This window comes from Acipenser ruthenus, chromosome 7 (assembly GCF_902713425.1).
Source record: "Acipenser ruthenus chromosome 7, fAciRut3.2 maternal haplotype, whole genome shotgun sequence".
In the NCBI taxonomy this organism is placed as follows: Eukaryota; Metazoa; Chordata; class Actinopteri; order Acipenseriformes; family Acipenseridae; genus Acipenser; species Acipenser ruthenus.
In genome coordinates, this window is record NC_081195.1 from 31,901,384 (window position 1) to 32,045,562 (window position 144,179).

The 144,179-nt window shown below is 41.2% G+C and overlaps 1 protein-coding gene across 3 annotated transcripts; it reads right to left on the reverse strand.

Moving 5' to 3' along the window:
- Positions 1-12,103: 12,103 nt before the first annotated feature.
- LOC117415065 (pleiotrophin) lies at positions 12,104-98,440 on the reverse strand. Of its 3 annotated transcripts, none has more exons than XM_059026782.1 (6): positions 98,290-98,391; positions 47,358-47,428; positions 46,269-46,360; positions 43,179-43,352; positions 33,772-33,933; positions 12,104-12,901 (listed from the first exon to the last, which is right to left on the reverse strand). In XM_059026782.1, exons 3-6 carry the CDS (start codon positions 46,357-46,359, stop codon positions 12,846-12,848), a joined length of 483 nt encoding a protein of 160 aa, XP_058882765.1. In that variant the 5' UTR covers position 46,360; positions 47,358-47,428; positions 98,290-98,391; the 3' UTR covers positions 12,104-12,845. The 3 variants fall into 3 exon arrangements, with proteins under 3 accessions (XP_058882765.1, XP_058882766.1, XP_033880894.3); XM_059026783.1 differs by having other exon boundaries at positions 47,358-47,444; positions 98,290-98,379; XM_034025003.3 differs by lacking the exon at positions 47,358-47,428 and having other exon boundaries at positions 98,290-98,440.
- Between the last annotated feature and the right edge of the window lie 45,739 nt (positions 98,441-144,179).

The following is a 144,179-nucleotide window of genomic DNA, read 5'->3' on the forward strand; positions in this document are numbered from 1 at the left end:
ATCTCAACCTGGTGAGCACCATCATGTTTTCAACCTTTCTGACCCACTACCAGAGCTCAGTGAAGATCCCACTGAGTGGCCGGACAAAATTACTCATCATCTGCGATGCCAAGCAGTTTTGAGAGGAGGTAAGCAGCTGGAAGGGAGCCTCGAAGTGAGGTAAGATAAGCGGAGGAGCTGCGAAAGGACAGAGTGTGGCCAGGGCTCCGCTCTGACTCACATGGTGAGAACCCCCCTGAAGGTAAGGGAGGCGGACGCCTAGCCCTGAGGTCGGGGAAGTGAGACTCACTTGCCCTCCAAAGGATGGACCCCTGGCTCCTCGCGAAATCACCCACAGCATGAGACAAACAAAGACATCACATGCCAATGCATAACATAGACACAAGATCAGAAAGACAAACGAGACAAACAGAGGGATGGTTAGTGATTTAGTAGGATGTGACTGTGTATACCTGCCACTCAGTGGAGAGGAAAATAACCCTTGAGGCTGATTAGGGGAAAACCTCTGGTGGCCCCGGTGGACAGGAAGCCCCCACTCCAGGCATACTAGCAATTTTAAAATGAGCAGCAACTATATCAGTTGAATGAATGAAGAGGACCAGCTCCTCATATTCTTGATCAGGTGATTGATGTTGGCCGTCGCAGCAAAGGAGGCTGCGCCTATACAGAATGATGGAGGTGGGGTAGAGTCGAAGAGGGGGGACTGCTCTGGAGGCGAGGGTGGAGAGGTGGGTTGAGAACCAGTATCGCGTGATGATAGGAGCGAGAGGAATAAATGAACAGAGGGTCTGGGGGGGCAGGGTTTCCTGCTGGGGAGATACTTTGACGTTGAAAAGAAAGGGCAGATAGGGGACTTCATCTTGGAGGTACGGAGCCGAATGATGAAGTAAGCATCTGAAATAGAAGAAAAGGTCACAGAAACGAATACCCACCACGGGGAAACTAGAAGCAGAAGAAACCATGAATTCGAAGCTTCTGAGACCGAAGAAGGCTGAGAGGCAGATGATCAGGTAGAGGACAAGGTAGATCCTTGTAAGGGGAGTAGAAAATGAGGAAATGGAGAATATCCGTTGATATAGACAGGCGGGAGGGTGAGGCAGGGGGAAAGCTCTTAAGAATCCCATGGAGGGTCAGGTGAACTGCTGGTATGGAGAGAATGGAGGGAGATGGAGAGAATCCCTAGCATGGACGATGAAAGCCAGGATCTGGTTTTGATTGAAGGAATAGGATTAATCCAATTCTGGGCGCAGAAGGTTGAAAACACTGACCAACTCGAATACCGAAAGTAGAGGCAGAAGGAGAGCTGGAACTGAGGGCTGAGGTGGTAGCTAAAGCTGAACGAACATATGAATCGACTGCTGAGGTAGCTCAGCGCCCTTTGCACCCCATATTCTGGAAACTAGGGCAGAGAGATGAGATGCCAGCCATCCTTTGTGTTAGTTAATACAGGATCGATCAGCGGTTTGCTACTATCATAACTGTTTGGAATGGAAAAGGTGAACTTACATTCAGAGATTTGGGTTTCACAACTCCAGTCATTCTCCTAATAGTGGAGCTCCTTAACTCATAATGAAGACAGATTTCCAGTCTCGTACCACATCTCTCACCATGTATTAATGCTGTAATATTCGAGAGGATGAGCGGACATATGAATAGATTGCTGAGGAAGTCAAGCGCCCCGTATTTTGATTAGATGGGGATTAGCGTTAGCCTTGATTGCGGAATGCTGCCACGATCTGCATATTGGAGGAAAGCTGGAGCATTGGAAGCTCTGGAGAAGTGCAGTTGCAGATTTTAAACAGTAAACTAAAGCAACTTTTGCATGCTGCAGTAGTGAGCAGATCTGAAGCAGGAGCAGAGATCTGCTGTAGTGAGGAGCGATTAACAGTAGAGGGCGGGATCTGCTGAATAGTGCAGAGATCTGAGGAAGTAAATGATGGAGTGCAGTCAGTAGAGTGCAGTGGCCTGCTGCAGACAGCAGAGATCTGCTGAATGCAGTGATCTGTAATAGTGAACAGAGGACTGCCATCGGTAGAGTGCAGTGGTCTGCTGCAGAGAGCAGAGATCTGCTGAACGCAGTGATCTGTAATAGTGAACGATGGACTGCCATCGGTAGAGTGCAGTGGTCTGCTGCAGAGAGCAGAGATCTGCTGAATGCAGTGATCTGTAATAGTGAACGGTGGACTGCCATTGGTAGAGTGTGGCGTTCTGCTGCAGACAGCAGAGATCTGCTGAATGCAGTGATCTGTAATAGTGAACAGAGGACTGCCATCGGTAGAGTGCAGTGGTCTGCTGCAGAGAGCAGAGATCTGCTGAATGCAGTGATCTGTAATAGTGAACGATGGACTGCCATCAGTAGAGTGCAGTGGTCTGCTGCAGAGAGCAGAGATCTGCTGAAGCAGTGATCTGTAATAGTGAACGATGGACTGCCATCGGTAGAGTGCAGTGGTCTGCTGCAGAGAGCAGAGATCTGCTGAATGAGGTGGAGATTGGTCTTTGAGTGTTAAGGTGGTTTAGATGAAGCCAGAGATGGGGCTGCCTTTGCGCAGAAGAAGAATGCATAGATCTGAGGCCGCTGCAGAACCTGACAGGATGAAGAATGCATTGCTCTGAGGCTGCTGCAAAACCTATTGATTTGATCAAGAGCAGTCTATGAGTGTATTGTCTATTGCGGGGTAAAACACTTTAAATGAAACGTTGATAATCGTAGGACATGGTTTCCGTATCTGACTGGCAGCTCACATTGAATGAAATTATGACATTGAAAGTTGAATAAAGTGCCTTGATGAAGTTGGTCGGTTTGGAGGAGCGGAGCCAGATGAGGAAGCATGAATCCGGGAATAGGAAGATTTCGCAGGAATGGGTGCCTGATACAGGGAAGCTGGAAGTTAATGTGACGGTAGATTCTGAGCATCTCAGAAATCTGATAAGCACGTGGCTTCATGACCAGGTCCTCAAAGGGGGTGAGAGTTGAAATTGAAGAATGTCCGTTGATGTAGGTAGGCAAAAGGTTGAGGCAGGAGGGGAACTCCTGAGAATCCCTCAGAGTGACAATGAACTGCAGGAATGGATAAAAACGTTGGAGTGTGCGAGCTTCGCAGCGATAGCAAACCAGCTTAAAATATATACCAGGTAACCTGGCGTGGAGCAACCTCCACACCTCGCCCTCGCTCAACAGGAGTCCCCCAAGGGTCAGTGAAAGCGCAGCAACAGGGAGCCAGAAGATTGCAGTTCTGAGGCACAGAGCACGCAGAGCCTGATGAAGCTGCCTGGTCACCATGGCAACTTACCATTCCCCGCAGTCATTCAATGAGGGTGTTGCCGTGGTAACCATGATCTGTGAGGCACCGGTAGAAAAGTACCAGTACAGCAGTGTCGTTGGAGCCTGTTGTGACCAGTCAAAATCACGAGCTGCCACTGGTTGAAATGGAGTTTGTAATGGGCTGGATAGGTCTTTTAAAACATTGAACGTAGCTGATGGATATCCAGGGCAGGATCTGCTGATGGAACGGTAAAGAGAGATTCAGCAGAGAAAGCTTAGTGGTAGATTTAAACAGATGTAAGTCAAGGCAATCACTGACAATGGGAATGTCGATGTCTTGTCAAAGGAGCTTTGAAAGTTTAGCGGAGGGCCAGTCTTTCTGATAAAGACGCAGACAAGCTGAGTAATGAAGCTACGCTTTAGACAGCACTGTTGCTTTGCTGGAGACTGGATGGAGCAGGAAAGACCAACGTTGGAGCTCCTGCACAGAGAAGTGACCTGCAGTGAAAGAAGAGAGGCCACGAAGTTCTGATATTAGTAAAGATAGTAAGCTGAAGCACGAACTGATGGCGTCTGAGCGTTTGCTACAAAACGAAACACTAGACACTAGACAGTGAAGGTGCAAGTGATCAGGGCTTAAATAGAAAATAGGTACTAATTGACAGGAAATTAGAGGCCCCCAGCTCCACGCTCCCCAAACTGCGCAAGCTAACATTTCAGCCCGGCCGAATTCACTACTGTGAGTACACTGTCAAATTTTCTATGTAAATTTAAAAATATTTTTTTTTTCTGTAAAGTGTGTGTTCTGTTTTCTGTTAATTGTGTACTAAGTAGGTTACTGTAAAAAAGAAAATGCGCTAAAATAATTTAGTTTTAATAAAAAATAATCTTTTACTATTTTGACACTACCGTGATGTGTAAAATGCAGCATCATGATTTATTTTGTGTTACCCGTAGGCTAAAGTAAAAAGGAAGTGTGCTACAGGTATTCATTTAATTTTACTACTGTATAGGCCTACAGATTTATTACAAAATGTGTATTTTAATTTTTTTCATTTTGATGTTTTTAATGTTTTTAAGGTGGGGGAGGGGGGTCAATGGAGGTGCATTACCCGGGGTCCACAAAAACCTGGCGCCGGCCTGGTAGCTCCTATTGTAGTACTGTAGAAGGTGCGATGATTTGCTGCAGGTACATTCTGCTAAAGATGCAATACAGGCAACCTGTGTTGTGTAATAGAAATAACAGGAAAGCTGCACCCTTGTGGATCTCTTTACTCGATTATAGTTGAGTGCTTCTTAGTATTCCAAACTAAGATCACTTTAACTAATGTTCCTAATGTTCCATTCTTCAAAATGTCTTTGAATTAAGTGCATGTCATTAAAATACAATGAAATGCTTTCCACCATATCAATAATGCATAGTTCTCTCGCAATTATTTATGTCATTTGTTTTGCATAATGCCTTTGTAATTCCTGCTTAATTTGTCTAAAACAAGAGCCAAGGTAACAAAATAATAAAATAAATGTGTGTGTATGTGTGTCTTGTTTTTGTATTCAAAATGTGTGTGTTTTGTTTTTGAATTATTTTGATTGTCTCAGGATGTCTAATGAAGTCAGCACAAAAACACGAGTGTTCCCAAAGTCACTTGCAAGCCATTGTTATACTCAAAACTTTAGGACAAACCCACATTGATGTTAAACTGGAAGAGCAGAAGCGTAGGGTTACAATACATAACAACGAGCAAGTAAGAACAAATCTTGAGGTTCTTAAACGCTTGATTGATTCTGTTGTTTACCTTGGCAAGGAAGAACTAGCATTCAGAGGGCATGATGAAGGCACCAATTCCTCAAATAGAGGTAATTATGTGGAATTACTTTCTCTGATTTCTGTCTACGACAGCATGTTAAGCAATCACTTGTCAATGGCCACAGTATTCTCGGGTACTTCTAACAAGATTCCGAATGGCTTAATCTCTTCGGTGCCTCAGGTTCTGCTAGATGCAGAAGTACATGAAGGAAGCCAAACGCGTAGCTATAATGGTAGTTTAAACAACCGATGTTGGACACACAGCTCCAGCTGTCTTGTGTTTTCAGGTATCTGACTGACATTCCCAAAAGAAATGCTTTTAAAAAGAACAAATTCTCATTGGGCTTATTTTTTTTTTTTTTATTCTATTGATTTTTTAGTATTACTATGCCGGACAGCCACTATAACATCGTTACCTTTATTAATAATGTGCACTGAGTAATCTACTGATTAATCAACTAATACCCATAAACTAACCGATCAAAACTTTTAATCGATTGACAGCCTGTGATCGAGTGGTTTGCAGTGCTCAGGTGTACAGGTGATGCAGGGGCTCCAACAACGACAGACACAAAGTTACGGTTCAAACAGCACTTTAATTGTGTACTTTCCTCAGTTTCAGACTGTCAAATAATAAGGCAGGCTCTACCCAACAATGGGTATCACCAGCATATAACAAAAGGGGTTGCAGTCCCAAAATAATAAGACAAACACGCAACACAAACACAAAAACACGTCTACAGACTGTGTGTGCTCTTTGTGCAGGTGCGGTGTTCTCAGCAATGGTGGTTTGTATGTTCAGGTCCGGGCTTAGAGCTGGCTTCGTACTGCGGCTCCCAGCTTCGTATTAGCTGTCTGACAAAGACAGATACAGACAGTTCATCAATAGACATAACACTCCACTCACGTTTCCACAGTCCTTGTTTCCTCCCATTAAGCACAACAAAGGAACCGATTACGGCGTCACATCCCCCTAAAGTACCCTAAGCCCCGCCTCCTCCGATAGCTAGTTCAATCACGTCTCCTCCAATTCATGACTGACACTTCGCTCTCCGTACTAGGGTGATGACTCCTGGTACCGTGACTCTGCCCAATGGCTGGCTTTCGACTGGACCTGGAATAAACTGCCCAACTATTCAGTACGAGGTGCATAGTTCCTGTTGTACAGCGCCCTCACATGTCGAGAGGAAGATTGCTGATTCAGATTCATTCACTCTCTGTCACACAGCCCTAATATGAACATGTAGTGTGGTTGACAATATTTTGAAGGCAATATTATGAAATCATCCCTGGTCCTTTGCATGTTTTTGCTATGCGTATGCTGTGCATTTAATAGGTTTCAATAACGGTTTACCATACTTGTATGTGATTTACCGTGCTTTTTGCTTGCACTGTACTTTTTAAATTTAATTATTTTATCCCATTTTTCTCCTCAATTTAGAATGTCTAAATATGTTTCTTCATAACAGCGATCCTTACAACAGAACTGAAGGTCAGTGACCATCCTCTGACCCCACAAACAAGTCAATCGCCTTTTTACAGTGGATGTCAGTGAGCTACCAGTCCCTGGAGTACAAAGGCTAGCCCTGCAGATGTCCGGTTTTAACTCATAGGGCACATGGCCAGTAGGTTCTGCTGTAGTGTAGTAAATGAATCCCTTTCAATTGTCTGTCTAATCAGCAGTATTGCCAGAGCCAATGCCACACTCCCTGTAGAATCCCCAGCGAAGAACAGCAGTTTTGCACAGCCAGAACTCCCTGCGCATCATGCATACTTGCCTTTACAAAGTAAGCCGCTCACGGACTCGCACTGTACTTTTATGATGCTTTACAACACATGCTTTATCATTTGTGGTGTGGATAGGGTACATTTCCAAGCTTATGACATTTATGTATCAAACCAGAATATAGCAGAAAAGGCTTTTTTAAATTATTACAAGTGGGAGGATCCTTTTACTTATCTCTGGACACTGGCTGCTACACATCAGCGGAACTGTTTTTTTTCCAGGAAGATGTAATAGTATACATTCAACTTTGCCTCCAAATTGTTGTCAGCAATTTTTTTCTAACAGTAATTCAAAAACGACTTACAACTACTCACATGCCAGAGGTCTATAAGGTGGCAATTTTGCCTTCAAATGACTACCAAATAATGAAATATTTATCAGCTATAATGAAACTGCCATAGGGCAAATTGAAATAAAAGCAATGGACTTGTCTATTGCCCCATTCTTATTTTTTCCAATGTGAATCATGTAGGCTCACTTGTGCAACTTCATTTTAAGGTGTTTTTCCTACTTTGCATCCTTTTTTAATGTGAGTGCAATCTTTAAATAGCTGTAGTTTTCTGTTTGTTATTTAGCATTATGAGATGGGATAAATATTTTTTAAAAAGTGGATGCAACATGGAAAACTGACCTTACAATTAGAAATATTGCACATAAGTGGGCCTACATAGGATTCAATAGACAAGTTAATATCTGCAAATATACCCTACTGTAGTTGCACTAAGATTAAACAACTTCCATAGTAAAGATTTCATTTTTGCCTGTCACTTGTAAAAAAAAATCCCATCTTTAGACCCTTGGCCTTTAATGTCTGGGTTGTTTATTTTTGTTTTGTGATCATTTAATTAGCCAAGTCTATTGAAAAATGTGATGCTATTGACAATTTGGAGCATCCAGCCCACTCTCTCAATTTAAATAGCCAGTCCCTGGTGTGCTGCAGTTTATAACTAGTGGTTTGTATCTCTAAAGGCTGAGATTAAATTCCTGGTGGTTCAGTAGTCATTAAAATGTACAAAGTTCGAGGTTGTAACTCAGAAATAAAGCAAAACTGGTACAAATTACCATCCATAAATCAGGCAGCCAACCGGTTGCTGTTCTGCATGTATTTGTGAGTGGAGCCAATTTTCCAATATTTTATCTATGAAACACATAAGAGATGACATACAGGAAAGCATTGCCATTAAAAAAAAGGTTCCTAAAGCAAAAGGCCATTTCCAGTGTTGTCATCCTTTCATATGCATTAAATTGACACGTGGACAGAGGAACAGACTCAATATATTACCCAATATACAGTTACCACAGCTTCAGTAAGTCTAATAAACAGACATTTTTGTCCAAACAGACTCAGTGCAATGCAAAAGAAATACATAATATAGTTTAAATTAACAAAGGAAGACAGACAGACCATTATAACCCTTAAAAGTGTAGGTCTTTCCTTTAGAGAAATTGCAAAGAAAGCCAAGGTGTCAGCGAGTACAGTTTCCTACACCATCAAAAGGCACTTGGAAACGGGAGGAAACTCTGACAGGAAGAGGTCTGGCAGACCCAAAGCCACAACAGAATCAGAAGACAAGTTTCTGAGAGTCAACAGCTTGCGTGATAGGCGGCTCACAGGACAACAGCTTCAAGCACAGCTTAACACTGGTCGAAGTAAGCAAGTCTCAGTTTCAACTGTGAAGAGAAGACTTCGAGCTGCAGGTTTGACAGGTCGAGTGGCAGTAATAAAGCCATTGCTAAGATGGCAAAATAAGAAAAAGAGGCTTGCCTGGGCCATGAAGCACTGCCAGTGGACTACTGAAGACTGGAAGAAGGTCTTATGGACCAATGAATCAAAATTTGAAATCTTCGGTTCATCACGCAGGGTTTTTGTACGCCGTCGAGTAGAAAAGATGGTTCCTCGGTGTGTGACACCAACTGTCAAACATGGAGGAGGAAGCGTGATGGTCTGGGGCTCTTTTGCTGGATCCAGAGTCGGCGACTTGCACAGAGTGAGTGGCACCCTGAACCAAAACTGCTACCACAGCATTTTGCAGCGCCATGCAATACCCTCTGGTATACGCCTAGTTGGTCAGGGGTTCATCCTAAAGCAAGATAATGACCCAAAACATACCTCCAGGCTATGTCAGAACTACCTTAGAAGAAAAGAACAAGACGGTAGGCTTCAAATCATGGAATGGCCAGCACAGTCTCCAGACTTAAACCCCATCGAGTTGGTTTGGGATGAACTGGACAGAAGGGTGAAAGCAAAGCAACCTACAAGTGCAACACATTTGAAGGAACTTCTGCAACAGTGTTGGGAAGAACTTTCTGAACAATATTTGATTTCCATTGTAGAAAGAATGCCACGAGTGTGTTCGGCTGTTATATCTGCAAAAGGTGGCTACTTTGATGAGTCAAAAATTTAGATTAAATTTTGTTAAACAAAACGATTCCATGATTTCTTTTTTATCTCCAATTGTTTATTTGTTCTATGCTTTAAGTACATTGAGACATTAAACTGCGTAAATTTCAATAAAAACTGGAAAAATGGAGGTGTTCTAAAACTTTTGACCGGTAGTGTATATATTGCAGAATGCAATACATATTTAATCATACCAGGACTTAATATTTACACAAAACAGTGCGCTATATATCTTTTTTAAAATTATTTTTTATGCAACCCATGTTACTCAGAGCAACTTGCAGTCCTTTCATTTGCCATTTTAACGAAAAACTGACAAAAATTATGATGTCTAACATGAAATACTGTACTAATATGCGATATCATTTTGTATGTTTCTTTGATTAGATGATGTTAAATAAAAGATCTAAATCATGTTCCTATATATTTTATTTTTAATTATGTCTCAATCCTAAAACCCTTTGGCTAAGTCTTGTCAGCAAGTGAGATGCCAATGTACAATGTACAAGTATGGTATAAACAGAACAATATGTGAATTTCAAAGTATTGTTTTATGTGTTACATTACCATAGACACAGAGGTCAAATCACTTAGTAGCTTGTTTTACAGTATGGAGTTTAGTATTTTATTCCTAAAATCTGTGCCATCCACAGTCTATTTTTGATTGTTTACACAGACCACTTCAAAATGCATGATCACATAATGATAATTACATAATATACAAAATAAATCTGTACCCAGATTCTTGCAAAATCAATACAAATCTGATGTGGTTTAAAGATTTGGAGAAGCCAGTAGACAAAATTTCTGAACGACTTCCCCGCCTCAGTATTAATATCTTAAATATCTGGTACATTACCAGACCACTGTGAATTGTTCCTAGACTGGTCCTGGCTTTGAGTCTACTGGAAGATTTGCTAATGATACTGAACCTCCAGCATACATATATAGAAGAACCTAAACAAATGATCTTTAATGGCAATGCAGATGTGACAATATAATTGAATGGGTCTGTAGGGCAGATTCAGTGGTATGATGCATTGGTTGAATGATAGCATAGTGTGCTATTGTAAAAGAAACACTGCACTATTTATGACAGATCCATTGTGTTAATTTCACAATGGTATGTTTCAAACTGTAACGGAAGTCCCCAGCAGGAAATATATCTTCAATGTGGACAGATACATGCAGTATACACAGTATATGATGAGAAATCCTCCCAAAAGATCCATGACTTCAGGTGTATCTCACTCATTTGATCCAGGCACACAAACTACCAGTTCCACAAGCATCTACAGGGCTTCTACTCATAAACTGATCAGGTCCTGTCAGCTGGAACATTTTTACTGGACAAATTAATGACTTGGAAAATGAGTAGTGTATACACCACACTAGAAATATACATATTTTAAATTAAACTAGTGTTGCATTACATTTTCCACATACGTATCGTTGCTTCATCCTCTAGCCTGTATCACTTGTTTATGCTGATATGGCAAACACAGCATGGGTTGCTTCAATCACATACTTAGGTGCATCTGACTTTGTGTAGGTAAATGGAAATAGGTGCTGCATGTGTGTGTTTTGGTGTGTCAGTGCTTAGTACTGCTACAGAACTTCAAAATATAAAATCCATTAGGGGTGAGCCCGAGCCCTAAATCACAACACTAGTGGTTTGTGGAGCACACCACTTCAATTACCCTTATGTTCCCTTTGCTGTGTCCTGTGTTTCCATATCGGACGTTCTATTTTAAATGTAGTGCTGGCTCTTTTTCAATCACACATCGTGGGCAGCACATTTCTCAACATTTACTCAGGAGCGTCTTCTAAGGATCGCAGTGTATCCAGATGCTCCCTCTCCTGCATCACAGCTGGTTTTCTGTTCCCACGATAAGTCACTCATTTCAATGAGAGCACTGGCATTGTTGCAGGAGGGAGCATGATCTGGATATGCTGCAGAATACAAATCTCTTTTTCCTGGCGAACGCTCCCCAATAAAAGTTGAAAAAAGTAATTCCCTTGTTTACTTGCCAATGTTGTATGAATACAAGAAATAATCATGAATATGTTGAACTAAGTATTGCTGTGATATGGACAAGACAGGATACAGCAATGGTAATGTGTTTCTTGTAAACACTGCAGGGGGTTCTGTAACACTTGATCTGTGCGTAGGGATACTGTTATTGAGATGTCATCTCCAGCAGTTTGGGCAGGGGGCCACTGAATGGACCTTACACACATATTAACTTATTATAAATCATAGGCAAAGATTGTACTCAGGAATTACTATTCAATCTTACAAAATGTGTTTATTGTCTTTAGAATTTTGCCAGATGAGATTTTTGTACATAGAATAAAATGAACTGGAATTTCCTTAATCCTTAAGGATTATTGTTTGACTTTCCATACATAATTCTGTACAGAGTTGCAGGAAATCATACCCTAATTGTATACAGTATATGTTTATGGTACAAAGATGTGCCACTCACCTTAGTACATCAATTAGGACTTTAAATTAAAGTAAAAAAGCAGCAAACAAGTACTTTAATGTTTTTGATCAGCAACCCATCAAAGTGTTTTTGTAATGCCTGTCCATCTTAAAGAAGGTTTAACATTTAAATCTACAGAACTGTTCATCTGCTCTCTAGTACTTTAGCCCCGTCTCCTGTTCACATTGTACAGGGTTTATCTCAGCTGGTTCTTAGATTGCTCCAAGCTCTAAAATCTAACTTCATTTTGAAATGTGTTAATAGAAAGTACACACAGTATCAATGTAAATGAATGCCAGATCATGGCCAGGCTGTGCAACCACGTTAATTCACAAAAAGAAAAAACAACAGGAGAAACAACAGTAAGTATGTAATTTATTGTAAAAAAACTAAACATATTTAGTAACAATTCTGAAATGGAGTATTTTCAGAACAGTAAATAGATTTATAAAAAAAAGTGACTTTTTTGGCATTTACTTTCATATCATCTATTACCATGCTCTCTAACGACTGGGTAAAGAGAATGCATTTTATTAAACATTTCTGGGGCAATGTGGCCTGCAACAAAAATGACAGCTCATTCTAACATTGTACAGATATTCCAAGATCGAGAATTCAGCATTTTAGAATAAAACCACAGTGGGTTACAGCTGGTCATACTATAGATGAGCTGGGTGTGTTGGTTCAAGAAGACATTTAGCAAAATAGGGGGTGAAGTTGAGTGTGAGAATTCAGAAAAGAAACAGCTACGAAACACCACAACTAACAGATAAAAAAGGATAAAAAAAACTTCCACCAGCTATTAAGATACTGCCCATGGTGAAAGATAGAAAAATATTATTATTTAGAATTATTAATTTTTACAAGCACACATTTCACACAAGTAGGCAAATCTTTTTGTTATTACTTGGTTTTGTTTCCCTAATTTCCTTTAACTTTCTATTTAAGAAAAAACAAATATATATATAGTTTTTTTAAGAGTCTCTCTGAACAGTGGACATACAGTATCACAGGTGGGGAACTAGTTACAAACTGGGGGTCACTGAGAAAGGTTTACAATAGACATCCAGAGGCTCCCCCCCATCATCGAGGTTACATTGTTATTCCACAGGGGTCCGCTCCTTCTTCTTTCCCTCTTGTTTTGGCTTCTTAGAATCTGTATAGATGAGAAGAAATGAAAGTAAGCTTTGTTATATATAATTGTCAAACAGAACTATGGAAGACTGCTCTGAAAACCTGTTAGTTAAAAAATACAATAATAATACCAATGTAATATCTTGAAGAAAACACTTTTATAATGTATTGTCCAATTATTTCTAGTCTGGTTTTTCTCCTCAATTTAGAAAGCGCTTTAAAGTGCTTTAAATAAACTCAATTTCTTTGTCCTGGGTCTATTTTTAAAGGGGCAAAGAACCCGATTGGTGCAAGTTCGGTTACATATGGTGGCAGCAAGAGTGGGTACCCCTACGACCCAGAGAAAATGGACACAGATTTAAAAGCGTTGATCGAGCAGATCAACAGGAACACCCCTGCTCAGAAGGAGCAGAACAGGAGATGGAGACAGGAGAGAGGGCTACCAGATACGGAGTCGACCGAACTGGAACTGCTGCTCCAAAAGTGGGAGCAGGCTAGAGAGACACCACTGTATGCAGCCCCAGAGGGAGAAGCCCCACTGTCTCAGGAGGAGGAGGAGGAGGAGCCGTTGTCGTCCCCGGAGCCACTGGCTGCAGTCAAGGGGGAGGAGGTGCCTCAACCACCAACCCTGCAAACCAGTCCGGCGCTGCCGAGGGAGATTCCCCGTCCCGAAAATCGTGGACACCTGGCCGGAATGCCCAGACCTCCCTGCACTGGACCTTGCTCCCAGGTCGCAGCACTGCCAGGCACAGTTGATTGCCTGGTCCCTTTCTCCGCTCCCCCTGATGCTGCAGACGTCACGTCATGGGAGTCAGATGTCGCATGCGCTCCCCCTTCCTCCCACTATGTTCCCCCTGAGGCTGCAGATGTCGCTGCACCGGTCCACAGCCACACACCTCTGCCTGCCAGTTCTTGCTCCCGGTCACCGGCCTGCGCTACAGTCGCCCAGGGCAAGTCGTCCTGGTCTCTCCTCGCCGGGTTCTCGGTCCCTCCCAGGAAGCGCCGGAGGGACTGACCCACCCTTAAGCCCGCCCATGGAAGAGGGCGAAGATCAAAAAGATGGGACTTGAGAGTGGGTGGTCTTTTAAGGGTGGAGGGAAGTGGCCTTGGAATGGCCGGGTGTGTTTCACACAAGAGGGAGGATGTGTGAGAAAGTGTAGTCCTGGGGAGAAAAGGACTACATCTCCCAGAAGGTCACAGGCTGAAAAGCCTTCATTTGTTTAATTGTTTAATTTCATTTATAAATTGTTTGATTAGTAATGATCCCCTGCACCTGGCTATCATTGTAAATTAGAGCCAGGTGCAGCGTATTTAAAGAAAGCAGCTAGTCTGTTCAGGGCTGCTGTGTGGAGAGCCTGCTTGACAGTGTGCACAAGCGTATGAAAAGGAAAAGGTAGTGTAAACCTTTTTTGGATCAGCGTTAAACCTGTGTGGTTTGTTTTGTTTAACTGTTAAACAGCTTAGCTGTCCTGCAAGATAGTTTAGGTTCCTGTTCTGTGTTTTAGTTAATGCTTAAGAAAGAGCTAGGTGTTTGTTTTGTTTATTTTGTTTTTGTGAGCACAGCAACAAGACACAAGGTAGTTATACTGCATCAGCAAGGTCTCTCCCAGGCAGAAATTTCAAGGCAGACAGGGGTTTCCAGGTGTGCTGTCCAAGCTCTTTTGAAGAAGCACAAAGAAACGGGCAACGTTGAGGACCATAGACGCAGTGGTAGGCCAAGGAAACTTACTGCAGCAGATGAAAGACACATCATGCTTACTTCCCTTCGCAATCGGAAGATGTCCAGCAGTGCCATCAGCTCAGAATTGGCAGAAAACAGTGGGATCCTGGTACTCCCATCTACTGTCCAGAGAAGTCTGGTCAGAAGTGGCCTTCATGGAAGACTTGCGGCCAAAAAGCCATACATCCGACGTGGCAACAAGGCCAAGCGACTCAACTATGCACGGAAACACAGGAACTGGGGTGCAGAAAAATGGCAGCAGGTGCTCTGGACTGGTGAGTCAAAATTTGAAATATTTGGCTGAGCAGAAGGCAGTTTGTTCGCCGAAGGGCTGGAGAGCGGTACACGAATGAGTGTCTGCAGGCAACAGTGAAGCATGGTGGAGGTTCCTTGTAAGTTTGAGGCTGCATTTCTGCAAATGGAGTTGGGGATTTGGTCAGAATTAATGGTCTCCTCAATGCTGAGAAGTACAGGCAGATACTTATCCATCATGCAATACCATCAGGGAGGCATCTGATTGGCCCCAAATTTATTCTGCAGCATGACAACGACCCCAAACATACAACGAAAGTCATTAAGAACTATCTTCAGCGTAAAGAAGAACAAGGAGTCCTGGAAGTGATGGTATGGCCCCCACAGAGCCCTGATCTCAACATCATCGAGTCTGTCTGGGATTACATGAAGAGAGAGAAGCAATTGAGGCTGCCTAAATCCACAGAAGAACTGTGGTTAGTTCTCCAAGATGTTTGGGCCAACCTACCTGCCGAGTTCCTTCAAAAACTGTGTGCAAGTGTACCTAGAAGAATTGATATTTGGTGTGACCACCCTTGAGGCAAAGGGTGGTCACACCAAATATTTATTTGATGTCGATTTTTCTTCTGTTCACACACTTTGCATTTTGTTAATTGATAAATATAAACTATTAACATGTCTATTTTTGAAAGCATTCTTACATTACAGCATTTTTTCACACCTGCCTAAAACTTTTGCAGCAGTGTGGAGTAGCGGTTAGGGCTCTGGGCTCTTGACCGGAGGGTTGTGGGTTCAATCCCCAGTGGGGGACACTGCTGTTGTACCCTTGAGCAAGGTACTTTACCTAGATTGCTCCAGTAAAAACCCAACTGTATAAATGGGTAATTGTATGTAAAAATAATGTGATATCTGTATAATGTGAAATAATGTATAATGTGATATCTTGTAACAATTGTAAGTCGCCCTGGATAAGGGCGTCTGCTAAGAAATAAATAATAATAATAATAATAATATATATATATATATATATATATATATATATATATATATATATATATATATATATATATATAAATCTATAGACACACACACAAACACACACACGTTAAAAATCACATGGAAACAAGATCATATACAAAGTACATTATTCTGTGAATGCACCAGCGAGCATCTTAATCAATATTTTAATTTTAATTTGTAGGCATTTGTGTTACTAACACAATTTTGTTAAGGTATATTACAGGAAATGTATTTGGTGGCAGGAGTTAACTTTGCTTCATGAGACGCTGTAGCAGCACGAAGTCTGATGCATTAAATTTAGTAATCTGAATGCTGCTCTAGAGTATAATGGCTATATTATTTTGTATTTAATAGCTGTCAATGTATAAATGTGGATTTTGAAGGATAAAAAAGGATATATGATAATCAAGGAAATAAAATAATGTTGTTTATGAATGTGACCAATCTGTGTGCTGCCTGCTATCAAGACCAAGACCCGACATGCCAAGACCAAGACCAAGACCCAACGTGCCGAGACCCAGACCAAGACCCGACGGGCCGAGAACCAGACCCAGACCAAGACCCAACATGCCGAGACCAAGACCAAGACCAAGACCCGACGTGCCAAGACCGAGACCAAGACTAGACGTGCTGAGACCGAGACCCAGACCAAGACCAAGACCTGACGTGCCAAGACCCAGACCCAGACCAAGACCCGACATGCCGAGACCCAGACCCAGACCCGACGTGCCGAGACCCAGACCCAAACCAAGACCCAATGTGCCGAGACCGAGACCCAGACCAAGACCTGACGTGCCGAGACCGAGACCCAGACCAAGACCTGACGTGCCGAGACCGAGACCCAGACCCGATGTGGTGAGACCGAGACCCAGACCAAGACCCGACATGCCAAGACCCAGACCCAGACCAAGACCCGACATGCCGAGACCCAGACCCAAACCAAGACCCGACGTGGTGAGACTGAGACCCAGACCAAGACCCGACGTGCCGAGACCCAGACCAAGACCTTAAAATGTGGCCTTGAGATTGGCCTTGCCCTTATAGAACAAACATATATTTTTTTATATATGGTAGAAAAGTATGATCCTTATATTTTTCATATATAGAAATTGGCCCATTTTTATATATTTAAAATATATGGGATATATTTAAAATATATTTTATCTGTAATTGTGGCAATGTGCCCCGCCCCTGTGTGCATTTGTGTGTTATATGTTGTATGTTGCGTGCGTGTGTTAATGTTGGTGTATAGTCATTGGTACACGGGATATAAATGGGTCTGTGTTTCACGTGTATTTAAAAAGTGTAGATTTGTATTTAGGCACGAGGAGAGCACAAATCACTTCACGTGCTGGTTAAATGTAATATGTGAGCATGGGGTTGCACAGAATTAATTCACGTGCTGGGATTCAAGTGAATAATTAATTAGTAATTGAATCCCAGCACAACAGTATATATAGATGCACGTTTCTTTCACTCAGGGTTGGGTGTTCGGAAGAGGAGAACGGGTGAGAGAGAGAGGAGTAACTAAAAGCAAAGTAAAAACGTTCAAGATAAGTGTTTGTTCTCACCGTGTTTGTTTGTCTGTCCGTGCACCGTTTGTTTAGTGTCAGTCGTTTTGTCTGTCTGTTTATTTTGGCGTCAAGTGCCGTGTCCTGTGTTTTGTTTTGTGTTAAAACCTTTTATTTTCTGTTCTGTTTATTAAATGCTGAGCGCGATCACGCGCCCAGCTTATACCAAACCACATCTCTCTGTTTATTTATTTCCTGGCTCTGGTCTGACACCACCCACTCCGGCCGTCTTTATGACACGTGGTGTCCTGCGTGGGATCTACAGCGCCTCCAGGACTCAGGCCAGAGCAGGAACAGCATTTTTGGATTGAAAAAAAAGAGAAAAAAAGAGGGGGAAAAAAATGGCAGAAGACGCAATCAAAGTGCGGGACTGGATGCTGGAAAATGCTGGTCTGGAGGCCCAGTCTATCCCAGTAGTCGTCCAGTTCCTGCGGTTTATGGACAGAGAGCGATGGGAGGCATATGCGAGGGAACAGACCCTAAGCACCTGGGAGGAAGGTGTGGGGTTGGTCCTCAGCTACCTGGAGGCAATTATACGTGGAACAGCAGCCCAGGTAGCAGGTCCACCAGCAGAGGAAGAATGCCTGCTGTCCCCGTCTCCACCAGCAGAGGAAGAATGCCTGCTGGTTTTGCGTCCACAGCCCGAGCGGGAGGAGCCAGAGCGTCCACAGCCCGAGCGGGAGGAGCCTGAGTGTCCACAGCCCAAGCGGGAGGAGCCCGAACGTCCTACGCCTGAGTGGGAGGAGCCCGAACGTCCTACGCCTGAGTGGGAGGAGCCCGAACGTCCTACGCCTGAGTGGGGGGAGCCCGAACGTCCACAGCCCAAGAGGGGGGAGTCGGTGCGTCCACAGCCCAAAAGGGAGGAGTCGGTGCGTCCACAGCCCAAAAGGGAGGAGTCGGTGCGTCCACAGCCCAAAAGGGAGGAGTCGGTGCGTCCACAGCCCGAAGAGAGGGAAGTCGGGGCTTCCACAGCCCCAGGACCCAAGCTGCCAGCAGAGGGAGAATGCCTGCTGGTTCCACCTCCACCAGCAGAGGGAGAATGCCTGCTGGTTTCCCCGTCAAAGGCGGAGCCGCACCAGTCCCCTGCAAGAGAGGCAGAGCAGCACCAGTCCCCTGGAAAAGGGGGAGACTACACGCTGCTCCCACCTCCATCGGCAGGAGACTACACGCTGCTCCCACCTTCACCGGCAGGAGCAGAGCAGCCGGAGCTGCCTCTGCCTCCGCCACCTACACCGGCAGAGCAGCCGGAGCTGCCTCTGCCTCCGCCACCTACACCGGCAGGAGCAGAGCAGCCGGAGCTGCCTCTGCCTCCGCCACCTCCACCGGCAGGAGCAGAGCAGCCGGAGCTGCCTCTGCCTCCGCCACCTACACCGGCAGGAGCAGAGCAGCCGGAGCTGCCTCTGCCTCTGCCACCTATACCGGAAGGAGCAGAGGAGCAGGAGCTGCCTCTGCCTCCACCACCTCCAGGAGCAGAGGAGCAGGAGCTGCCTCTGCCTCCACCACCTCCAGGAGCAGAGGAGCAGGAGCTGCCTCTGCCTCCGCCACCACCACCGGAAGGAGCAGAGGAGCAGGAGCTGCCTCTGCCTCCGCCACCACCACCGGAAGGAGCAGAGGAGCAGGAGCTGCCTCTGCCACTTCCAGGAGCAGAGGAGCAGGAGCTGCCTCTGCCTCCACCACCGCCAGAAGCAGAACAGCAGGAGCTGTCTCTGCTTCCCGTACTTCCACCACGGGGAGTACGGTGGCCGGAGATCCAGAAAGGGGAGCTGTCGGCCACAAAGAAGGGGGAGGAGGTCTGGAGACCACCAACCCCAGCAGCAGTTTCGCTGCCGGAGATCGTGGGGGAGGTCCGGAGACCTGCTCCCACTGCAGCTTCTTCGCTGCCGCCAGTACTGTGGTCGGAGCCCCACCAAGGGGAGCTACCGGGGGAGCCCGAACGTCCACAGCCCAAGAGGGGGGAGTCGGTGCGTCCACAGCCCAAAAGGGAGGAGTCGGTGCGTCCACAGCCCAAAAGGGAGGAGTCGGTGCGTCCACAGCCCAAAAGGGAGGAGTCGGTGCGTCCACAGCCCGAAGAGAGGGAAGTCGGGGCTTCCACAGCCCCAGGACCCAAGCTGCCAGCAGAGGGAGAAAGCCTGCTGGTTCCACCTCCACCAGCAGAGGGAGAATGCCTGCTGGTTTCCCCGTCAAAGGCGGAGCCGCACCAGTCCCCTGCAAGAGAGGCAGAGCAGCACCAGTCCCCTGGAAAAGGGGGAGACTACACGCTGCTCCCACCTCCATCGGCAGGAGACTACACGCTGCTCCCACCTTCACCGGCAGGAGCAGAGCAGCCGGAGCTGCCTCTGCCTCCGCCACCTACACCGGCAGAGCAGCCGGAGCTGCCTCTGCCTCCGCCACCTACACCGGCAGGAGCAGAGCAGCCGGAGCTGCCTCTGCCTCCGCCACCTCCACCGGCAGGAGCAGAGCAGCCGGAGCTGCCTCTGCCTCCGCCACCTACACCGGCAGGAGCAGAGCAGCCGGAGCTGCCTCTGCCTCTGCCACCTATACCGGAAGGAGCAGAGGAGCAGGAGCTGCCTCTGCCTCCACCACCTCCAGGAGCAGAGGAGCAGGAGCTGCCTCTGCCTCCACCACCTCCAGGAGCAGAGGAGCAGGAGCTGCCTCTGCCTCCGCCACCACCACCTCCAGGAGCAGAGGAGCAGGAGCTGCCTCTGCCTCCGCCACCACCACCGGAAGGAGCAGAGGAGCAGGAGCTGCCTCTGCCACTTCCAGGAGCAGAGGAGCAGGAGCTGCCTCTGCCTCCACCACCGCCAGAAGCAGAACAGCAGGAGCTGTCTCTGCTTCCCGTACTTCCACCATGGGGAGTACGGTGGCCGGAGATCCAGAAAGGGGAGCTGTCGGCCACAAAGAAGGGGGAGGAGGTCTGGAGACCACCAACCCCAGCAGCAGTTTCGCTGCCGGAGATCGTGGGGGAGGTCCGGAGACCTGCTCCCACTGCAGCTTCTTCGCTGCCGCCAGTACTGTGGTCGGAGCCCCACCAAGGGGAGCTACCGGCTACGAAGGAAGGGGGTGAGGTCAGGAGACCAGCATCCCCCGCAGCAAGTTCGCTGCAAGCATGGACCAGCAGGCTGTCAGCCGTGCCACTACCGGCAGGGGTGCTGACAGCATTGCCAGCCATGGGCCCACTGAAGCCTCCCTTTCCAGCCCGAGACTTTGTCCTGGACTGCTGGGTTTTTAAGGGGGGAGGTGGCCGTTGAGGCCATGTGTGCTTTGCACAAGGGGGGGTATATGTGGCAATGTGCCCCGCCCCTGTGTGCATTTGTGTGTTATATGTTGTATGTTGCGTGCGTGTGTTAATGTTGGTGTATAGTCATTGGTACACGGGATATAAACGGGTCTGTGTTTCACGTGTATTTAAAAAGTGTAGATTTGTATTTAGGCACGAGTAGAGCACAAATCACTTCACGTGCTGGTTAAATGTAATATGTGAGCACGGGGTTGCACAGAATTATTATTATTATTATTATTATTATTTATTTCTTAGCAGACGCCCTTATCCAGGGCGACTTACAATCGCAAGCAAATACAAATACATTCAAGTGTTACAATATAAGTCATACAATAAGAACAAGAAATACAATAATTCTCAAGTGTGACAAACCACAATTCAATAATACAGCAGATAATAGTGAAAGTTACATCAGGATATGATTAAATAGTGATAGTTACATCAGGATATGATTAAGTACAAAATACTACAGATTAAACACTTGGCAGATTACAATATTCTGAGGTACAGGATTAAATGCAGTAAAATAGGGGGCGGATAAGAGCAAAATAAAGCATATTTAAATGAAGGGTGATAGTGTCCCAGGATACAACAGAGGAGTTCTACAGGTGCTGTTTGAAGAGGTGAGTCTTAAGGAGGCGCCGGAATGTGGTCAGGGACTGGGCAGTCCTGACATCTGTAGGAAGGTCGTTCCACCACTGCGGAGCAAGGGTGGAGAAGGAGCGGGCTCGGGAGGCAGGGGAGCGTAGCGGAGGTAGAGCCAGAATTAATTCACGTGCTGGGATTCAAGTGAATAATTAATTAGTAATTGAATCCCAGCACAACAGTATATATAGATGCACGTTTCTTTCACTCAGGGTTGGGTGTTCGGAAGAGGAGAACGGGTGAGAGAGAGAGGAGTAACTAAAAGCAAAGTAAAAACGTGCAAGATAAGTGTTTGTTCTCACCGTGTTTGTTTGTCTGTCCGTGCACCGTTTGTTTAGTGTCAGTCGTTTTGTCTGTCTGTTTATTTTGGCGTCAAGTGCCGTGTCCTGTGTTTTGTTTTGTGTTAAAACCTTTTATTTTCTGTTCTGTTTATTAAATGCTGAGCACGATCACGCGCCCAGCTTATACCAAACCACATCTCTCTGTTTATTTATTTCCTGGCTCTGGTCTGACACCACCCACTCCGGCCGTCTTTGTGACAGTAATCCATATATTTATTTTATGTGGATTACAGACTAATGAAAATATATATCCCATATATTTTAAATATATAAAGAAGGGGCCGGAAGGTCGTGGGTTCAGTCCCAGGTGAGGGACACTGCTGCTGTACCCTTGAGCAAGGTTCTTTACCTAGATTGCTCCAGTAAAAAACGAACTGTATAAATGGGTAATTGTATGTAAAAATAATATGACATCTTGTAACAATTGTAAGTCGCCCTGGATAAGGATGTCTGCTAAGAAATAAATAATAATAAATACATTTTATAGCAAATGTGTATTTTGATTTTGAAGCAAGACGTCTAGTACTACACTGGATTTAAGAATGTTCCCAGTCTGTTGGTCTTGTCTGTTGCTCCTTTACTTCCTTGTTCATTTTACTGTATAAATGGGTAATTGTATGTAAAAATAATGTGATATCTTGTAACAATTGTAAGTCGCCCTGGATAAGAGTGTCTGCTAAGAAATTAATAATAATAATAACAGTGAGAGATATTAGTGCTCATATTGCAAATACAGTTCTCCTTGAACAAAGGGAAGTGTTGGTGTCTGGGTTTGATGCCGGCTGAATAGCGACAGCTCTGGATCGTATTTAGTAGTCTAAAATAACAAACAGACAGTTATAACAGACACTTACACAGACAGGACAAAACTCACAGTTTTTCAGCACAATACACACAGGCTCCTTGTAGGTTGTATCTAACCATTTACCAAGGAACAGATCACTTACAATACGACCCCTATTTACACCCTCGCTCATGACACCTAGGTTAACGAGTGCATCCACTCCTCCAATCCTCAGATGCCACGCCGTTTCCCGTCCAAGTCATTGAGTTTGGGTACCGTAGCTCCGCCCCCTTCCTACATGAACCATCTACACTAAGGAATAAATTGTCATGCCATTTAGTTAAGGGTACTCTGTTCCTTTTATACAATGCCCTCACAGGTTGAGAGGGAGATCTAACACCAAGAACCATTTGATCTCTGTCACAACGATATATAAAAAATATGTTTTTTTCCATAAGGGCGAGACCGAGACCGGGTCTCAAGACTCCATCTCTGGTTATGTGTCATATAGCGTTAAAAATATATATTACTTGAAAACATGAGGTTTTATTCACTACTGACAATTTAAGATTCAAGGTATGATACTGTGTACTAAATTCATTCATTTGAATTGGATGTTGAAACTGTGTTGTTTGTTACGCCCCCTAGATGCTCATTAAAATGAGGCAGAGATGATGTAGAGATCTCCTTTGACAGAAGCCACTCACTTTTATACATGACCTTTAAAGATGTCTCAGCATCCACGACGGTCCCGCTTAGATAAACACAGAGGGGTGGAAAACAGGCTAGAGAACTGCCATCCTTTAAAATCAAAACACATAGATAGAAGAAACAAGGCACTTCTCCCTTCCTGCTGTAATCCTCTTGGCCTTTATCCCCCCTAGTAAGATTTCCAGAGGGGTGTCAATTTGGATGCATTCTTGACAAAGTCACAGAGCAGTTCCCTCTTATCGGCAGTCATTTCACAGCAGCTATTAATGCAAAAACAGTTTGTCCAAGCACTGCTGCAGTCTGAAAATTGAGAGCTTTTACTTTATAATAGGTACAGCTTTTCTTTATTTTTTCTTTTTGACCTTATACATTTCTTGAAAAAGATTTTCTCTCTGGGTTTGATCCCGGGAGATAGAGACACAGATTAAGGAAATATTATTTGTGTGTTGCTCTGCTGGCCTTGCCAGGTGATTTTATCATTCCTGCTCAGAAGCGCGGCAGGCAGACAGCTGGGGTTTTATTGCTGTCCTGCACTCCGGCGACTGAGCTGAATCAGAGATGAATCAGACGTCTCAGAGCCTGACGTACAGATGAGCTGAATCAGAGATGAATCAGACGTCTCAGAGCCTGACGTACAGATGAGCTGAATCAGAGATGAATCAGGCGTCTCAGAGCTTGACGTACAGATGAGCTGAATGAGAGATGAATCAGGCATCTCAGAGCCTGATATACAGATAAGCTGCCTGGAATTAGAATAATCCTTGGGGTATGCAGCACAGAAAAGAAGAGTAATTAGGGAGGGCATGGTAGCACACTGTAGTTGTTGTTATTGTTGTCATTGATATTAGTGTAATGTCGCTTTTGGCAATTCTTTGTTGATTCTACATACTGTAATGCCAGAAATGGCTAGTTTGCTTAGATATTTGGGAATTGTGAACACATTTATTTCTTTGATGCTTATCTACATGGTTTATATTCTAAAATATCTGAACTGGTCCATTAATTGGAACAGTGAATGTGAGTTGCTTTTAAATCAGCACTGTAATCTTTTGAATGGTTATCACCCATCTGAAAATGGGTATTCAGAATTGGAAATTTTCACGGTGAACTTACTACACGGCAAGGGCTACATTTCACAGAAATCATGAAATCTGTGATCCCATGAAAAAAATGCAGAATTAGTCATAGATGATCATAGGTATGTTAATAGCCGCTGAAGGCACGACATGCTGTGCTCAGCAGTAGCATTAGACATCGGGATAGTAAGGTAGATTCGTATATGATATGACCGCTCCTTGTTTTTATGTGGGACACAGAGTATAACCGTAATTAAACATTGTGTGCTGTACAAAGCACTTTTTTCCCCATTGTGCACATGTTTCTTTTGTCAAAAAGCGAGGGGGCATGCCCTCCTTGGCCCCCTCAGCTCCTGGGCCCCTGATGGGAGTACTTGGTTTACTAATCTCATCCACTTCCTGTGTTACAGCTAATTTGACCCAACCTGGTTCAACATGTATTCCTATGTGGAATATAGATCTTTAATATAAGGCTCAGATTGGGTCCTAAATATCTATAACACTGAACCTACTGTGATATAAAACAGTAAGAATTATAAAGCATGGGCCATTTGTTAATTTATTGTTTATTTTTAATATCCCTTTGGTTTTTGACAGGATTTTAATGGAAAATGTTTTTTACAAATACGTCTGTGTAGTAATAATAAAAACCACAAAATAGTGTTCATATTAGTTTATCTCGAGTTAGTCTTTGTCACCCGGATGGCTATTGCCAAATTTGCCGATCTTTAGGGGTGATTTTTATCATTTTCGGCATCTTTAAACAGCTTGTTGAGTAGTAAAAACGCACTGGAAACTGAAGTAAATTGAAGCTACGTTTCAGCATGAATGTGACACTGACAGTGTGCCTCGTTCACCAGATGCAGTTTTATTGAACAAGTATGTGTACTAAATTTAAAGCAAAAGTGCCTGTGTTGATGATTATATATATGGTAAGTGTATTGATTTGGTTATCAAACAAACAAAAAAAAGCCTTGCATGTTTTTTACAAGTGTAAAACTAAAATTTCTCCGACACCATAGAAAATCTGTGTTTTTCTGTGTTTTTCCGCGTTATTCCACAGCAAACGGATTCCTAGGATCTCTGGTAATTAAGCACATCCACAAAAAAGTTACAATTGCAAATAGTGTAGTCACAGGTGATTGTGATGTCACAAGTTACGCTCCTGATTGGGCAGGTTTTCAGGAAGAAGTGGGCAGATTTTGTAACAAAAGTTGGAAACCCTGTTTGAGATATTAACAGGGGATGGAGAAGTAAAGCTTTTGTTCCAGAATATATTTTTTTAGTTTTAGCCACATGTTGCTGAGCCAGGAACTTTAGGTGGGTGGAAGGCAGCACTTTGTATCGCTGTTTTGTGTCTCTCGGCCAAGTTGCTCCACTCTCCTTCCATAGCCCTCGCCCTGTTGTTTGTTTTTTTCTAGATAATCCTCACGTCAAACATTTTAGCCCTGCAACTGTCTGGGTAAAATCTCTCTTGTCCAAGCTTACTGCTTAGAATTGCAAATGGCATCTTATGGCTTCTCAGCTGAGCAGACAGATGACCTTTCACCCGTAGCTTTTAGAAATCCGGTAATCATCCCTGCAGGACTCCACCCCTCTATCCACCAAGTCGCCAATCACTTTGTGCTTATCTCACTGCTAGTAGACAAGTAATTACATCTTCTTACCTAAATGATTTGCTTTTATCTCTTTCCACCCCCTCAGTCATTTTGTCCAATTCTTTGTGGTGCTGCTCAAAATAAATTCAGTTGAAAAAGACTGCATTATTGTATCCTGTCTTTTTTTAGAATGGTTAAGTGTTTGTGGGAATGTTGAAATCTGTAGCAAAGATAGGGCAGGTTTTTGCATGAGCACTATGGCAACCTGAAATGCATCATAGGATATGTAGTCCCCAAACAGCTCTAAAATACACTACAGAGGTACTAATCTGGATGTAAGTTAATACATTTCCCAATATCCTTTACACTCCGCTGTTCGAGCATTTCGTTTTATTCACATTTTTCTTCCCTGGGAGGGCTCCAAAATAATTTGCACTAACAGGAAAGTTGTGTTAATTAAATTTGTATTACAATAAGCGACTGCTAAATTTAGCCAGGACCTTGTAAAAAAAAAATCTGTACTATCAGGAAATTCACCTGATCCGATTTTCGTTTTAACAAGAATTAACATTAACAATTTTTCACAAGCTACTGCATTAAGAAATCTAACATAGTTATCACGTCAGTTAAATATGTAAAGGACCCTACAGCTGAAGAGCTGTTTAGAATGGGCACCATTTGAAAGAATCTATCAAAAAGAAAAAACATTAAGAACAGCAGAATTTCATTTTCACACAGGCACACGCTGAATGGCTTCTTCAAAGCCCCTAGGACTTTTATTTTCAGCAGCTATTAATTAAGGTGACCAGAAGTTTTTAAACTAAGATAATATGGAAACATTGTGAATAGCTTCCAACGTCCAAGCTATGGGGAAGCTCTAGGGGGTTTTTATTTGCACTTTGGCAATGTTTGATCTAATATCATATTGAAAGTGAATGCAGAGACTCACGGTGATATTCAGAGTGGAATCTTTTACTTTCAAAAAATATTCTTTGGGAATACATTATCTTATTTTCTTTGTAATCTCATTTCTACACAAGTACAGTTATTACATTACACAGTAGCAATTCAACAATATACAATTCAGAGATTCTCAATTCACAAAAAATATATTCTATTGCTGATTACTGCAGCAAATCTAGTACCTTTTCTGCCTAAGAAACTGCATCCCCTCTCTCTCTCTCTCTCTCTCTCTCTCTCTCTCTCTCTCTCTCTCTCTCTTAATAGAATCAGTTTTTTTCAAAATATTGAATTTCTTCCCATTTAATATGCCATGGTATTTGTTCTGTATCTGCATGAGGTGTTAATGTTAGACTACCTAACCTCTTCAGTGATGATTCAGACGAGGATAGCCACCAGTTCGCTTTAGCATCAGTCAGTGGATAAACCCACCCTCAATTCTCTGTGATTGGTTGCAAATATGAATGCTGACAGTTCAGGAATCTGCAAACCAGGCCCTTCCTGTTTGAAAACATTACATATCTCAAAATGTTATTAAATGGTTATTTAATAGAATATATATTTTTTCAACATATTGAATTTCTTCCCATTTAATATGCCATGGTATCTGTTATGTGTATTTCTTATTTCTTTCCTATTTCAGTTTCTGCTTGGATTAATAGATACTAGAAAATAATTTTATCAGCCACTTTCAACTATTAAACAAAACTCATACAGTTTAGATTATGTGGTGGAACGCCTAAAGGTGTTGAAATGTGTTAAATATCTTTTGACTGTGTGCAATAAACGAAGCCCACTGCATCACCCATAAGCTTTTCACAGATAATCAGCTTTTCTGAGTTTTGTTTAGAAGCTGCCCTGATTGCAGAGGAATTACCTTCTGAAGTAGTTATTCAGTATGGTAAATAGTAATCCAGGTAGGCAAACCCTTTACGTTTCTCTGAATAGTTTAACATGCTGGCAGGAATCACTTAAAGCAGAAAGGCGCCTGTTATAAACGTGTTCATTGCATGATGACATTTCCTGCCTATTCCATTGTTTTCAATCTATGCAGTTTTTCTGTACAATCAATGACCATGAGAAAGCGTCTTCTGACAATCTGCATTAGATAACTACGCATTTAAAGAAGGCTAATTTCTTTGCTGATCTTAGCTGGAGTTTATTTTTTGGAGTCAACCGTATAGGCTGAGCCATGGATCAAGCTGTAATAAGATGACATCGTATTCCTTTTCTGATCCAGTTCCAGTTCCTTAGGAATACTATTTAATCTTCCTTAATATAAGCATAAGCATTAGCCTATGTAAAAAGTGCAGAGAAGTTTTCAGATTATCAGAAGTCGCTTTCTCATTATCATTGATTGGTAAAACTGCATAGACAAGGCAGGAAATATCGTCATACAATTAACATGTTTTTTTTAACAGGTTCCTTTCTGTTTTAAGTGATACCTGTCGGCTTACAACTTGTTAAAGGACATTTTCCCCGTAAAGTGAAATTGCCCCAACACAGTAACCAACCAGTTGCTGCCGCTAATGACTGACATGCTTTGCAGCCAGTAAGCTGCTTTGACCCCAGACATTGTGGGGTGAAATGAACAAGGAAGTAAAGGAGCAACAGACAAGACCAACAAACTGGGAACATTCTTAAACCCAGTGTAGTACTAGACATCTTGCTTCAAAATCAAAATACACATTTGCTATAAAATGTATTTATTATTGTTTATTTCTTAGCAGATGCCCTCATCCGGGGTGGCTTACAATTGTTACAAGATATCACATTATTTTTACATACAATTACCCATTTATACGGTTGGGTTTTTACTGGAGCAATCTAGGTAAAGTACCATGCTCAAGGGTACAGCAGTAGTGTCCTCCCACCTGGGATTGAACCCACGACCCTCTGGTCAAGAGTCCAGAGCCCTAACCACTACTCCACACTGCTGCCCATACTTTCAAAACTGCCCCTATATAATGAATGGAGGCGCATGCAAGGATGGCGTTATGCAATTATTTTGTAAGCTGCAATCCCTGTTCAAAGTACACTGTGCAAACAAATATCATTTTTGTAAATCTTACCTAATATGTTTGCCATCATTCTTAGAGCTTACATTTTCCTATCTGAAAAACACACACATGATTTCCATTACATGAGAGTAGATGTTAAAACTTCATGTTGATTTGAACTCAGCTCTCGCCAAGATAAGCACCAACTAAGACGTAGCTTTACAGTAAACTAATATGATTCATATGTGTCTCCATCCATTTACGTTTCCTTCCATATGATGATGTAGATATCCTTCTGTCTGGTGTTAATGGCTGAAGTGTAATGCTTGCTCCAGGGATCAGCTTATTTTGTCTCCCTGGCGCATCAGCAAACACAACGGCTGCGATGCTGGCTCCGGGGATCAACCACAGTGCGGCCTACCCAGCGCATCAGCATGACAACCGTCTGGATTGAGCTAAGTAGCGTACATCTCTTGGGTCTTCAAGTGGGCACCTTCCATCCTCAGTGTTTCGTCGACTAGCCCACGACACCTCAAGAGGGCTCGACGGTGATTCTGGCGTCCCAACATCACCACCCTCCGTCCCCCACTCAACTCAGCCCAGCTTACTTACCTGTACATCAGTGTTTCTTTCTTTCTATTGTGCTTGAGATCCCCAGCCAGAATCTTTCCGTCTCAACCACAGCCAGTTGCTGCTCCTCTCTGCTGCTTCAGATAAGTTCTTCACTGTGCGACGCAACTCTTGGCCACTGAATCCGACATCTCAGAGAAACCAGGTTGTAGAGTGTGCCACAAATCCTCGACAACCCACTTCCACTGGGTAAACCTGGGTTCTCCATACTCGCTGTTCCGCTTCAGTGGCTAGTTGAGCATACCGCAGTTTCTTCCTCTCTACAGCATCCTCCCATGGCACTGTTAACTCTACCAGGCGTGCTGATCCAGACCACAAGACAATATCTGGTCGAAGGTTAGTGGTGGCAATCTCAGGTGGAAAAATAAGCCTTTGACCAACATCTGCCAGCATTTTCCAGTCTCTAGCAGCTTCCAGTTTTCCTGGGCGAGGATTGGTTTTAACACCTTTTCTTGGTGGTTGCTCTCCTCGGCGGAGGAATGTTGTCTTTTGTGTGTAATGTTTTGATGGAACAGGTGGCAACTTATTGGTCATGTTACGCTTGTCTTCCAATGCTAAGGCCAAACATCACAGCACCTGGTCATGGCACCAAGTAAACCATCCTTGGCTAAGAGCCACCTTACATCCTGTCAAAATGTGCCTTAATGTTGCAGGTGATGAACACAAAGGACATGAGGGATCCTCTCCTACCCAGAGGTTTAGGTTCTGTGGTGATGGGAGAACATCATATGTTGACCTGATGAGGAAACTGATCCTGCTCTGTTCCATTGACCACGTTGTTCCACACTCTCCCATCTCATCCATTCTCCCTGCTTGGCCTGGGAAATGGCCTTTATACACCTCATCCTCTCCTCCTGCTTTTGCACCTTGTTGACTACCAGCTTCCTCCTTTGAACTGGGGCTGCCTTGTGCCATGTAGGAGCTGAACTGAGACCAAGACCACCTCTTCCATGCTGAACTTCCCCAATGATATCACTAATTTGAAGGGCAGCCTTTGCATCTTCCACAGCTTTCTTTGCCACCCACTTTCTTCCAGTTTTCAACACAGGTGCTGCCTCTCTTACGCATTTGTCGCGTGACTCTACTAATGTCATTTCCAGTCTGACCTTGGCGCACTTAAACTCCTCGGTTAGAGCGGAGACTGGTAGCTGCAGTATTCTTTTACCATAAAGTCCCACTCTGCTGAGGCAGCGTGGAACTCCCAACCATTTCCTGATGTATGAACTGACTAAAGCTTCTAGCTTCTTTGCTGTTGTCAAAGAACCCTCATACACAGTCAGTGGCCACAGCAACCTCGGCAGTAGACCAAACTGAAAGCACCAGAGTTTTAGTTTGCCTGGTAAAGCGCTGCTGTCTATGCTCTTCAACCCTTCCACTGCTTGTTGTCTAACTTCTCCTTTAGATCCCCATCGTACCATCTCCCAAGACTCTTCACTGGCTTCTCAGACACTGTTGGTATTGCCTCACCATTAATGAAGAATGTTTTAGCTACTACTTTGCCTTTAATTATAGAGATGCTCCTTGATTTAGTGGGCTTGAATTGCATTCGTGCCCATTCAATGTTATTGGTTAATTTGCCCAATAACCGATTAGTGTAGGCTACTGTTGTAGTCATGGTTGTCATGTCATCCATGTATGCTCGAATTGGTGGTAGTCGCATTCCAGAAGCCAAGCGCTCTCCTCCTACTACCCATTTTGATGCCCTAATGATTACTTCCATTGCCATGGTAAAAGCCAGTGGAGAAATGGTGCATGCTGCCATTATTCCAACCTGATGTGTTCTAAGCATCCTGGGAAACCTGGAATGCCTGGAATTTTGTATTGAAGTGTCAATGAAGCAGTTCTTTAATAGGTAATTTGACAATCTCTGAGCAATAATGCTGAAGAAAATCTTGCCTTCTACGTTTAATAGGGAAATAGGACGAAACTGACTGATGTGTGTAGAATCTTTTTCTTTAGGTATAAAGGCTCCACCTGCTCGGCACCATGCTCTTGGTACAACCTGTTTTTCCCATGCCACTTTCATCAGTTTCGACAGAATTCGTAGAACTCATGACGCACTCTTGTACACTCTGTACGGAACTCCATTAGGCCCTGGAGATGATGAAGCCCTTGCTTTTTTCACAGCTTGCTCTACTTCTTTCCACTTAGGTGCACAGCCCTCCATTTAGTATTCTGGTGTATTGATAGGTGGGATGTCTGACGGAATTGGCTCCTGCCTTTTTGAATCTATGTGTTTCCTCCAAATATCTCTCCAGCTCAACCTTAGATGCTTTTAGTGTGCCATTCTTCTCACTGGTGAATAACTTCTTTACAAATTTGAATGGGTCTTTATAAAAGTTAGCTCTCGCACACTCCTTCTTTTTGTAGCGTTTCCGTAGGCGCTCAGCTCTGCACAATGTTGCAAGCTTATCTTTTATGACCCTTTGTAAGAGATTGAGTCGCTCCTTCTGACTTTGTTCTGCTCTTCTCCATTGCTTCCTCAGCTGTCTCCTTTCTCTAACTAAGCGTTCAATCTCCTGCTGCCGTCTAGACTTTCCAGGAATAGTTTGTACTTTTTCCTTGCTTTTTTCAACTCCAAACCTCTCACTTCCATATGCGTAGATGATGTCCCCAAATTTATCCAGCTTCTTTTCAACTGTTCCACTTAATCTTTCCAATGCAGAGATCTATGTTTACTGTGTCCCATGCAGTTTTCTCACAAGCTCTTGGCCATTTAACTCCAGGCTTGTGCCCGTTGAGGTTCTTTTCTCTCTTATGCTGGTTTGTCTGACCGGGTTCACAAGGATCATTAGGTTCATCACTAACTGTGTCCATGCAAGTCCTCCTCACGTCTATGACAGGGGTGCTGATATCCTGCGAACTGTGGTTTGCTTCCTGTCGCTGGATTTCATTCGACTGACTTGATTGACTTCGTAAGAAGTACTGATCAATGCAAGGCCCTTGTCCCTTCTCCCTCAAGCATTTCATTCTCCCTTGATGAATCTTCAAACCCCTGACCGTTGTCGCCTTGCTCCAGCCGCAGACACAAACCTGGAGTTCCATGTCTTTGTTAACTGCAGATCTTGAACTAGTCTTTTGTGAAGTACTCTCCATACTCATATCCGTTTCCGTTCCTAAGTCGTTAACCGTGTTGTCCAACGTTGAGTCATCTTCCGCCCCCGCTCTCGCAGACTCTAGCGGGTATTTTTCTCTTTAATTTCTTAGAAGCCTTGGGCGGGTGTCTTCAGCATCCTGTAAACACAGAGCTGGATCCTGCCGACAAGGGTAGCTAACCCTTACCAGGCTGTCACAAGGTCTTTCCCTTGTTGCCAGCTGCACTATTCACAGCAGTCACTGCACGTATCCAGATCTTCATGATTTCCATTACACGAGAGTAGATGTTAAAACTTCATGCTGATTTGAACTCGGCTCTCGCCAAGATAATTAAGACATTATGGTAACGTTGAATTAGATTTTGTAATGGTAGTTTATTTGAAGCTGCTATAAGAGTATTTATCCAACCCCCCTTGCAGATACTTCAATGCTGTACTTCCAGTAAAGTCACATGAAGAAATTAGATCGCCACTGAAAACACATCAGTCACAGGAAAAGTATCAAAGGTGCTCAAAGGTGAAACATTGCCAAAAGAGAACTATACATTAAAAATATAATGCTCAGGAAGAGTCACTGTCTAATAAAACTAAATGTTCTGAATTGTTTTTTTTTTTATAACAAGAACTCACATTCCCAGAAGCAACTCACACTTGACAGCTGCGTTCCCTCATTCGTCATGCAGCCTGGCTGCTGCTGGAGTATATCATTATTTTGCTGCAGGGTTTTCGATTTGAAGATTGATTTGAAGATTGATAGAAATGCATTGAATTGTGAAAATGTAGCCCTGTACAATACATATCCCAGTATGCACCGCAGTAGCTCTGTGGATAGATCATGTGTATGTGACGAATCAGTTGCACTTGCTAATTTAGAAACATATTTTAATTGCCAGTAACAGCCTTGGTATGGCAGTAAAAACGGCAATGTCACAGGTAAAAAAAAGAATGAGTTTACAAGCAGCATTTACATCATCACTTAAACCACACACTGCTTATAGATAGTGTGTTGACAGCATTGTTAAGTTAAAGGAACAGCTTGAGACACCTTCCAACACCTTGTGGAGTCTATGCCCGTGATCAGTTCAAATGGTGGCCCAACCTGATGTTACGTATTCCTAATAACATGTGTTGTCTGCAGACAGGATTCACAGCTGGGTTACTTCAGTCCAGCAAGACTTACTGAGATACCTCGCTGGAGTTCAAGCTCACCTTGTGGTTTCGTCTTGACAGTTTTTCCACAGGGCTTGGTCACACTGACAGGGTCAGAGCAGGTAGCGTCCAGCAGGGCTCTCTTCAGGGTTCCAGTGCGGGTCTTTTTGCCGGTGGACAGGTCACATTCCCCCCATGCCTGGAAGTCATACTTGCATTCACCTGCAGGGAGGAAGCGTTTGAAACTCATTTACATTGACACCCAGTCCTCAGCAGCTAAATACCAGAAAATGACCCAGTTTAAAAGTAGAAACAAATGGGGGTCAGGTGGCACAGGTGAGTAATTCACTAGCCACTCATGCCCTTCAGCTCTGGAGGCCTGGGTTGTTACAATGTAGTTACTGTAACACGTGTTACTTTAATGTGTTTTTATTTGCACGTTCACAATATCATTTGTCATTTAGTATCACTATTATGATTTATTATTTATTATGATTTATTATGTCATTTACTATCATTATTATGATTTATTATGTGTTATGATTGTTTATTTTGTTGATTCACTATTGAATTATTGTTTGATCACGGCATAGAGTATGTGTGAATATTTTTGTGTTCCTACCCCTGCATCCGTTCCTCAAGTGAATGATCCTGCTAAGCATGTAGTCGGTTTTGTCCTCAGAGTGGGAGCAAGATGGAGGGTAGAGAGTAAAGCTTTGTGTGTGTTGCTTTGTGTGTGTCTGTCTGTTGTTATTATTATTCTGGTGTGTTTTGTGTGAGGTATCGCACTACCTTTGGCGAGAAAGAGAAAGCACATTCATTATTATACTACCATACATGCCAACAGTCCCTATATGGTCAGGACAGTCCCGATTTCCTAGCAAATGTCCCACGTCCCGATGCATAGGAAGAAAGACCCGATATTTACCCATAGAAAAAAATTCATTTATTCTGCACAGTTAGTGAAAACCACACTCTGTGCTCTTCATGCGGCTGACACATCTGCTGATCACTAACTTACTGGTATACAAAGGTAAGAACACTTCATTGTGTCTATGTTTACTGTCACTCTGGTCGTGTGGTGTTGAGTTGAGAGGATACGTCTATTATATGATAGTGTTTTTTTGCGTATCACCCCTCCCATGTGTATGATGTGTATACAGAACGATGGTTTAACTGATGCTGATATATCAATGTAAAATGTAATATGCTATGTGATGCATTTTGGAATACAGAATTATTCTGTAAGTGCAAAAACAAAACTGTTTAAAAAGAAATATATATATATATATATATATATATATATATATATATATATATATATATATATATATTGAGGAGTCACAATAAAAGTCCCAACAGCAGAAACACGGATAAGTTAATGCAATATCTCAACTACGTCAAATATTGAAGCATATATTTATAGTTTTAACATGAGGACAACAACAATATTTTTAGCCTTCTTAAAGAAGTCATTCCATGTCTCATGTGTACAAAAAAGCTAACAAAAATAAAAACGGTAGCCAGATATTTACAGAATAAAAAACAATAACACAAGTCTGTAAAATATTACATTGCAAGATTTTCACAAATTATGTATAGGGTGTGCAGCTAAAGCAAAGGTTAACCGCTCAGCTTCAGTTGGTTTGAAATGTGTAGGTCAGGGGTTTCCAATCCTGGTCCTGGAGGACTGGTGTCCCTGCTGGTTTTTGTTTCAGGTGTACTGTAAATTAATTAATTTGACCGATTAAGTTCCTTAATTGGTACAGTTGGAACAAAAAACAAGAGGGACACCGGCCATCTAGGACCAGGATTGAACACCCCTGCCTAGGTGATATGGTTGTGAATATCAAATGAATATCGAACTTCAAACTAACTTTACCGCTGGTGACGCCAGTTGCTGGTTTGTTTAGAACCAGGTTCGTGGTTGTTAAGCCTATTGCTAGGCAAATAACATATTGACTTCCTTGCGTATTCAAATGGAGCTGGGATTTCATTTTAATTGCCCTGACAATGATACTAAAAGTACACTGCTAATACAATATAAATTGAAATGTTTTGGTGATTTTATATCTCTGAAATTCTCTGATGACTGTCCTGGAAATCGCTAGTCGTTTTTGACAAAAATTGGTGCCAAGTCAGCCCTTAAAGTCGCTAGATTTAGCAACAAATTTGCTAAGTTGGCAACACTGATTCCTGGTGCCCTGAGGTGTGTACTGAGTGCTGCTACATGTAGGGGAGCAGAAACTTTTCAATGTACCATCCTCTGTATATGTTGGCAAAAAGCTTAGTCAATGAAATGGCGCCATTCAAGGGGGAACTGGTGGTGCTGTGCTTGACTGCCTGGGGGCCATTCTGGCTACAAGTTCTTATGTGTCCCCTCAGGATATCCGGACCCTAGCCATTGGGGTGGGTAGTGATTGGTGCTTTTTAAATGTACTAATTTACAAGAGACTGCCACTATTTATTGCTAGTGATTGTTGCTACCTATTTGAAATACTATGTGGTTTTGTTAATGATTATTGATATATATTGAAATACTATCTGTTAATTGTTGATACCTGCTGAAGTATTATTAAATGCTGCTAATAATGACCTGTTTATATATCAGCCTTTCTGTGGAATTGCTGAGAAATATTGGCCATTAGAACTTGCTTACTTTTTAGATATGATGGTACTGTGACACCAATAAATTTCATTTTAAACAAACCTTTGGGGTGTGGTAAACTCCTTTCTGCGTGTGTGGTGAGCGTCCATCTGCTCTTCCAAATAAAAGATCCTGTGTGAGTGGAACTACTTTTATTCTGGTTTACCTTTATAGCTGCGGTCAGAATTAATTAGACATTCTAGAGGATCTCTCACCTCTATATAAAAGCTATAGAGAGTGGCGTAGTCGGGACAACAATTCTTACCTGCCGTTTACCGTGATAGTAATGATGACACATTTAAAAGTCAATTCATAATACAAATAGTATGTGTATTTCTCTTTTGGGAACAGGACGGGTTCCGTTCACGCCGGTCCATATTGACTACATGCACAGTTACTGTATGTGACATATCGTGCTGCAAATTTGCAGAATCCACCTTAGGTTGCAGAAATATTGATGAACTGCAGAATCTGCAAAAAACTTTTTTTACCTTGTCAACAAACTGAACTCTACAGAAGAACAAATAAAAGTTCCGTTAGGCAGAGCTGTGAGCTTTTAAATACCTGAGCTTTGTCTCTCTGGCTCAACCTGCTCAGTCGAAAAGCAAACTTCTGTATGTAACAACACTTCATACTGGTATGTTTAACAAATCCACTGCTAAAATTGATAACTTCAATCTAAGTTGGCTTCTGAAGGCAGGACACACTTTTCACAGTACTGAGAATTAGTTTTTTATTTCTTCAAGTCTATTTGATGTAGAATCATACTAAGACATTTCATTTTGAAGGTAATACTGTGTTACAGAATAGCCTGCAAAGTTTATAAGAAACACATTACGTTGCTGTGTCCCGTGTTTCCATATCACAGGGGTTATATTTTGAAACATATTGCAGACTCCTTTTTAAAATATTTTTTATTTTCCATTTTGCAGAACAAAGTAACAGAACGATACAAAGGAAATGCTGTACAAAACAATAGTAAAATAAAAAAATAAATATATAACAAAAAATAAATTGAGAGATTAAAATTGGTAAATAGAACTGAGAGTTCAACCTATAATCTTTTAATGGTTGTAACTTCTGCAAGATTCCTTCCTCTTAACTATAATATATTAGGGTCAACAATGCTCAAAGGAAGTCTTTCCATGTAGTCTATATAAGGTTGCCATATTTTAAAAAATATGTTTATCTTATTCCTTACTGCATAAGTTATTTTTTCCAAAGGTAGACAACTGTTAATTTTAGCATACCACAGTGAAACCAGGCGAGGGCAGTCTTGCTTCCACTTCAGAGCTATGCATTTTTTCGCTATAGCCAATGCCAGGTCAATACATTTTATAAATAGGGTACCCAGCTGCTGTACTGTATCAAATACAATATCTTTGTTTAAATCTAGAGTTCAGAATTATAATTATTGCTTCAGGAGGTCTTTGTTTTTTTTTTTTTTTTTTTTTTTTTTTAAGGATTACTATGATTAGCCACAGAAAATGAATCAGGTAAACCTATCTACATTAATAATTTAGATTCTGGTATAGTAAGCAAACTTGTTAAATTTGCAGACGACACAAAAATAGGAGGAGTAGCAAACACTGTTGCAGCAGCAAAGGTCATTCAGAATGATCCAGACAGCATTCAGAACTGGGCAGACACATGGCAAATTACATTTAATAGAGAAAAGTGTAAGGTACTGCACGCAGGCAATAAAAATGTGCATTATAAATATCATATGGGAGATACTGAAATTGAAGAAGGAATCTATGAAAAAGACCTAGGAGTTTATGTTGACTCAGAAATGTCTTCATCTAGACAATGTGGGGAAGCTATAAAAAAGGCCAACAAGATGCTCGGATATATTGTGAGAAGTGTTGATAAAGGGGCATTCAGAACAGAAAATAGGAGGCACTTTTTTACACAGAGAATTGTGAGGGTCTGGAACCAACTCCCCAGTAATGTTGTTGAAGCTGACACCCTGGGATCCTTCAAGAAGCTGCTTGATGAGATTCTGGGATCAATAAGCTACTAACAACCAAACGAGCAAGATGGGCTGAATGGCCTCCTCTCGTTTGTAAACTTTCATATGTTCTTATGTTCTTATATAGTTTGAGTTGCTAGATTAAGAACATCCACCAACAGGGTTAACAAAAATAAAGTTCAGGAGGGAAGGTATCCTCTTCTGGAGATCTACTGTAAAGAGTTAATGGCTGTACTAATTTCTACTTCTGTAAAGTGTGCTTCCTTTATCCGCCTGAGAGAGTTTGGGCATTTTTATTGAGGAAAGAAAATAATCAATTTTTGTTTGTTCATCATGAAAACCAGATGCATATAATTCTGTATAATAATTTTTAAACATATAATGTATTTCTTTGGGGTTGTGCGTTATCTTTTTATCTAAGTTTTCTATAGCATTAATTGTTCTTCCACTTTCCACACGACAAATCTTTCTCACCTAATTCATAATACTTCTGCCTGGATTGGAAATGGCTTTTTCAGCCTTGTAGGTGTGAAGAGAATTATACTTCAGTTTTTTTATTTACCAAAAGTCTATATACTTCTTTAGACCCTGTAGCCTGATAATCCTTCTCCAGTGGTAATATTTCTCCCTCTAAATCTTCACATTCAGCATTGTGTAAGAAATAATCTGGTCCCTCAGGTAGACTTTAAGTGCCTCCCAGAGGATAAAACTATTTGGGGAAGAAGGGTAATTAGTTTATATGAAATAATTAATTTGATCCTTGATAAATGTATAGAAATCAGTCTGTTTCAGGAGTGATGGGTTAAGTCTCCATCTATATGCCCCTCTCGCCCTATCAGAGGTTGTTATTGATAAAAAGGGGCTTGTAACCAGAAGGTCCCCGGTTCAAATCCCACCTCAGCCACTGACTAATTGTGTGACCTTGAGCAAGTCACTTAACCTCCTTGTGTTCCGTCTTTCGAGTGAGACGTAATTGTAAGTGACTCTGCAGCTGATGCATAGTTCACAAACCCTAATCTCTGTAAATCGCCTTGGATAAAGGCGTCTACTAAATAAACAAATAAACAAATAATAATAATAATAATAATAATAATAATAATAATGATAAAGTTAAAGGAGAATGGTCTGAGATGGTCCGAGAAAGGTACTGTGTATTCATTACTGTATGAATCAATGGCATGGATAGGAAAACATACGAGTAATCTATACAAGTATGAGTGCCATGAGGGCTAGAGCAGAAAGAATAGTCTCTGCCCTGGGGATGAACATGTCTCCAAATCTCTTTTAAATTCAGATCTTTTAAAAAGGACAGTGTCATGTTGGCAGATTTAGTCAATGGGTAAGCAGAAGTAGATTATCTATCTAGAATTGGATCTAAACACGAATTAAAATACCCCCCTGCCATTAACAAGCCCCCACAATCTGAAACTTTAAGAAACAGGTCTTGAACAAATATATGATCATCAAAATGGGGGTTATGTACATTAAGCAGTGTCCAGGATTCTGAATACAGTGTACCCTGAATCAAAATGTATCTACCCGAAGGATCAACAAGTGATTTAGTAATGCAAAAAGGTATATTTTTAACAATTAATATTGTTACCCCTCTGGCTTTTGTATTAAAAGATGAAGCGTATACCTGTCCCACCCATTCTCTACAAAGTGTCTCATGTTCTTTATTGGTAAAGTGTGAAGTAAAGCATATCGGATATTTCTCGATCTTTTCACCTCATCGAACCCCCTCCAACGTCTCGTCAAGTCAGCACTCATGTCGGGGAAAAAACATCACAGTCTTATTTTTATTTAGAACTTTCCCCTTTTCTCTCACTCAGAGGATCTTTTCCCTGTCCTGACAATTCACAATGACAATTCTGGGATTTTGATCTGGAGCTGGTTGGGTATTAGGGCACGATAAGCGGAGTCAGTGGCTCCCCGGAATGTTAACTACCCAATACTGCCGGTATCATTTCAGTAAAGAACTTACAGGCAAGCCCACAGGCGCCCGGCCAGACTACAGGGGTCGCTGGTGCGCGGTGAGCCGAGGGCACCCTGGCCGACATAACCCTCCCCCTCCCTTCCTCCCTCCGGGTGACGCTTGGCCAATTGTGCGGCGCCCCCTGGGAGCTCCCGTCCACGGTCGGCTGTGGAATAGCCTGGACTTGAACTCACGACGTCCAAACTATAGAGCGCATCCGGCACTCCACGTGGAGAGCCTTTACTGGATGCACCACTCGGGAGCCCCCCATCATTTCAGTAAAGAACTTAATCGGTCTGTGCCCTCAGAGCCTTCTGGCAAGCCCACTATACGAATATTGCAACGTCTGCTTCAATTTTCCAGATTGTTTCATTTCTTAGCATTTTGTTTTCTTTTATTAAAGTATTTACCTTTTTATCCAACTGCGCCACACTGTCCCCAGTAGTGTTTGCGCTGGCAGCGTAGATTTTTTATTTCTGTTTCTCCCCAACATGCTGTAGACATCAATCAACAAGTCACTGTACTATATTTGTTTGTAAAGTGGTGTTGGACACAAAAAGAAGGTAAAAACCAGGGATGGTAGCAGAGAGATCCTTACAAACACGTCCGCTCAGCACTGCAGCATATTGCTGACTCCTTTGAAATTTGTAATCATACATCATGGGTCATAAATCAACTGGGCACTACATTCTCAACATTTACTCACCAGGGAAATGCATTGATCCTGCTCTTGCGTTATTGCAGGAGGGAGCCTGAACTGGATACACTGCGATGTTTAAAAGAAAAAAAACATTTTTCTCTGCCATATGTTCCCACGTAAAAATGGAAAAAAAAGTAATTCCCTTGTTAATTTACCTATGATGTGTGAATAAAAAATACCAAAACAAAATGCTTCGATACAGACAACACGGGATACAGCAAAGGTAAACCCTTGTAATCACTGTAGGGTCATGAACACGGGACACAGCAAAGGTAAGCCCTCGTAAACACTGCAGGGTCATGAACACGGGACACAGCAAAGGTAAACCCTCGTAAACACTGCAGGGTCATGAACACGGGATACAGCAAAGGTAAACCCTCGTAAACACTGCAGGGTCATGAACAAGGGACACAGCAAACGTAAACCCTCGTAAACACTGCAGGGTCATGAACACGGGATACAGCAAAGGTAAACCCTCGTAAACACTGCAGGGTCATGAACAAGGGACACAGCAAAGGTAAACCCTCGTAAACACTGCAGGGTCATGAACACGGGATACAGCAAACGTAAACCCTCGTAAACACTGCAGGGTCATGAACACGGGATACAGCAAAGGTAAACCCTCGTAAACACTGCAGGGTCATGAACAAGGGACACAGCAAACGTAAACCCTCGTAAACACTGCAGGGTCATGAACACGGGATACAGCAAAGGTAAACCCTCGTAAACACTGCAGGGTCATGAACACGGGATACAGCAAAGGTAAACCCTCGTAAACACTGCAGGGTCATGAACACGGGATACAGCAAAGGTAAACCCTCGTAAACACTGCAGGGTCATGAACACGGGATACAGCAAAGGTAAACCCTCGTAAACACTGCAGGGTCATGAACACGGGATACAGCAAAGGTAAACCCTCGTAAACACTGCAGGGTCATCAACACGGGATACAGCAAAGGTAAACCCTCGTAAACACTGCAGGGTCATGAACACGGGATACAGCAATGGTAAACCCTTGTAAGCATTGACCTGTTTTTAAAAGGACCAGTATACATTACTTTATAGGTTCTACTAAAAATTTTGTTTTAAAAATGTATTACCTTGAAAAATAGATTTCAGTATGCTACTTAGAGTGCTGTATAATACATACATAACCTATATTATTTTCATGTATACTGGTCTTAGCGTTTGTGTTGTGATCAAATAATGGCCCTACCTGTTTTATGTACAATATGCAAAGGATAATGCATGATGTTTATTTTAATTTCGATTATGTTCCCCATAACTGTTACCGCTAACACAAGATGCAACCCACTGTATGATTTCCAATTTTATTTTGGGATTACGACCGCCCAAAATGCGAAACTCTCAAAACTAAGAACTAAGTTAGAACTTGTACGTTTGAAGGGACCGAGCATCACTTGTCCCATGGCGTCAGCTGGAAGTGTCCCTGGTTACACCGTGTAGCTCGCTTGTTTCAGGCTCTAAAGCAAGTCTATGCTCGTGAAGATAGTCCTATAATAACTAATTCTGCTAACATCAAGGATCATGTCCCTCTGGTTTTGTGATTTATTACCAATATAAACCTCACTTTTTTGTTACCTTTGCTGGTAAAAAAAGAGAATTGCTCTACTTAATGCATGTTAACATGCTCTCCCAATGCAGTGTCATTGTGATATTGTGTTGTTGAGTTTAGCCAGTATTTGTTTATTTCATTTTTTCAGAGTTTTTGTATATAGTCATTTGTTGTTTTGTTTTGTTATATTTAAAAAAAACCTAATACAGGAAAAAAAAAAACCCATATAAATACGAACTTTATGTTTTATTTTGTTTGAAATACATTCCAGACACTTATTTGGATTCAGAGGGGCAATATTACAATTAAGGCTATTATAATAACATATTCTTAGATAAGTAATGCTTAGAGCCTATTACGAATCGATTACAATTTTCTGGGTTCTCAAGTTTTTCCACCACATAATTTTCCAGAATTTTATGTTTTTATGGGATGCCTACTATTAGCAAAATAGGATGAAACTGAAATTGTGGGATATTAATCATACACTTCTTAATTGCAATGCCCTGTTACTAAATCATTTTAATGACAAAAAAGACGTGTCGTTAACATTAATATGAAACCTCAGTCCTCAAACCAAACCCAGCCTCCACTCACCTCCAAACTGCTTCTTCCAGTTGCAGGGGATCTTGCACCTCTGGGTCTTGATGGTTTGCTTGCAGTCATTCCCTGTGCGGGTTCCCTCTCTTGTTCCCAGGCCACAGTCCCCAACATTCGCCACACAGACACTCCACTGCCACTCCCCACAGTCTGACTTCCGCTCGTTCTTGCCTGCAAGAGGAAATGGGCCCCCTGTTGATTTTGTACATATGCAAGCCTTTGAGCTGCTTGATTTCAAACTGTACATTAGTTCAGTCAGAAAATGTATGCGATAGATAATTTATTAAAACAAACTAGGCAACACGACTATGATATACATATTTTACACTGCATTCTTTGGCCTTTGGCCTTGCCTTTTGAGTTACTCCTGCCCATAAATTAGCTTGCAGATAAGTGGACAGGCTGGTCATAAGGAAGCCATGGGCAGGGGGGCAGGAAAGCTGCCCTCCCCCGTTAGATGTAGCCAAAAAAACATGTGGAGGCTGGGGAGGAGGATGTGAGCTCTGGCACACAGCAGTGACGTAGTGGATTGAGGTAAGACATAAATCCTTTCCTTGCTGTCATTGGACGTATTGTTTATTGAGGAATGACTAAGAAACTAGTTATTAGATTGACGATTTAGTCTGGTATTGAAGTGCCTAAAAGATTATTGTTATTTACATGATTTGATCTAAGGTTAGAGTTCCCTGCCAGAACAATTGCTTTGCTTACTGGAATAGGAATGGTCAAACATCATTCTGAAATGTCCAAGTGAAAAGGATACTTTATATCAGGGGCACAATTCTGGTCCTTGAGGTCTGGAACACTCCTGGTCTTTCTTCCACCTGTACCCTAAATTACTTAATTGAACCTATTTAATCTTCTTCCAGGTTAACTGGATATTTATTTAATGATAATACCATCAACACAGAGTACCTTAATATCCTATTATGTGTGTTCTGTGTGTTATTTCTTCTTTGATCATTATTTAACATGCTTACTAAGTTGAAAAAAATGCTTTTCAAAAAAATACTCAAACCTGTGCAATGCCAATATACTTCCCACAACAACCCTTGAAGAGGCTTTTCTGATCAAATGTATGCAGGAATAGTGATAATGAACTGAGAAGAAATAAAATGAAATAATATTAATGAACAAACTTACATTTCTGTGGTTGTTCATGTCTGTGGGGAAATGTTATTTAAGGTAAGCCAGGAATTAAATGTATTATAATCCAGACCCAGCTACCTCCAGACCCTCATCTCTCCCTACACCCCCACTCGACCTCTCTGCTCCTCCTGCACTAGAAGACTGGCTATACCTCCTCTACGCTCCCCTGCCTCCAGAGCCCGCTCCTTCTCCACCCTCGCCCCGCAGTGGTGGAATGACCTTCCTACAGAGGTCAGGACTGCCCAGTCCCTGACCACCTTCCGGCGCCTCCTCAAGACTCACCTCTTCAGACAGCACCTGTAGAACTCCTCTTTTCCCTCTGGACACTTTATCACTGTTCCTTAATGCGCTTTACTTGCACTTATCTGCTCCCTATTTTACTGCATTTAATCCTGTACTTTAAAGAGTACTGTACTGTAATCTGCCACAAGTGTTATTCAATCTGTAGTATTTTGCATTTAATTGTATCCTGAGGTAACTATCACTGACACTGTTATCTGCTCCGATATTAATTCGTATTTTGTAATATACTTGTACTTACTAGAACTGAAGTAATTGTATTTTATCTTGCTCTTAATTGTATTAATACTTGTACTGTGATTCTTGAAATGTATTTTTGGTTTACGACTGTAAGTCGCTCTGGATAAGGGCGTCTGCTAAGAAATAAATAATAATAATAATTAGGAAGGTTCAAAAGTACAATAAGTAAGAAGTTAAGAAAACTGAACACAATGGACAATGTTAGGAAATATCTACTCTACTTAAGAAAGAAGGCCAGAAAACGAGTGGCTTATGGGTCAATTGGATCAAACTATATCCCACCCGAATAAGCCAAAGATATATTGTATTAGATGCTTTTACAGCACTGGTGAACCCCATAGTCCAGAAAGTTAAAGAAGCTGAAAGTCCAGAGTCCAGAATTAAAGAAGTTAAAATGTTGCAAAATTAGAAGTGGAATGGTCTCTATTAGAATTTGAAATAAATCCCATTAAACTAAATAAGGCAATTAATTTAGATCATGAATATTCAAAATGTAGTTCTGTTGACAATATTTGGATAAAACATGTTTATAATTTTTATAGTTTTGTTGTATGTGTCTTTTGTATGATTTGTCCCTGTTGTATTACATAGTTTCTTTAATAAAGAGAAATTGGGGTATGGTACATGGTAAAAATCCAGGGTATTTGTAAAATTAGCTCTGTTCTACACAGCACACAATACCAGTTAAAAAAAACGCCATTCCTCCAAATACTGACCAAGCCTAACGTAGGGGTCATGCCTTGGTTGTCCATTAAAAAACAGAACTCAGACACACAATGAGGGGTTGAGAGATTAGGTCCAGAGAAACCCTAAACAGTGGAATACAGTAGCTTAATAGATTCAGGTTTTCCCACAACTCATTCTGCCTTGAGAAGAAAGGGAGCCACATCATTCTAGGAAGGTCATGGAAATTACATAAACAGAATTTACGAACGAGGGGTCGTCTCATCTATGTTCGCCTGGTTCCTAGTGGCTGATTGATCTCAAAACTTGGTCTTAAAGGACCACAATGATTCAGCTTCAATATGACGAGGTAACCCAATCCATACCCTCACCACCATGCATGAGGAAGTGTCTCCTAAGTCTATTTCCACTTACTATTTCCCAATGGTGTCCTCTGGTTTCTGTGCTGGTTACGATAAACTTGGTCAGCTCCCTTTTACATTTTTTTAGATTTCAATAATGTCACCCCTAATGCTTCTTTGTTCTAGGCTAAATAGATGATTTCATACTATCATCATTGATTATTCCTTTAAACCCTGGTGTTAGTCTGGGTGGTCTTTGTGGGATTCTCAACAGGTCCACAAAGTATTTTTGGTACAGTGTTGACCAGAGTGCGGTATCACTGCATTATACAACCTCATCATAACCTCCTTTTTCCTGTGATATGTGCCTCACCTGGTTTCTCTGCCTTTCCAGCATCCACTGCCATTGCTGAGAGAACCAGCAGGACCAATACGAGTCCTCCCATCATCCACTGCTGCTGCATTCTGTAAAGATAAGAGTCAGTCATGAGATAATCATCTTTGTACAGAGAAATATAATGCGATATTACATGGCTAGACTCTGTAACCAGCTCAGCCCATTAAAAAGTTGTAGTTTACAATCCTGGCTTGAATTTCATGGTATTTACAACTGATTAACAGCAGTTGATTATGACAAAACAGCCCTTCACTTGCTGTATTTGAAAAGCAGTTTACTATTTATGTTTAGTAATTGCTGCATTATGTATCCGGCTTTTAAAGCTACAGTGTATGTTAAAATATTATTCTTAAGGTAAATAACTTGTCAGTGGTTCTCAAACGTTTTTCTCAAACAAGAGACACAAAGATTTAACAAGTCAATAACTTAATTAAATCGAAGAAAACAAAAATGCTTGGGCAGCTGGTGTTTTTATTTATTTGATGAAACATAAAGAAATTGTAATCGACTTAAAAATAGTTTGCCTTGAAAATCTGTATCTTTTCATTATTAACAAAAATACATGCTTGCCATTTTTAAATGCTTGGTCACTAACAAGGCTAACATTGCAGGTCATGTCAGCTCTGTTTATGGAGCAATTAAGACCAGCACGGAGGCTTCATTCATTTTAATGAATTACAATAAATGGAAATGTTAAAAACACAAACCTAATAACGAATACATTTTAGACACTACAAAACTCCTTTTTTTAACTTGGAGATATTCTCCATGTGTGCATTGTCTTGCCTACATCTGTAGCTGTGTTTTTAAGGTCTCAAAAATCTATAAACTATGCTGCTGCATCCTTTCCGTAATTATGTAACCCTTCCACGGACCACCAGTGGTCCACAGATTGAGAACCACTGACAAGTTAAATAATGTTTCATTACCACTGGATACTTGGTTTTCTAGCTATATGGAAACACGTAGTAGAACATCGTTTTAAAGTAACATACGGAGAGCCTTTAGGGTGTATTTTTTCTTTGTTTAATAAATCCCATATTAATGAAGCATTACCATACTTACACACAGTATTTTCTAACCCATGAGGTGATGAGGCAGCACAGGAAGTATCTCTGCCTTCCCCTATTTTCACACTTGGAATAAGAGGAGCTACATTTAATGAAAAGGAATCGCTGTGAGATATAAGCATTATCAACAACCATGTTTCTTAATCACTTCGCTGTGCTCAAATTGCTGGAAAGGTACAGAACACCAGGGAGTTCAAATACTGCCATTCAATTAATTATGAGCGACATTTTTTCCACACTTACTGTTCATTTGAGGTTGTAGCATCTCTTTACAGGTAATAACCACAACTGCTAAATGTCTTTTTAATAGTCTCACATGACAAGACAAGCACTGAAGTGCATTTTTATGAATATTTTATCTGAATATATGTATTGAATCTTGATGAAAATTACCAGCTGACAGAATACACTTCATTTCTGCATTCTGGTTAAATGTGATTAGAAAATTGTTGTGAGGGTGATTGTTATTTACTATTTTACTTTCCTCTGAGCCACTTCAGTTCTCACTTTTTACTTTTCTTCTTGTTTAGTAAGTAGTTTTTGAGAGTGGTTAGGAAATAAATGTTCTCAACTTATGCTGAGTTTTTCAGTCAATGTGAAGGTATTTCAAAAGTACTTTACCAAACAAGTATGTCAGTAATACACCGTATTCCTTCGAATGTAAGACTCACTTTTTGAACAGTTTTTTGCTTCTCAAAAATAGCCTTCCACCTTTCCCTGGAATAAACTGTCAGATCATCCAGTCCGGGGCACTCTGTTCCCTTTACACAGTGCCCTCACAGGTCGGGAGGGAGATTTATAACCAAGATTCATTCTTTCTTTGTCACAATAGCTTATGGAATTTTGTTCTTTTTAACCAAAAAAAGATTGCTAAATACACCTTAAAACAGTTGTATATAGTAAGATGTGGCAAAATATCTCCCCACATGCGGGGTAAATGACTAATGGGGTTTTATTTTTATTTTTTTTTATCTTTGCCTTTTTACCCACATGCCAGATAAGTGTAAATCAGCATTTTATATGTGAAGTGTTCTAAATAAATGTACATTCTGCATGATAAAATGCACAATTTTAAATTAAGTTTACAAATTATACACAAAATATATATTCCCATTATTTAAATTTAAAAAAAAAACCTTTATGATTGGCAGCACAAATTTAGATAAATGAGAGTAAAATTCTTTACATATCTCTCTTAACTAGGGCCATTATAATTGTAACCTGTACCTCATATACCAGATGCATGAGGTTTTCTGAAAAATAAGTTTCTTTTAGAGCATTGCCCTTATTATCTCCCACTGGGGATAAAATCCCCTGCAAAGTGGATATCATGGGGCGGTCCTGCGTATATATGTATGTCACGCTTCAAATTTTTCCATACATTCTCATTGTCATGAAACTTGATGTCAACATTATTTGACCTACTGTAAGTTAATGAGAATATGGTCAGCAACCTTTTCATAATCTTGATAACTTGAATTAGGAATTTACTGTGGATACACTTGCAGGTCTATGGAGTTTCCATGTGCTTCCAAACAAGAAGTATTCTTAAAATAGTTGTGACTATCAAAATAATGACAGGACCTGCTGTGTACTTCCATTTACTATACAGGTCTCAAACATGCAGCTCTGAAAGAAACACATGCATTTTCATTTAGAAAAGTGTGGCCATTTGGTATTACGCTCAGCAGCGTCTTTGGGGTCAAAGCAATTTACTGGCTGCTAAGCATGTCAGTCATTAGGGAAAGTGTCTAGTTGGCTACTAGCGGGAAAGGCGGTACTGAAGGGGTGGGGACAACTTTACTCTACCATGGCCAAAAGTTTTGTATCACTCAGAATTTTAGGATTGAGACAAAAAAAAAGATATATGAAAATAATGTAGATCTTTTATTTAACATCATGTAATCAAAGAAATTATAAAATGATATTGCAAAACTCTAACAGAACCCATAATAGCAGTACGGTACTTTACGTTAGATTTGAAAGTCACATTTTTTAATTTGTCAGTTTTTCGTTAAGTATGTGGAAAACTACAAAGCGGTATATAATGCAATATGTTAATGTAACATTATTCACCAGGTGTCACTCAACTCTATGAAGCAAAATGAGTTTGTAGGGTGATGCTAAACTTTTAGCCATTGATGTAGGTGAAATGAATTACCGATATATGATAAATCAGACAAGGATTAAAATAAACTATGGCAAGGTGTGGCAATGTGCCCCGCCCCTGTGTGCATTTCTATGTTGTATGTTGCGTGTGGTGTGTTAATGTTGATGTATAGGCATTGGTACACAGGATATAAACGGGTCTGTGTTTCACGTGTGATTTAAAATGTATAATTGTATTTAGGCAGGGGATTGCACATCACTTCACGTGCATTTAAAGTATATAATATGTGAGCATGAGGTTGCACATAATTAATTCACGTGCTGGGATTCAAGTGAATAATTAATTAGTAATTGAATCCCGGCACAACAGTATATATAGATGCACGTTTTACTCACTCGGGGTTGTGTGTTCGGTGAGTGGAGAACGGGTGTGGAGAGGAGGTAAATGATAACAAAAAGAATAATAAGAAGAAGGAGTGGTGTTTGTACTCACCATGTTTGTTCGTCCCTGTTTGTTAGTGTCTGTTCGTTTTGTTTGTCTATTTATTTTGGCGTAAAGTGCCGTGTCCTGTGTTTTGTTAAAACCTTTTTATTTATAATAAACCGGCGCAAGCAAGCGTCTTCATCATTTCATTTCATCTGTCCTGTCTGTGTTATTTATCTTCTGGTTCTGACGTCACCACTCAGCCAGCCATGTGACACAAGGATACATTCTGCTTGACTGTATGTAACACGTTTTTGAAATGTACCCGCATACATTGTGATTTAAATATATGCTGATATTTCTTTCTGGTAAAAATAGAACATGTATGTCAAATACTATTAATACCAATTTTCATGACAATCAGATGAGAGGTTTTTCAGGTATGGTCACAGACAAAAGAATTGGCACCCTGTACTTTATATAAGTGTGGCAGTGTGCCCCGCCCCTGTGCGTATTTTTGTGTTATATGTTGCATGTGGTGTGTTAATGTTGATATGTAGGTATTGGTGCACGGGATATAATGGGGCTATGTGGAGCATGAGTGATTTAAAATCACGTGCTGGGATTCAAGTGAATAATTAATTAGTAATTGAATCCCTGTACAACTGTATATATAGATGCATGTTTCACTCACTCGGGGTTGTGTGTGTTCGAGAGTGGAGAATGGGTGTGGAGAGGAGAAAAATAATAATAAAAAATAAATAATAACAATTGCTACTTCGTGCTGGAGGACCAGCACGGTACTTGTTTGTTTGTTTGTTTGTTTCATCCGCTGTTTTATCTGTTTTATTTGTTTGTTTATTAAAACACTGAGCGCCGTGGGTCTCAGTTTTGCCCGCAGTTGCTGTGTGTTGTGGATTCATTTCCTGCCTGACGTCAACCCTACAGCCAGCCTGTTCACAATAATAACATGTTAAATGCAAGCATTTGAACATTAGCCACTAATTGATATGATAAAGAAAAAATACACAATTTCTGGTAGTTTAACAAACAATCTTTATAACAAAACAAAAGCACTTAAACAATTTTAAATATTTGTTGACTACAGTATTGGCACCCTTGCTTTAGTATTTCATGTGTCCTCCTTTTGCTTTTATTATGGCTTTCAGACGTTTATGGTAATTCTTAACCAGTATGTTACATCTTGTTGTTGAAATCTGATCCCATTCTGTCTTGCATATTTCCTTTAACTGATATTGGATACAGAATGCTTGGCTGCAGCTTTTTTCAGATCAGTCCAAAGCATTTCTATTGGATTGAGATCTGGTGATTACAAAGGCCATTCCAGAACTTTTATCTTAGTTTTATTCAAGAATTCCAGAGTTGATTGTACCTTTGGGTCGTGTTGGAAGATAAACTGTCTGTCTATGAGCAGATGGTATCATTGTACTTCGTAGAATGTTTTGTTACACGGCTGCATTAATTCAATCTTCAATCACTTCAATGTCTCCAGTCCCTAAACTGCTAAAACACTCCCATTAAACCACCTTCACATGTAAGTGTAGGTGCAAGGTTTTCTTCATTGAAGGCTTTCCCTTTTTTTATCCAAACATACTATGGTATACATTTTGGGGTAAAAGTTATATTTTAGTCTCATTGGACCAGAGAATTTTGTTGAAGAATGCTTCAGATTCCTGTTCATACATCTTAGCGTATTTAAGTACGGTTTGTTTTATAGATTTTCCATAAAAAGTGGTTTGCAGTGAGGTCTACTGTATACAACTGTTCTGTGTCCTTGGTACAGCTCATTAATGCACTATTATGGCTGATCCTTCTAAATCTTTATTCTCCTACCTGCTGTACCCATCATTTTCTTTTGATGTCCGCTTCTTTCAAGCGTTTCAGTTGAATTTTTTCTGTGGTTCTACTTGATTATTGGTAAACCATACGTCATTGCACTGTCGCCGGGGCTCTCACCTCTGCCGGCTGTTGCAACCCCCCGGTAACCAACCTGCGCTACCCAGTCTTTAGGTGGGCCAACCCTCCCTCAAGAAGAGAATGAAAAGTTTCACACAAAAGGGAGGATGTGTGACAGCATAGATTCTGCACATGGGGGTGCACGTGTGTGTGTGTGTGTGTCTGTTGATTGTTAGATTGAATGATTCATTGTTTGATTGAGAATGAATGGAAAAGTGTGGAATGCGGCCATGTGGTGATTGGATGAATTAATCAATCAAGCCCCTGGCCACATGGTATAAAAGGGAAGAAAAGAGGCTTGTTTGTGGACAGTGTGTAGGAGATGAGAGTGTGGAGCAGAGAGCAGGAGAGAGAAAAAAAAGTAAAGTGAAGGAAAGTAGGAAAGAGAGCACTGGGATAGCAAAGCTTGGGTGTTTTGAGGTGTGTTTCAAAGTGTTTGAGTCGTGTTTTGTTTAAACCTTTATTTTGTTCCTGTGTTTTGTTTGTTTTGTTATTTGTGATTTATTAAAAGTGCGCAATAAGCTCTTAAACTGCAGTTCTGCGCCTGGGTCTCATATTTTAAAGAGCGCAGACCTGCCTTGCCCAGGATGCTATGCCACAGATATATTTTGGGATGTGACATCTACAGGTAAGAGAATTACTATTTTTTTTTTTTTTACAACCCAAACAGCGAAAATTAGAACTCTTAACAACAACAGTGTCGTCGCTCCTGTTCATCAGATCAGTCGGCCTGCCACTGGTATTGTTCAAACCTGAAGATTTATGATAAAACATAGCTAGACAAAGCTCAGCATGCAGCTACCGACACCAACAATAAGGCACACAACCTCAATCCACAAGCAGAAGAGAACTAGACACATATATGGGAGCTACTGTAAATCAAGGTCAGTACATTAGGTCTACAAACACAAATGCTATTCTTCTTTCTTATTATAAGATCCGTTACCTTTTCGTTTGCAAATGTACCTAACATAGGGTTTAGTCAGTTTTTGCCATGAGCACAGTCTTTGCATGTCATATCATGGACTCTACAAGGTATTAAAAGCTGTCTAAAGGGATGTTAAGTTGTAGAGTTGGAAGAGGATCATGATGACAATTCAGGCCCGGTGGATTGATACATTATCATTTTGAAAGTTGCCATCGCCATCAGCGTACAACTGCAGCATTGTTGATTGGATTTGATCGGCCTGTGTGACAAAGAGCTAATTAATCTGAGTCAACAACCTCCCTCCCGACCTGTGACCATAACAGAGGATATCACATCCCCTGATAGACCCTCGGTCACGCCCCCTTCGGTAGCGAGTGCGATCACGTATCCTCCAATCCATGACTGACACATCGCCTACCGCATTAAGGCGATGACTTCTGGTATTGTGACTGCCCCCTTTCTGGATGGCCAATTTTCAACTGACCCTGGAATGAACTGCCAAACCATCCAGTCCGGGGCACACTGTTCCTGTTATACCGCACCCTCATGTTCTTAACTCTAATAGTATTACCATACTATAAGATACATTATTATGTTTTACATTTACCAAGAAACCGTGTGTCTCTAAGCTCTCTAGATCCATAAAGCCAAAAAGATTTGCTCTGTTGCAGTATGAACAAATCATGACATGACCCTGGATAATTTTCTAAAATGTTTGTAATTAAATTGTCCACATCACAGATAATTTGCATATTAATATAATTAAACTTTGTCCTATTTCAATACATAACTTAAACTATAGTTCTGTCAAAAGGCCACATGAGTGCAGTTAATGAATTGTTTCAAGGCTTTTTGGCATGCCAGTGACTTGGAACTAAATGTACCTTCAGTGGATGCGAAATATATGAAATCTGAAGCTCGCCTGAAAAAAGTTTCAGTAATGTCAGTTATTATTTAGTAAACTGATGACTGATGAACGTTGTTAATCACTGTTGAAATGCTTAATACTTAAAAATAGCATTGCATGACTTCTGGCAGTGCGAGAATCAAGATCAAGTTTAAGAAGCTCCCAAAGAAAGCTGTAGTGTTATAAGAAGCACTTCATTCGATGCCTCCATAAAGTCAATTCTAACCTAATAAATTGCATTTGGGGGGTAAGGATGATGCCAACTTCTTTGTTCTCTTCTTCGGTGCAGCTACAGTAATAAAGCTGTGTTTTATTTAGACAAAGACATTTTTAATAACTGAAAATCATATTTATATAGTGCCTTGAAAAAGTATTGGGCCCCCATCCCTTTTTTCACATTTAAGAGTCTCACAGCCTGGGATTTTGATGGGAATTTTTATTTGTGAGTCACACTTTCTTCTTCACAGAGTCCCTCCAAAAAGAAAGAAAATAGTAAACAATAAAATAATAAAAATTAAAAAACGGAAATGTCATCATTTTTTATGACTCAAGGACATCTATTTTCTTCATTTTAAGCCATCCAGTGTTGCTCTGGCAGTGTGCTTTGGATCATTGTCCTGTTGAAAGACAAACTTCTTCCGCAGTTTGAGTTTTTTGGCAGAGGGGCGCAGGTTTTTATCCAGGATTGCCAGTCCCTGCTGCTGAAAAGAATCCCCATAACATGGTGCTACCACCGCCATACTTTACAGTGGGGATGGTGTTACCTGGCTGGTGTGCAGTGTTTGATTTGCGCCATAAATTTGAATTGCGCCACAAAGTTCCACTTTAGTCTCATCAGACCACAAGACGATCTGCCTCATAACTGCAGTATCTTCTAGGTGACGTTTTGCAAACTCTTTACTGGCAAGGATATGTTTTTTTTAGCCAGGGCTTCTTCCTTGCCACTCTTCCATAAAGGCCCTTTTTGTGGAATGCCTTGGAGATTGTTGATGCATGAACATCAACGTCCATCGCAGCCACTGACTTCTATAACTCATTCAGAGTCACAGTTGGCCTCACATTAGCTTCCCCAAGAAGTGCCCTTCTTGTCCGGCAACTAATTTTAGAGGGGCGGCTTGATCGAGGCAGTGTGGTGGTAGTTTCATATTTTTTCCACTTCTGTACGATGGACTGCACTGAGCTCCGAGGGATGTTCAATGCCTTCTCTATAATCACATCCCTGACTTGCTTAGAATGCTCTTTCGTCTTTATTTTGATTATTTCTTTTGAAAGTCTCTACCATACCATGGGACCATACAGAGTCCTCACAGATTAATTTCTTACACAGGTGGAGTCCATCAACAAATTGTGTGACTTGTTGAGGTAATATATTGCACATGAGCAAATTTAGGCTTGCAATTACAAAGGGTATGAATACTTTTTTAATCTGATAATTTCCGTTTTTCATTTTTTGTAAATTGTTAATCTATTTCAAATTCTGAATCTGAGACAACAAAATGTGGAAAAAGTGTTGGGGGCTGAATACTTTTTCGAGGCACTGTATATTCTGTAATTATTCACACCTTCATTGGAGATGGTAAATTTGCAAAAGTCAATTATGTACTGTATTACTAGTCTTTAAGAAGTTTTGAAAATAATTGTGCAGTTACTTGAAAGAGTAAAGTTACTTGAGAAATGCACTTGAAAGTAAAAAATACTTTACGTAACCACTTCTAACATAGTATATACATTTCTAAGTCTCTGGGGCTCCACCAAACAACAGTCAGAGCCATACTGTCCAAATGGAGAAAGTTTGGGACAGTAGTGAGTAGGAGTGGCCGTCCTGCCAAAATTTCTCCAAGAGCAAGGCGTAAAATCGTCCAGGAAGTCACAAAGAACCCTAGAACAACATCCAGGGATCTGCAGGCCTCTCTCACATCGGATAAGATCAGTGTTCATGACTCCACCATCAGAAAGACACTGGGCAAAAATGGGATTCATGGCAGAGTAGCAAGGCAGAAACCATTGCTCACTAAGAAGAAAATGAATGCTCGTCTCAAGTTTGCCAAAAAGCACCTGGATGATCCTCAAGAGTTCTGGAACAATGTTCTATGGACAGATGAGTCAAAAGTGGATCTTTTTGGCTGACATGGGCCCCATTATGTCTGGCGAAAAACAAACACTGCATTCCACAGTAAGAACCTCATACCAACGGTCAAGCATGGTGGTGGTAGTGATATGGTTTGGGGATGCTTTGCTGCATCAGGACCTGGACGCCTTGCCATCACTGAAGGAACCATGAATTCTGCTGTGTATCAGAGAATTCTACAGGAGAATGTCAGGCAGAAAATCATCACGTACACTTACAACTTTCTCTCTTTTGAAAATACAAAGACTGTGTAAAATTACTCAAAAAAGCACTTAATTATTGTAAGCACCATTACGGTCCTTTGAAAACAATCCCTTTGCTATGCCTTTACTTTGGTAAACTGTTGTGAATTAGAAAACATTTTGTGAAGCCTTACAAAAAAATCTTAAAAACAAATTGTCACAAATACAATTGGAGAGAGCTGGGGTAGGAGGGTAAAGAGTGGATGTGAGTGAGAAGGGAAGGTGGGGGGAGAGAAAGTCAGGGAGAGACATGGAGGGAGAATGAAAGCTTTTCTAAATGAAGCTGAGAGCGCTGGTTTAAAGCAAGCAGAAATTAGCCCAATCAAACGGTTCGTTTCTCTATTGATTGGTAACAATGACACCCCTACAGAAAGGCAGTTGAGCTGAGAAGAGGAACTGTGCCAATCAATGATTTCTCAGTGCTCTCACATGCTCCAACAGTCCAGGACAAAAGAGTCTGCCACGAAGGCCTGGCTAAGCACAGACCCAGATCAGCTGCCAACAAGCACATACAGTCTTGTTTATATTGATTTCCTGTTAGGATACCCCTTTTATTCTCAACCAATTTGTTGTAACATTACTTTCTTTTCAGACAACTTCTTGTTGATTTTTTCCTTCTATTTAATCTGCAAATGATTTTCTTTTTGCTGACATCAGCCACTTTTTATTCAAAAGCCATAACAGGCCGTGTCACAGCGAAATCGATTGGTCTTCAGTTTTTTCATGACTGCCCCTATTATCTCCCCCATTTACTTTCCCACCTTCCACATTCTCCCCTTCTCTGTCTCCTATTCATCTCCCGACCACCTGCCTCTATGAAAAACTGCAATGATATCCAGTCAGGCAAGGCTATATGTATCTGGTCTTGGATCTAAGCTGGCACAAATGCCAGTATGCCCATGCCTCTCTTACTCCTATGTATTGCTCCTGTCCCTGGCTTCATTTTGAACCTCTACTTTCAAGTTTCTCTCGGATTTTACAGTCTGTTGATCACCCTGATGGTTGCACTTGTTAATGTAGTACCCAGGGAAGTCACATGGCCCTAACTGCAGTCTATATTGTATCCTGATAAGTTTAAAAGTGTAGTCTACAATGATGTGAATTTTTGAGTGATGGCCAAAAACAAAATATTTTCTAAGGAAGTTGTTTCACCTTCAATGGAAAATACCAAAGGGTATATTTGCAGAAATGTATTTGTCTATTGCGAAATTCTTATTTTTCTATGTGAAAGTGTGGTCATTTTTGCTGCATTGCATCTGTTTTTTTTATTATTTCACTGCCATCTTTCAACAATGTCATCTTTTAATATGTATCACATCTCACATTGCTAAAGAGCATACTGAAGTTGTTAAAAGATGGCATATTAAAAATGGATGCAAAGTACAGCACGTACAATCAGCCAAATTGTAAAAGTGAGCCTAAATATGATTTGATATGCATGGAAAAAATAAGAATGTGGCAAATAGACAAGTTTATTTCTGCAAATATGCTCTATCATAGTTCCATTAAAGTAATTGTAGCTAATAAATAGTTCCATAAAATGTCTCCACTGTGCAGATCTATTCATTTTATATGCCTGAAATGTGTGGGTTTGAAATAAACACATGTATTTTCATTTCAAAACATGATATCTGGTATTACACTAGGTTAAAGAAAGCCCTGTTTAAAAGCCATGCTTTTTGGCTGTCTTCCTGGGTCATTTTACCTGGAGAGTTCATTTTTTCCCCACTCATTCACTGGTTTATTTCCTGTCAATAACCAATCTGCTGCTTCCCCTATTGACTGACATGCTTGCAGCCGGTAACATGACCCAGTGAATACAAGTGCAGACAAGGAGGCTGTGTGGTCCAGTGGTTAAAGAAAAGGGCTTGTAACCTGGAGGTCCCCAGTTCAAATCCCACCTCAGCCACTGACTCATTGTGTGATCCTGAACAAGACACTTAACCTCCTTGTGCTCCATCTTTCGGGTGAGATGTAATTGTAAGTGACTCTGCAGCTGATGCATAATTCACACACCCTAGTCTCTGTAAGTCGCCTTGGATAAAGGCGTCTGCTAAATAAACAAATAATAAGAAATAATCCAAGAAAAAAGCCTTAGAAACTGAAAGTAGTACCAGATATCATGTTTAAAGTTCAAATACATGTGTGTTATAACAGCACAAAATGGCTTAGATTTATAAAATTATTTTGTTCGCTACAAATATTTTCCATAGTAAATATTTCATTTCTGTCTATCACTTGAACAAAAACCTGGCGAACAGTACATCCTATTCTTGTGGTTTATCCAATATCAACTAACATTAAACAGCTTATTTGCTGATTCTATACCATAAGCACCATCGTAAATTCTCTTTTGACATCCCAATTGGCATACAATCTCATATGACGTTGAGAAATGTCAACCTTATCTAAGACTGTCATCAATCTATAGTTCTGAAAAACAATGATTTGTTTGTTTCATATGTCTGATGTTTTAATTTGTATCGTGATTTTATTGGAATAACAAATTCATTATATCAAGCTTTAAAGGCACATTCATTACAAACCCAATCTGTAGTCTTGAGTATCTCCAAGGATGTCACCCTTAATCAGACTTAGCCAAACACTAAACACATGTTGCATTTTAAATAAAACACATTTCAATTTCCCGCTGTGGAGCAGAACGGCACATTTAATGATAAAATAAAATGATAAACAGCATCTCACAAGTGCACTGGAGTTGAAACTTTAAAAATTGAAGATGTCAAAGTATGTGTAAAAGCCTTAATTTCTTTCAATATATTAGCCATCCTTGCCACCCACCCTTCTCCCTACTGCTATCCCCCCTTAGCTTGGACACACACCGAGTTTAAATTAAATCCACTAACTTCCAACAGACTGCACTCTTTCTGTATGAGTCATACTTCTGACTACCTGGGGCGTTTAGAAATTGACATTTATTTAATTGAAAAAGTTTGTTTCTTTGGATTCACTTCGAGCCTATTCACTCCAGCTAAAATGATGAATGAAGTGAATGAAGTGAAAGTTAATGCGTGTTGATCAGGCAATATTTAGGTATTGTGTATTATACTAAGGTACCATACTAAGGGACAATGGTAATACAAGAGAAGGTCAAACAGTATGAACAAATAGTGCAATAGTTTTATAGTTTTTCCATTGCTATAGTACACTGGTACTATTATGGCCCCTCACTACTTTTTGTTGAACTTTTCTGTGGTTGTGTTTCTGATATCTCTTAAAAGTTGTGAGCTGCTAAGGCTATCTGTTTACTTCTTTTTCATAAAATCTAGGCTCAAAACCTGCACAAAATATGCACTAGTAATGTCACAACATTTTCCTCAGAGTCGGAGACCTCATAATGCCTTTTACTGCAACAAATAATAATGATATAGATATGGAATAAGATTCTATTGATTATGATAATTATTTTCTAAATTGGGAAGTGTATATTTGGTAAGTGCTAATATGTTACATGAGTGAATGTGTTTACTTTCACACATCAATTTTAAAATGTCGGTACATTTTATTTCATGTAATTTTTTCCAAACATAAGCGCGCCTGAACAAAAAACACCCCTTCATGAATATGAATTTGTGTGTGGAGCAGCCAAAACAGACATAACTGTGTTCAGCCTTTGCATTTTAGGTGGAAATAACAAATACTTACATGAAGATGTAAAAATGTCTGGTCAGCGGAACTCCTTTCAAAAGAAAAAGCCTATATCCCTAATTTATATCGACTTTACTTCAGTTGTGCAACTCTACCATCCAATGAGGTGGTATAAATTTACTGGAAATGAGTACAGAAACCAAGCATATCCAGGGGCATAAACAAAGGGGAATGTAATATCTGATCAAATGCAAACATGAAGTAAAAAGGATACGTACTGTATGTCAAAAAGATCATTGATATGGTTAGAGGTTGAAACAATGGCTATTTTAGTAGTACCTTTTGGGCAATTTGGTAGTTTTCTTTTAGGTAGAGAAGTTCTCCTTCAGAATTAATATTAAAATATGGGAGTGTTCCAATTTGGCCTTACATGACTACTTGTCGTGCAGCTTTCTTAAACTGGGTTTCCACAAAGGTTTTAGGGTGAAGAACCGCAAGTGCAGCCTGCCTCATTTGGCCACCAAATAAATAAAAAAGTGAAAGAAACAAAAACCCAGAGATAGTGTTACATAACATTTTGTAAGAGAACACTTTGTACTGTCCATGTATTTGCCTAAACATTTTTTGACTGCACATATAATTATATGCATATTATACTTATATAATATATACAATGTTTCCTAAGGAGGGTAGCTCCCGCAATTCTATTCCTATGGTAGTATACAAACTAAGCTAAAATCCAGCACATAATTCATAGCCTCACTTAGTCATAAAATTAACGTGTGTGATGTAGTAAAATGTTTTCCATTACACGAGAGTAGATGTTAAAACTTCATGCTGATTTGAACTCGGCTCTCGCCAAGATAAGCACCAACTAAGATGTAGCTTTACAGTAAACTAATGTGATCCATATGTGTCTCCATCCATTTACGTTTCCTTCCATATTATGATGTAGATATCCTTCTGTCTGGTGTTAATGGCTGAAGTGTAATGCTGGCTCCAGGGATCAGCTTATTTTGCCTCCCTGGCGCATCAGCACACACAACGGCTGCGATGCTGGCTCCGGGGATCAACCACAGTGCGGCCTCCCCAGCGCATCAGCATGACAACCGTCTGGATTGAGCTAAGTAGGGTACATCTCTGGGGTCTTCAAGTGGGCACCTTCCATCCTCAGTGTTTCGTCGACTAGCCCACGACACCTCAAGAGGGCTCGACGGTGATTCTGGCGTCCCAGCATCACCCCCCTCCGTCCCCCACTCAACTCAGCCCAGCTTACTTACCTGTACATCAGCGTTTCTTTCTTTCTGTTGTGCTTGAGATCCCCAGCCAGAATCTTTCCTTCTCAACCACAGCCAGTTGCTGCTCCTCTCTGTTGCTTCAGATAAGTTCTTCACTGTGTACGCAACTCTTGGCCACTGAATCCGACGTCTCTGAGAAACCGGGTTATAGAGTGTGCCACAAATCCTTGACAACCCACCTCCACTGGGTAAACCCTGACTCTCCATCCTCGCTGTTCCGCTTCAGTGGCTAGTTGAGCATACCGCAGTTTCTTCCTCTCATACGCCTCATCTACAGCATCCTCCCATGGCACTGTTAACTCTACCAGGTGAACAAGGCATGCTGATCCAGACCACAAGACAATAGCTGGTCGAAGGTTAGTGGTGGCAATCTCAGGTGGAAAAATAAGCCGTTGACCAACATCTGCCAGCATTTTCCAGTCTCTAGCAGCTTCCAGTTGTCCTGGGCGAGGATTGGTTTTAACACCTTTTTTTGGTGGTTGCTGTCCTGGGCAGAGGAATGTTGTCTTTTGTGTGTAATGTTTTGATGGAACAGGTGGCAACTTATTGGTCATGTTACGCTTGTCTTCCAATGCTAAGGCCAAACATCGCAGCACCTGGTCATGGCGCCAAGTAAACCGTCCTTGGCTAAGAGCCACCTTACATCCTGTCAAAATGTGCCTTAATGTTGCAGGTGATGAACACAAAGGACATGAGGGATCCTCTCCTACCCAGAGGTTTAGGTTCTGTGGTGATGGGAGAACATCATATGTTGACCTGATGAGGAAACTGATCCTGCTCTGTTCCATTGACCATAGGTCTTGCCAGCCAATCTTGCGTTGTTCCACACTCTCCCATCTCATCCATTCTCCCTGTTTGGCCTGGGAAATGGCCTTTATACACCTCATCCTCTCCTCCTGCTTTTGCACCTCGTTGACTACCAGCTTCCTTCTTTGAGCTGGGGCCGCCTTGTGCCATGTAGGAGGAGTTGAACTGAAACCAAGACCCCCTCTTCCATGCTGAACTTGTCCCATGATATCACCAATTCGAAGGGCAGCCTTTGCATCTTCCACAGCTTTCTTTGCCACCCACTTTCTTCCAGTTTTCAACACAGGTGCTGCCTCCCTTACACATTTGTCGCATGACTCTACTAATGTCATTTCCAGTCTGACCTTGGCACACTTAAACTCCTCGGTTAGAGCGGAGACTGGTAGCTGCAGTATTCCTTTACCATAAAGTCCCACTCTGCTGAGGCAGCGTGGAACTCCCAACCATTTCCTGATGTATGAACTGATTAAAGCTTCCAGCTTCTCTACTGTTGTCAAAGAAACCTCGTACACAGTCAGTGGCCACAGCAACCTCGGCAGTAGACCAAACTGAAAGCACCAGAGTTTTAGTTTGCCTGGTAAAGCGCTGCTGTCTATGCTCTTCAACCCTTCCACTGCTTGTTGTCTAACTTCTCCCACACGAACTTTGTCATTTAGATCCCCGTCGTACCATCTCCCAAGACTCTTCACTGGCTTCTCAGACACTGTTGGTATTGCCTCACCATTAATGAAGAATGTTTTATCGACTACTTTGCCTTTAATTATAGAGATGCTCCTTGATTTAGTGGGCTTGAATTGCATTCGTGCCCATTCAATGTTATTGGTTAATTTGCCCAATAACCGATTAGTGCAGGCTACTGTTGTAGTCATGGTTGTCATGTCATCCATGTATGCTCGAATTGGTGGTAGTCGCATTCCAGAAGCCAAGCGCTCTCCTCCTACTTCCCATTTTGATGCCCTAATGATTACTTCCATTGCCATGGTAAAAGCCAGTGGAGAAATGGTGCATCCTGCCATTATTCCAAACTCTAGGCATTGCCAAGTAGTGCTGAATTATGAAGTTGAAAAACTAAATTGCAAATCTCCAAAGTAGGCTTTCACTAAATTTGTTATTGTCATCGGTACACTGAAAAAATCAAATGCTGCCCAAAGAAGTTCATGTGGCACTGAACCATATGCATTAGCCAAATCCAGGAATGTCACATTCCTATCCTTTTTAGCTGATTGAATTTGTTGCCAGATCACATTGATGTGTTCTAAGCATCCTGGGAAACCTGGAATGCCCACTTTTTGTAAACATCTCTTTTTCGTGTACAGCTGTCGCAGCAGGTGTACGAACAGCATCAATGGCTGCTCATTATACAGGACATTTCGGTATTTGCATTTCATTATAAATAGGTTTGCAACGCCACACGTCAAGGCTTAGAACTTCCAGCAAAGTTACAGTTTTTCTCGATTGCTAAGTCAATGTGAATGAAACTGTGGTCCACATGACCAAAACCATAACCTAAACGAGCAGAACAGTATACATTTTTGCAAAACAGTAAGTCATTTATGGTTGCTTTCACACAAAATGCAAATGCCAAGCACATTTCTGCAAAACAGTAAACACAACTCTCTACACATGACACAAAAATCAATTGAGTAAGTTTTGTCAAACAAAATTAGATTTGTTCACAGCAGATAGCACTTACTCCCACAAGTATGAATCTCTACTGCACATGTGCAAATCCTCATTGCTCAATTGTTCAACAATCAGTACATAATCACACATAAAAGAGGGTCGCCAGTGAATTGGTGTTGGCGAGAAATGGAGCAAGTCAGAAGGCAAAGACAAATGAGAGAAAGAGGGGAAGCACAACCAGGAGCCCATAGAGGAAGAGGGGTTCGCATGCGCGGTGGTATAGCAGCTCAAAGGGGAAAACGCAGAACAGATGTTTCCAATGACATACATGCCGCTATCATTGACCATGTGATAAATCATGGCCTTTCAATGCGAGAGGCTGGGTAGAGGGTGCAACCCAATCTAAGCAGGTCAACTGTGGCATCAATAATTAGAATATTCAGAAATGACAATAGGTAAGTGACCATATATTACTTCACTGTATTACAGTACGATACAATATACATGTAAGGAGTTTATCCGTCATCCTCCTTGACCATCAAAATGTCATTATATCCATTTATAGGAGGCTGTGTGGTCCAGTGGTTAAAGAAAAAGGGCTTGTAACCAGGAGGTCCCCGGTTCAAATCCCGGCTCAGTCACTGACTCATTGTGTGACCCTGAGCAAGTCACTTAACCTCCTTGTGCTCCATCTTTCGGGTGAGACGTATTTGTAAGTGACTCTGCAGCTGATGCATAGTTCACACACCCTAGTCTCTGTAAGTTGCCTTGGATAAAGGCGTCTGCTAAATAATTTATAGAATTGAAAGACAACCCCGCTTTGGTGGCCGAGGAAGAGCAGCCGTCTTTAGAAGAGAGCAGCAAGTCAGAGAGCAAGGAAGACGTTGTAGATCCAGATGACAATTTCAGAGGTGGAGCTGAGGAGAGAAACCCATACTACCCCAACCAAAAAGACCTCAACGACTTGATTAGAGATCTTGGTCTCACCAAGTCCAATGCCGAGCTTTTGATATCTAGGCTCAAACAGTGGAACTTGTTGGATGAAAGTGTGCAAGTCGCAGATCAGAGGAAGCGTCACCAACCTTTTTCCAGCTTCTTCACCCGTCAAGATGGGCTCTGCTTATGCCACAATGTGCACGGTCTGTTCGAGGCAATCGGAATCGCCTGTAACCAGAATGAGTGGCGCCTCTTCATTGACAGCTCATCCAGGAGCCTCAAAGCCGTGCTGCTCCATAATGGTAACAAGTACCCGTCTCTTCCCCTGGCTCACTCGGTGCACCTCAAAGAGGATTACAACAGCATCAAGACCTTGCTGGACGCCTTGAAGTATGATGAGTATGGCTGGGAGGTCATAGGAGACTTCAAAATGGTGGCATTCCTGATGGGTCTCCAAGGCGGTTTTACCAAGTTTCCCTGCTATCTTTGCCTTTGGGACAGCAGGGACACCAAGGCGCACTAACACAGGTGGGACTGGCCACAGCGGACCGAGTTCTCTGTGGGGAGGAACAACGTCAAGTGGGAGCCACTAGTGGACCCCCGGAAGGTGCTGATGCCACCACTGCACATCAAATTGGGCCTTATGAAACAATTTGTCAGAGCTCTAGATAAGGAGTCGGCAGCCTTCAAGTACCTTCAAGACTTCTTCCCTAAGCTGTCTGAGGCAAAGGTCAAAGCCGGTGTCTTCGTCGGACCACAGATAAAGAAGATCCTGGAGTGCAATTAATTCCCCAAGAAGCTCACTAGTAAGGAGAAAGCGGCTTGGAACAGCTTTGTCGCAGTGGTCTGGGGCTTCCTGGGCAATCACAAGGCTGAAAACTATGTGGAGCTGGTTGAGACTCTGGTGATGAACTACGGCACAATGGGCTGTAGGATGTCCCTCAAAGTCCATCTCCTTGATGCACATCTTGATAAATTCAAGGAGAACATGGGAGCGTACTCGGAGGAGCAAGGTGAGCGCTTCCACCAGGATATACTGGACTTTGAACGCCGCTACCAAGGACAGTATAATGAGAACATGATGGGAGACTACATTCGGGGGCTGATTCGTGAAAGTGATTTACAGTATAATCGTAAATCTCGAAAAACTACCCACTTCTAAATCTTTTGTAGTCATTTTTGTATTACTTTAGTATAAATACATGTTAATTTGGATTCATATGTTGTTTTTTTCTGACTTTATGTGAACGAAAAGACACAAATCGCCCATTTTCTCATTGGAAATAGGTACATTTCAAAATATCACTGTCCTAGTCACAAAAGCAAAGTTTGTGGGGAATAATAGCCATTTTCTATACTTTTGAGGCATAAGCAATTAGGAAATAACACTTACTACCCAGGAACAAAAATTGTGTTACATAGTGTAATCACAACAGATGGTCTGTAGAACTGAGAAAGAGTGAGCAGCTTGCAAGTCTGAATTTGGATCTGGGCTGTGCTGACTTCCACACAATGGTTCTAAAGGACAGGACTCTTCTTACTGCTGCACCAGGAAACCACAAGTATTTGTGGAAATCTGCTCACAATAAGTAATCAAAAAACGTTATTATACCAGGCAAGCCAATTGAGAAGAGATTATAATTTACTGTGAATTACAGTCAATTCACAACAATGATTAATGTTTTGGATTTACTAAAGGACAGTACTCAGTTTTGGAAATATGTTTGTGCCAACTTCTGTCTTTATTTAAAACAGTAAATTGTGTAATGTGAAGTAGAGAGTGACGTGAAGACGGGACTCCCGCGGGACCCTCGGGAATCCTGCACTACGGGAAAAAATTGTGTTACATTTTGTGGGACGGGATGGTACAGGAGTGAAGCTCACGGGAACGGGCTGGACCGGGAAATAAAAAAAAATCAACCTCTCAGGATGGGCAAGAACGGAATTTAAGCTTCCGGGAATAGGAAGGAACGGGAGAACTCTGCCACCAGCAGACAGGAAGAGTGTTTTTTTTGCTGTTTAAAGTCGTAAGAGCCTATGACGTGGAACTTGACTGTTACCATAAACATACAAAATAATATTAACAGGTCTCACTTGAAGATATAATCCCATTAATTTGACCAAATTATGTTTAATCGCGCTACAATTAATCAAATAATACCCGGAAATACACAGAGGGCCAGGAGACGGTGACCTCAGGCTCCTTGCATCTGCCAGTATGACTGACAGTGACAGTGAAAGTGAGAGTAGCCTCATTTTACCAGTTTCAGACACCTCTTATGAATGTGAATTATGTAGTGATGGATCTGATGTAGAGAGAGAAAAATGTGGATTGTCTCCCGTATCAATTCGAGCCGTATGCCTCCGAATCAGAAGGTTCAAACTAGGAGAGAGACTCTGACAACACCAACGCGGACGGAGGGACAGCAGATGTCCGCGGAGAATCAGCGTCTTGGCAACATAGAATGGTTAATAAAAACCCTTACGTTTAACATAGATACTTAAAATATTTCATATTACCCATAATTGTATAGTTATGTCAGTCCTTTAGTTAACAATATTGATACATTAATTATTGATACTAGCAGAATAACCTAACGCTGTGGATTGCTACTGGCATGTATTTAACATATCTCTCTACATATGTACAGTATATTAAGGATGTGCACATTTTCGTTTTTTATGATTATTACCCCGAATTATAATGCAGAGATGTCAAAGGCTACGATTTGGCCGTAGCAACTACGTTGAAGGGTTATGTATAATACTACGATTTTTAATAAATAAATACAGACGAGCTCAAATTTGTTGGTACCCCTCCACAAAAATCGAAGAATCCACAATTTTCTCTGAAATAACTTGAAACTGACAAAAGTAATTGGCATCCACCATTGTTTATTCCATATTTAATAGAAATCAGACTTTGCTTTTGATTTTTTATTCAACATAATATTGTAAATAAGAAAACAAATGAAAATGGCATGGACAAAAATGATGGGACCGCTAACCTAATATTTTGTTGCACAACCTTTAGAGGCAATCACTGCAATCAAACGTTTTCTGTAGCTCTCAATGAGACTTCTGCACCTGTTAACAGGTAGTTTGGCCCACTCTTCCTGAGCAAACTGCTCCAGCTGTCTCAGGTTTGATGGGTGCCTTCTGCAGACTGCAAGTTTCAGCACTTTCCATAGATGTTCGATAGGATTCAGATCAGGACTCATAGAAGACCACTTCAGAATAGTCCAATGTTTTGTTCTTATCCATTCTTGGGTGCTTTTAGCTGTGTGTTTTGGGTCATTATCCTGTTGGAGGACCCATGACCTATGACTGAGACAGAGCTTTCTGACACTGGGCAGTACATTTCGCTCCAGAATGCCTTGATAGTCTTGAGCTTTGATTGTGCCCTGCACAGATTCAAGGCACCCTGTGCCAGGCGCAGCAAAGCAGCCCCAAAACATAACCGAGCCTCCTCCATGTTTCACTGTAGGTATGGTGTTCTTTTCTTTGAAAGCTTCATTTTTTCGTCTGTGAACATAGAGCTGATGTGACTTGCCAAAAAGCTCCAGTTTTGACTCATCTGTCCAAAGGACATTCTCCCAGAAGGATTGTGATTTGTCAATATGCATTTTAGCAAATTCCAGTCTGGCTTTTTTATGTTTTTCTTTCAAAAGTGGAGTCCTCCTGGGTCTTCTTCCATGGAGCCCACTTTCGCTCAAAAAGCAACGGATGGTGCGATCAGAAACTGACGTACCTTCACCTTGGAGTTCAGCTTGTATCTCTTTGTCAGTTATCCTTGGTTCTTTTTCTACCATTCGCACTATCCTTCTGTTCACTCTGGGGTCGATTTTCCTCTTGCGGCCGCGCCCAGGGAGGAATGAAGCATTATTTCAATGAGCTGTAAGGGTACCAACAAATTTGAGCACGTCTGTATATTATGGATGCTCCCTGAACGTTTATGGCATATTATTTCAATACCATGGTTTTTTTTTGTTTATTTTTTTAATGAATCAATGGTTGGTAATACTGTATTTCACTGACAGTTTATTGTGGCATTAACATAATAACATCTCTGAGCCGGGTTGCTTAGTAACCAATTTAGAAACTGAAACTGCCGTACAAAACTCTAAACAGTTGTTTTTATATTACCAAATTTATATATTAGATCATTATATTGCACATTGTGCTTATAAAGACCCTGTGCTTGCACTGTAGTCGTAGTATACTGGTAGTGTTTAATGCAAAACCCTATAAACCATAATTTTATACATGAATATGAAAATATCTGTACCTCCAAATAATAGTTGATCGCTGTTTAGCACGGGATGGGATGGGACGGGATCATTTTTGATAGGACAGGATGGGACCGGATTGGAAATGATTGTTCTTTCATGGGATGGGATGGGACGGGATCATTTTTGATAGGACAGGATGGGACATGACTGAAGTTTTATTCCCGTGTCACTCTCTAATGTGAAGTTGTTAGTAAACTTTCAATACTTTGCTAGGGATTTCAATAAAATTTGGAAATCAAGTTATAGACAGTAGAAAAGGCTTAAAGACACACTGTGGGTGTCCATTGTAACTGATACATAAATGGTGTTTCATTCTAAAAGGTGTGCCAAATGTAGTTAATCAGTGGAGTTGTGCAAATTCCTTATAGGTAATGGTTAAATCCAAATAAAATGGCATATTTTCTTTGGAAACGCATATCATTGGCTTGGGGAGGGATTACATTTCACTCCCTGATATTTTTTTGCAATGTCACTGAGACAGGCATTTCATTTTTAAAGGGTGGAGACAGTTTACAGCAGCATGGAGAAACAAAACATCACAGGAACTTGTTTAGAGATAAGAAACAAACGTGAAAACACAGTAGATCCGATGTATTTGACTTATATTTATATTATAACATTTTAATATATGTTTTAACAACATTTATAAATATCAAGAAATTAGTGGATATTAACAGGTAATGTTTCAGGAACTCAATTGATATCTGTTACATTTGTTTCCCTCATTACTGATAATAATGGAATGAAGAAATATTATTTTATTTATAAATATTTAGGAAGTCAAATAGAGCCAAAAAACTCCTGGTCCTGGGGTAGCATCTCACTGGAAATGCTTGGTTCTTAAAGAGTTAAGATAGTCACTAGCAGCCCTTGAAGGCCTTATGTTAAAAACATAATTAAATAGTTCTTTACAGCCATCAACCACGTCACCAAGCTCTTGTGAATGAGAAGTTTCTACATTATGGTAAATTCTCTCTCTCTCTCTCTCTCTCTCTCTCTCTCTCTCTCTCCCTCTCTCTCTCCACCCTTTACTACCATCCCTCTAAACCAGGTCACCCCCTGTTCCCAGGGTGCCTTCCAGCCCTCCCTTCTTCTTGATGAATGAGGTTCATTCACTTGCTTACAGATGCTGGAGAAAAGAGCGGAGATGGGTTGCCTCCATTTTTTAAGCATTGGTTTTCATTTCCATGGCAACCTTGGTGGTGGGGCTGGAGGCGGGCTCTATGCGTCAGTGAGGGTATTTAGGACTCTTTCAGGTCAGAGGAAAAGTGCTTCCTCTATCCTTGTTCCCTTTACCCTGAAAGAGGAGCCAAATTCTGGGGACGTATCTCGGGCCACAATGCCCTGTAGACGGACATTACGTTTTCCACCCTGTGTTTATCCATGCAAGTGTAAAGATTGGGGGCTGTTTTGTCTTCTTTCCAAGAGATTATCCCAAGCAAGTGATGGGCCTGTTGTGACTAAACAAATACCACATTTATAATCAAGGGCGACTTCTTTTCAAAATAAACATAACATAATGCAAGATTTTACCCTATTTCTGAGAAATGCATTTCATCATAATTATCTTTAGAAATTACCTGAATTTGTAAGCCTGTGCCAGGGCTTCACATTCAAGACACATTTATGTAAATAAAAAACTGCTTCAGTGTAATGTGGGGTTGTCTGTTTAACACACTGAACTAAAGCACTGATTACTCAGTTTGTATTCACCAGAAAAACTGGAACATTAAAGGGCTATTCACACTATAGCATTTATTCATTGCGCTTTCTGGGGTAAAAAAATCAAACCTATGAAACTGAATACTACCTTTCACACTTGAGCGTAATCGCTCAAAAACAGGTTTGATTTTTGGATGAAAAACACCACGATCACCACCCTGTTCTGCTAAATTTGGATATGATCTGCAGGCAATAAGGATCAGGTGCAAGCTGCTGTATGGTTATTGCTCCGAAGAACAGAAAGAAAGAGCTACAAAAACATGTATGTATGCATACAGCATATCCTACAAATGCAGTTGATCTGCCGTGAGTGTGAAGGCAAGAGCCTGTCAGTAACAGAAGGTACGTGCGAAACCTTAGCCATTATAGTTAGAAACTGGAACAAAATTATAGTTTAGGTTTTATTTCTTTTAATTTGTTTGTGTAAATAAAAGTGCACGCAAGTGCTAAAGTAATTGAAAAGGGCAAAACAAGCCTCAGCCGTGGGGCTGTGTTACTATATATATATGAACCGTATTGCGCTACAGGTGTTCTCCAACAAAAACATTGTTCAGAAAGTTTTTATCATTATCTTCAATTAGGTGCTGCCAAGCGGAATAAACATACATCCAATTTCTTGCATGTGCAAAGAACAAATTTATGGCACACACAAAATCTTAATATTTCACATGAAGGCACATTTGTGCTGAAACCGGTAGCTTTTTAGAAAAAGTACAATAAAGAAACTATTTAATATTAATATTTTGTGTGCGCCATAAATTTGTTCTTTGCACATGCAAGAAAATGGATGTATATATCTTGTTAGTTTGTTTAAAAAAACACATCTTGTTTCCATTTCAGATTTTGCATGAATCTAAGCAGTAAGAAAAACCGATCCTTGTGGTATTGATTAGTCTCCCATCACTCAAACAGCGTAGAGGCATACTTTGAAGGATGTTCCTTCAAAAGTGTTGTTTCAGGCAGGCTACACTTGATTATCCTGTCAGCTAATGTAACCTGTCAATCCATCACAGCATGCAACCCCAACAGGCTGCTTCCAAACTAGACTACCAGCAGATTGGTCTTCTCCGGTGACAATAACATTGTGGAAAATATAAACCTTAAAGGTTTTTCAAGCATGTGTCATAGAGTAAGCGTCCTGTGTATTTTGATAATTGCTGCCAGCACAGCGCAGAGTTATATTTCAAAGTAAGGTAAATACTATCATATGATAGTATTTATAACTACAGTGCTTCCTCATTATTTCACTATTTTGACTTAATTGAAATATTGAAAACAGTGAATTTGTGACGGACCACTTCACTATATAGTGAAGTTATTACCAACATGGCCTAACAGTGAACTAATCAAATTAGTTACCGTTACATAAGTGTAGGATGGAACCGGAAATCGGCCATCTCTGAGAAAGGGCGTTGTTGCAAGACTGATAAACAAATCTATTGTGATCAGGTGGGGGGCACGCAACGATTGGATAGAGCATGGTGCCGTGCGGATCACGGGGAGGAGTTTGGCAGTACAAAGGGGATGCAGCTACTCGAGTACAGGACCACACGTCCAAGGGCAGTCTGAGCTGTGGCAGTCCGAGTGAGGACAGGTAGAGCGAGGACCTTTCCCTTTTCCAAATCTCTCCCATTGGCTACTAGAAGCCCCATTCCAACTCTTAACATTAGCTGTATTTAAGTAACATTATTAAGGTGTTTTAATTAGGTGATTTACTGTTTGTGATTAGTACCAGGTGAGTGTGGTTATATTGAATAGAGGTTGATTTGCAATTTGAATAGTTTCCACACAGCTTTTTGTAGTTGTAGTTGAAGTGCATTGAAACTATTGTATTGCTTAAGTATTTTCTTTAGCGCAGTTTAGCAGCTGTTAACCAGGTCCCTTGCAAAGTGAGGGTGAGAGAAGAGGCTGTTGGAGAAAATCCGAACCTAGCAGTGCTCTGGAAGATGTCAACTACTAGACAGGTCTGTACCCTCCCCCCACCGCTCCTGCTGTCCTCTCACTCCCGTCCTCTGTCTGTTGCTTCCCTAACCCCTCTAACATCATCCCTCTGCCTCTCCCCCCTCCCACTCTCTCCCCTCCCGCACTCTCTCTGGTGCCCTCTGGAACTGTCACTCTTCTGCTAACAAAGCTGATTTCATCTCTGCCTTTGCCTCCCACCTCTCAATTTCCTTTGTCTTTCCTGTCTGTCAGTAACTCACTAAAATCTGCCTGTGCTGCCTCTCTCTCCTCTGTCCTAATTCTCCTCGATCTCTCTGCTGCCTTTGACACTGTCAATCACTCTATTCTTCTATCCTCTCTCGCTGGCCTGGGAATCTCTGGCACTGCTCTGGCCTGGTTCTCCTCCTACCTCTTCGACCGCACCTACCAGGTAACCTGGTGTGGCTCAACCTCCACACCTCACCCTCTCTCAACAGGAGACCCCAAGTGTCAGTCTTGGGTCCTCTCCTGTTCCCTCTCTACACCCGCTCCCTGGGCCCCCTCACCGCATCCTATGGTGCTCAGATATTCCTCTCCTTCCCCCCATCTGACCCCACCATCCCCTCCCATATCTACCTGTCTGTCTGCTATCGCACTCGCATCACCTCAACCTCAACCTCTCTAAATCTGACCTCCTTTTCTTCCCCGCCTCATCTTCCCCCTATCTCTGTTCCTCTGGAATCTACCACACTCTCTCCCTCCTCAGCCAAGAACCTCGGAGTAACCCTGGACCCCTGGCTCTCCTACTCCCACCACATCTCCACTCTAGCATGCACCTGCTGATTCTTCCTGAGCAAAATATGCAGAATTCACCCTTTCCTCATCATCTACTCCACGCTACTCCTCGTCCAGGGCCTGGGACTGTGCCACCTTGATTACTGCAACTCCATCCTGGCCAGTCTCCCTGCTTCTGCTATCCGTCCGCTCCAGCTCATCCAAAACTCTGCTGCTCGCCTTATCTTTTCCCTGTCTCTTTTCTCCCATGCTACTCCACTGCTCCGCTCACTCCACTGGCACACGATCACCGCTCACATCCAGTTCAAGGCTCTTGTACTCGCCTACCGATGCCTTGACCAGACTGCACCCAGCTACGTCCAGACCCTCATCTCTCCCTACACCCCCACCCGACCTCTCCCCTCCACCCGCAATAGAAGACTGCCTATACCTCCTCTATGCTCCCCTGCATCCGGAGCCCGCTCCTTCTCCACCCTCACCCCGCAGTGGTGGAATGACCTTCCTACTGATGTCAGGACTGCCCAGTCCCTGACCACCTTCCAGTGCCTCCTCAAGACACACCTCTTCAGACAACACCTGTAAAACTCAACTCTCCCCTTCTGGTCTGGTCTATATAGGACTCTGCCTTTTAATGCACTTTAACTTGCACTTATCTGCTCCCTATTTTACTGTATTTAACCTTTTGCGGTCATATGTCGGACCAGGTTTGACATTACAATTTTCCTTTTCCGGTCCGATGTTGGACCCTGTCCGACATCATCAAAAAGACCTCAAGCACAGGTCTCTAGCCGTTTTTTCTCTGGAAAAAGCAGAAAAAACCTTTCAATGGCCAAGCGAGACCGATAGGAGCTGAGAGAAGCCGGATAAAAAAGAAGGGGCAGATCTGAGCAATACACATAGCCCCTGCACCACAGAGATAACACAGACTTAAACAAACAAGATAGCTGCTTCCGCATCCAGTGCTCAAAGAATATCACAGACATTTGTAGAGCCTTTTGAGATGTTATAATAATAAAATAATGACCTGGATCGTACTATTGAGAAGTTTGGTGATAAAAACGAGTGATCAGGAAATGATTTATCAGTATGCACGTCTAAGAAGAGGTATGTGAAAAATACAGCGAACAAGGGGTGGAGCGGGGCTGGAGATGCAGTACTGAGTGTCCTGTTGATATGCAGTGCCTTTTAAACCTGTTTTACTGTTTAAAAAAAAACACTTTTAAAACAGAGCGTGTAAAATAAACAGCGCGTGTGAAAATAAATTGGACCTGACGCACCTCAGAGGCGCTGAATAAATGGACCGCTAAGTGTTAATCCTGCACTTAACCCAATCCGTAGTATTTTGTATTTCATTTGCACTCGTATCTAACCCTGATGTAACTATCAACACTGTTATCTGCTCTTGAACTGCCCTGATATCAAATCGTTTTGTGTGTTTTGTATTTGCTCTTATTAGGACTGAAGTCATTGTATTTTGTATTTTGCTCTTAATTGTACTATAATTCTTGATATGTTTTTTTTTGTGTACAACTGTAAGTCGCCCTGGGTAAGGGCGCTTGCTAAGAAATAAATAATAATAATAATAATAATAATAATAATAATAATAATAATAATAATAATAATAATAATTCTGCTGAAACTAATGCACCAGAGCGCGACTGTTATTTGTTTTGTTTTGTAGAGTATGAGCAGGACTGGGAGCTGTCGCCACGGAGCCAGCACATACACCCAGAAGCACCACTACCTCTGCACAGCCAACCCCCCGGAGCACTTTTCCATGCACAGAGGTGGAATTATTGGATTGGGATATTTTTGAGGACATTGCATAAGAAGTGACTATTCACTCGTTTGAAGAGATAAATGGTTAGGAATGGTACATGTGTACTGGACAGTGTTGTGTAATGCACTGCCATTACAAATACCCCCTGTCAGTCAGATAAAGTTAAAAGCTCTATAACCATGCATTCAGACGAGTCTGGCTCTTTGCATTGCTCTGCGTGTGCCCTGTTACTCATCCACATTAAGTACATGTATGACGGGGATGACACGCCTTAAAACTCATCACCAGAAGCTGGAAGTAATACTGCTACCCACCAGAAGCAGAACAAAAAAAATCGTCCCCCAGCAGCAAAACACAACCCAAAAAGAAGAACTAAAATGCACATTCCTAATCTTCGTTGACATATAATTGCAAGGTTACCATCTGCATTGGGAATTACCAGTTTGGACAATAATGGCCACATTTTCATCAGCACCGTGAAACTCAATCTCATCTCGTTCTAATATCAAACTGGGACTGCCACTTGTTACCAATGCAGTCTAAAATCTACAATCCAGTCTGCAACCAGACATTACACAAAAATTAAAAACATCTGTATCTGTCATGTTTTTGTATAATTGATATTCATAAATTAATTCACAAACCTCAAACATTTAATCAACAGTATAATATAAGTCATAGACTTTTTAATGCAGTCTAGGATTTAAAACCAGCTGCTCACATCCTTCCCATTGGAGACTCATTAGGTAACCCACCATCAATCAGCACAAGATGGACAGATTAAGTTCTGCTACCCTGCAATCATAACTGGGGCTGACAGTCCTAGTTTTCATCTCAATCTGCTAATGGTGGAAATGACCAAGACTGATTTTAAATCGCTTTCAAGTCAACCCCAGAGGCTCAGTACTGGCAAACAATGTAAACCACCTCTGTAGGGTATTACTACATAAAGGCCCTGTCATTTATAGTCATCTCACACTACTGTACTCAAAGTGGATATTCAGATTACTGGCACCACTGGGGAGTACTTTTCAGCACAGCAAATAGCCTCAAGCCAGCCCTGGAACTGTTTGTGATATGGACGACTGCCCACTAGGAGTTGCATTGAGACTGCAGCTTCACTCATTAATATTTTTTTTAAAAAAAGTCCTCATTTTATACAAAAGTAACATTAAGTTACTTTAAAAGTATACCCTATTGATGAATAATGCATTCCTATAGACTCTCCATGCATTCCCTACTTCCTGTCAGTCTATTGCCATTTCTGTGAACTACTGTATTCTTCCAGTTCTCTTTGAATATTTATCTTCCAGATTATCAATTAAGAAGAGGACATTGCATAAGAAGTGACTATTCACTCGTTTGAAGAGATAAATGGTTAGGAGGCATACATGTGTAATGGATAGTGTTGTGTGATGCACTGCCATTACAAATATTACCTGTCGGTCAGATAAAGTTAAAAGCTCTATAACCATGCATTCAGAAGAGCCTGGCTCTTTGCGTTGCTCTGCATGTGGTCGCTGGTTCATGCCCAGCTTATGCCCTGTTACTCATCCACATTAAGTACATGTATGACGGGGATGCCAGCTTGTCATCACCCAGGGTTTTGTTGTTACCAGCAGCAACAGTTGTGCTGCCAGAAATTCAGGGGCCGGAGCCCAAGAGAAGGGATCCACCGGCTACAGAGAAGCAGGGAGAGGTGAGGAGACCACCTCCACCCACAGTAGTTGCACTGCCGGAGTACGCAGAGCCACCACCACTGCCAGAGTACGCAGTGCCGCTGCAAGAACTGCCTTTGTTGGAGGAGCCAGCCTTGGCGCTGTCAGCATTTTCACTGCCAGGATTGCCCTGGCTGGAGGAGCCAGCCCTGCCTCTGTCAGCATTTCCACTGCCAGGATTGCCCTGGCTGGAGGAGCCAGCCCTGCCTCTGTCAGCATTTCCACTGACAGCACTGCCGCTGCTAGTGTTGCCATTAGCAGCATTTCTGTTGCCAGAATGTGCCACCCCGCTGTCAGCCTTTCCACTGCAAGCGGGACCACTGGAGGAGGACCTCGTCTCGCGGTCAGCATTTCCAGTGACAGCATTTCAGCTGTCAGCATTGTCACTGGCAGCATTTCAGCTGTCAGCATTGTCACTGGCAGCAGTTCCACTGCCAGAATTGCCCCTACTGGCACCACTGGGGAGTGCTTTTCAGCACAGCAAATAGCCTCAAGCCAGCCCTGGAACTGTTTGTGATATGGACGACTGCCCACTAGGTTGCATTGAGACTGCAGCTTCACTCATTAATATTTTTTAAAAAAAATAGTCCTCATTTTATGCAAAAGTAACATTAAGTTACTTTTAAAGTATACACTATTGATGAATAATGCATTCCTATAGACTCTCCATGCATTCCCTACTTCCTGTCACTGGCAGCATTTCAGCTGTCAGCATTGTCACTGGCAGCAGTTCCACTGCCAGAATTGCCCCTACAGGAGGAGCCACCATCACCCAGGCTAGCTTTGTTGCTGACAACATGGCCCATGGGCTTATTGATACCTCCGTTCCTGGTCCAAGACCAAGAGTTTTGGGCTTTTAAGGGGTAGGTGGCCTATAAGGCCATGTGTGCTGTGCACAGGGGTGGGGAGATATGTGACGAGGTACTCTCCACCCCTGTATGTACTTTATGTTTTGTGTTATTTTGTATTTGTAGTATTATTATTTAAATGTACTATCTTTGTTTGAACATTGTTTTGTTGTTAATTATTTTACAGCATGGATGGGGTTAAAATCCTCCATCTAGCTAAAACACGTGCATAATGTGCCCATCTCCAAATTAATTAAACAATTATCAATTTGGAGATGGCCACGTATATATATATATATATATATATATATATATATATATATATATATATATATATATATATATTGTGAAACGACTCACCCACTTGGGTTCGTTGCCCCTTTAAAAACTTGACCCAGCAGACAGAAATTGGATTTTCAGCGCGTTTGCGCTATTTTTTTAATAAACACAAACAAAATAAATACAAAATAAACACCTAGCTCTTCTGAGCACTAACTACACACGCAGGAACCTAACTATCACAGGACGGCTAAGCCGTTTCCCTGTTCCACAAAACTTAACCACACAGGTTTGCACTATCCCTTTTTCCTCGGGACTGCCAGGAAGCAGAGCACTCCTTTCTGCCTCCTTCTCCTTAGCAGCCCCGAGCAGACTGCCTGCTCTCCTTTTAAACCCCGCACCTGGGCCTAATTTCCAATAGCGCCCAGGTGCGGATGATAATTAATAATAAAACAATTAAACAATTAAACAAAACAATAAGACAATTAACAAAACTGATTAACTGAAAAAGCAGAAACAATCAAACAAAAAGGTGCATTTCTTTCGCAGGGAGGTTTTAACCCCCTCCCTGCTGTCTCTCACAACCCTCTATCTCACAATATATATATATATATATACAAAGAGCAGATCAGCCGCTCATCAAGGTTAGTGTGTTCAGAGACGGAACGAGAGACGTGAGTCGTGAGATCAAAATAATACATCTAGAAAGAAATTGCTACCCGTGCTGGCTTTACACCAGTACAATACTTGTTGGTTGCGTATCTGTTGTGTTTGTCTGATTTGGCCACCATGCTGTTTTGTTTTTTTCAGTGTTTTGTTTAGTACAAACTGTTTATTTATTATTAAACCTGCGCATCAGCGCTTCCATACCCCAGTACTGTTGTCATTTGCTTCCTGGTCTGACATCATCCTTAAGCCATCCAGGTCACAACATGCTATGTATACCATATGATCTTCAATGCCATTTTTGATAAATGAAGATGAAATATCCTCCCACTTTCATGGTAGAAGTCATAGATCATAAACTCACAAGATGTTTTTTTGCTTCGAATGCTACCACTTAGATTGGATCTGAACTGAACCTGGGAGAAGCAATAACCAAACCAGGTTAAGACTGCAACCTGTTCCTACCTGTCTTGCAGAATGCTGTGGCACTACAATAGCCATACAATAGTAGTTCAAGAATAGCTACAGTGGTACAATTCTTCCAATGGTCTGAGCTATTGATAGAATTCTACCTCTGATAACATTTTTTACATTCTGACATACCAATGACATTGCAGTAGTAGCAATAATACACCCTGGCTAGCCATCACAGTGCCATGGTACTATATCAGTAGCAGTGTGCTGTGTATGAGGTCTACTGCACAATATTGTAGTCTGGCCTCCTGCAGCATCCACAGTGTCAGCGAGCAAATTGAATAAAGTATGGATGGGGTACAGGGAGGTCATTCCACACCATGATTAAGGCTGTCCCAGAAAAAAAGCTGTGGTGACAGTGTGGGACCACCACTTTCTCGACATTACCCAACAAAGGCTGGTTGTCATATGACCCACTGCTGCAGTTCAGAGTGGGCATAGCAGCTCCTCACCCTCCAATGATGTGTACAATCCTAGACAATATTGATTTCTAGATAGATTAAAGTTTGAAGACTATAACCTGTTACATTATTGTTCACAGCAATTTTTCAGCTCTCTTTTGAAAAACATAATGAAATTGACTGTATTTTAATCTGAACATCTTAAACACTGAATATAAATAACTCAATATACTGTATACTCAAAATAACTGCCATAACATTTCTGTGTTGATACGTAAGGTTCATAAATCTTTAGAAATTATCTAGTGTTTTAATCAAAATTTAGTTATAGTTATTTTTAGTTATTTTTATTTGTTATTTTAATGCAAGCAAAAATATTGTTGTCTCTGCTCAGGCAACAGCACTGGTCCTTCGAGAGATACCAAAACATGCCGAGGTTTTCATACAGTAACTTCAGGTAATAGTCCAAGCTGCTGCAGGCAATTAGTCCCGATTTGTCAGTAAATTGACAATTAACTGTCTGTAACGACTAGTTTCTTGGGAGCTATTGCCTAATTGCAGGCTGCAGAGTAGAACATTTGCTGTATAGAGGAAAACCTACTATACTGTACTGGACTTGCATATCATATTATTATTATTATTTATTTCTTATCCAGGGCGACTTACAATCGTAAGCGAATACATTGTGAAGATGACTTTCTTCGAGTGCTCTGACAAACGTTAGTTTTTCATGTTCAGACATTATTTAAACATTCAAACAAATATACTTATATAAAAATTAACATGGTCTTCAAGCCAGTAATCTGTGACACATGCATGATGTGGGAAATCCGAAAAAAACGAGCAGAATCAAAACATCCAACAAATTTGAGCCACTTCAAAATGTAGATGATCAAAACCAACATCAAGAGAACGAAAGGAACAACATCCAGGACCCTATAAACAGCGCTGGCCAGGCAGCAAAAAGACGGGAGGTCATGATTGTTGGGGACTCCATATTGAGAAACACAGCAAGTTCAGTTCGCAGTTTGGACACCCTTACTACAACTGTGTGCTGCCTTCCAGGAGCCTGTCATGCACATCACTGTGGACAGGCTCCTAGAACGAACAGGAGATGACCCGGTAGTAGTCGTCCACATCGGTACAAACAACATTGGAAGAGACAGGCCAAGAACCCTGTAAAACAAATTCAGTGAGCTAGGAAGGAAATTAAAAGACAAGAACAAAACTGTGGTATTTTCTGGGATACTGCCGGCACCTTGCAAAGGAGCATACGGACAGCTGGAAATACATAATCAAAATGCATGGATGAAATCGTGGTGCACACAGGAAGGCTTCACCTTTCTTGAACATTGGAGCACATTCTACAACAAGGACTACCTATATAGGTGGGACAGACTGCACTTAAACAAAAAGGGAACCAATTTACTCGAAGAAAGGGTCCTTGAGGAGGTTCAAAAGCATTTAAACTAGAAAGAAAGGGGGAGAGAAAACAAAAAAACAGAAGGGAGACAACATCAAAACAAGGGCAACAACTCAGGTAAGATAGCCATTAAATGTATTTATCTAAATGCTATAAGTCTCAGAAACAAAATGTTAGAACTTGAAGCTACTGCACTAACAAGTAACTACGATGTGATAGGTGTTACAGAAACTTGGTTGTCTGAGAGTGATGGAGACGAAAATAATATTAGTGGGTACACACTGTATAGGAAAGAAGAGGCGTAGGGGTAGCGCTATACATAAAAAATAGTCTTGAAGCCCAGGTGTTAAATCTGGACAACGAAAACAACGCTGAATCAATATGGGTCAGAATAATGGACAAAAATTCAAAGGGCATAATAATAGGAGCATGCTATAGACCACCAAATTCAGACGCCGAGCAAAATAATCTGTTATACAATGACATTAGAAATGTGTGTAGCAAAGGAGAAGCCATACTAATGGGGGATTCAACTTCCCCCATATAAAATGGGAAAACCCGGTGGGGAGCACGACGGACGAAATTGAAATGGTGGAATTGACAAATGACTGCTTCCTAACGCAATTTGTCAAGGCACCGACTAGAGGGGGGGCATGCCTTGATTTAGTCTTTTCAAATAATGAATACAGAATAACTAAAACAGAGGTCAGAGAACCATTGGCAAACTCAGACCACAACATCGTTTCATTTGAAGTCATTTTTAAAACCCAAAAAGTAATGACTAAAGCTAAGGTTTACAATTTTAGAAAAGCAAACTATGAACGTATGAAAAAGAGCCTAACAGAAGTAGATTGGAGTAAAATAAAGTAGACAAATCTAAATCTAAAACAAAATGCCCAAAATGGTTTAATAGATCAATTAAAAAAAATATTCAGCGAAAAAAGGCACTTTACACAGCGTTTAAAATGGAACAAAAACAAAGTACACAGAAAGAGTAATATGAACTGCAATTGCAAGTCAAAAAGGAAGTTAGAAAGGCCAAGAGAGAAATAGAAATGAACATTGCTAAGGGGGCTAAAACCAATTCTAAAATGTTTTTCCAATATTATAACAGCAAGAGAACATTCAAAAGAGGGGGTTAAATGTCTAAGATATAAATGGCAAAATCATAGACAAAGAAAAAAATAGCAAATATATTAAATTATTACTTTTCACAAGTTTTTACAAAGGAGGATACAGACAATATGCCCCACATGTCGACCTGTTCCTATCCAGTTTCAAATAACTTTAGCATAACAGAGGCAGAAGTGTTAAAGGGACTAGGAGCTCTTAAAATAAACAAATCCCCTGGGCCGGATGAGATCCTCCCAATAGTACTCAAAGAAATGAAAGAGGTTATTTACAAACCGCTAACCAAGGTTATGAAACAGTCTATTGACACAGGGGTTGTACCGACAGACTGGAGAATTGCAAACGTAATACCAATCCACAAAAAGGGAGACAAAACTGAACCAGGTAACTACAGACCAATAAGCCGGACTTCTATTATATGTAAACTTATGGAAACTATGATAAGATCCAAAATGGAAAATGACCTATATGGTAACAGTATCCTGGGAGACAGCCAGCATGGTTTTAGGAAAGGGAGATCGTGTCTAACTAACCTGCTTGATTTTTTTGAGGATGCAACATCGACAATGGATAATTGCAAAGCATATGACATGGTTTATTTAGATTTCCAGAAAGCTTTTTGACAAAGTCCCACATAAAAGATTAATCCTCAAACTGAACGCAGTAGGGATTCAAGGAAATGCATGCACATGGATTAGGGAGTGGTTAACATGTAGAAAACAGAAAGTAATGATTAGAGGAGAAACCTCAAAATGGAGCGAGGTAACCAGTGGTGTACCACAGGGATCAGTATTAGGTCCTCTGCTATTCCTAATCTACATTAATGATTTAGATTCTGGTCTAGTAAGCAAACTTGTTAAATTTGCAGACGACACGAAAATAGGAGGAGTTACAAACACTGTTGCAGCAGCAAAGGTCATTCAGAATGATCTTGACAGATTTCAGAACTGGGCAGACACATGGCAAATGGAATTTAATAGAGAAAAGTGTAAGGTACTGCACGCAGGCAATAAAAATGTGCATTATAAATATCATATGGGAGATACTGAAATTGAAGAAGGAATCTATGAAAAAGACCTAGGAGTTTATATTGACTCAAAAATGTCTTCATCTAGACAATGTGGGGAAGCTATAAAAAAGGCCAACAAGATGCTCGGATATATTGTGAAAAGTGTTGAATTTAAATCAAGGGAAGTAATGTTAAAACTTTACAATGCAAGACCTAATCTAGAATATTGTGTTCAGTTTTGGTCACCTCGTTACAAAACGGATATTGCTGCTCTAGAAAGAGTGCAAAGAAGAGCAACCAGAATTATCCCAGGTTTAAAAGGCATGTCGTATGCAGACAGGTTAAAATAATTGAATCTATTCAGTCTTGAACAAAGAAGACTATGTGGTGATCTGATTCAAGCATTCAAAATACTAAAAGGTATAGACAGTGTCGACCCAGGGGACTTTTTCAACCTGAAAAAAGAAACAAGGACCAGGGGTCACAAATGGAGATTAGATAAAGGGGCATTCAGATCAGAAAATAGGCACTTTTTTACACAGGGAATTGTGAGGGTCTGGAACCAACTCCCCAGTAATGTTGTTGAAGCTGACACTCTGGGATCCTTCAAGAAGCTGCTTGATGAGATTCTGGGATCAATAAGCTACTAACAACCAAACGAGCAAGATGGGCCAAATGGCCTCCTCTCGTTTGTAAACTTTCTTATGTTATTATGTTCTTTTTAGATTGGATTTTATTACGATAAATACATCTCTCAAGGGCCTCCTCAAATAACCTTATAAACAAAGGAGAAAACACACCTCTGTGCAGCAGAATGTATGTTATTTATTTCAGAAGTCAGGCGTACATGTATGCATTGGTTTCCTTTGCATAGTAGACTTTTGATACAGTGTAAATTCTCATACAGGAACAAACACTGCCATTTCTGTTTGGAAATTCCAATATTAGTCCCAGTGCTAGCTTCTTTGGTAACTACTGGTACACCATTTCATTATATGGAATATGGACCACAGCGCCTAGCAGTGTTTACAATCTCATGTCACAGGTTGAGGGGCTTAGGTCAGATTTAAAACTATTTACAGTGTAAAGCTCCAAATTTAACTTTGACTTCAGAGGTAATTACAACAATGAGCTTATCAAAGCACAAGTACAGTGCCACAGATCAACCCAAAGGTGCTGAATTATCAGGTTGATTACCAGTCAGGTTGCAGTTGAGGTCAATATGTATGACAAGATGTCCGTGGGAAATGAGACCCAAGAGACAGAGCAGCAGGTCAATCAACAAAGACTAACCTGCTAATTTGAGCTTTGATCTTAGTTTTTCTGCTACCTCTAGTGGAATTACAGTTTGTCTCAGAGGTGTCATACAAAATGCAAACATGTTTTATATCAGGGGAAGAAGGGACTCCTGAAATCTGAAAGCCATGAGCCGTTCAGTTCATTTATTGAGTTTTGTGTAGTAAGGTTATGAAAACCTTCTCTTGTCCAGATCAAAATTGTTATTAACGCTGAATATGCATAGTAATTGTTAAAGAATTAAACTCTAGAAGATAGTTGTCATCATCATTATCACCATCATCTGTATTATTTTCAGTATTATATACAGTTATTAAATTAAATAATGTACAGTGTACAGTGCTGTGAAAAAGTATTTGCCCCCTGTCTGATTTTCTGCATTTTTGCACATTTTTCACATTGTATTTGGTCAGATTTTTTTTGTGGGTTTGTTTCAGAATTACACAGTTTGATAGAAACACATCAGCTTACCAGGGATCAGCTGTATAACTGTGACGAAATCGGACTTTTTTTTAAATGCCTGCCTACACGCAGCTTAACAACACCTTCGGAAAAATCAGTCGCTGGATTCAAGACTGCAAAGCAACGGGTAACACTAATGCTATGTGCAAATGCATCTGGCTCCCATCGCCTACCGGCTCTTCTACTGGGGACAGCAGCAAAGCCGAGGTGCTTTAAAAATGTTAATCTGACTGCTTTACCAGTAGTGTACAAGTCACAAAAGCATGCATGGATGGATCAAGATATATTCCATGACTGGTTTCACAACCATTTTGTGCCGAACGTAAAACAAAAGCTACAGGAGCTGGGCCTGCCACCGAAAGCAATTCTGCTGTTAGATAATGCCCCTGCTCACCCAACAGCAGAAACCCTGGGAAATGGAGACGTACCTAAAAAAACAACAGCATTAATTCAGCCTATGGACAACGGGATAATTGAAGCAACGAAACGCAGGTACCGACACAAAATGCTACAGTCTTTTCTTCACTCAAGTCCTGATGCTTTTATTGAAAACGTAAAAAGGTTAACAGTAAAAGACGTTGTCGATCTGGTAGCAGATGCATGGCAGAGCATTGAGAAAAGCACACTACAGAATGCTTGGAAGAAAATGAAATTGGGGTCTGAAAAAGCCAACTATGTTGCACCAAATGTACAAACAGAACCTGAATCGGCTGAATCTTGTGCTCGACGAAGCAGGTCCTGCCTATCATCTTTTAGATGATGAAGAGATTGTGGATGACGTAAATGGAAATAACAGCGACAAACAAGAAAGTGAGGACGAAGACAATGAAACTAAACCAGCCGTTTCCCACAGTGAAGCAATGGAGTGCTTTCAGAAAGGACTTGACTGGCTGTAACAGCAACCCGAAACTCAGACTACTCAGCTTTTGCTTGTTCGGTCTTTGATTTCAATGGCAGTGAAAAAAGGAGCTTCAGACAAACCCGCATACAAGATTTTTTTGCTCCAACACAATAATAATGTAAGTCACATAATGTACGTTATAGGCTACTGTATAGCCTTCTGTATTCTTCTTTTGAGTTCTAGGCTTTATGTTGTTGACTAAACACAAACTACAGTTACTTTTGTAAAAAAAGATTAATTCATCCTATCACAGTAGCCTAATAACGTTAAATCTCAGAACATAAACGGTGTGCATTTTGTAGTGCTTACATGTTTATACAAGTACAGTATAACTGTATGTTTTTTTTTATCATGATTCACTTATCCGCCTTTTAGTGTATCCGTCCTTACTCCGGTCCCATGGCAGTCGGATATGCGACGGATTACTGTACTTTGGTTAACAACCTGGCCTGATTTGGGCCAGCCCTGCCCAATATAAATCTGACTAACTTTGGCCCTTACCATCAGAGTGAAGTTGTCAGCACACAGGTTCTAGAGGCACATCATGCCACGAACAAAAGAAATTCCTGAAGACCTCCGGAAAAAAGTTGTTGATGCCTATCAGTCTGGAAAGGGTTACAAAGCCATTTCTAAGGCTCTGGGGCTCCACCGAACCACAGTTAGAGCCATATTGTCCAAATGGAGAAAGTTTGGGACAGTAGTGAATCTTCCCAGGAGTGGCCATCCTGCCAAAATCTCTCCAAGAGCAAGGCGTAGAATCGTCCAAGAAGTCACAAAGAACCCTAGAACAACATCCAGGGATCTGCAGGCCTCTCTCACATCGGATAAGATCAGTGTTCATGACTCCACCATCAGAAAGACACTGGGCAAAAATGGGATTCATGGCAGAGTAGCAAGGCAGAAACCATTGCTCACTAAGAAGAAAATGAATGCTCGTCTCAAGTTTGCCAAAAAGCACCTGGATGATCCTCAAGAGTTCTGGAACAATGTTCTATGGACAAATGAGTCAAAAGTGGAACCTTTTGGCCGACATGGGCCCCGTTATGTCTGGCGAAAACCAAACACTGCATTCCACAGTAAGAACCTCATACCAACGGTCAAGGATGGTGGTGGTAGTGTCATGGTTTGGGGATGCTTTGCTGCATCAGGTCCTGGACGCCTTGCCATTATTGAAGGAACCATGAATTCTGCTCTGTATCAGAGAATTCTACAGGAGAATGTCAGGCCATCCATCCGTGAGCTGAAGCTGAAGCGCAGCTGGGTCATGCAGCAAGACAATGATCCAAAACACACAAGCAAGTCTACATCAGAATGGTTGAAGAACAAGGAATTTAAAGTTTTGGAATGGCCTAGTCAAAGTCCAGACCTAAACCCCATTGAGATGTGGCAGGACCTGAAACAAGCAGTTCATGCTCGAAAACCCACAAATGTCACTGAGTTGAAGCAGTGGAGGAGTGGGCCAAAATTCCTCCACAGAGCTGTGAGAGACTAATCAATAACTACAGGAAGCGTTTGGTTGCAGTTATTGCTGCTAAAGGTTGCGTAACCAGTTATTGAGTCTGAGGGGGCGATTACTTTTTCACACGGGGACATTGGATGTTGCATAACTTTCTTTAATAAATAACTGAAATATGTATAACATTTTTGTGTTATTTGTTCACTCAGGGTCCCTTTTATCTAATATTAGGTTTTGGTTGAAGATCTGATAACATTCAGTGTCAAAAATATGCAAAAATGCAGAAAATCAGACTTCTGCTTTCTTCACTGAATGCAAACAAAACCAAATAGTACAAAAATAAATAGTACTGTATTACCTTTATGTTCTACACTTCACAGACACTGGGTCCTCAATATCTCTCTGAATTTTTTAATATGTGCCAACTTGTGCCCTTTGCTCAGCTGGTATTGAACTTCTGATTTTCCCTCATTTGAAAGCTATACGTGGCAGGGCCTTTATTATCAAGGAATTAATCACATTTAATTCTAAATGCATCCTAAAGAATACTCCCTAAGTACATTAGGGACTCAGAATCTGTGCTGATCTTTAAATCAAGACTATTAGGGTTTCTTAGCTTGGCTCCATGAAAAGCACTTTTTAAATCTATAATGTATTGTATTGTACTTTAGGTGAAAGAATGAGACATCAGCTGAGACATCATGAGCCACTTAAAATACTGGAATACATGACTACTTTAAGAAGACTCGAATGCACTCTCCTCAGCTGCGAGAGACTGGAGCGCTCATGTTAATTAGATAAACACCATCAAACAATAAACCTCTCTGTCCCCTGTGGAGTGTTAAGTGCATTCAGGAGCCAAACAGAGCAGGGAATGTACAAACAAGCCTTATAGGAGAATGGGAGGCCAGCTGGAGTGGTAGAACCGTTGCTAACCCTGTGAGCTTTGCTATATTCACAACCCAAAACATCTTTAAAGGAGAAACCATCTGAAATGTTGCCACCACATCCCCAATGGTGCCCTGAGAGACAATGAATGTAAGCAACATTTCACAAACATTACTTGAAAAAAGGTTTGATGAGCTGCAACAGTACAGAATAATAGTACAGTTAAAACAGGCACAGGTGTTTGATTCTACATATTGTTTTTGATTTTCCTAACACTGATGGTCACCAATGACAACACCAATATAAACAAGAACCACCTAATTTCAACACTGAAGTTCATTGGGGAATAGAGGCAATAGAATCCTGGTACTGTCCCTAGATCTTTTTTTTTGTTTGTTTTTTGTTTTGCTGTAGACCACATGGTTGAAGACATGGTAAGTGGTGCAATTTGAGTAAAGCTGACCTACACCATAGGAAATAACTAGCTGCCAGGAAACACTAAAATGTTTTCCCTAAGAATCATCATATAATATTTTTTTTTTTTCCTTAGAAAATGTTATTGTTTAAAATTTCTATTGTTCTCTTTTATTCATTATGAGCTTGCATTGAATGCCTTGGAGACCATGCTTTTATTCCACCTCAGGACAATAGCAAAATGTTTGGTGGCCTCAGATTCTCATCACAAAACCAGCACACGATTCTGCACTATGGTAGTGCTTAAGTGAGGTTCAGGCCTGAATGGTAGGGGTTGTTTAGGTCAGAATTATGTTGCTCTGCAGAAGATCTCATGGCACCCGTTAGCACTGTGCCCTCCCGAGCATTACATTAAAAAATATTGTAAAGCTGATTTTTAAATCCTGCTCCTCACTACTGCCTGAGGTCTCTAAGCACATATCAAGCCTAGCGTTGTCAATTTCCTCACTGTCCCGTTTGTTTGACTGGCCTGTTAGATTACCCCACAGCAGTGTGTGAGTGTAGTACTTATCTGGAGTTCAGCTGTAACTAAACCTTTTTATTATGTTTCTGATGTACAGCGCCTGGGGATATGCTTTAGAAATGGAAAGTGTATGGTAATGCAAGTTCATAACAGCCAAAGCAGAGAGATCACTTGAGTGAAAGTTCCTGTCCCAAGAATACCCTCCATTCATTCAGTCTACACCCTCAAGTGTGGTTTATTTTCACTGATTATTAAAACCTGCAGATCTCTTTAATGCATCCCTGCACAACCACTGATCTGCTTTAACCTTCCACACTACACACTTCCACTCCTCAAAGCCACTGTCTTCGACACTGCAGCCTTGAGCACCCCACCCATACGGAAAATAAATATATTTTTAATATATGGAATTATATATTTTTTAAACCTGAAATGTATTTATAATATATTTTCTTAAACATGACATGTTGCTTAAATATATTTATAATATACTATAAATGTATTTTGTAAATCAACATATTCACATTTATACAATTTATTTTTCTAAATTATATTCAAAATACATTGTAAAATGTGTTGTAAATAAATATATTCACATTAATATATTTAAAAGTGTATGCAGTGTTTTCAAACAATATATTTATATATTGCATATAATGGGAGACTGCGACGGTCAGGCAGCACTAAATTTAAAACAAGAAGGCTTCATAAGTTTATCCATGTACAGCAGAACAAAACACAGACACTGTGATTTTAATTTGGTAAATAAGTTTATTCTTGACGGAACAAATATGGTCGTTAATTAATCTTTCTGCAAATACCGAAGTATTACAGATACCTCACAAAAAAATACTGGGCTAAGCCTAGTATTTAGAAGAAAAAAAAGAGAGGTCAATAACAATCAAGGACACAATAGGCTGTTCATATTTTAAGTCACCTTATATTTAAACTGTATGCCCACCAATATGAAAAAAGAATGAAATTGTAAAAATGTATTTCCAGTTTATTAGTGGTTTTTCTTTTACTTTCATAGCAACAATTCCATAGCTATTAATGAATTTTTAATTGGAAGCAACAGTTTTTTGTAACGTCTCATAGTTTCAGAAGAACAATGTTAGCAGGTCTACAGAGAAGCAGCCCAAACACCTGTTGTAATGCAAACAGCCTTTTAGCATACAGTACTGTGCAAACGTTTTAGGCAGGTGTGAAAAAATGCTGTAAAGTAAGAATGCTTTCAAAAATAGACATGTTAATAGATTATATTTATCAATTAACTAAATGCAAAGTGAGTGAACAGTAGAAAAATCTAAATCAAATCCATATTTGGTGTGACCACCCTTTGCCTTCAAAACAGCATCAATTCTTCTAGGTACACTTACACAAAGTCAGGGATTTTGTAGGCATATAGTCAGGTGTATGATTAAACAATTATACCAGACAGGTGCTAATGATCATCAATTCAATATGTAGGTTGAAACACAATCATTAACTGAAACAGAAACAGCTGTGTAGGAGGAATAAAACTGGGTGAGGGACAGCCAAATTCAGCTAACAAGGTGAGGTTGCTGAAGACAGTTTACTGTCAAAAGTCATACACCATGGCAAGACTGAGCACAGCAACAAGACACAAGGTATTTATACTGCATCAGCAAGGTCTTTCCCAGGCAGAAATTTCAAGGCAGAAGGGGTTTCCAGATGTGCTGTCCAAGCTCTTTTGAAGAAGCACAAAGAAACGGGCAACGTTGAGGACTGTAGACGCAGTGGTCAGCCAAGGAAACTGCAGCAGATGAAAGACACATCATGCTTACTTCCCTTCGCAATCGGAAGATGTCCAGCAGTGCCATCAGCTCAGAATTGGCAGAAAACAGTGGGACCCTGGTACACCCATCTACTGTCCGGAGAAGTCTGGTCAGAAGTGGCCTTCATGGAGAACTTGCGGCCAAAAAGCCATACCTCCGACGTGGCAACAAGGACAAGCGACTCAACTATGCACGAAAACACAGGAACTGGGGTGCAGAAAAATGGCAGCAGGTGCTCTGGACTGATGAGTCAAAATTTGAAATATTTGGCTGTAGCAGAAGGCAGTTTGTTCGCCGAAGGGCTGGAGAGCAGTACACGAATGAGTGTCTGCAGGCAACAGTGAAGCATGGTGGAGGTTCCTTGCAAGTTTGGGGCTGCATTTCTGCAAATGGAGTTGGGGATTTGGTCAGAATTAATGGTCTCCTCAATGCTGAGAAGTACAGGCAGATACTTATCCATCATGCAATACCATCAGGGAGGCATCTGATTGGCCCCAAATTTATTCTGCAGCATGACAACGACCCCAAACATACAACGAAAGTCATTAAGAACTATCTTCAGCGTAAAGAAGAACAAGGAGTCCTGGAAGTGATGGTATGGCCCCCACAGAGCCCTGATCTCAACATCATCGAGTCTGTCTGGGATTACATGAAGAGAGAGAAGCAACTGAGGCTGCCTAAATCCACAGAAGAACTGTGGTTAGTTCTCCAAGATGTTTGGGCCAACCTACCTGCCGAGTTCCTTCAAAAACTGTGTGCAAGTGTACCTAGAAGAATTGATGCTGTTTTGAAGGCAAAGGGTGGTCACACCAAATATTGATTTGATGTAGATTTTTCTTCTGTTCACTCACTTTGCATTTTGTTAATTGATAAATATAAACTATTAACATGTCTATTTTTGAAAGCATTCTTACTTTACAGCATTTTTTCACACCTGCCTAAAACTTTTGCACAGTACTGTATGTTGAAAGCTTTTCATTTTTGTACTTGAGTGTTTTATATACACTGAATTTTTACAAAATGTTGATATATTCCGTTATGTTTAAAGATAGTGGTTATTTTTAAGTGAAATTGCGGAATTCCATTCCTTTCTTATTTATTTGCTTCATATCTGTTTGGTGGAACACATGCAAAATATGGTGTGTGTCCAGGCACTTTACATGATGTAATATATTGTGAATACATTATATAATACATGTTTAGTAAATATATTGAATAATACATTTCTGAAAAATACATGGACAATATAATTGATATATTGTTACCTGAAATTATATTTTAAATATATTTACAATATGTTTAAGCAAATACATTGTAAATATATTTTCCATATGATGAAAACGGGCCAATTTTATAATATGTTAAATATATTTTATATAACGTTACATACATAATACATATATTTTTCCATATATTTTATCATTCCCAAAGACTATGAGTTTTATATGAATAATATGTTTACAATGCAGCCACTGAGCTCCTCAAAACCACTGTCTTCCAAGGTGCAGTCCTTACTCTAACTGTTGAGCTATTCAAACCCATTGCTTTCCACACAGCAACCCAGCACTCTAATCACTGAGCTACTCAAACCCATTGCAGCCCTAATCACCCCACCCACTGAGCTACTCAAAACCACTGTCTTCCACACTGTAGTCCAGCACTTTAACCACTGAACAAGGTAATTAAAATAAAAAACAGGTCTATTGGTAAGTGAATTGTGAAGGGTTTATACAATTCTTAGTTGTTGAACTAAGAAATAATCAGAATAAAAATACTCTCTGGGTGTCCACATGAATACGCTTAGAAATATCAGAAACAGCAGCATACAATTTTAATCGCACAACATAAGGCAATTCGGTATAAAGGATTGCTTTCTCAGTGCTGTAATATATTAAAATACCAGTAAACAAAAATACATTTTAAAAAAGTAGGAAATACATTTAATAAAATGCAAAGATGGGGACATGGGGCATCTCAATAGTTATTTTTTTCCTAGTAAAATATATATATTAAAAAAACAACATAAAAACACATATCCACAACCAAAATTCATAGTGTAACTGACAGAAAAGAAAACACTGGAAACCCTCCATAAAATCGCCTGCCCCTAAGTTATATTTCTGTAAATCTTAAAAAAGAATAATATGTTTTTTGGAACACTATCACACAAGGGGCAAGATTTTTGACAATCTACATAATTCAATATTTTAGCCTTTGAAAATATTTTAGCCTTTTCTGTACTTGTGGTTATGAAGGAGATTTATTCAGTTGTTTTAACCGTTTGTAACCGTACAGAATGTTTACTGTATAATATTATTTGCACAAAGTGTAATGTTGCTACCAAGAAATTATCAATGCACCTGTAGCCTATTTGAATTCTGCATATGTACATTATAAGACAGAAAATGGCATATTAGGTGGCTGTGTGGTCCAGTGGTTAAAGAAACGTCCTTGTAACCAGGAGGTCTCCGGTTCAAATCCCACCTCAGCCACTGACTCATTGTGTGACCCTGAGCAAGTCACTTTACCTCCTTGTGCTCCGTCTTTCGGGTGAGACGTAGTTGTAAGTGACACTGCAGCTGATGCATAGTTCACACACCCTAGTCTCTGTAAATCGCCTTGGATAAAGGCGTCTGCTAAATAAATAAACAAATAATATTAAAATTAAAAGTTTCCTTAGGTGATTGCGGCTTTGCAGTGAGTCCTTGGCTTTTAATGTCTGTGTCTTAGCCACACAAGAATGAAGAACAGGCGTACAAGGGCACACAGATCCACTAGGAATTAGATCATTGACATGGAATTTGTCTAAACGTATTTAATGTTGTCAGACTCCCCCCACACTCAATGTACACTTTCACCTTTACACGTTTGTATGTATATAAAATGTTCTTATAATACTGTAAGTGTTCGGTGGCTACTTCTAATCATTTTGAGAAAATGCATGATTAGCAGATTCACTGAACAATTAAGTATAAACAAATTGTGTATTGGGTAGGGAGTTCTATCATAATTTTAAAAGCTTAATAATGTTAGTGTTACATACATGGTATACATGTATAATGTAGCTAACAACTACAAACACAAATGTCACTTCAAATGTATTTATTTATAGCCAACAATCGTACATACTAAAATACATACAAAAGTAAAGGTCAACATAAGAAAATTGAAAATGGAACCCGCTCCGTCTAAAACATTAAAGCATAATTTGACAAACAATGGACTTATTGGACTTACTGGAATGCACAGCCAGAACGCCAACCTGCACCACCCTGACTATATAACTCACCTTGCACATCACGCTGTAGTGCCTTAAAATACAGAGGCTATGTACCATAGTTTAAAATATTGAAGCTACAGTATACCTGCTCGCCCCTCCCCTCCCCAACCCTGGCTCTCCTCTGTGCTCCGCTCAGCAAGAATTACACTGCAATCTGCTGAAAAGAAATGGAAGAGAACCAAACTCCCTGCTGCCTGAGACCTTTACCGCACTCTCCTCTCCTCCTTCTCCTCTACTCTCTCCTCTGCTAAATGTACTTATTTCCAATCTGTAATCCAAGCCTCCACTAACAACCCACATAAACTATTCTCTACCTTCTCCTCCCTCCTAAACCCTCCCCCCTCCTCCTCCCTCCTCTATCTCCCCTGATGACGTTGCCTCCTAAAATCTCAGATATCCGCAAACTCTTTAACACCTCTCTCTCCCCCGCACCCCCTCCTGCTCCAACCCCTACACCTACTGCATCCCCTACTAACTCACCCTCCTTCTCGCCCCTCTCAGACTCTGACCTCTCCTCCCTGCTCCAGGGTCACAAACCCACCACGTGTGCCCTGGACCCCCTCCCCACTCACCTCTTTCAAGCTGCTGCTCCTGCTCTACTTCCCTTCATCTCCTCCCTTCTCACCACCTCTCTCCTTTCTGGTCTCTTTCCCTCTGCCTTCAAAAAAGCCTCTATCACTCCCCTCCTCAAAAAACCTACCCTCGACCCCACCTCCCTCCAGAGCTACCATCCTGTCTCCCTCCTACCCTTCCTCTCCAAAACCCTCGAGCAGACTGTACACCGCCAGCTCTCTGCTTTCCTGTCCAACCACTCTCTGCTCGACCTTTCCAATCTGGCTTCCGCTCTGCTCACTCCACTGAAACCGCCCTCCTGTCTGTCACCAACTCACTAAAGTCTGCCCGAGCTGCCTCTCTCTCCTCTGTCCTAATTCTCCTCGACCTCTCTGCTGCCTTTGACACTGTTGATCACTCTATTCTACTATCATCTCTTGCTGACCTGGGGATCTCTGGCACTGCTCTGGCCTGGTTCTCCTCCTACCTCTCCAACCACACTTACCAGGTAACCTGGCGTGGAGCAACCTCCACACCTCACCCTCTCTTAACAGGAGTCCCCCAAGGGTCAGTCTTGGGTCCCCTCCTGTTCTCTCTCTACACCCACTCCCTGGGCCCCCTCATCGCATCCATTTCTATGCTGATGATGCTCAGATTTTTCTCTCCTTCCCCACCTCTGACTCCACCATCCCCTCCCGTATCTCTACCTGTCTGTCTGCTATTTCCTCCTGGATGCACTCGCATCACCTCAAACTCAACCTCCTTTTCTTTCCCTCCTCCTCCTCCCCCTCCTCTGATCTATCTATCTCTGTTCCCCTGGAATCTACCACACTCTCTCCCTCTTCCTCCACTAAGAACCTCGGAGTCACCCTGGACCCCTGCCTCTCTTATTCCCAGCACATCTCCACTCTGGCACACACTTGCCGATTCTTCCTGAGCAACATCCGAAGAATCCAACCTTTCCTCACCAACTACGCCACCCAGCTCCTGGTCTAGGCCTTGGTACTCTCCCGCCTAGACTACTGCAACTCCCTCCTGGCTGGCCTCCCTGCGTCCGCCACCCGTCCGCTCCAGCTCAATCAGAACTCCGCTGCCCGCCTGGTGTTCTCTTTGCCTCGCTTCTCCCATGCAACTCCACTACTCCGCTCACTCCACTGGCTCCCGATCATCGCTCGCATCCAGTTCAAGACTCTTGTACTAGTCTACAGACGCCTTGACCAGACTGCACCCAGCTACCTCCAGACCCTCATCTCTCCCTACACCCCCACTCGACCTCTCCGTTCCGCCTGCACTAGAAGACTGGCTCTACCTCCTCTACGCTCCCCTGCCTCCAGAGCCCGCTCCTTCTCCACCCTCGCTCCGCAGTGGTGGAATGACCTTCCTACAGATGTCAGGACTGCCCAGTCCCTGACCACATTCCGGTGCCTCCTTAAGACTCACCTCTTCAGACAGCACCTGTAGAACTCCTCTGTTTTTCCCCTGGGACACTTATCACCCTTCCTTAAATGTGCTTTACTTGCTCTTATCTGCCCCCTATTTTACTGCATTTAATCCTGTACTTCAGAGTACTGTAATCTGCCAAGTGTTTAATCTGTAGTATTTTGTATTTAATCATATCCTGATGTAACTATCACTGACACTGTTATCTGCTGTATTATTGAATTGTATTTTGTCACACTTGTACTTGCTTGAACCAAAGTCATTGTATTTATCTTGCTCTTAATTGTATTATTACTTGTACTGTGATACTTGAAATGTATTTGCTTACGATTGTAAGTCGCTCTGTATAAGGGTGTCTGCTAAGAAATAAATAATAATAATAATACACGCACGGGCCACACTCCAGAAAAACAGTCTATGAATTACCAAGGACACAGAAAGACTGTGGTGATAAATAGTATGTAAAAACCAGGGGTGTGCCAATACTTATATTTTTCAAGTGATTACCTTTAAGAAATTTGAAAGTGTTATAAATTAATTACATTTACATCTATGAGTTGCAAAATATTAAATTACATGTTAAGGGTACCGAGACGGCTGAAGTAGTTGTTTTTCTCCTCCTTGGTTCAAATCCAGATTAGGTCACAAAATCTTGCTTGTCAGTGAACACTATTGTATGTGGTGAACCACACAGTTCAGGACAATGAGAATCTCGGCAGACTGGACTGTTCTCTCACCTCCTTAAACATGGTCCTTTCAGGGTAGTCTTGATGACCACTTGCAGGGCAATGTGGAGAAACTCACTCTATGGAGCCAGAACCATTTATCATCACTAATATTAATTGCAACACATGCTTAATCAAACACTTAGCCAAGTAAAATGCTTTAGTAATTACTTTCTGCTGTTAAGATTGATATCATTTCCTTATCCTATTTTAAAGTAACTTTAAGTATTTTCAAACATTGCAACATCTTCCTTTAAAGCACTAAGTCAGAATTTAGATGACGAACTCCAACTCAAAGAGGAGCTTGATATAGATTTATTTAATTAATTAATCGGCGTATTAATTTGATCAAACCAAACTGTTAACTTTGAATTTCTCAAAACAACACTGTGTAAGTTATGGTCTTGCATATTAACAGCTTCATATGCAAGATAAAATTTCATTAAAAAAAAAATAATTCCAGTAAAACATTTCCAAATGCTAATTCCTCAGTATTACAGAACCTAAAAGAAATCCTTTAACATTGCCCTTATCAAGCGGTTTTCTAATTATACTTTCTTAGTTCCATGCAGTATTACTGAAGATCTTAAAGTTACAGATGAAATGCATTTTGAAATTATCAGTATACACATAAGTACAAGATCTGAATATGCTTGTTAGCATTTTCTTACGTCATTAAAAAAATATACAGATTTTTAACACAATTTGAGCTGCATACACTTTTTTGTTATTTTTTACCAAGTATTACTTCAATAATCTGCAGTGTAATGCAGTATTTTGCATACCACGACTTTGTAATGCAGTACAACCTATAGTACTAGGTGGCATAATAACAGATCTCAACATCCACTGGACTGGTGCCCAAGACTCAATGGCAAGGATCTGCGCTTGCACAGTTCTCATGGTGACAAAACCCATGGTGTCTGACTGTAGCCAAAACCACTTTAAAACTAACACTAAATTACAAAAACGAAAGTTTACCATGGCCACCTTTTCTGCAATTTTTCAGTTACCTGTGCTTATACTATACACCATGAACATCTGACAATGGTTAGTCATGTGTTTTACCTTTCTTTTACTATCATTATCTATACTTTTTTGCTATAAACATTAATGGAGTATCAGAAAAACAGTTGTAGGCACAGCTATCATGTCAATACCAGAGTTGGCCAGGTCCAACTTTCTGAAGAGTTCAATTTTCAGAAGTGACACTCATATTAATGGAGCCTACAGCACCACAGTCATACCCAGTAAAAGGAAGATTAATCAGTACCAGTAATCTTTTCAAACTAACTTGTTGACTATCCTTTAGTCAATTCAAGAAACCAACTAGAAGTCGTGTACTAGGACCAACACATGACATCCCTTAGGACTGAAGTCATTGTATTTTGTATCTTGCTCTTAATTGTACTGTAATTCTTGATATGTATTTTTTGTATACAACTGTAAGTCGCCCTGGGTAAGGGTGTCTGCTAAGAAATAAATAATAATAATAATAATAATAATAATAATAATAATAATAATAATAATAATAATAATAATAATAATAATAAAAATAAACTTGCAATAAACAAAAATCCTAAGCAACTCTGGATGCCAAGAGTGGGTTATTTTTATGAGTGGAGCTGATCAGAGTGCTGAAACCAGCTCTCAGAGTCTTTCCCTCCCTTCTATTTGTTTTTTCTCCACTCTTCCCCATTTAAGAAAATGCCTTCCTCTCTATCCCTCCAATCCTCGGCACTTACTTTAAGGTTGGAAGTTAGAAGTAACTTGTTGCCTTGTTTTTCTTTCCTCTTTCTCTCCTCACTCTCTGTCTCTGCCCGGGGACTTGCAATGTGATGCTTATTTTGTTCTGAAGACTAAACTGAAAGCTTTTTTCCTGACTCGTGATCTGAGGCTCATTAAGAAAAGGTCACTCCAGGGACAGTGTTCTCTGCAGGGGGAGAGCTATAGAAAGAGAGAAAGGAAAACAGAGGCAGGGACGAGAGGCAGAGGGGCCAGCAGGGAGAGAATCAGAAGAAATTGAAGTTGAGAGAGATGGAAACATGAGAAAACAGTATTGAAAGAAGGGGGGTGGGGAAAGGCAAGGGACATGGGTTAAATAAGGAATATTGAGAGTAGTGGACTTAGCAAGGGGTACAATGATATTAGCATTATTATTTGCTTATTAGCAGACACCTTTATCCAAGGTGACTTACAGAGACTAGGATGTGTGAACTACGCATCAGCTGCAGAGTCACTTACAATTACGTCTCACCCGAAAGACGGAGCACAAGGAGGTTAAGTGACTTGCTCAGGGTCACACAATGAGTCAGTGGCTGAGGTGGGATTTGAACCGGGGACCTTCTGGTTACAAGCCCGTTTCTTTAACCACTGGACCACACAGCCTCCAGAGTTAGGTATACAGAGTTAGGAGGCAGTTTGGTACTACCTCACAGCTAGAAGGGTGTACATGGATGCTTATGGGGAGATTTGGGGTGCTGTTTGTGGGGGCTAGATGGGTACAGATTGAGGGAGAGTTGGGGACTATTAGTGAGGTATAGAGGGGTATAGACTGAGGGATTTTAGGGCTCTGTTACAAAAATGTGTGGAAGGGTACAGATTGAAGGAGAGTTGGGGGCTCTGTTACAGTGAGGTATAGAAGGATACAGACTGAGGGGGAGTTTAGGGCTCCATTACAATGAGGTATTGAAGGGTACAAATTGAGGGGGAGCTAGGGGCTCTTTTACAGTGAGGTATAGAGAAGTAAAGATTGAGGGAGAGTTGATTTTTGAATGCAGCAGCATATTAAAGTCAATATTTTGAGTGAGACAGAGCCTGTACATATTGTTCAAGGGTGCCACAAAGTTAAGAATGCTATTTTTATATAGTGGTCTCAAATATTATGATGCTGTAGCAGGGTTTCCCCCTCCGCCCCTGTACAGATTATTGTTTTGTATTTGTTTTGTTTTATGATTTATTGTAGTTGTATTTATTGACGGCGAAGCGCCGTGTGTTTTGTTTTTGTTTTAAAAACAACTCGTGGGAATGCATGACTGTCAGCTAGTTATTATTGAATTAGCTGGCAGTCACGCATAATAATTGTACCCGTGCAGATTGTGGCCGAGGGGTAATAGAATAATTGCCAGTTAGTTAAACCCCTCAGCCATGATATAAAAGCCTGCAGCTCGCTGCACTCGGGGTGGGTGTTAGAGAGGAGCGGAGAGAGCGAGGAGAGAGAAAACAAAACTAAAATTAAATACAGGAACAGTGAAAGCAGTTGCCCAGCCTGACCTGTGTTGTTTTCGTAGTATTTTGTGTTCGTGATTATTTTTGTTTACCCTTTTATTTTGCTCTGTGAGCACAGTGTTTTTGTTTGAATATTTTATTTATTTTTGTTAATAAAAACGGCGCGCCGCGTCTTTATTATTTGGAAACTGCGGACTTGGGGTGAGTGTTTTTAAGTTTCTGCTTCTGCTGTGACGTCACCGCCCAGCCACCCTGTCACAGATGCAAATTAATGTTTGGAATGTGAGGGTGGCATATATGGTTGACAGTATGAAGATGGAGGACTGAATGGACAAAATAAACACATGTAACAATATTCTTCCTCAGCAACATACGCAGAATTCGCCCCTTCCTCACCGACTACTCCACACAGCTCCTAGTTCAGGTCCTGGTACTGTGCCACCTTGATTACTGCAACCCCTTCATGGCCGGTCTCCCTGCCTCTGATATCCGTCCACTCTAGCTCATCCAAAACTCTGCTCCCCGCCTTGTCTTTTCCCTTCCTCGTTTCTCCCACACTACACCGGTGCTCCGCTCACTCCACTATCTCCCTATCGCTGCTCGTATACAATTCAAAACTCTTTTATTTGCCTATTGCTGTCTCAACCTTTCTGCTCCCTCCTATCTCCTATCTCCATCATTTCTCCCTACACCCCCTCTCGACCCCTCCGCTCCTCCACCACCGGCAGATTAGCTGTCTCCCCACTTCTGCCTCCAGAGCCCACTCCTTCTCCTCCCTTGCCACTCAGTGGTGGAACGACCTACCCACGAATATCAGGACTGCTCAGTCCCTGACCACCTTCCGGTGCCTCCTCAAGACACACCTGATCAGACCTCACAACTCTCGACTATACTGGACTACATGGCACCCAATTGTACCAGTACTTGCATCAGCTTGTACTTGCACTGAACTACTCCATATCTTGCCATATTCTACTACTGCCCTTAATTATAACTATTTCCTGTATCTTGTACTTGATTTTACTGTTATAGGTATCTGTATTCACATTTTTTGTAATTGCTCTTATTTGAAATCGTTCTTATCTATCTATCATACTTACTACATGCTCTTAATGGAATTTACTCGTATAAGTAAATATTTTTACTATACGTTTAACTTCTTTCAGTCAAATTTGCTCTTAAATGTAATTATTTACTGTATTCTTTATTTTGCTCTTATTTTAAATTGATCTTATTTTCTACTGATTTTACTGTACTTTATAACTGCTCTGTAATGTGATATTCTGAAATGTGGTATTCTATAATGTGGTATTCTGAAATGTGGTATTCTATAATGTGGTATTCTGAAATGTGGTATTCTATAATGTGGTATTTTGTAATGTGATATTTTGTAACAACTGTAAGTCGCCCTGGATAAGGGCTTCTGCTAATAAATAAATAATATTATTCAGATATTGACTGGAGTTGCAGCTTATATTGGAAAACTTGCCCCGAGGGTTGAAAAAGGGGCAGACAGTGGGTAATAATGTCCAAAGCCTCAGGCTTTCCACTATACATTTTTATTTCACTTTTATTACAAATCATTTATCCAGAGAAATTTGTGATGCTGTGGTTGGTCCACCATTTTGTTTTTTGTGGGCTAGAGTCAGAGAGTCGCTATTCACTACTTGACAAGAGCACAAACAATGTTTGGTCTTGTGACCCTGCAGTAGCTAATTGCATGTTTCAATGTCATAGTTTTAATAATGTGTACTGCTTCTACTACTTATTGTTTTTCATGCACGTTCATGCTTACTGCATTTATGGCAAATTATCTTCATATATGTATTCAACCTCAAACATGTTTCAGCTCACTTTATTAATTAGTAAACAATTTAGTTTGGAGCAGCTGCCAATTAATGCAACTGTTTGCTAATTCTGGTTCCACATTCAAAACTCTTTTACTTGCCTATCGCTGTCTCAACCTTTCTGCTCCCTCCTATCTCCAGACTATCTGTCAAGGTCAACATCAAGCTGACATGCCACGTTCACACAAGGGATATTAAAAAGGGTCTTTTAATCATGAATCCTGTTTCACTTGCAGGTCTGCTTGTTACAGTGAAAAAAGCCCTCCTTCACTACAACAGCTCCATGGCAGTGGAGGGCTAAAGATGTGGGGGTGAAGTTTCAGACTTGTCTTCTCCCATGGTCTGAACGTGAAAACTATTTATTAGTTTTTATTTGGTGAGCTCCATTGTAAAAATAAAATTTGTGGCTTCTAGTGTAAAAACTGCAACTTTACATTGTTTATTTCAAGTCTTTGTTTAAGCATTTAACAACCAAATAATACTAATACTATCTTACATTTTGGGTAGGGTATCAAAAACAGACTCTTCTGGAGAGTTTTTAGTACACTTTTTCTTTTGTTGCTATCTTTTTCATATTATATAAAAAAGGTGAGTGTTCTTGCATGGTATTATTACTTGTAAGCACTTTTATAGAGCGTGCTATATTGATTTTAGTTCAATAACTAAAACTCCTCCCGTTTGAATGAGCGTGAACAATCAATTGATGTAGAGCAGAACTCCAAACCATGTGCCTTTTAGCAATGTTCTGATAAAATGCTCGATTGGCCTCAGCACTTCCTGTTGGTTTGTTTAATGCATATTCGATAAAGCTCCATCCTTTCCTGATGCTTTCATTAATAAACATAGTAAACTATTGAAGCAATGGCTTATTTAATACAGACATCCACCACTATACCCCTGAACTTTGTCTATCCACCATCCACAAAATGTTGTGTGTGGGGGAGGGGCATGGGAAACCTACATGTATTGTTGCTAAGAATCAGAGTAGAACATTTGCTTGGCTTTTTTGGAGGGTGGAGTTCCTCGTCACTCAAGGGCCTCTGCTTTCTGAGGGCCATCAATCTACACAGATTAACATCCCACGGAAGGCATGTGCTTGAGGTCATGTCTTACAAAATGTATGTTGCTTATTGTTTTCTTCTGTGGATATAATTCGAAATCTGCAGGCCATTACTATTTGTTTTGGTATTGACTATGTTTTGTACTCATGGTAGTTTATTTTAACAAAGTGAGGTTAGTAGTGTGTATTTTTGTGATGTATTGTTTTCCTTATAAAATGTACTGGTACTTGTTTCCACACATTGCCATGTTCTACAGTATAAATGTGTATTATTCCACTAGTTACATCAATAACAGTGTTATCTTTATTTTCATATTTAAATGTGTTAACTTTATTACTTTATAATTGTTTAACCCTTTGAGTAGTACGAACATACCGGTACGTTCACTGCTCTCTGGTCCCCAGGGAGTATGAACGTACCGGTACGTTCTGCAACTTTAAACTTGAATTACCGAGCCTACAGCGTCTGATGACAAGATATTGTAACACTAGGTTTCTGTAACACCTTTTATTGGTCTCCTGTGCCCTCTTCTAGACGTTGACTGAATTACATACAATAAACAGCGATGTCTGTAAACTGGCGAAAATTGCTCAGTGAAAAAGAAGTATTAGAAATAATACTGAATACAGATTCTGATTTAAATTCAAATACATACAATTCTTCCACTGAATCGGATGTCAGAGTGTGTCAGTGAAGTGAAGAATATTTACCATCAACATCAAGAATATTTAACATCAACATCTGAGGCATTAGACACTCTCACTCCCTCCGCCCCCACAACCTGTTTACCCGGATATGATTTATTCACGTCTCTCTCTCTCTCTCTCACTTCCACCCTGTTATTATTATTTATTTTCTTAGCAGACGCAATTATCCAGTGCGACTTACAATTGTTACAAGATATCACATTATACATTATTTCACATTATACAGATATCACATTATTTATTTTTACATACAATTACCCGTTTATACAGTTGGGTTTTTACTGGCGCAATCTAGGTAAAGTACCTTGCTCAAGGGTACAACAGCAGTATCCCCCACTGGGGATTGAACCCACAACCCTCTGGTCAAGAGTCCAGAGCCCTAACCACTACTCCACACTGCTGCCCTATAATACTACACACTCAATATTGTGGGAGGGTATCAACAAAGTATTTTGGATATATCAAATCCAAAAACATACAACAGCCTGGTCAAATACCCTTACCTCTGGACTTGTCACTACTGCATTTACAGTCTCAGCTAAGGGTGTGAGAAGCGACATTGAGGAAATATTTAGTTTGTCATTATCCTCCTCCTCCTCTTCCTCCTCTTCTTCAAACAACTGTGTTTCTCTTTTTGGGCTCTTCTTACTTTGTTCTTGCTCCTCCTCCAGAACACCATCAAACAGATCATCTTATTGTTTATTGCCTACCTGTTATTTTTTAGTCAAAACCACAACATCCAGGTATCATTTGAAAGCTGTGGCTTCCCTCTTCCCCGATACGTAGGTCATTAATAGACTTACATCATATTTAGCCAATGAAAACGGTTTTAAGAAGCGGTTGCAGTGTAAACAGTTCTGCTTGTTGCTATGTGTGATGTCATTTGTCTATGTGTGGTGTCCACCGATTGGCTGAATCCATCTACGCGCAGTGAATTCTGGGGCTGCGCCCATGTTGTGGCGGTGAATGCATAGAGCTTGCAATCTTTTCGAAGTGAATTAAAAATAACAAGATGTTGCAAAGTCTCAACAGTTTGCGATCCAGCAAAACGGAATCTGCTGTGACTGACAGGCAATGGATGCAGCTGGTTTCTGAGTATTTATGTGGTGCTGCATTTATTATGATTTATTGTGTTTATATGACGGCGTAGTCGTGTGTTTTATTTTGTTTGGTAGCGTGGATGGGAAGCCCCATCCACAGCAGTTTAAAAACCTAGTGCAGAAGGTGGCCATCTCCCGAATTAAGTGATTAATTTGTTGCTAATCGGGAGATGGTCACCTGCATAAAAGCCTGCAGCGCTCTCAGTTCGTGGTGGGTGTATTAGGAGTGAGAGCGGAGAAAGCGAGGAGAGAGAAAACGAAACTTAAATAAATGAAAGTATACAGGAACAGTGACAGCGACTGCCCAGCCTGAACTGTATTTATTATTGTGTGTTCATGATTTGTTTTATTTAAACCTTTTATTTTTGCTCTGCGAACACAGTCTTTTTCTGTTTAAATACTTTTATTTATTTTTGTTATTTAAAAATAAAACGGCGCGCCGCGTCATTTATTTTGATCTACAGTACTGGTGTCAGTTTCCTTCCTGCTTCTGTCCTGCCATCACCGCACAGCCACCCTGTCACACGTGGTGTCCTGCGTGGGTTCACCAGTCCCTCCTGGACGCAGGCAGAGTAGAATACTGCAGTTTTTGTTTTTTTGTTTTACGCTTATTTTATTCCATTTTTTATTACTTATGGAGTGAAAAGGAGAGTGAGGAAGAAGGATGGGAGGAAAAAGGAGAAAGAGCTGCCAGGAGAAGCAGCAGCAGAGCAAGAGGTGGTTGTCCCGGGTGCCAACTAATTTTGGGCCTCCAGAATGGGCAGCCGAACAGGAGCAGTGGAGGATGGAGGGGGCTCTGTGGCGAGTTTGGGCACGTCCAGGAGGACAGCCCCTATGGGGACCCCCAGTATGAAGAGGCATGGAACCAGGGTCTGGTGGGGGATGCTGCAGAGTGGTTCTGAGCAGCAGACCAGACCCAGCCATCTCCAGCACCCAAGAGGGAGGAGCACGAATGTCCTGCACCTGAGTGGGAGGAGCCCAAACTGCGCCCAAGGGGGGGGAGTTGCTGCGTCCTGCGCCCAAGAGGGGGGAGTCGGTGCGTCCTGCACCCAAGAGGGGGGAGTCGGTACGTCCTGCACCAAAGAGGGGGGAGTCGGTGCGTCCACAGCCCAAGAGGGGGGAGTCGGTGCGTCCACAGCCCAAGAGGGGGAAGGCTGAATGTCCACAGCCCAGTTATCCGCCAGCAGAGGGAGAATACCTGCTGGTGCCACCTCCACCTCCGTGGGAGGACTTTGTGTCGCTCCCACCTCCGCCAGCAGAGGAAGAATACCTGCTGGTGTCACCTCCACTGCCATGGGAGGACTGCGGGTCGCTCCCACCTTGGCCAGCAGAGGGAGAGTACCTGCTGGTTCCGCCTCCATCACCGCCACCAGCAGAGGGAGCATGCCTGCTGGTTCTCCTGCTGCAGCCAAAAGAGGAGGAGCCCCTGCCGCCTTCGCAGCCAGAAGGGGAGGAGCCCCTGCCGCCTTCGCAGCCAGAAGGGGACGAGCCCCTGCCGCCTTCGCAGCCAGAAGAGGAGGAGCCCCTGCCGCCTTCGCCAGGAGCAGACCAGCCGCAGGAAATAAAGGGGAGCTGCCGGCCACGAAGAAGGGGGGAGAGGTCAGGAGACCAGCTCCCCAAGCCGCACTTTCATGGCAGGAAGTATGGTGGCTGGAACCCCACAAAGGGGAACTACTGGCCATGAAGAAGGGGGGGAGGTCAGGAGACCAGCTCCCTCAGCCAAACTTTCGCAGCAGGATATAGTGTGGCTGAAGCCCCGGAAGAGGGAGCTGTTAGCCATGAAGAAGTGGGGGTGGAGGACATTCCACCATGGCCACCCCCAGAAACACCTTGCTTCCTCCTCTTCCGGGACTTTGAGAGAGGGGGGAGGTGGCCGTTGGGGCCAAGTGTGCATTGCACAAGGGGGGGGGGGGGGATATGTAACAGGGCAAGGAACCCTGTACAGTGGGTTTCCCCTCCGCCCCTGTGTTATTTTGTATTTGTTTGTATTGTTATTGTCGTTATGATTTATTGGGTTTATATGACGGCGTAGCCGTGTGTTTTATTTTTAGTAGCGTGGATGGGAAGCCCCATCCACAGCAGTTTAAAACCTCGTGCAGAAGGTGACCTTCATAAAAACCTACAGCACTCTCAGTTCGTGGTTCGTAGTGGGTGTATTAGGAGTGAGAGCAGAGAGCGAGAGAAAACGAAACTTAAAAAAATGAAAGTATACAGGAACAGTGACAGCGACTGCCCAGCCTGACCTGTATTTATTATTGTGTGTTCATGATTTGTTTTATTTAAACCTTTTATTTTTGCTCTGCGAGCACAGTCTTTTTCTGTTTAAATACTTTTATTTATTTTTGTTATTTAAAAATAAAACGGCGCGCCGCGTCATTTATTTTGATCTGCAGTACTGGTGTCAGTTTCCTTCCTGCTTCTGTCCTGACGTCACTGCACAGCCACCCTGTCACACCATGCTATGGTGCTACCTGGACGAGTTCCTGCGTTCAAGCGGTGTGACATAAAAGTACTGCCGTCAAACCATACAAGGCAAGCTTCTGGAGAAAGTACAAGAGGTGGTTCTAGTGTTAATAAGGGTTATATAAATAAAAATACTTTATTTATTAAAAAAAAAACAACCCTGCAAATCAGAGGAAATAATACAGGCCAAAACGTGTCCTGCAGGTAAGCGAGCTGTAAAGGTTGACTCATTCCTCAGGCTATGGCGGACTGGTGCCATGCATTGTAAGACTCGTCCCATGACAGACCAGTTTCAATAAATATTTGTATCATATCATTTCTTTGTCATAGCTTGCATACAGGTATGGGGAGTTATTGGTGAAATTGTGTTGTATGTATGAGCACTATAACATTGCTAAGGAAATAGCTGAAAAGTAGGTGTCCCATCTTTCAACTTAATTTTCTCAAAATGGCCGCTTCTGACTTTGGTGATTTCAAACTGTCATATCTCTCCCCCCGTTTGAGATATATCAATTAGTTTGGTCTCATTTTAAGGCTTATTATATGCCCAATCCATTGCCATAATAAAACAGTATTTTTGACCAAGTGACTGATTTTTCTGTCCTGGTTCACATATGTTTAAAAATCATTTATTTTGTTTTATTTTTGTTAAATAAAAGTGCTTGAGAGCATTGCTATTTTAACAGCTACATGATTTCCTGTTGTTTTGCCGATCACAAGCTGAACCTTCCAACACAGGCAATCTTATCTTATTATACACAGGTCTCGCTACAACACTTTAAAGAATGCTATACGTATTTTCCCAAATTTTAGTTCAACCCTGTTTAATGAGTCAGGTCCAGTAACTAAACAAACAAAAAATGTGTGTTCGTCTGTAAGTGTTCACATGTTTTGTTGTATTTTGGTAGTATGCTTGTCTCCACAAGTGTCAGTCAGCAAATGGTGAGATAGAGGGGCCTTAGTGCAGTTTATTCCTTAGCTGCCAGAGATTTCTGTCAGGGAGGGCTTCCCGCTGAGAATATCGAACAAAACCCACATTCACATCCCTTGCCTCCTGTTGCAATGAACCCTGATTTTCCATGACAGATGATCTCTAGTTCCCTGGGCCCCGGTGTGAAGCCTTCTAAGGGTTACAATGCAGGCCTGATTCAGAGCTCAACAGCAGCAGGCTTTCATTCGGAGGGGACCCTCTGTAATGCCCTCCCGCCTCCAGCTCTGCTGTGTGTTTGCTCTCAGCTTTTCTTCTCTCCCTGTTTGAATCATCCCGGCTCAGAGGTTCTGTGGGACTACAAAAATAATACAGCGCTGTCCCACTGTGACCTTGTGTATTCTGGCACAAAGATAAATAAGTACTACACTATATTCACAATCCTTTAACTAAAAACAACCTATATATACAGCACAGTACATTGCCTCCACATCTATTTTCCAAGAAGCGGTACTAAAGTATTAAATTAAAAGTACATTTCACAGAGATCTGCAAAACTCCTGCTTCTCAGACAAGCTATGTTTTTCAGAGGACATATTACTTTTCTTTACCTAATACTGTTAAAAAATGTAAGCTACGGTAATGTACACTGTATTGGTAGTCAATGGCACTAAAGAATCCATACAGTTAAATATTGAGACGTTCTAATAAAACAGTGTTTACTCAAGAATGAATTTTCTAAAGAGAAAACTAGTACAATAAATTTGCCAAACTTGGCAAGCTGCCCCTTCCAGGAGGAAAAGGAGGTACTGCCTGCCCAAAAGCGAAAGCAGAGGAGGGGCATGCGTTCCCGGAGGCAAACAAGAGAGCCAGTGTTGTCTCCAGTGTCGGAGAGAGAGGTGCTGCCTGCACATGTGCCGAAGATGGAGGTGCTGCCATAACTGGAATACCCCGCACCCCTGCCAGCTACATGGGGGGAAGACTACTGGAGCGTTTGGGACGCCCCGCAGGGGTGCTGTGCCTGCGGGAAGTATGGGCACTACGTGGTGTACTGCCCCTGACTGACGGAGGAGCAGCGGCTGGAGATCCTCTGGGCGTGGTCAGCACTAGTCGCAAGATGGGGAGAGCCGTCACTGCTGCAAGCGCCAGCCCTTTCAAGGGATCCGGGAGCGGAGCAACAGCGGGCTAATGCTTACAGGTGTGTGTAATCGGAGTCAATTGAAAAGGGATTATTCAATTAAGAATACCTATTTAAGGGGCTCTTTGTCTGTACCTAGATGAGAGGTGTGCAGAAGTAGAGAACAAAAGCATGTGTTCTTGTGGAAATACTTGGGTCAGTATACAAGCCAAGGAGAAGACAGAAGATAGAGCTCTGTGTGAGCTGAAGGATAAAGGCACCTGCTGGGTTGTTGTTGGATAAATGGATTAGCTGTTCCAACTTCAGTTAGGGATCCTGTGGTTTAGATATTGCTCCAACTGGAGTTAGTTTTTTGTTTATTTTTCGTGTTATTGTTTTGTGTGGTTTCCCGCTGTAAATAATAAAATAAACTCCATGTACTGCGTTGGAAAACAACTGGCAGTCTCCAAGCTTTTTATTACGGAACAGGATATAAGGATGTCTGGCTGAAGTGGTGTACAGTGAGCGGCAGGAGGCAGAAGTGACGTAGCACAGGGAGTTTTATTTTCAACAAAACAAACATAAATACTATTAAAGAAAACAAAAGCCTAGCCCAGTCATCTGGGCCCTGTCTGTACTTCTTCAGATATGTTTAATATTTGAGGTTGGCTAATCCAACTCTCAAATAAAACAAGAACAAATGTTCACAAAAGAAACTGTTTCGCTGATCCACTGATCTTTTGGGTTTTGTATTGCAGTCGTACTCAAGACTTACACATTTATTAACAACAAATTAAAGAAAATGGCACAAGGGCCAAAATAAAAGGTTTAAACAAAACACCGGAACAAACACCAAACAAGCATTTACCCTGAAGCGAGCAGTCACCGTCACTAAAGGGTCTTAAATCACAGAACACAAACAATTACTCACCTAACTCCCTCTCCCAAATAAATTATTTTTCTTCCTTTTATACAGGTGTATAAAAATCAGTTACCTAATTGGAGAATGGCCACATCTGTGATTGTTGACAGGGACAGAATTAACCCTGTCCCTGCCAACTTTACATTCCCACACACACTCTTTACACAAGCAAGGTTTCTGCTCTGTCACAATGACGAAAAAGTGCTGAAAGTTATTTCAAGTGATCCGGGAATATAGGGAACAGCACAGCAAGATCCGATACATCTTACAGGCAGGGGTTAATTTGTAAACAAAACGGTACCAGATCTTATAATTAAGGAAGAGTGACAGCATTTTTATTTGTAAATCTAAAGTACGCATCTTGATTTACAGAAGTATCAATATATGTGCTTCAAGTTCTCAATTGCTTGTGGGTTTGGGGCCTTATTCATGGCGTCAGTAGCTGGATGCTGACATTTTCCTTGCTATGTTTTAACATAATCTTGAGGTCTGAACAGTACCAGTGGTGGGCCGACTAATCAGATCAACAGGAGCGACGACACTGGTGTTGTTAAGAAAGACAGTTTTTTGGTGTTGCATCTAAAATCTATGTTACTGTACACCTTTGTCATTAAATTCATGGAACAGAAAAGTGTGTGTTTTTATTGCACCTGTTATGTACAGTATATATAATTCTGTTTTGAAACAATAAATACTGACAGATTTAAAGCAGAGTTAGAGCTGATATTCTTAGATTTTGTTTTGAAGGGTCACTGTCACAAAGACGGCCGGAGTGGTTGGCGTCAGACCAGATGCAGGAAATAAAACAACAGAGAGGTGTGGTTTGGTGGAGCTGAGCGAATGGTTTCGCTCAGCATTTAATAAACAGAACAGAAAATAAAAAGGTTGAACAAACAAACACAAAACAGGACACGGCACTATACGCCAAAATAAAAAGACAAACAAAACGAACTATACAGACAAAACACGGTGAGCAGATTTTAACTATTATTATTATTATTATTATTATTATTACCTCCGTCTCCAATCCCATTCTCCACTCACTGAACACCCAACCCCGAGTGAATGAAAATGTGTCTATATATACTGTTGTGCTGGGATTCAATTACTAATTAATTATTCACTTGAATCCCAGCACGTGAATGAATTACGTGCAACCCCGTGCTAACATTTTACATTTAACCAGCACGTGAAGTGATTTGTGCCCTCCTCGTGCCTAAATATAAATCTACATTTTTAAATACACGTGAAACACAGACCCGTTTATATCACATGTACCAATGACTATACACCAACATTAACACACGCACGCAACATACAACACATAACACACAAAATACACACAGGGGCGGACACTTCGTCACATACACCCCCCCCTGTGCAAAGCACACATGGCCTCAATGGCCACCTCCCCCCTTAAAAATCCAGCAGTCCAGAACAAAGTCTCGGGCTGGGAAGGGAGGCTTCAGTGGGCCCATGGCTGGCCATGCTGTCAGCACCCCTGCCAGTAGTGGCACGGCTGACAGTCTGCTGGTCCACGCCTGCAGTGAAATTGCTGCAGGGGATGCTAGTCTCCTGACCTCTCCCCCTTTCTTCGTAGCCGGTAGCTCCCCTTGGTGGGGCTCCGACCACAGTGCTTCCGGCAGCGAAGAAGCTGCAGTGGGAGCAGGTCTCCGGACCTCCCCCACAATCTCCGGCAGCGAAACTCCTGCAGTTGGAGCAGGTCTCCGGACCTCCCCCATGATCTCCGGCAGCGAAACTGCTGCAGTGGGAGCAGGCCTCCTGACCTCCCCCACCTTCTTCGTGGCCGGCAGCTCCCCTTGGTGGGGTTCCGGCCATAGTACTTTCTGCTGCGATGCGGAGCAACTGGCAGCCCCAGGCGATGCGGAGCGGCTGGCAACCCCAGGCGATGCGGAGCGGCTGGCAACCCCAGGTGATGCGGAGCGGCGGGCAGCCCCAGGCGATGCGGAGCGACGGGCTGCCCCAGGCGATGCGGAGCGACTGGCAGCCCCAGGCGATGCGGAGCGACGGGCAGCCCCAGGCGATGCCAGACAGGCATCCTTGGGCAAAGCGTGGCAAGCATCCTTGGGCGAAGCGTGGCAAGCATCCTTGGGCGAAGCGAGGCATGCATCCTTGGGCGAAGCGAGGCAGGCATCCTTGGGCGAAGCGAGGCAGGCATCCTTGGGCGAAGCGAGGCAGGCATCCTTGGGCGAAGCGAGGCAGGCATCCTTGGGCGAAGCGAGGCAGGGAGTAAGGACAAGCTGGGGTGCGGGTGTTGGCCCTCTTGTCGACCTCTGCGGCCGGGCGGTTCTTCCCCGTGCTTCCCTCAGCAGCCTATGCAAGGGCTGCTGAGGACCGCCAGCATCTAATCCTGATCCTTCTGGTGAAGGGAGAGGCAGCTCCTGCTCCTCTCCCCCTGATGGTGATGGAGGCAGAGGCAGCTCCCGCTCCTTTCCTCGTGATGGTGGGGAAAGTGATACCAGCAGGCATTCATCCTCTGCTGGAGGGGGAAGTGATACCAGCAGGTATTCATCCTCTGCTGGTGGAAAGGGACCCAGCAGGTATTCACCCTCTGCTGGTGGACGGGAACCCAGCAGGCATTCACCCTCTGCTGGTGGACGGGGACCCAGCAGGCATTCACCCTCTGCTGGTGGACAGGGACCCAGCAGGCATTCACCCTCTGCTGGTGGACAGGGACCCAGCAGGCATTCACCCTCTGCTGGTGGACATGGCGGAGGCAGAGGCAGCTCCTGCTGCTCTGCTCCTGCCGGTGAAGGTGGCGGAGGCAGAGGCAGCTCCTGCTGCTCTGTGCCTGCCGGTGAAGGTGGGAGCAGCGTGTAGTCTCCTGGCGACGAAGGTGGGAGCAGCGTGTAGTCTCCTGGCGATGGAGGTGGGAGCAGCGTGTAGTCTCCTGGCGACGGAGGTGGGAGCAGCGTGTAGTCTCCCCCTTTTGCAGGGGACTGGTGCTGCTCTGCCTCTCTTACAGGGGACTGGTGCGGCTCTGCCTCTCTTGCAGGGGACTGGTGCGGCTCTGCCTTTCTTGCAGGGGACTGGTGCGGCTCTGCCCCTATTGCAGGGGACTGGTGCGGCTCTGCCTCGGAAGGGAAAACCAGCAGGCATTCTTCCTCTGCTGGTTGTGCTGGGGAAACCAGCAGGCATTCTTCCTCTGCTGGTTGTGCTGGGGAAACCAGCAGGCATTCTTCCTCTGCTGGTTGTGATGGGGAAACCAGCAGGCATTCTTGCTCTGCTGGTGAAGGTGGGAACAGCTGCCTCTCAGGCTTCGGATTCCCACGGTCCCCCCGTCTGGGCGCTGGACGCTCGCGGTCCCCCTGTCTGGGCGCTGGACGTTCGCGGTCCCCTCGTCTGGGCGCTGGACGCTCGCGGTCCCCCCGTCTGGGCGCTAGTTCCTCCTCTTCATACTGGGTGGGGCATATGGCTAACGTGTGCCCATAAGCCCCACAGCCAGGGCATAACTCTGCCGCAAGGTTCTTTAAAAAAACCTCCCAGCCATCATCCCCGACCTCCTCCCTTTTGGGCTGTGGATACCCCGACTCCTCCCGCTTGGGCTGTGGACGCTCAGGCTCCTCCCGCTTGGGCTGTGGACGCTCAGGCTCCTCCCGCTTGGGCTGTGGACGCTCAGGCTCCTCCTGCTTGGGCTGTGGACGCTCAGGCTCCTCCCACTCAGGTACTGGAGAGGGCAGCGACTGTTCCTCTCCCTCTTGCTCACTGGAAGGCATCCCTCCCATGTCTGCAGCTAGGTACCCCAGCACCACCATGGTGAGGTCACGAAATGATGCCGGGTTGTGCTGTTGCTCCCAGTCCTCCCATCGTTTCCCATCTCGCATCTGCAGCGTGTGAATAACCCAGGGGAGGTCACTGGCGAAGTTCCCCTCGGGGTGCACCAGCCAGTCCCATATTTCCCGGGATGGTGGGAACCTGGTGGCAGTGGGGGTAGAGGGGTGGCTATTGATGCTTGGGGTGACAGCTGCTTCCGCTGCTTCCTGCAGCTCTTTCTCCCCATCCTCGTTTTACTTTTTGGTTTGTTTTTATTTGTTGTTTTTTTTTTTTTTTTCAAAAAAACTGCGGTTCCCGCTCTGGCCTGAGTCCTGGAGGCGCTGTAGATCCCACGCAGGACACCACGCGTCACAAAGTTGGCCGGAGTGGGTGGCGTCAGACCAGAAGCAGGAAATAAACAGACAGAGACTTGGAGTTTTGGTGAAGCTGAGCGCGTGATCGCGCTCAGCATTTAATAATTAACAGACCAGAAAATAAAAGGTTTTAAACATAAAAACACAAAACAGGACACGGCACTATACGCCAAAATAAAAAGACAAACAAAACAAACTATACAGACAAAACACGGTGAGCAGATTTTAACTATTATTATTATTATTATTATTATTATTATTATTATTATTATTACCTCCGTCTCCAATCCCGTTCTCCACTCACTGAACACCCAACCCCGAGTGAATGAAAATGTGTCTATATATACTGTTGTGCTGGGATTCAATTACTAATTAATTATTCACTTGAATCCCAGCACGTGAATGAATTACGTGCAACCCCGTGCTCACATATTACATTTAACCAGCACGTGAAGTGATTTGTGCCCTCCTTGTGCCTAAATATAAATCTACATTTTTAAATACACGTGAAACACAGACCCGTTTATATCCCGTGTACCAAAGACTATACACCAACATTAACACACGCACGCAACATACAACACATAACACACAAAATACACACAGGGGCGGGCACTTCGTCACAGTCACATATTGTTAGAATGTAAACTGCAGCACTCGATTGTATTCTAAATACATTCAAAATCAAATTCAAATTAATTTGGATAACTGACCGTGCAACATTTACAACAAAATCATTATTTACCTTATCTGGTTCCTGCACGGTACCTATTTCCACTACTTCATTTAAAATAATCATGATTACTTTGATGTTTATTATTCATATACCCTGGGTCATTAATCAACTGTGAAATTAAACTGAACCGAATATGTTTGTAGAGTTGGCTCAAACCAGAAAGCTGTTTAGCAGAATGTCATATCCATCTGCTTTATTAATACAGTATATCTGCTCGGCCTTACAATCATGCTTAGCATCTTTAGACAGTTTAAACTGTAACAACAAAATAATTCCATTAAATCTTACCTGATATGTATTGCCATAATCCTTACATCTACTGCATTTGCACATTATGCTAAAGGTGAATTTGATTTTTGAATCATATTTTACTTGGATCTGTTGGTGAAGAAAATGTGCTGTACTTCCGGTCAGTTTCGAGAGGTTGTATGACGGACTATATTGAAAAGACATCTGTCACAGTGATTACTACCAAAGCAGTCAATTTCAAGAGGTCCCATGATGGATTACAATGAAAATACATGTCACAGTGATTGCTACTCAATGCGATCAATTTCAAGAGGTTGCATGAAGACTACAGTTGTCATGTTATATGTAATTACTGCTTATTTTTTAGAGCCACCTAGTGGTCGTTTAAAGACATTCGGGTTATTTATATTACAATTCATTGCATTTTCTTTATTGGCCAATTGAAGTCATGTGACTTAGAGGTTATAGTTCAGACCTGCCATTTTGATTAGTATTTACAAGTAAACATACAGTAAGCATTGCAATCCACTGCCATCTGACCGTGCTGAGCCTTGGAGAAGCTTTGCTTGTAAGTTTTAATGTTTGTTGAAGTCATCTTGTAATAATTTCAAGCATATTTGTTAGATTGTGAAACATATTTGTGAGGCTGTGTAACATAAGCAGCTCACCCCTGTTAATTTGCATGTTTCTGTAAGTGATGCTAGCTAATGATAACTTTCCATGTGCTTTGTTAGCTGGTAGCTATGTAGCCTGCATAGCTGTTTTACTAGCCTTCTCATATGCATAACTAGCTGTATTGAGTTACACCTTTTATGAGTTAAAGCACATTTATGTTTATGTACAGTATTGTTTATTAAGCACATACTGTTTTGTGTGTGTATTTCAGTTTCACATTGTCACGGAGTGGATAATGATAATCAAGACATTCAAGTAAAGACATCTTTATTTTACTTCTGCGCCTGATTCGTCATTCAAGCTCCTCATGTTTAGCTATCTGTCGATTCATGCCAAGTTACGCATGCAAGGGACAGAATAACAGTGGTGCACCCGGTAAAGGCACTCCACGTAGAGTACAGCATGCGCCCTATAGCCTGGAGGTCGCTGGTTCAAGTCTCAGGCTATTCCACTGTTGACCGTGGACGGGAGCTCCCGGGGGGGGGGGGAGCACAATTGGCCGAGCGCCACCCGGGTGGGGAAGGGCTTAGGTTGGCCAGGGTGTCCTTGGCTCACCGCACACCAGCGACCCCTGTAGTCTGGCCGGGCGCCTGCAGGCTTGCCTGTAAGCTGCCCAGAGCTGCGTTGTCCTCTGACACTGTAGCTCTGGGTTGAATGCATGGCGGGCCTGCAGAGTGAAAAAAAGCAGTCGGCTGACGGCACACACTTCAGAGGACAGCGTGTGTTCATCTTCGCCACTCCCAAGTCAGCGCATGGGTGGTAGTGGTGAGTGGAGCTTAAAAATACAATTGGATATGTCAAATTGGGAGAAAAAGCGTGGCAAAATGAATTGCCGACTACCAAATAAAAAAATTTAAGAAATAAATAAAAAAAATGAAAACACATCTGTCACAGTGATTGCTACTCAAGTGGTCAGTTTCGAAAGCTTGCATAAAGGAGATCTCACCAGCCGATCTTGCGTTGTTCCACACTCTCCCATCTCGTCCATTCTCCCTGCTTAGCCTGGGAAACTACCTTTATGCACCTCATCCTCTCCTTCTGCTTTTGCACCTCATTGACTACCAGCTTCCTCTCTTGAGCTGGGGCTGCTTTGTGCCATGTAGGAGGAGCTGTACTGAGACCAAGACCTCCTCTTCCATGCTGTACTTGCCCCATGATATCACTGATACAATGGGCAGCCTTTGCATCTTCCACAGCTTCCTTTGCCGCCCCCTTCCAGTTTTCAACACAGGTGCTGCCTCCTCACACATTTGTCGTATGACTCTACCAATGTAATTTCCAATCAAACCTTGGCGCAGTTAAGCTCCTCGGTTACAGCTGAGACTGGCAGCTGCAGTATCCCTTTACCATATAGTCCCACTCTGCTGAGGCAGCGTGGAACTCCTAACTATCATTTCCTGATGTCTGAACTGATTAATGCTTCCAACTTCTCTACTGTTGTCAAGGAAACCTCATACACAGTGAGTGGCCGCAGAAGTCTTAGCAGTAGACCAAACTGAAAGCACCAGAGTTTAAGTTAGCCCGGTAAAGCGCTGCTGTCTATGCTCTTCAACCCTTGCACTGCTTGATGTCTCACTTCTCCCACACAAACTGTGTCCTTTAGATCCCCATCGTACCATCTCCCAAGACTTTTCACAGGCTTCTCAGACACTGTTGGTATTGCCTCACCGTTATAATAGAACCTCTTATCCACTACTTTACCTTTAATTATAGAGCTGCTTGACTTAGTGGGCCTGAATTGCATTCGTGTCCATTGAATGTTACTGATTAGTTTGCCCAGTAACCGATTAGTGCAGGCTACTTGTGTAGTCATGGTTGTCAGGTCATCCACGTACGCTGTAATTGGTAGCAGTCGCATTCCAGAAGCAAAGCGCTCTCCTCCCACTACCCATTTGACACCCTAATAATTACTTCCATTGCCATGGTAACGCCAGTGCAGAAATGGTGCATCCTGCCTTTATCCAACTTCTAGACATTGCCATGTAGTGGTGAATTCTGAAGTTGAAAAGCTAAGTTGCAAATCTCCCAAGTAGGCTTTCACTAACTTTGTTATTGTCCTCGGTACACTGAAAAAATCAAATGCTGCCCACAGAAGCTCACATGAACCGTATGCATTAGCTAAATCCAAGAATGTCACATGGAGCTCCTTCCTCTCCTTTTTAGCGGTTTGAATTTGCTACCAGATCACACTGATGTGCTCTAAGCATCCTGGGAAACCTGGAATACCGGCTTTCTGTACTGAAGTGTCAATGATGCAGTTCTTCAATAGGTAAGCTGACAATGCTGAAAAAAATCTTGCCTTACAAGTTTAACAGGGAAATAGGGCAAAACTGCCCGATACTCGTAGAATCTTTTTCTTTGAGTATAAAGACCCCACCTGCTCGGCACCATGCTCTTGGTACAACCTGTTTTTCCCATGCTACTTTCATGAATTTCCACAGGATTCGTAGAACTCCTGAAGCACTCTTGTACGCTCTGTACAGAACTCCATTAGGCCCAGGAGATGATGACGCCCTTGCCTTTTTCACAGCTTGCTCTACTTCTTTCTAGTTAGGTGCACAGTCCTCCTTGCAAATTTGAATGGATCTTTATAAAAGTTATTTCTCGCACGCTCCTTTTTGCATCTGTTCCGTAGGTGCTCAGCTCTGCGCAATGTTGCAAGCTTATCTTTATGACCCTTTGTAATAGGTTGAGTGCCTCCTTCTGACTTTGTTCTGCTCTTCTCCATTGCTTCCTCAGCTGCCTCCTTTCTCTAAGCGCTCAATCTCCTGCTGCCGTCTAGACTTTAGAGGAATAGTTTGTACTTTCTCCTTTCTTTTTACAACTCCAAACCTCTCACTTCCATATGCGTAGATGGTATCCCCAAATGTATCCAGCTTCTTTTCAACTGTTCCACCTAACCTTTCCAACGCAAAACAGAGATCCGTGTTTACTGTGTCCCACGCTGTTTTCTTAGAGGCTCTTGTCCATTTAACTCCAGGCTTGTACCCACTGAGGTTCTTTTCTCTCTTACACTGGTTCATTAGGATCATTAGGTTCATCACTAGTTGTGTTCATGTAAGCCCTCCTCTCATCTATGACAGGGGTGCTAATATCCTGCGAACTGTGGTTTGCTTCCTGACACTGGATTTCATTCGACTGACTTGACTGACTTCGTAAGAAGTACTGATCAATGCGAGGCCCTTCTCCAGTCACAGACACAGACACAAACCCTGAGCTCCATGTCTTTGCTAACTGCAGATCTTGAGCTAGTCCTTTGCAAAGTACACTCCGTTCTTATATCCGTTTCCTTTCCTAAGTCATTAACCGTGTTGTCAAAACTTGAGTCATCTTCTGTCCCCGCTCTTGCAGACTGTAGGGGTATTTTTCTCTTTAATTTCTTAGAAGCCTTAGGCAGATGTCTCCAGCATCCTGTTCCACTTGAAAACACAGAGCTGGATACTGCCAGCTAGGGTGGCTAACCCCTGCCAGCCCCAAAAGCCTGCTTCTAAGACAGCCAATGAGGAATGTGTGCATGGAAGTCATGTTTCAAAAGCGAAGTCGGAAATATGATGAAAAATATATTGAGCTGGGCTTTACATATGCTGGATCCATGACTAACCCGCAACCACAGTGTGTTATTTGTGGTGAAATACTTGTTCATGAAAGTATGAAGCCTTCAAAAATCCACCGTCATTTAGAAACCAAACATTCTTCCCTAAAGGACAAACCAATCTGAAAAAACCAACAGGATGCCATTTTTCAAGCAAGCAGTGTGAATACTAAAGCCCTCCGTTTGTCCTGCATGGTGGCTTTAAGGATAGCGAAAAGCAGAAAGACCCACACCATTGCTGAATCACTATAGCGCCATGTGCTGCTGGCATGTCAATCATTATTCTGGGACTTGATTCCGCAAGTCAATTAAAATGTATACCCCTTTCAAATGATTCGGATGCATGGTGCATTCATGAAATGGCTGCTGACGTTCGTGAACAGCTTTACATGAAAGTTAAAAACAGTGACTTTTCTGCGATCCAACTTGATAAATCGATGTGTTAGGGGCTGCACAGCTCTTAGATTTTGTAAGATAGAATTGCTACGGATCATTGCAGGAGGATGTATTGTTTTGTCGTCCACTTTCAGGTCGAGCTACTGAGGAAAGCATTCATGACAGTTTCTCTGAGGCAGTTAAAGATGCTGGGCTGAATTTTCTTCTCATTGCAATTGACAAAAGAGCTGAAGAAGAAAAAAGCAAGCCTGGTTGGAACTGTAAATAAACAAGAGAGGGCTGCCACCATCTGCAGGAGACCTGCAAACAGAGCTGTACTCCACTACAATTCTGAAGCACTCTGACTGCACGGAGACCTGCACACAGCGCTGTACTCCACTACAATTCTGAAGCACTCAGTGAAAGCTGGTCTCGCAGATGGCCTGTTCATGTGTTTACAATGTATTGGATCTCGCAGCCATCAACTCATTCATTCTTTACAAGGAATGCACGGGCAAGAAGATAACAAGGATAAATTATATACTGCAGCTAGCCGAAGAACTTCGGCAGAAACATTTTGAACAGAAGCAGGTACCCACAGCTGAAGGTAGCGACCCCGGTGCCAGCCGCAAGTGATGACAGTGCCAGGTTACCAAATGCAATGGTAACAAGACTCTTGATAGCTGTGCCCAATGAGCAAAGGCAGTGTGTGGAAAGTGCACTTCATATGTGGAGAAACGCAACATCTGTATGAATTGTGCAAACCATGTTGATACCATGTTGTGCTGTTGCGATTGTATATAAAACAGTGACCGAGCTGTTGTTGAGTGGCGTGTGAGTGGTGATGTCACGGACCAGGAAGTAACAGAAACCAATGGATGGAATGGCGGTGGTGGAACTGAGCGCTACGACACTCAGCTATTTATTGAATAATAAAACAAAAGATTTAAACGAAACAAACACTACAAACAAAAGGGCACTTTGGCCAAACAAATAGAAATAAACAAAAAAGAGTGTTGGTTTTACCCCAGCACGATACTTAGCAGTTGTTTATCTTTTATTCTCCTCTCTCTCTCTCAAAACCCGTCTCGCCTCTGACACTCTCCGTGAGGGTAGAGAGCTGCAGGTTTATATACAGTGACCATCTCCCCATTAGCAACAATTAATCAATGAATTAACTCGGGAGATGGTCACCGTCTGCACGAGTTTAATAAGGATGCGTGACTGTTAGCTAGGTAAATAAATCACTAGCTGATCAGTCACGCATCCTAACAAGGTTTTTAAAAAAACAATAACAAATAAGCGGTGCTTTGCCGTAATATAAGCATAAATCATAATACAAAATAAATAATAAACAAAGGGGCTGGACACTCCGCCACAAAAACCCATTTCCGTTCAAACGTTTGTTTTTTATTTACAGAGTGTCGGTTGCGTATTTGCGCTTTGTTAAATAAAGGTGTTTATTATATAAACACCTTTATTTAAAATCTTACTTATTTACATCTTTTTGGTTGTACAGTTTCATATATAAATAATATACCTGTATATACACTTATTTATTTTCAAATGTTTGTTTATTTAATTCATCGTTTTTTTGTAGTTGTGCTTTATATAATGTCTGTATATAAGCCCATGTTTATCCCATGTTCTGTTCAAATGTTCATTTATTTACAATCTTTCGGTTGTGCAGATGTGTTATATGACGTGCCTGAGTAAAACTATGACTTGTATCTCATTGTTTGTCCTTTCATTATAATATTATGTTTAATTATCAAAATAATTAAAACAAATAAACACAAAATGTACAGAAATCTATGTAACAATAGAAAAGATGATTACAAAACAAAAGAAAGCAAGACATTTAAGGACAGAAACACATAGATAAGTCTGGATACTCAAAGCAGTTTAATCTAAATTGTCATTTGAACAATTTTTTTTCAGAAAAGAAAACAAAAAACACCCAATAAAGTTACCAAGCCAGTAGCAAACAGCTCAAACATTTCATTGCGGGGATTGTGAGTCTTTAGTAGTTTCTTATTTGCTTTGTATTGGTGTTTATTTTTCTTACCTAAGGAAAACAAAATGCTCGTGATAATTTGAAGTAAATAGCTTTGAGCATCTGGCCCTTAATCTTCCACTGTGCGGAAGGTCTGATGGCATCTTTTTCCTGGTAGATTTTTTCAGCCCACATTTATTCTGAACACTGTTTGTAGTTTGAGGTTCTTGTTAGGCCCTTTGTCAAGCAAGCTAGCCAGATTATTTTCAGAAACTGCCTTTCACACATCCACCAAAATAGCTGCTTGACAGAACAATAGTCCTGACAATAGGATGACTTATTAGAGGATAATAAGAGGATGAATCAATAAATCTGAAGAGTGATCTGGGAAGTAATGTCTGTAACAGTCTCAAGGGGGTGATGTCAGAGTAGTCCAAGTGATTTCAGAGTGTTGCAGAAATGATTTAAGAGGACTTTGGGAATAGGAAACGAAGTGCTGGAATAGTCACCATGCTCCTGGTTTAATGTGACTCCCTGAGACTATGCGGAGTAGTGTAGCCATTTGAGGTGTTAAAGGGTAAATACTACTCATAAATAAATTCAGTTCAATATAGTTTCCTCCAAAATTCATAAAACCAAAACATGCCAGTTTTTTTTTTTTAGAAATACTAAAATAAACTTTCAAATTTGAATGACAAACATTTCAACTGCAAGTTTTTTCACAATGTTTTTATTTTAATTTTAAATTCTGAAATAACAAATAGCATGTAAATGATTCTTTTTGATTACTACTCTTCATTGCACTGTGTGCAGAAAGGAGAACAGTCCAAAAAAAGAAGAAGATTTTCCAGCACTTGACATTCACTTTTATTAATGGATGCTGGCCCTTTAAATAAAGAAATTCATTAAAACAAAGAAAAGCAGTAAATGGGGTATCATCACAGGTTATTAATAAATTGATTTTTCCAAAGCAAAACTTGAATGATATTGAACAAAATGAGAAAGCAATGAACGTTATTGTTGCTGTGAAAAATATCGATTTGTAATTATGAAGTATGAAGCATACTTCATAATTACTAGAAGTCATAAATTAAGCGTTTTAATTCGATGCTGTTATTAGTTAAATGTCCTCTTTTTGTGCCCATGGCCACGCATATTAAACCCAACACAAATTGGATATGTGCTTATAAATTAATCAGTTTGGAACAAATTCATTCAAACAGGTGTGAAGTTTGAGCTTTGTATCATTTAAAATAGTTTTTATTATATTGAAAATGACCATTTCCAGAGCAGATATGTGTATCTAGCTGCGTTGTTCTGGAAGGCCATCCGGGTCAAAAACGCGTTATTTAGTACACGTTTCAAATATTTAGTACACTGACATTGATTTGGACCAATCAGAATACATAAAATAGTATGTGTTCTAAATAAATGTAAATGAACTACACACTTTATACGTAGGGGCTGGTCATTTTACAGTAGTAAGAACATAAGAACATAAGAAAGTTTACAAACGAGAGGAGGCCATTCATCCCATCTTGCTTGTTTGGTTGTTAGTAGCTTATTGATCCCAGAATCTCATCAAGCAGCTTCTTGAAGGATCCCAGGATGTCAGCTCTAACAACATTACTGGGGAGATGGTTCCAGACCCTCACAATTCTCTGCGTAAAAAAGTGCCTCCTATTTTCTGTTCTGAATGCCCCTTTATCTAATTTCCATTTGTGACCCCTGGTCCTTGTTTCTTTTTTCAGGTCAAAAAAGTCCCCTGGGTCGACATTGTCTACACCTTTTAGGATTTTGAATGTTTGAATCAGATCGCAGTGTAGTCTTCTTTGTTCAAGACTGAATAGACTCAATTCTTTTAGCCTGTCTGCATACGACATGCCTTATAAACCCAGGATAATTCTGGTTGCTCTTCTTTGCACTCTTTCTAGAGCAACAATATCCTTTTTGTAACGAGGTGACCAGAACTGAACACAATATTCTAGGTGAGGTCTTACTAATGCATTATAAAGTTTTAACATTACTTCCCTTGATTTAAATTCAACACTTCTCACAATATATCCGAGCATCTTGTTGGCCTTTTTTATAGCTTCCCCACATTGTCTAGATGAAGACATTTCTGCCTACATAGTGGCTGACCATTTTACAGTAGTACCTACGTAGGGCTGGTAATTTTCATGCAATGTAATTACAAGAGTAGCCAATCATCTTCGGGATAACATGTTTTTAATTTCAGACATGAAATAAGCTTTAAAAAAATAAAGGAAACTGTTCTTCTCTGGTGCAAATACAGACTTGCTGAGTGCTAACGTTATATTTATTTCAGTTTTACACTAAAATATTGAGTTACCATAGTGTATATTAAAATCAATGTCAGATCTTTCAACACTTGATTACAATTACATATTAGTTACAGTAGGGTTACCACTGAATTAAGGATGCCAACCGTGAACAGGAGTTCCCAGGGGGCGGCACCGCCCGGGTGGGGATGGCTTAGGTCGGCCAGGGTGCCCTCGGCTCACCGCGCACCAGCGACTCCTGTAGACTGGCCAGGCACCTGCGGGCTTGCCTGTAAGTTGCCCAGAGCTGCGTGCTCCACCGAGGTGGCTGCATAGAGGGCCTGCAGAGTGAAAAGAAGCGGACGACTGACAGCACAGGAGGACGTGTGTGTCCGTCTTCATTGGTTCTCATTTCATTTTCAGTGATCTGATTGGCCAGATTAGTAAGTGTAATAATTAGAATTACAACGTGTACTAAATTTTTGAAACGTGTACTAAATGACATGTTTTTGACCCAGATGGCCTTCATTACGTTGTCACACATAGCCTTGTATGTACAGATGTGCAGATGCAGAGCTGAGACATATCAGAAGCTGTGTTGGAGACATGCCTGTGAACATGCAAGATAAACACCAGGTAGTTTTGACAGTTTTTTGTGTTGCTTGTTTTGTTAATGTTCTATTTTTAATATGTCTTTGTATATATTAATATATTAAACTGACAGTTTCTCAAGTAGTCGTTAGTATAGGACTGAGCCCCTTTCAAACAGTAGCTGCTTGTTTTCCCCTGTAAGATTATTTTATAATAAGCATATACTGCACAATAAAGGGTTGATCTAAAAACCCATGAGTGTAGGATTTTTGCATCAATTTCTGTCTTATTCTTGTGTGTCAGGGGTGAGTGCAGTCTATTCCTGTGCTTAATTTGAGCTGGATCCTGCCGGAACAGGATCCGGCACCTCTCAGATTTGACTTTTTTCGTTCCGGCACCTAATTTGCTCAGATCTGGTACCTCTCGTGGCATGATTTATTATTTTTTCCACTGTTTGCACTGTAAACATTCTAATAAAAGCGATCAGAGTTAAAGTTGCCTCTGTCTCCTCATTATTTCTCCCGCCCCCCGTAAATGCGCATCCTATCCTGCCACACCGATTCCAGACCTGCTCTCTTATTTGTACATAGAGGTTATGGGGCGGGCCGGCAAGGTAAGTAACTGAACAGTGGTGGTCAGCTAGCGAGAGGTCCCTACGTAATCACGTCACGTAGCCTAGACTAGTCGTCGCTACTGAATTTGAAACGTGTCGAGGGGAAAGGAAAGCCAAATCAAAAATGAGGGGGAAACTCATTTCGCCAGTTCAGCACCACCACCGGCACGTCCTCCACTAGATAGTAGGCCACTAGTGAGTCAGACTCGGCGGGAGAGGGGGACGGGGTCGGGGGGGACTAGTGATGGGCAGTTCGATTCTTTTTCGTGACTCGATTCATTTGATTCAGTTCGGTTTGGTGAATCGATTCATTTCGTTCATTTGATTCACTGATTCAATGACACAAAACCAATCAATGTAGACCGCATTAAGATTGTTTACGTAGGTTTATTTGAACTGGAAAGAACGAGTCGTTCACGAACTGCACATCACAAAAGCTAGGGAGAATCTATATTTGGCTGACTGGGTTCATAAAAATTAAATTAAATATAGTTTGACAAAAAAATAATAATATATATTTAGAATCCTGGAGATAACATCACAGTTTGAACCATTAGCATTGTTTAGCCATCAGTCTAATTTAATTTAATTTAATCATAAAAAAAATAGTCAATTGCATTTATTACGTGTTTTTTTCTATACATTTGGAGTCACCCATCGTTTTTTACAACAACAAAAAAAGAGAGGCTCGAACGAGTGGTATATGTGGAACTAATCCGTGGTATTTATTCAGCACATAGCAAAACGCTGTTTACCCAATTCCTCTTCTATCCAGTAAACCTTTAGGATTAGTCATGTGAGCAGCACTCTGAAGTACACACCGTCTGGATCATCGATATATAGCTATGGTATGGAGGATGTAACTGTCGCCATTTTGGCACACACAGAGTTCTTATCTTGCACTAAGCAAGCGGGAATTTGGATCCAACATGGCACATACAGTCTTCAGTTTCATAACACTCAACGAGCTGAGAGACAACCCGGTTTCTTTGTTACAACGAACAAATCAGCCAGACTCGAGAGGTAAGTCCCGAGTACCCCGGTAACTCAGAGTCCCCCGGAACACCCTCCTCTCGCGCTCACTATGTGTTCCGGGACCTCCTTTTACAAATTAAGCACTGGTCTATTTCAGTGTTGCCAATTTAGCGAATTTGTTGCTAGATTTGGCGACTTTTTAAACATGACGGCGATATTATTAATGTGAATGCGACAGAGAGCTAATTTAGCTACTTTAAATAAAATCTGGTGATAATCTAGCGACTTTCTGTTTCAAACAGAATATACTTATCTAAAACATAATACTTGAATAAAGATAACGCCATACAACTTCCTTCTGTTTCTATAGGTTATAGCAACTGTCAATTTGCAGCTAATGACCTAGATCCCGCCTATCCCCCCAACTCCCTGCTGTTCCTATAGGTTATAGTGACTGTCATTTAGTATTTTGATGCATAGACTTTACCTACCCCCTCCCCTTACCCCCGAGTTCAACAAATCAAAGCTAGTTATCTTAACGATTGACAATATAGGTAACAGCTCGTGCCGTGCTTGCTCTACCTCGGCGGTTATTTCTTTTCGAGGCGAGTTCAGTTGTTAGAAATGGCGGATAAATTGTCTAAAAAATATGAACAACATTTCCGAGAGACATGGTTAAAGGAGGATGATTTCAAACTTTGGCTGAAGTCTGTTCCTGGGATGGCAAACAAAGCTTACTGTAAGCTTTGTAAAACTACACTGAATGCAAAAAAGTCGGACCTGATTATTATTTATTTCTTAGCAGACACCCTTATCCAGGGCGACTTACAATTGTTACAAGATTTCACATTATACATTATTTCACATTATACAGATATCACATTATTTTTACATACAATTACCCATTTATACAGTTGGGTTTTTACTGGCGCAATCTAGGTAAAGTACCTTGCTCAAGGGTACAGCAGCAGTGTCCCCCACCTGGGATTGAACCAACGACCCTCCGGTCAAGAGTCCAGAGCCCTAACCACTACTCCACACTGCTGCCCTATTTTAATAGCCAGTGCACATTTACCGATCGCTACAAACTGTAACAGACCGAGCATGGTCTGGAACATACAATTACAAAGGCCAATGTGTTACCCACCTCATGTGGGTCCTGCAACAGCAACAGAAAATATTACCTATCCAATTTGATTTAATGATAATCAATAACTACCTGTTCCCAGTAGGGTGTATGGACTGAGTGTCCACCCACTCCTGTTCTGGGTGAAAAATATTGTAAAATATGAATAGTTAAAAAAAGTAAACTCTAATGTAGACTGTATTTCCATGGCAATAAAACATCCTTAATGAGTGAGAATTGCAAGGGGGTGGAGGACGGGGGGGTTATTTTTACAAAAATGACACATTCATCAACATGACAATTTTAGTTAATTGCTAGTTTAATTAAAAGTTTTCCTGAAGAATTTCACCTGGGAGGGAGTGATTACCTTTCTCAATCCCTAGGACAGACTATTGGTAACAGTGTATAACAGAATTTTAATACACATCCTATTGGTTTAACATGCTTGTGGCTAGAAATATAATTCCACAATGCTTACCTCTTGTGGACTTCAATAAGCTACATACTGTAGGTCTAAAATGTGCACTTTTGTAAAGGCGCTCCGCGTGGAGTGCAGGATGTGCCCTATAGCCTTGATGTCTCCGGTTCGAGTCCAGGCTATTCCACTGCCAACCGTGGACGGGAGCTCCCAGGGGGCAAAGAACAATTGGCCGAGCGTCGCCCGGGGGGGGTGGGGGGGAAGCTCTGGGCTGGCTGCATGGCAGGCCTGCAGGGTGAAAAGAAGCAGTCGGCTGACGGCACACGCTTCGGAGGACAGCTTGTGTTCGTCTTCGCTGCTCCCTAGTCAGCGCAAGGGTGGTAGCTGCGGGCTGAGCCTAAATACAATTGGGCATTTCAAACTGGGAGAAAAACGGGGTAAAAAATTAATTGGCGAATACTAAATTAAACACTCCTAATTACATTGCATTAGGCTACTGGCCCGTGTCGTGCTATATATCAATTGTATGTATATTTCATTGGTATCACTTTACATCATTGTCTCTACGTACACATTTGATTGTGTATTTACACTGTAATTACTATGTGACCAAAAGTGCAATTACAGTGTTGTTAGAGACCCTTAATGTAATCATTGTATTTACTCAGGATGGAATTTTCCAGTTGTTGAGTTCATAATCATAGATTATATCGTTATTTGATATTTCTGGGATGTGTAGATTGAGACTAGCAAACTTGGCCTGGGATCACAATGCAATTTAAAAGTTTAAAAAAGTGGTCAAAATATTAAAAAAAATAAAAGGAAAACAATACACACACCTTACGTAAACAGTTGTAGCAACACATGGGAACATGTAATACACTAAAATAAAAAGGTTGTTATGTACCCTTTAACTAGGTACAGTTAAGAGGAAGTAAAATGTAAATGTAATGTGTATGTGTGTGTGTGGGGGTATCTTTACAAATCATTTAAAAGTCCCATTATGAGCAGAGGTAATTCCTATTTAAAGTAAAAACTTTGCAAACATCAAAAATCTCTACTCATAAAGCCAACTGTGGTATTGTTAACAACAGGAAGAACTTAATTTTAATGCTTTCCCTCATTTGATCCAACAGATGTTGAACTGTCCTTGAGACTCTGCCCCTGTTGCAATTCGCTCAGTGTTGGCAGGAGAGTACCAAATAGCCTACAGTACCTAATGTATAGGCCAGTGGTGTATTCGAGGGTATACACAGGTAAACAGCATTTACCCATTTTTAATTTGGGCAATATAGCATTTACCCATTTCTCACATGGGATACAGTTTACTCACTCGCTGACAGCAGGGGGGCATGGCTACTGAACTGCATGTTCTGTTTGTGTGTGTGAGTGTTCTGTGATTGGTTGTTTATGTTCTGTTAATGTTCAGTTGTTAGGCCCACTGGACCTGCAGGGCGGTGCTAGTAGCCTTCATCCTAGCCTATGAAAGGACCCTCACAGAACTGTTCAGTGAAGCGCACTGTCGGGTCTGTGACTGTTCACACGTGAATAGCACCCGAGAGGGGAAATAACTGTATGGGGGCTTGTGGCAATGTGCCCCACCCCTGTGTGCATTTCTGTGTTGTATGTTGCGTGTGGTGTGTTAATGTTGGTGTATAGATATGGCTGCACGGGATATAAATGGGTGTGTGCAGCACGAGTTATTTAACATGTATAATTGTATTTAGGCACGGGATTGCACTTCACTTCACGTGCATTTAAAGTATTTAATATGTGAGCACATAATTAATTCACGTGCTGGGATTCAATAATTAATTAGTAATTGAATCACGGCACAACAGTATATATAGGTGCACGTTTCACTCACTCGGGGTTGTGTGTTCGGTGAGTGGAGAACGAGAGTGAGGAAGGAGAAAAAGGAAAGTGAAAGAAAAGGAAAGTTTCTGTCACTCACCATGTTTGTTTGTCTGTCTGTTTACTGTTTTATCGTTTTGTTCGTCTATTTATTTTGGCCAACGTGCCGTTTTGTTTGTTCAGTCTGTGTTTTCTGTTTTGTTCAACCTTTTTATTTGCAATAAACCGGCGCAAACAAGCGTCTTCATCATTCCACTGTCCTGTGTGTGTTTCCTTTCCTGGGTCTGACGTAATCACTCAGCCAGCCGTGTGACAGGGCTCTTGGTGGTTGAGTGGAACCAATGTATCCGTTCATGTTTATCTGTTCAATTTATCTGTTCAACGCCACCAAACAGTGACGTTAACCCAGTTTGGTACCCAGTTGCCTATAATACCTTGTGAATGGCAGGTTTACGGTTTGAAGTAACAGAGAAGTCGTCCCGTTGAGAAAACAGAAATTAAAATCAAGTGGAGATTATTTTTTGTTCACCCGCTAATCGAGGAAGAGTGCGGTTCATCGCCATTAAACCTTACCCTAAAAATGCAAGATTCTCCCCAGGTTTGTTGCTGAATTAATGCCCAATTTATGGAACACTTCATGAGCATCAATCCTTTCTATTTCTTTTAAGATAAATAATATTTCACTCTAGCTTTGCTGTCCTTGCACAGGAACCCAGCTGCACACAGCTACTGTATTGTGAGAAACAGTTAAATCACAAATGAAACTCTACCACTAAAACAGCTATACCACAGATGAAAGCTTTAGGGTATAGGTTTAGTACTTGGTGTCATTTTATGTTACCACAGAATGAATTAGAAGTTATGGATCAGTTTCCTTTTGCTCTAAGATAGTGTAAAAGCTGGATGAGAAGACAAGATGCAGAATCTCAGTTAGTCTATACAGTATGGGTATGACACACAAAATGAAAGTAAACAAATTACAAAAAAATGTCCTGCAACATAGCTATGCAACCGACAAAAAAAAAGATTCTAGATTGAATCTCAAAAATAAAATTAACTTCAAAACTTAAAATAAGAAATGTGAAGAGAAATATAAACCTATGGTTTGTTTTCTTTTATGTGAAAGAGATTTATTTCTACAGATATCATCTTGAAATCGTTTAAACTGGTAAAATAAAATGCATTTTTTCAATCGGGAAATGAATGAAAGTAACCCCAATAAACCTTTCCCTGGCTGCTTTTCAAAAGCAATGCCCACATAACTCGGCTGGTTGCTGCTTTCTCTAATAAAGATGTGTTTACTGATACAAGGCAGCTCTCTGCTTCCTCTGCTCCATTTACAGTGCAGGTCATTGGGATGCTCTGTTCTCACAGCCCTCAATTTCAGCATATAATGCAACATGTCAATGCCCTGCTCTGCAAACACAATGCTATCAAGATAATTTGAGCAGCACTGGCATGTGTGAAAATGCAAGCCTTCTCATCCTCTCAAATTCATATCAGAGGAGTATCAGGGGTGCTAGCTGTCTCTCTGTGTGTGCGTCCAGCTGCCTGTCTGTCACTGTGGCAGGATAGTGTCAGCAATGAGACTCAGAGACAAGAAGCTGCAGTTTAAAGTGCTGTTGCATTTGTTAAAGAAACACAAATAAAACTGGAACAAACAAACAGGGCATGAGGGCCAAAATAAAAGATTTAAACAAAACAATACTGACTACAAACACTAATGTCAGGCTGGGCATTCACCTCACTGACCAACACAAAATATAGAACACACAGTGACTCACACAATAAAACACACACCTACTCCCTCTCCCAGACAAAGGATTTCTCCTCCTTTAAATATTATTATTATTATTTATTTCTTAGCAGACGCCCTTATCCAGGGTGACTTACAATTGTTACAAGATATCACATTATTCTTACATACAATTACCCATTTATACAGTTCGGTTTTTACTGGAGCAATCTAGGTAAATTACCTTGCTCAAGGGTACAGCAGCAGTGTGGCCAATCTCCAATTAGCACTCAATTACCCAATTTTGGGAATGGCCACTCATGTGGTTGCTGGCAGGGACAGATTTAACCACGTCCCTGCTAACCTTACATTCCCACATTAAGGGCTTTAGCCCTGCCACAGTCACATTTTCATTTTTACATCTTGAGAATGCAAAAAGTTATTCTACAACTGCAAATCAGTCATTTTATTACTTATCATCATTCTACCATGTAATTTGCATACAGAATGGCATCAAGTTCTTAAATAGCACTTACTAAATTAACTGTTTATTGCCATTTCTTCTTATAGGTCTGTGGCAATGCGCCCCGCCCCTGTGTGCATTTGTGTGTTATGTGTTGTATGGTGCGTGTGTTAATGTTGGTGTATAGTCATTGGTACACGGGATATAAACGGGTCTGTGTTTCACGTGTATTTAAAAAGTGTAGATTTGTATTTAGGCACGAGGAGAGCACAAATCACTTCACGTGCTGGTTAAATGTAATATGTGAGCACGGGGTTGTACAGAATTAATTCACGTGCTGGGATTCAAGTGAATAATTAATTTAGTAATTGAATCCCAGCACAATAGTATATATAGACGCACATTTCTTTCAGTCGGGGTTAGGTGTTCGGTGAGTGGAGAACGGGATTGGAGACGGAGGTAATAATAATAATAAGAATAATAATAGTTAAAGTGTTTTCACTCACCGTCTTTGTTCGTCTGTCTGTTGTGCACTGTCTAGTCCGTTTTGTTTGTCTATTTATTTTGGCGCAAGTGCCGTGTCCAGTGTTTTTGTGTTTCAAACCTTTTATTTTCTGTTCTGTTGATTAAATCCTGAGCGCGATCACGCGCCCAGCTTCACCAAACCACATCTCTGTCTGTTTATTGCCTGCTTCTGGTCTGACGCCACCCACTCCGGCCGTCTTTGTGACAAGGTCTCATTTAGGTCTGGAGGTATATACATACATATATAGTCAACCTCGGTTAACTCGACTGGTGGATAACTCAACACTTCATTCGACAGTCTTAGTCCCAGATTATCTTAGATTTATCATATAAACTATATGCATCCTGCCTCTTCATTTTTTTTATTTGACACCACGTGACTGATCTACTTGAAACTCTTATTTCCTCACGGCGCCAGACTGTCTGCACTCTGGTTAGTATAAGTCACTCTTTTTTCTAAGAAATGAATTGTTACCCCAATACACATTGAAAATGGATTGCTGAAGACCGCATGACAGCAAAGCAGTGTTTAGAATTACTGCAAAGTTTACCAAAAAAGATTCTTATGCAGCAGAGACAGACAATGACAAATCTGGCTCTGAAGCAGACTGGGTTTGCAAAGATGAATCTTCCAGCAGCAGTGACACCGAGGGCGCAGGAGATCCTGTGGGGGAAGAAGCAATCCTGTGGCGACCCCTTCATTGCACAGGTATATATGGCCGTGGAGCATTTGGTGCCAGAAGCCTAGGTTACTGTTGATAGCTGTGCCAAATGCCAAAGTGAGTCTGCGGTAAGTGCACTGCATATTTTGAAAAGCTCAGGATCTGTGTGATTTGTGCCAGCACTTAGACTTTGTAAACAATTCTGTTCAAATGTTTCTTTATTCATGTCATTTATTATAGTACGTCTGTATATAAACACATAGCTTTGGTTGCGTATATGTGCTTTGTTAAGTAGGCAATATAAACTCATTTATTTACATAATTTCAGTTGTACAGTTTTGTATGTACATGATATTTATTTTCAAATATGTTTATTTCATTTTTTACCATTTTTGGAGTTTGCGTTTTATGTAATATGACTGTATATAAACATATTTCTGTTCAAATTTATTTATTTACAATGTTTTGGTTGTGTAGATGCTTTATATGACATTCCTGAATAAAACGTATGACTTATTAATAAAAGATTAAATTCTCAAACTGAACGCAGTAGGGATTCAAGGAAATGCATGCACATGGATTAGGAAGTGGTTAACATGTAGAAAACAGAAAGTACTGATTAGAGGAGAAACCTCAAAATGGAACGAGGTAACCAGTGGAATACCACAGGGATCAGTATTAGGTCCTCTGCTATTCCCAATCTACATTAATGATTCTGGTATAGTAAGCAAACTTGTTAAATTTGCAGACAACACAAAAATAGGAGGAGTGGCAAACACTGTTGGAGCAGCAAAGGTCATTCAGAATGATTTAGACAGCATTCAGAACTGGGCAAGACCTCATCTAGAATATTGTGTTCAGTTCTGGTCACCTCGCTACAAAAAGAATATTGCTGCTCTACAAAGAGTGCAAAGAAGAGCGATCAAAATTATTCCAGGTTTAAAAGGCATGTCATATGCAGACAGTCTTAAAAAATTTAATCTATTCAGTCTTGAACAAAGAAGACTACACAGTGATCTGATTCAAGCATTCAAAATTTTAAAAGGTATTCCTGAAAAAAGAAACAAGGACCAGGGGTCAGAAATGGAGATTAGATAAAGGGGCATTCAGAACAGAAAATAGGAGACACTTTTTTACACAGAGTATTGTAAGGGTCTGGAACCAACTCCCCAATAATGTTGTTGAAGCTGACACCCTTCAAGAAGCTGCTTGATGAGATTCTGGGATCAATAAGCTACTAACAACCAAACAAGCAAGATGGGCCGAATGGTCTCCTCTCGTTTGTAAACTTTCTTATGTTCTTATTAGGATAAATACATCTCTCAAGGGCCCCCTCAAATAACCTTATAAACAAAGGAGAAAACACACCTTTACAACATCATCAAAAAGATGTAAAAAACATTTTTTCTCCGGATAACGCCGAGAAAACCATTCAGTGGCCGAGTGAGACTGATAGGAGCCGAGAGAAGCCGAAAAAAAGGGGCGTATCTCATGAATACAGATAGCCCCGACACCACATAGATAACACGGACATAAACAAACAAGATAGCTGCTTCTGCATCCAGCACTCAAAGAATATCACAGACATTTGCAGAGCTTTTTCTTAGATGTTATATTAATAAAATAACTACTTGGATCGCATTATTGAGGAGATTGGTGATAAAATAAGTGATCAGGAGATGATTTATCGGTATGCACTACTATGTAGAGGTATGTGAAAAATACAGCGAACAAGGGGTGGGGCGGGGCTGGAGATGCAGTACTGAGTGTCCTGTTGATATGCAGTGCCTTTTAAACCTGTTTTACTGTGAAAACCACACGAAGCATATTAAAAAATACTTTTTATTTCCAAACAAATCTCATGAATTTGGCAACAAACCCAGACTACTGTCATACCAGAAAAAAAGAACAAGCAGAATGCCTTATAAAATCCATTAGGACCCCAAGTAACACTACTACATACAACCTGACTTTAATCAATAATACCTTTCACGACTTCTATAAAGACCTTTACCGGTGTCAATGTAGCTATTCAGTGAAAGATACACAAGCTTATTTAGATAGTATCTCGCTTCCAAAATTTTCACATTTAGACTGTGATTATCTTAATGTCCCCTTTTCCCCTGACTTAGTCCTAGCAGCCATAAAAACCATGCCTTCTAACAAATCCCCTGGACTAGATGGGTACCTAATCGAATTTTAGAAATGCTTTTGGCCAGAATTGATGCCATTGTTTATGCCCATGCTCAGTGATTTTGTGGAGAAGGGATCCCTACCTGACTCCTTGAGGTCTGCAGCAATCAGTCTTTTAAAAAAGAATGACAAAGATCTGCTGGAGTGTGCCTCTTTCAGACTGATTTCTTTGCTTAATGTCGATTATAAAATTATTGCTAAATTACTGGCTCTGAGGATGGAGACCCTTCTTCCAAAGTGAATTAAGCCAGACCAAACCAGTTTTATCAAGGGGAGGTATGCCTCTGACACTATTCGTCACCTATTGATTATCATAGATCACACACATAGACAGAAAAGTGCTCCAATGGTGGCATCACTTGATGCTGAGAAGGCCTTCGACATGGTGGAAAGGGTATTTCTTTTTGCAGTGCTTGAAAAAATGTAATCTGGGTTCAAATGTTATAACCTGGATTAAGTCCATGTACTCTAACCCACAGGCTGCTGTATTTACTAAAAGCATCTTATCAGAACAATTCTCACTTAATAGGGGTACAGTCGCTACCACTTAGAACGGGTGCGTCTGTTAACGTGATTCGCCCACAGTAAACGATAAGACGGTATAAACCCCACACGATAACCTGACATTCCCCCAATCAACAGTACAGTAAACAAAAGTGCAAAAAAATAATGCAAGTGCAGAAATGTACAGTACAGGTAGGCTACATTACTGCAAATTGTTTACAGTGAAGAACTGTGATATGCATCTGGATGGTCTGTTTTTGCAAGTATGGATGGCAAACTTTCAGGGTTTTCTATCCAGAAGCTGCTTCATAGCAAGCCAGAGTGCTACAAGCGCAGCACTGACACTTACGCCATCAGTATCTGTTTCAGGCAGAGCATCCTGGTCACCAAGGTGACACAGCTGAGAATTCTTTCTCTGACATCCTCTCTGGTGTTGTTAGAGTTTCAGTTGTATTTTCGTCACCACTCTCCTCAATTACAGAAAACCCAGCTTTTTTGAAGCAACGTTGTATTGTTTGCTGACTGACAGAGTTCCAGGAATGCTTTAGCAAGCACTCAGCATCCAACAGAAATGTTATTTACACACTGAATTTTTGTGCTGATGCTCATTGCTTTTCTCTTTCTCTTTTTGCTGTTGCAGTCAAACTGTAAACCTGACACTGCGTACAGGGATTAAATAGCTAAGGTACAGTACAGGGTAATCACTCAGTAACAAGGTGCAAACAGCTGATTGATCGATCTTTTAAGCTTTTACTACAGTAAAGTGCTGCCTTTTTTAATTAAATATATGTGAATGGCAAGATAACAAGGTGCAAACAGCTGATTTGTGGATTAGTAAGAGCGATTACTACAGTATAAGCAGTGCGTTTGTTATTTACATCAATGGGAATGGCAAATGCTATTTGTCCGATATAAACGTCTGCCTGCAATAACCCTGGACAGAGTAAGTGATGGATACTGTACTAGACAGGATGTTCCCTTTCCCCACCTCTTTACCCTAGTAATTGAACCTCTCGCTGAAACGATTGGATCCAATTATGCTATTGACGGCATTCTTGTAGGTGGCTGTGTACCTACAATATCACTTTACTCAGATTATACTTTCCTTTTTGGTCGGCTCAAATTCGGTAGACGATGAGCTGGCTTTTCAATTACAACATTTTGCTGGCTTGGAATGACTGTAGAAAGTGAATTGGAATACCATGTGCTGTCTCTCCATCCATTCTCAGACCACATCTCACACCTTCCATTCTTAATATTGGTCTTCAAAGTTGATTTCATAAGAGCATTCATAACTTCTGACTTGATGGATCAAAATACTCTCAAACTCTTTTTAGAAATCAGTGGGGAATTTGGAATACCTGGATAAGGGTGTCTGCTAAGAAATTAATAATAATAATAATAATAATAATAATAATAATAATAATAATAATAATAATAATAATAAAGACTTTTTCAAATGTCTTCAGATTTGATACTTTTTCAGAAAAACTGATTTTGTTTCCAGATAGATACTCCTACTCTCTGCTACCTCACTGGATAAAAAAATGTCAGTAGTATATGCAATTCTGTCACTAAAATAGAACCTGGTTTTATTTATTTTTTTGTTGCATGACTGGAATGAAACTGACCAATCATAAGCAAGGTTAACACCCATTACACACGTCAAACACATGCCTCAAAACACGTCACGCCTCAAAACATGTTCATCATGGATGACGAAAAGTTAATTTATGAGGTGCAGCACTATCCATTATTATATGATTGCAAATTGAACGACTACAAAGACATCCAGAAGAAAGACAACGCCTGGGTGGCTTGCAGGCGGTGCATTGAGCAGCACCGAGGCATTTTCTTTCCGATTATGCAAGTTGCATAAAAATAGGTTTATTAATAAGCAAAAATAAACCGGACCATACATGCAGTCTACATATCCAGCATTTAAATGAAAAATGTGCACTTTTGCTGGCTTTTAAAAATTACACAAAAAAGGTCCTGCATTCACACAACTTGAACATGTGACCTAATTTTAAGCTATGGCTTTTTTTGGTTTGTTTGTTTGTTTGTTTTTATGATAAATAATGTTTTGTTCACTAAATTGTTCTGTGGCACAAATTTATGACAAGAAAGCCTTTACATCCGCATAAAGTGAAGTTTTGTGGCAATTCACCAAAGAAACAAAAATATTATAGAGGTCCTACTATTGTAAAGAAAGCCAGTAATGCGTTTATATTCTGTGTGACACATCCCAGCATTGCCAAGCTCATACATAGTTTTGAAGATTATGAGCCATATTTATAAAGCATTTTCTGTCAAGTTCATTGGCAAAGGCAAAACTAAATAAAAGTAAATAATAATAAAAGGTAAATGGTGACTTGTGCATAATAACACAGATTTTATTAATAATAATAATAATAATAATAATAATAATAATAATAATAATAATAATAATGCACTTTAAAATACTTAGTCAGTAAAAAAGGGTCAAAGAAGGAATTTGTAAAGAAACACAACTGAGATTGCACTAAGTTGTATATATAAATGTATAACAATAAAATAATGTTGTTAAAAATATCAGTTCAACTATATTACTATTGTCTAGCTGTCTTCTGAATCAGACTGCTACGACTACTACGACTGGTACCACGAAAAACAAATACTACAACTACAACTGTACAATTATTACTAATAGTAATGATAACAATAAAACTGTTGGATATATGGATGTTCAATAACTCTGATCTATAGATTTTACAAGTCCAACCTTTATTTTAGTTGCTGGAGGTCAGGGTGGTAACCTTTTATCAAAATAAGACCTGTTTTGTAATGGGACAGCCCATCTCTAGTATGTCCAATAGGAATGAATGGCAAAGTCACAGATGGATGCTTGTGGCAGTGTGCCCCGCCCCTGTGCGTATTTTGTGTTATATGTTGCATGTAACCGCAGTGTGAAAAAAAGCGGTCAGCTGATGGCACACGCTTCGGAGGACAGTGTGTGTTCGTCTTCACCCCCCTGAGTCAGCGCAGGGGTGGTAGCGGTGAGCTGAGCCTAAAAATAATAAAATAATAATTGGCCATTCTAAATTGGGAGAAAATAATAAAAATAATTGGCAATGACTAAATTTAAAAAAAAAGAAAAAAAAAAAAACCTGTGTGGCGTGTCAACACTCACTGCTCTGTGTCTGACTCAACATCATGAGTGACGACCCACACAGGTAACATCCCCGTTAGAGTACCTGAGGGTACATGGAGGTGTCTGTCCGTTCATCCATCAATCTGTATGTCACCCTTACATTGCATATAACGAGAATCGCTTATCAAATTGAGATTAAACATATTATTGCTATTTCTTATTCTATACTATTCTGTAATGCTGTGAAGGTCTACAAGTTTTGAAATTACAGTTGTGGCAAGGATGTATGTTACTGACATACCTGTTTTTACTCCTGGCAGTGACAGCTTGAGGTGGGTGGTGTGAGGCCCATCACCAAATGTATAAAAGTATGTAGCTATAATTAATTTTATTGAAAAAGATGCCCTGTCTCTGAAATTGAATTGTAGTTCAGCAGCAACATGTGTTGGCTGGACAAAGTTTTACTATTAGTGTTACTAATTTTACAGGATGTCAAGGGGGATTATTTTAGCCATTCTTTAAATATAGCATTTGAATATAACAGCACATATAAAAAAATGCACAGCCTTCAGTCTTTTAATTTTTAATTTTAATTGAATTAACTCTTTTCCAATGAATATGACACAACATTGACATTGAAAGTATATTTTAGTACCAGGGATGTCATATCAATATTACCTTGAGAAAGCTACTAACAGATGCTGCACCCTTAGTCAAAAATGAAAGAAAAAACTATTACATTTGGAATATCATAGTGGGGGACATTCAGATAGTTATTAAATACATTTATGTACACTTTAACTGAACTCTATAAGTATTACATATAATATATAATATATGTACATTTTAAACATATGCTGTTGACAGAGTCTACCATATGAGCAAAATCACAAGCCACAGTCAATGAGGGCACAATGATGTCCTAAAGACTTTGAGCAACTCAGAGGGATAACCTGTACATTGGGCTTGGGAGCTCCCTCACTCTCGCTCAGATATATCATTTCTGTTTGCTCCAAGATGACTCAGAGAAGGACCAAAAAGGCAACTTCCCAGGTAATCCAGTACCTGAGCTGGGACTGGAAAGCAAGTTCTCCTAATTGATGGACTTTGTCTCTAACACACATCCACTAAATCTTTATTAAATTCTCTTCTAAAACAAAACAATACTTCTCACTCCTTAGCTCTACAAGACCACAATCTCCCAACCTTCAGTTCTGTTGACAAGGTAACAGTATTTCCTGATCCTCCAGTTGTAAGCAAGGGGTGAGGACTGTCTCCCATGTGCTTTTCTCAGGCCACCAGGCTGTGCTATGTTTCACACCCCTAACAGCTTAGTAATGTAATACTAAATAACAATGCTCCTTTCTCCTTGGCTTTGAACACTTCCAGTACTCAATGGTGTGATACGTTGCCTACTAGTTGCTCAGGTCTTCCCTGAAGACCACACAGCCTCCTAGTCCTGTGCTCTTACCACTGGATCACACTTCCTTCCAGTCCATAGCTGTACCCTCTATTAAAGGCAGACCTCAGTCCCTCAGCTATAACCACATTACTTTATTGCCTCCCAGTCCCTGATGTTGTCCCTTGTTAACCATTTTTAATGCCAGTGTGGCTTGAGAATTCAAAGTAGGGATTTAAAAAGAAAACTTTTTCAAGAGGTTAAACCTTTTCTCACAGACTGTGCCATGCAGTTCCATGTGCCAGTGGGGTCACAGCAATAGACTTACTAAATGGGACACTCTTTACCATTCTTTGCACATCAGAGGTCTGCAACTTTTCAATCGTTTTACCAACTTCATTGTCAATGACAAAAATCACCCACGTTAATTGTAACATACATTCATACATACATACAATTTACATGATTATCCAACATATTACAATAGATGCACCGCTTTATAAAATTTCATACAAAAAGGAAATCGAAGAGGACAATGCTTATATAAAAGATATGAGATGTTCACTTTATTTTTCTGCACTTTTTACATTTTTTTATGAAAAGTTCTCCAACTCTCTTTATAATGGCTGACCGATTTAAGATCAACTGTACGCTTGTCTCTCTAGCTAATAAATAAGGTAGGTGGGCATGGAGATGCCCCCTCCCCCTTCCTGTCTCAGAGTCCATCCTGCGTTGGGAAATATTGGCAGTGGGGGAAAGGGAGAGTTGCTTGGTGTCTCTAGGGAAACTTGGCACTGTAGCACCATGTTGGGTTAGGTCTTCAGTGCTGTCACCGAATCACCTTTCACAAACCCAAATTTAATCAAAAACACATTATACAAAATAATTTGCTAGGATAGTGATGTTGAGAGATGAGATAAAAAAAAAACCTTCAGGAATGACACAGGAAACACCCCCCTGAAGCAGTGCGAGACATATGCATTGTTCTGTTTACTGTACTTATTTAAAAAAAAAAAACATAATTTTACAAAGCTGCTAGAGGCTTGTTTCCAGCGATATTCCAATTGATCAGTAAAGTGACTCGCCATTGGTTGAAAATAAACTTTGGGACACATTATGTTTTTTTTGGGAAATAGCCATGTCTGAGTAACTCATTTTGGAAATAGGTTGGAAGTAGTATTGTGTTTTTTCATTTGTGTTAGTGATGGTGTTCTATAATTGGATAACTGATATATTAAACAGTAAATATCGGTAGAGGATACATGAATGTCTTCATATCATCCAGTTACAGCAGAAAGCTGTTTGAGCTATCCAGCTTAACTTCAAATAATGTATTAACACTCAAGAATCCTACATTATGTTTTGTCTTGTATATTTCATCTGTAGCATTTCATTTTTGTCAAGTCTGAATGTCCTCAGTGTTTTCTTTGCATCATAATAACACTACATTTAAAACGGTGTGTGTGTGTGTGTGTGTCTTTTTATTAATTTATGTTTGTGTATGAACGGGGTTAAACAACCACATTCCCAACAGATCCTGTAACCTTCAATGGGTCATAATGGTAAGTTGTAATTTGATTGCGCTGCTTCCCCTATTTAGCTATTCCTTTTAACTGGAATCCCAGAGGGGTAAGTGACATTACAAATGGGAACTCTCTTCTCCTTCCAGCATAATAAGTAGTTCCCTGTCAATTCAGCTGCTCGTAACTGCACGTTCGCTGACAATAACCACGTAGTTGCACTGAAGCCATAAACACAGAAAATTCAGATTTGACTTATCTGATAAATTAATCAAGTAGTTATACTATCCTGGTGTTCTGAAATATGGATCAATGTATTGTTTATTATCATTTAAACTACCTCACACTTTTCCAGTACATGTCTTCACCTATTGAGCTACAAGCCATGGCAGTCCCAGGTCCACAAACTAGTGACAAAGTATCTGTTGTTCTTTCCATTTGCTTTCATCGCATCTGATCCCAGAAAAAAAAAAAAAAGTCCTCTGGACACTGACATGCCCAATTGGGATTGGACTAAAGTACCACAGGGTATCCAAGTCTTGAGGGATTCCATGGCTTGGGATTCCAGTTCTCAGGGTGTTGTCTGTGACGCAAGGAGTCTGGGTTCTGTGATGAGTTTTTGTCCAGTCTGAGCTTATCAGTTGAAGAATTTACGCTAGCTATATAATAGCAAACAGAATAGAAAATCTGTTCTGCCCACAGTGAAAAATGGCAGACTACCTTTAAAGATTGTTAGTAAGCCTGTATATACAGTATAGTGTAAAGAAAGCAAATGTAATTAACAGGGAAACTATGTATATTTAAATATGAACATACTGCAAGCACACATTTTACATAATATTTTTTTATATAACTTCTTTTTAAAGCTTTTTGGTCTAACAAATAAGTTATTTAGACTTGTTTTAATATTTTGAAGATTACAAAGATGGAGAACCCCCCTTATTTATATTTTACATCAACAGGCTTTTTTTTTTGTAATGAACTGTTCAGTTCAAGTTTCGTAATATCCCAAATTCTTAATTTCTCAATTACAAATAATATTTTTTTTTTTTTTGAGGGGACACGGGGTGCAAGAGAAAAGTCACCCAAATGTGAGTTTGTAAAATAATAATATTCATAATAAAAACAGTTTGTATCTCAGGGAAGTTATACTGTACAAAGTGTATTTTAGGCAGAGTATTTACAACAACAAAACATTACCATATTGTTATTAAAATTATATACAATCAATATCTACAAACCTAATTTCTTCAGTTATTGTCTCCATCACTTCTAATTGTGAGATCTCCATGTCCTTACATGTCCGGACTTATCAAGCACTACAAATGACTAAAGAATAATGGTGCCTTGAGTCATCAATGTCAGACTGGTTAAAATAATAATAATAATAATAATAATAATAATAATAATAATAATAATAATAAAGCATATTTACTTTAACAGGTACATTATAAGACAACAAGTCTTATTTAATGTTTTTTTGTTTTTTTTAGAATATATAATTAAACAATAATAACTAAACTGTATAGCTAATCCTAATGTGACATAATTTCCATCTGATGCTAAAAAATGTCAGAACACTTTATATTATAAGTAACACATTCTGGACCTCAGGCTAATCTGAAACCAAATTGATATGGGCCATTTTAACAAAATGTTTAACCCTTTGCGGTCCTGTGTCGGACCAGGTCCGACATTACAATTTTCCCTTTCCGGTCCAATGTTGGACCCTGTCCGACATCATCAAAAAGATGTAAATCACAGGTCTCTAGTTGTTTTTTCTACGGAAAAAGCCGAGAAAATCGTTCAATGGCCTGAGACTGATAGGAGCCAAGAAAAGCCAAAAAAAGGGCTGGATCTGAGCAATACACATATCCCCAGCACCACAGAGATAACACGGACATAAACAAATAAAAAGCTGCTTCCGCATCCAGCGCTCAAAGAATATCACAGACATTTGCAGAGCTTTTTGAGATAGTATAGTAATAAAATAATGACTTGGATCGCGTGTGTCCTGTTGATATGCAGTGCCTTTTAAACCTGTTTTACTGTGAAAAAAAAATACTTTTAAACAGCGCGTCTAAAATAAACTGCGCGAGTGAAAATAAGTTGGACCTGACACGCCTGAGACGCACTGAATAAATGGACCGGTAAGGGTTAACTAGCTGTTTCTAACAGAAAGACTGTTTGTCACACTTATGGTTGTAGCCAACTATGCCACCTTGTGGAATGTGTGCACCAGGTCCCAGATTGTCTCTAGAATAACTGTGACTCTCAGGTTCAAATTCAGTATGTGACCATTAGGGAGCAGACAAATGAAACAACCTACCCAGGAAAAAGGACACACATGCAAGGATTTTTTTTATTTAAAAAAACAGGTTCTCAATGCAATTGAGACAATATGTAATAGGTTTTCTAAAATTAAAACAAAAGAAAAAGAACACACCCACTGATTGGCTAGAGTGCAAAGTAGCAGAACAAATACAAAAGTAAACAAA

Excerpts from the sequence above, each read along its gene's own strand:
- LOC117415065 (XM_034025003.3), bottom strand. The coding sequence starts at position 46,359 with ATGCAGCAGCAGTGGATGATGGGAGGACTCGTATTGGTCCTGCTGGTT. Across the intron at positions 33,934-43,178 it reads CTGGAAGAAGCAGTTTGGAG|GTGAATGCAAGTATGACTTC; the intron begins GTGAGTGGAGGC and ends TCCTCCCTGCAG. Across the intron at positions 12,902-33,771 it reads TGTCAAGACGAAACCACAAG|ATTCTAAGAAGCCAAAACAA; the intron begins GTGAGCTTGAAC and ends TCATCTATACAG.